We start from the raw sequence: 143,408 nt of genomic DNA, 5'->3' as shown, positions 1-143,408 counted from the left end.
AATTTTTGTATATGATATGAGGTAAGAGTCCAACTTCATTAATTTGCATATGGATATTCAGTTTTCCCATCACCTTTTCTTGTAAAGACCGTCTTTTTTCCATTGTTTGTTCTTGGCACATTTGTTGAAAATCATTTGACCATATATGTGAGGGTTTGTTTCTGGATTCTGGATTCTGTTCCATTGATCTATATGGTCTGTATTTATGCAGTTCCTCACTGTTTTAATTACTGTAGCTTTGAAATAAAATTTGAAATCAGAAAGTTTGACTACCAACTTCGTTGTTCCTTTTTAAGACTGCTTTGGGCCAGGCACAGTGGCTCATGCATGTAATTCCCAGTACTTTGGGAGGTCAAGGTGGGTGGATCACCTGAGCTCAGGAGTTCAAGACCAGCCTGGCCAATGTCTGAGTTCAGGAGTTAAAGACTAGCCTGGGCAACATAGTGAGACTCCGTTTCTACAAAAAATGCAAAAATCAGCTAGTCATAGTGGGATGCACCTGTACTCCCAGCTACTTGGGAAGCTGAGGTGGAAGGATCACTTGAGCCAAGAGGCAGAGGTTGCAGTGAGCCAAGATCATGCCACTGTGCTCTAGCCTGGGTGACTGACCAGACCCTATCTCAAAAAAAAAAAAAGAAAGAAAAGAAAAGGACTGCTTTGGCTATTCGGGTTCCTTGAGATTCCATATGAATTTTAGGATGAATTTTTCTATTTCTGCCAAAAAAAAAAAAGTAATTGGGATTTTTGATAGGGATTGCATTGAATCTGTAGATCACTTTGGGTAATATTACTATCTTAACAATATTAAGTCTTCTAATCTGTGAACATGGGATATCTTTCCATTTGTTTGTGTCTTTAATTTCTTTCAGAATGTGTTGTAGTTGTCAGTATATGAGTTCTCCTTGGTTAATTCCTAAGTATTTCATTATTTTTGTTGCTGTTGTAAATGGAATTGTTTTATTTCCTTTCCAGATTGTTCATTGTTAGTATATAGAAATATGACTGATTTTTATATGTTGATTTTTGTATCCTGCTACTGCGCCAAATTCAACTATTAGTTCTAATGGTTTTTTGGTGGAATCTTTAGGGTTTTCTACATATAAGATCATGTCATTTGCAAACAGATTTTATTTCTTTATTTTGAATCTGGATGCCTTTTGTTTCTTTTTCTTGCCTAAATGCTTTGGCTAGGACTTCCACTACTATATTGCAGGGGTCCCCAAACCCTGGGCCACAGACCAGTACTAGTCTGTGGCCTGTTAGGAACCAGGTCGCACAGCAGGAGGTGAGTGATGGGCGAGTGAGCAGTACCTAATGCCTGAGCTCCGCCTCCTGTCAGATCAGCAGCAGCATTAGATTCTCATAGGAGCTTGACCCTTATTGTGAACTACACGTGTGAGGGATCTAGGTTGTGTACTCCTTATGAGAATCTAATACCTGATGATCTGAAGTGGAACAGTTTCATCCCGAAATCATTCCCCTCATCCCACCCACAAGTCCATGAAAAAATTGTCTTCCACAAAACCAGTCCCTGGTGCCAAAAAGGTTGGGAACTGCTGCTCTACTGAATAGAAGTGGTAGAAATGGTAAAAGCAGGCATCCTTGTCTTGTTCCTTATTGTAGAGAAATGGTTTCAGCCTCTCAAGATTGAGTGTGATATTTGCTGTTGGCTTTTCATATATGGCCTTTATTAAGTTGAGGTAGTTTCCTTCTATTCTTAGCTTTTTGAGTGTTTTTATCATGAAAGGGTTTTGAATTCTGTCAAATACTTTTGTTGCATCCATTGAAATGATTGGTGTTGTGTTTTTCCCCTCATTATGTTAATGTGTATTACAGTGAATGATTTTTGTATGTTGAACCATTCTTATATTCCAGGAATAAATCCCACTTGAACATGGTGTATAATCCTTTTAATGTGCTGTTGAATTCTGTTGAGGATTTTTACATCAATCTTCATAAAGGATATTGATCTGTGGTTTTCTTTTCTCATTTGTATGTCTTCATCTGGCTTTGATATCAGAGTAATACTGGCTTCACAGAATGAGTATGGAATTGTTCCTTCCTCTTCAATTTTTTGGAAGAGTTTGAGGGAGATTGGTTTTGATTATACTTTAAATGTTTGGTAGAATTCACCCGTGAAGTCATGTTATTGTGGACTTTTCTTTGTTGGGAGGTGTTTTGTTTTGTTAATTTTAAAAATAATGGTGGCCAGGCACGGTGGCTCACGTCTGTAATCCCAGTACTTTGGGAGGCCGAGGCAGGTGGATCACTTGAGGTCAAGAGTTCGAGGCCAGCCTGGCCACCATCTCTACTAAAAATACAAAAATGTGCCGGGTGTGGTGGTGGGCGCCTGTCATCCCAGCTACTCAGGAGACTGAGGTAGGAGAATCGCTTGAACCCAGGGTGTGGAGGTTTCAGTAAGCCGAGATTACACCACTGCACTCCAGCCTGGGCAACAAAGCAAGACTCCGTCTCAAAAAAAATTAAAAATATGGAATGCCACACAAATTTGCATGTTATCCTAGCACAGGGGCCATGCTAAACCTCTCTGTATCCTTCCAGTTTTAGTATATGTGCTGCTGAAGTGAGCACTGTTGGAAGGTTTTTGATTACAGATTTGATCTCTTTATTAGTTATGAGTCAATTCAGATTTTCTGTGTTTTTGTGACTCGTTCTCCATAAGTTGTGCTTCTCGGAATTTGTTCTCATTTATACTATTCAGTTTGTTGATGTATAATTGTTCATAGCACTGTCTTAACAATCCTTTTTATTTCTGTGAAATTATTGGTAATGTCCCCTCTTTCATTTCTGATTTTAGTTATTGAGTCTTGTTTTCTTAGTCCATCTAGCTATAGGAATGTCAATTTTGTTGATCTTTTCAAAGAACAAACGTGGTTCTGTTGATTTTCTCTATTTTTCTCTTGTCTGTGTTGTCTCTGCTCCAATTTGTATTGTTCATTTCTTTCTGCTTTGAGTTTAGCTTGCTTTTCTTTTTTTAGATCCTTTACAGTGTGAAGTTAGGTTGTTGATTTGAACTCTTCTTTTTTTAAGTATTTATAGTTAGAAGTTTATCTCAGCACAGCTTTTGCTGCTACATCCCATTAGTTTTGGTAATGCTGTGTTTTCATTTTCATTTGTTTCAAGATATTTTCTAATTTTCCTTGGGATTTTTCTTTGACCAGTTGGTTGAATGTGATATTTAATTTCCACCTATTTGTAGGTCATCTAGTTTTGCTTCTGCTATTAATTTTTAGTTTTATTCTGTTTTAATTGGAAGGGATACATTTATTTATTATTTTTATTTTGAGATAGAGTCTCATTCTGTCACCCAGACTGGAGTGCAGTGGTGTAATCTCAGCTCACTGCAACCTCCATCTCCTGGGTTCAGGTGATTCTCCTGCCTCAGCTTCCCAAGTAGCTGAGATTACAGGTATGTACCACCACGCCCAGCTAATTTTTGTATTTTTAGTAGAGACAGGGTTTCACCATGTTGGCCAGGCTGGTCTCAAACTCCTGACCTCAAGCCATTTAATTGTGTCTTTGAAGGTAAATAATATATGGAGCTGGATCCCAAATCCTGAGAATGCCAGAAGTACAGGTCCAAAACATGGTGCGCTATTCTCAGCAGAGTTCAGAAGGGTCAAAACTCAAGGTGGTATGAGGCAGAGAACATATGAAATTCGTGCATTCCATTTAGCAGCCCCCATGAGACCAGAAACAGACCCCACGAGTCTTTGAAGATGGGGAAAATTCAACTCCTGGTTTTATAGATAAAAGAATGAGGAGTGCCAAAAATGTTACATTGAAATCTCTTCATTTTTCTCATACAATCTGAAGCCTGAGCTATCTTATCCTAAACTCATAGCAGCTGATGCTGCAGTTTAGGTTTGAGATCAGTCCCTCTATCCATTCAAGAGTGACCCGAGGCGTAGAGCTCTAATCAGGACAGCTTTTTAACAAGAACCTTCTAGTGACATACTGATTTAGTTTATAAGATTTTAATTTACAAATTTAAAAGCTACATCTTTAACTTTTTCTCCTTTTTCTTTTCTTTCTTCACATCACTCTTTTCCTTATCTATATCTTACTCTTTGTCATCTTTTCTGTCCTTTTTGCTTCCTTCTGTTTCCTGCCCTTCTTTCTTCTCTACATGCTGATTGGCAATCTTGTTGATAAAGTGGTGCAGGGCAACTACGGAATGTGTCAGGGAGGCAACGTACCCCACCATCATTTGGTCGTTGGTCTTCAGATAAAAGGCCTTGACAGACTGCTGCAGGCTGATGTCTGGCAGCAGATTGAAGACTTCCTGCAGCTAATGATCTGGTGGTTGATTGGCAGCTTGCCTGTGGCTGTTTTTTCCAGGTAGCTCCTGATATCCAGAAGCTTGGAGTTCAGTCTCCTCAAACCATGGACTTCTTTGTGATCAGCTGGGAAAGACTGTCTACTGTAGCCTCTTTGATGTCTTGTAACAAGTGTTCAGCTCCAGCTGCCTCAGCTTCCTCTGCTCCAGTTTCGTTAGTCGCATACTCAAATGTTTTTGAGGTTGGAGTGCCATCATCATGGACTTCTCTCACTGAAATATATGCTTCTGTGGGCAGACCCAGATCCTTTAGTTTCAGTCAGTAATACCAATACTGAGTTAGGGTAGTGTCTTTTCATGAGTTCATTGATGGCAATGTCATTCTTGTGTAGTTTAGGGCCTGTGTGGTACCACCGAACTATTCTTTGGCATTAATTTTCTCAAACATTCCATACATTTTCCAAATAATCATGGTCTAAAAACCAGACAGAATTATCTTTGTCATCTTCATCAAAAGGGATTCCAGAACTGTTGGATACATCAAGTACTTTTGTCTGCCATGACCCCAAAAGCACACCAACAATGCACTTCTGGTTTCCAACCTTGCTGATTCAGTTGAAACGATCCACCACACTGAGCAGCACCGGAAGGTGGACCACTGCCTTCTGCACTGCCAGCTCTGACATCTTGACACACGCCGCCCACTAGGCCTAGCTCCCTGCAACCCACAAACTCCAGCAATAGCAGCAACTCCTGTGAAGACTACTTAATTTTTTGATGAAAAAAATGTGTGTGCATGGGCAGGTATGAATTTATGTATACTCATGCATTGCTTAATGATGGGAAAATGTGTTGTTAGGGGAACATCAGAACGTATACTGACATAAACCTAGATGGTGTAGCTTACTGCATACCTAGGCTATTTGTCATATAGCCTATTGCTCCTAGGCTACAAACTTATACAGCTTTGAATACTATACTGAATACTGTAGGCAGTTGTAACACAATGGTAAGTATTTATGTATCTAAACATAGAAAACATAGAGTAAAAATTCCGTATAGAAAATAGAAATGGTACACCTGTATAGGGCACTTAACAATGAACGGAGCTTGCAGGGCTAGAAGTTGCTCTGGGTGAGTCAGTGAGTCAAGTAATCAGTGAATGTGAAGGCCTAAGACATCAGTGTACACTGTTGTAAACCTTATTAACACTGTACACTTACACTACGCTAAATTTATGAAAATATTTTTCTTTGATAATAAATTAACCTTATCTTACTGTAACTTTTTTACTTTGTAAAACTTCAAAAATTTTTTGAACTTTTTGACTCTTGTAAGAAACCCTTAGCTTAAAACACTATACAGCTGTACAAAAATATTTTCTTCCTCTATATCTAAACTTTGCCTACTTTTAAATTTTTTTTTTCTTTTTTTTTTTTTTTTTTTTTTTTTTAAACTTTTTTTTTAAAAGTAAGATGCAAAAGAGAAAAAAAGAAGGAAAAAAAATTAAGACACAAACACACATGAGCCTGGGCCTACACGGGGTCAGGACCATCAATATCACCGTCTTCCACCTCCACATCTTGTCCCACTGGAAAGTCTTTGAGGGCAGTCAAACACATGAAGCTGTCATCTCTTATGATAACAATGCCTTCTTCTGGTACATCTCCTGAAGGACCTGCCTGAGGCTGTTTTACAGTTAACTTACTTTTTGTATAAGTAGAAGACATACACTCTAAAATAATGATTGGCCGGGCATAGTGACTCACACCTGTAATCCCAGCACTTTGAGAGGCCATGGTGGATGGATCACCTGAGGTCAGGAGTTCGAGACCAGCCCGGCCAACATGGTGAAACTCCATCTCTACTAAAAAATACAAAAAAAAATTAGCTGGGTGTGTTGGCACACACCTGTAATGCCAGCTACTCGGGAGGCTGAGGCACAAGAATCCCTTGAACCTGGGAGGCGGAGGTTGCAGTGAGACAAGATCGCACCACTGCACTCCAGCCTGGGCAACGGAGCGAGAGTCCATTTCAAAAAAAAAACAAAACAGGCTGGGCGTGGTGGCTTATGCCTGTTATCCCAGCACTTTGGGAGGCCGGGGTGGGTGGATCACCTGAGATCAGGAGTTTGAGACCAGCCTGGCCAACATGGCGAAACCCTGTCTCTACTAAAAGTGCAAAAATTAGCCAGGCATGGTGGCACGTGCCTACAATCCTAGCTACTCAGGAGGCTAAGGCAGGAGAATCGCTTGAACCCAGGAGGCGGAGGTTTCAGTGAGCCGAGATCATGCCACTGCACTCCAGCCTGGGCTACAGAGTGAGACTACGTCTTTAAAAAAAAAAAAAACAAAAAAAAACAAAATAATAATAAAATAACAATTAAAAAGTATAGTATAGTAAATATGTAAACCAGTAACATAGTTGTTTATTATCATTATCAAATATGGGTTGAGTATCTGAGGTCTGAAAAGTCTAAAATTTGAAAATCTAAACCTTTTTGAGCACTAATATGATGCTCCAAGGAAATGCTCGTTGGAGCATTTTGGGTTTCAGGATTTTTGGATTTGGGATACTGAACTTATAAGCATATACAGTGCAAATATTCCAAAATCTGCAAAAATCTGAAATCCAAAACACTCCTTCTCCCAAGCATTTCAGATAAGGGATACTAAACCTGCATTGTGTACTCCACATAATTGTGTGTGCTATACCTGGATACGACTGGCAACACAGGTTTGTTTACATCAACATCACCACAAACGCATGAGTAAGGACTATGGATATTATGATGGCTATGAAGTCATTAGGTGATACGAATTTTTTAGCCCAATTATAATCTTATTGGGCCACCATCATATATGTAGTCTGTTGTTGACCAAACATTGTTATGTGACACATGTCAAGATTTCTGGTAGTTAGCTGTTTTTCAGGGAATTATTTGTGAGCCTTAAAATTGGTTTCCCTTATTCCTTGTTATTCAGCTGGTTGTGCTAAGAAATGTTATATTTGTTTGGAGGATTCTTAATAGACAGTTTTGTCCCTTTTTTCTTTGCATATTTTCAACAAATATGAGCATCTCCTGTTTTCCAGACCTTGTGCTATGCCTTGAGGATACAACTGTGAACAAAACAAAGTTCCTGTCTTCATAGAGTTTGTATAAGAAAGATAGGCAATAAACAAATATATGTCAAATACTGATGAGTACTGTGATTAAATCAGGGTAAAGGATAAAAAGTGATATACCTAAAATGTGGCTTTATCATGTACACCTTCACAAAAAACCATATCAGCATAGCATGATCTCAGATATGTAAGAAAAAAATACCAGGAATAAAGGCTGTTAAAGAAGTATGCTGAAATATTCATAAGGGTTATTTCTGATAGTGAGATTTAGGGATGATTTTTTAATTATACTTTTATATATTTTTCCAAAGCATTCATTACCTTTATTCTTGGGGGAGAGGCGGTACTAATGAGGTCATGTGTGCACCTAAAGCCCGGTTCTGCTGGCTCATAGCTCCTGTGTGCACCAAGAGGAAGAAAGTCACCTGCATGGTTTCTCTAAAAGTGTTTCTGGAACTCCCCCCAGCAGGTGTCTTACATGTGATCTGAACAAGTTCAACTCAGTGAGTCCTTCTGCTTTCTGAACAAGCCTCTGCCTCCTGAACAGGCCTCTCTGCCTCATATCAACCATGATCAGTATCTGAGAAGGTTATTTGTCGTTCATCTAAGATTTGTCTTTCCGCAGTGTTTAGTGTTAAATAGGTCATTTATGAGGAAAGTGTAGAAAAACTCTTTAGTAAGGTACTATATATTCTTCATATAGAAGAGTAATTTTTTTAATTAATTTTGTTCACAATATATGCTTCACAATATTCCAGTCAAATCTGACCTAACTCAGGCTATTGCACACATGTTGTGACTTGTAAAGGCTGTGGGACAGGACAGAGAAAAGGCATGAAGCACATTTTCAGTCCCACAAGTGAAATGAGCCCAACTCTTTCCCTTGTCAGCAGTCAGGGAGAGCATCTTCACCCCACTCAGGCTGTGCCTCAGCTACCTCAGCATCAGAAATAACAGGAGCTGGGCAGGTGGCCTATAATCCCAGCACTTTGGGAGGCTTAGGCCGGCAGATCGCTGGAGGTCAGAAGTTTGAGACCAGCCTGGCCAACATGATGAAATCCTGTCTCTACTAAAAATACAAAGAATTAACCAGGTGTGGTGGCACACACCTGTATTCCCAGCTACTTGGGAGGCTGAGGTACGAGAATCACTTGAATTTGGGAGGCAGAGGTTGCAGTGAGCCGAGATATAACAGGAAAAGGAGAGAAAGAAGGGAAACCCTGAAACAGTACCTACGATGAGGCTGGGCCCCAGGCTGAGGACTTGGCACATATGTATCAATGAAAAGGCCGTCTTTTATAGCTAGAATTGTAGGATTTCCTATAACCCTGAACTTCCCAACATCCTCTTCAGGATCAGAGTTGCTGGTATATCCTTAAAGGCCTGATTTTTCTGTGCTTCTACCCAGTCCTTTTTCCCACTCGGGCTCCCCCTCGTCTGCGGCTGTCTTGGTAACGAAATGTTTGGTGACAAAGCAAACAAAAATAGTGTATCTTCTTTGCTCCTCTTATTATGTCCAAGATATACTCATTTTTAGAGATATGGGCACACTTTACACATTCAAATAGGTGGGTAGGCACACTTTTGTTCTAAGCATAGTTTGAGGAGAACTCTTTTTTTTTTTTTTTTTTTTTTTGTTGAGACAGAGTTTCACTCTGTCGCCCAGGCTGGAGTGCAATGGTGCAATCTCAGCTCACTGCAGCCCCTACTTTCCAGGTTCAAGTGATTCTCCTGTCTCAGCCTCCCGAGTAGCTGAGATTACAGGCGTGTACCACCATGCCCGTCTAATTTTTGTATTTTTAGTAGAGACAGGGTTTCACCGTGTTGGCCAGGCTGGTCTCGAACTCCTGACCTCAGGTGATCTGCCCGCCTCGGCCTCCCAAAGTGCTGGGATTACAGGCGTGAGCCACTGTGCCCGGCCTGAGGAGAACTTTTCTTTGCCTCTTTGTCTTGCCTTCTCTTTTGCAGTTCTTTGCTTGCCTTCCTTTCCAACTGTTTGCTTTGTTTCTTTCCATCTTCCTGTATCAGGCAGCAATTCCTATAAACATTATTTGATGTTATTGGTAGTCCTTGCACCTGAATAGGTGAAACCTATCTCAGAGTAGATCATGCATTCCAGCTGAAAATGTTAGTCTACTTGGTAAGTGCAATGTGATGGAAGAAACAACTTCTCAGCCTGTGAAACATTGATTAAATATACTTTTTTGTTTCTTTGTTTGTTGGAGACAGACATGCTCTGTCACCCAGGCTGGAGTGCAGTGTCGTGATCTCGGCTCACTGCAACTTCCGCCTCCTGGGTTCAAGCAATTCTCCTGCCTCAGCCTCCCAAGCAGCTGGTGTTACAGGCATGTGCCACCATACGCAGCTAATTGTTTGTATTTTTAGTAGAGACAGGGTTTCTCCATGTTGGCCAGGCTGGTCTCGAAATCCTGGCCTCAAATGATCTACCCATCTATGTTTCCCAAAGTCCTGGGATTACAGGTATGAGCCACTGCACCTGGCCCATTAAATATACTTTTGTAGTTACTGTTCCTTCTGCCTGGTAGCCTGGTTTCTTTTCCCCATGTTTATCTATTTGGTAAACTCCATTTCTTATTCAAAAGATTTTATTTAAAAGCTAAATGTAGTGGCTTCTTTGCTCCTTTTCCAGATTCACCCAGGCAGTTAGTGTCTCCCACTACAAGTTTTTCGTACCTCTCTCATGACCCATATAAGACTGTTTTATTATTATTTGTTTACATATCTTTTACTAGCCTGTGAACTTTTTCAAGGGTAGGAATTGTATCATTTTATTTTCTCAGACTTGGTATATGGTCAACAAATGTTTGTTGACTGTCCGTTCTTCTTTGGATAGGATTTATTCCCTGTTTTCAAGGACCTTACCATCTAATAAGGGTGATCAGTTACAGGTAACCATGGTACAAACTAGAATGCAATTAGTGCCGCAGAGAAGGAAAAAATTACTTCTTGCTGTGGGAAGTAGTGACACCTAAGTTACTCCAGGGTTTGTTGATGAGGTAGCATTTGAAATGGGCCTTGAAGGATGAGTATGAAATGTGGCATTAATGGCATTGTATTAGCTTTTTGTACTTCTTGATGTCTTTATTAGCAGTAATTTAAGTTCATAGAATATTATTTGACATGTATTCCAAAGCCTTACCTATAAATCATCTAGTTATTACTTTACCTATACTTTACCTATAAATCATTACTTTATTTGCTATTACTTTACCTATAAATCATTCATCAGTTGATTTATACAAAGGAATACATCTTGTGAGGTTATCAGTATACACTCTGTCTTTGTGGGTGTCAGTCATAAATTCAGGAATTAATATTTGAGATTGTATGTTTTCAACTGTCTGAATGTTATTAACCAAAAGAAAACATGAAATTTGATGCCTTGGCTGGATTTGGTGGCTCATGCCTATAATTCCAGCACTCTGGGAGGCTGAGGCAGGAGGATCACTTGAACCCAGGAGTTTGAGATCAGCCTGGGCAACATGGCAAAACCCCATCCCCACAAAAAATACAAAAATTAGGCACGGTGGCACATACACATAGTCCCAGCTACTCAGGAGGCTGAGGTGGGAGGATCACTTGAGCCTAGGAGATTGAGGCTGCAGTGAGCCATGAGTGTACCACTGCTCTCCAGGCTGGGTGACAGAGTGAGACTCTGTCTCAAAAAAAAAAAAAAAAAATGTCCTACTGTCCTGTTTCATTTATTTTCTTTATTCATTTTAGCCACAGACCCCTTTGCTTCTGTTTTTGGGAATGAATCATTTGGAGATGGATTCGCCGACTTCAGCACATTGTCAAAGGTAATTTACAGTAATTAATGGGAAGGGAAAACATACTGTGTTTCCACCAAAAGAGCAATCCTCCTTTGAATTACATAGTCCTTTCACAAAGTTGCAACTTGATTTCAGTAAATCACAGCAAATGTTGATTTCAGATAGAAATGAAAGATAACATTATAGTTAGACACATTTCTTTATATAACTAGACTGTATTGATGGTATAGGTAATTATAATTTTCTATTGGCATGTTTGCTCAGCAACTTCATATTTAGTCTTCTGTCTTTTTAAACATGTTTCTCTCAGTTGAACCACATTTTCCCCCTGTTGACTGTCTGGGTCAATAGGTGTAAAATCTGGGTTTTTATTTCGTCCTCTCTGTGTTGGTTACTTGATTTTATGTTCTGAGGTTGTTAGGGTCAGTATTAAGGTAATTAATGCACAAAGTCCAGTACTAAATGTCCACTACTTATTTTCCACTGTGGCTGTGGTATTGATTCGGGCTAAGAGAAAAGGAGGATTAGATTGTTGGTTCCTTGGTTCTCAACTGAGGGTTATTTTGCCACCAGAGGAACATTTGGCAATGTCTAGAGACCTTTTTGGTTTTCACAGTTGAGTAGGAGATGCTACTCATATCTAGAAGATAGAGATGAGGGATGCTATTTAATACAGTCCACTCTCTAATCCCCCACAATATGCAGTTATGTCCAGCCCAAAATGTCACTGTTGAGCATTGCCTAAATAAATGTAAAATTGTGAAGTATATGATTCATTATAGAAAAGTTAATCTTTTGTTAACTTTCGAAAGGCAGGGTCTTCAGACACACATTAAGATTTATCATTCCAGCCAGGCGCGGTGGCTCATGCCTGTTATCCCAGCACTTTGAGAGGCCAAGGCAGGTGGATTGTCTGGGCTCAGGAGTTCAAGACCAGCCTGGGCAACATGGCGAAACCTCGTCTTGACCAAAAAATACAAAAAGTTGGCCAGGCATGGTGGTGCGCACCTGTAGTCCCAGCTGCTCGGAAGGCTGAGGTGGGAGGATCACATGAGCCCAAAAGGCAGAAGTCGCAGTTGAGCCTAGATTGTGCCACTATACTCCAACCTTAGAGTGAGACCTCATCTCAAAAAAAAAAAAAAAAAAAAAAATTATTTCGTGGGATCAGTTTGCTTTAAAAAATTGACTTTCAGGCTTACTTTGCAGTAACTCAAGCCTGTAATCCCAGCATCTTAGGAGGCTGAGATGAGAGGATTGCTTGAGCCCAGGAGTTCAAGACCAGACTGGGCAGCATAACAAAACCCCATCTCTACAAAATAAAAAAATAGCTAGGCATGTTGGTACATGCATGTAGTCCTAGCTATTCAAGAGGCTAACTGAGGCAGGAGGATCCCTAGAGCCAGGGGTTCAAGACTGCAGTGAGCTATGATTGTGCCACTGTACTCCAGCTTAGGATACTTAGGAGACTCCTGCCTCTTAAAAAAAAAAAAAAAAGAAACCATTGACTTTCAGGTTGTCTTTATAGTTTGTCAAGATGTCATTTTCTTTGCATTAGTATTAAATCTCATATTTAAGTTCATTAGGAAGTATGGAATCCATTTTTTTTTTCCTTTCATTACCATTTAGATCAGATATTCTTTGTGGAAAGGCATTCAATCCCTTTAAAATGGGCCTCAGGTGGTTTTGCATTGAATATTTCCTGAAGCTTGACAAACTTTTAATCTAGATTGAACTTTTTTTGGTTTGATCTGTTACTCTTAATAAGTAATGATATTAGAATCACTACTCATATAGAATAACTTTTTTTCAAAAATTTCTCCCATTGGACTCTGAATGCAAAGGTTAAAATGACAGTGGTCTCAGAATTAAATAAAACTGTATAATACTTAAGTCATTATTCTAAATGCTACATGACTACCACAGTTTGCTTGGTGTAGCCATGTATAACCATTTCTTTTTAAACAAAGGTCAACAATGAAGATCCTTTTAGTTCAGCCACATCGAGCTCTGTAAGCAATGCAATGATTACAAAAAATGTATTTGAGGAAACATCGGTGAAAAGTGAAGATGAACCCCCAGCGCTACCACCAAAGGTCGGAACTCCAACAAGACCCTGCCCACCACCACCTGGTATGAGATTTGGTACTTTTCTTCAGTCAACTACATGGCTTTTCTCTTTCTGAAAAGTATTGTGTGGAGCTTACTTATATAAAGGGCTTTAAATGAAACAAGTCAAACATATGTCAGAAGCTTCCTGCTGTCATTCATTCTGACCTAACTGCCGAATTACAGACATGCACCTAAGAGATCAGCATGTGTACATTTCATGAGCTGTCTTTCTGCTAAGACCTGTTTTTCTTTTCTTTTTTTTTTTTTTTTTTTTAAGTTAATCATTTCAGAGAGGCAGTAAATGGAAAAGGGAAAGTGTCAAGAAAATCTCTTTGCCTTTTAGAAACTCATTGATTATCCATTTGAATAGCAGTTTCCTGTACTTTGGTGTTTTAATTATAATTTATTTAAGAGAAGATTGTTTCAAAGTCCTTTTCCCGTAACATATAAAGTCTTCCTTAAGTCCTTTAATGTGAGAATATATGGCCTCTTTAGTATCCAGAATTCAGCAATATAGTGATTTGAAACAAAGTATTGGTTTTCTTGAAGGAAAATGGTATTTTAGCTAACTTAAAAGATTCTTTTTTTTTTTTTTTTTTTTTTTTTTTTGAGATGGAAACTTGCTCTATCTCCCAGGCTGGAGTGCAGTGGCACAATCTCAGCTCACTGCAGCCTCTGCCTCCCGGGTTCAAGGGATTCTCCTGCCTCAGCCTCCCGAGTAGCTGGGATTACAGGCATGATCCACCATGCCTACCTAATTTTTATATTTTTAGTAGAGATTGGGTTTCACCATGTTGGCCAGACTGGTCTCTATCTCCTGACCTCAAGTGATCTGCCCACCTCGGCCTCCCAAAGTGCTGGGATTACAGGTGTGAGCCACCATGCCTGGCCAAGACTCTTTTCTAATAGTGATTTTTCTCTTATTTTTTGTTTGTATGATTAGTATGTGTGTGTATGTATATGTTTAGCACTATACAAAGGAAAGTTTGTTTTGTTTTTAGGTCATAATAAGTGGGTAAAAGGATAATTCCTTGAGTAGTTGTAGTGCTGTTGGGCTATTATGTGAGAAGACACATTTTAGTACATTTTTTAAAAAATCATACCTCATTCCTTGGGAAATTTTCAGTCTCAGTAGTTACAGATTAATACTGCCTTTTCATCATAACCTTTCCATGGTCTTGAGCAGGTAAGTTTTTTTTCTTTGACTGAAAGGATTGCATGTACAGTTGTTAATACCTGATAATCTGTTGAAAAATCAGGTAAATGAGTTAAGTGATTCCTTCTAAGGAAAAGTAGCTTATGTCATATATTTCTAGAAGTGAGGTTGCCAGAATATATTTAAAAATAAATAATGGTTAATTTGCACATTTCACTTTTTACACTTGCATGATGCTAATAGTGAGGTTGTTTTTTTAAATTTTAAGTAAAATAATATGCTAGTGCTTTTGTTAAATCTCAGAATCTTCAACCAAGTGATTGTATATCATTGTAAAAAGATTAAGGAAAAGACTGGTTTGTTGGAAAGAGCACTGAACTGGGAGTCTAAAAATCTGGGTTCTGTTTCTGGATGTTCCCTAACTGTGATCTTAAGTGTATAATTTCATATATCTGACCGTTGGCTGTTAAATATTGGCAGCAATTCTAATTTTGCCTACTTTCACAGGATTATTGGAAGGATCCATTGAGATATGAGCATCTTTTCTAAGCAGCTACAGTGATGGAATCTGTTGTGTTATGATTACTATTACCAGCTTATGCATTTTAGGAAAAAAATATATTTAGAGATATTTTGATCCCTAATTTTATTATCTTTTCTTCAAGAAGTACTAAGTTTAAGTAAGACTTAGAGAACTTGTTTGAAAATGGTAATGAATTAGTGAGTGACTAATAGGACAGAATACTATTGTTGGGTCAGAGATTATTTGATCAGCAACCACAAAGATTTAGGCCCTGGGCTTCAAAACATTTTTTCTTCATTTTGAAATACAGTAAATAACAAAAAATTGGCAGGGTTTTACTACAGTAATTTTAAAATTTTATGCTCCTAGGTATTGTATCTAGAACTAGAGAAAAATCAGAAGAATTTTCCCATTTTTCAGAGGTCATTTGCTCTTACTGCCACTAGTGGATAACTGTTATCAGGCTGAGGTTTATAACAGCAGAGGCAGGCCATTTCTGTCTTTATTCTTTATTATTCTCCTTCTGTTTAATCCATTCGTCTCTCTTTTTGGGAACATGCTGCTTGGTTGTGGCTGGGGGATGGTGGTATTCAATCTCTGGACAAAAATATGATTCCTGGCCCATCCTTGCTTTGCTATTTGTTTCATTAGCTGCACATAGCTGGAATCTATTTGAGAGATCATGTGTGAAGAATTTGAGGACAGATAGTTGGTGTTGCCATTTAAGACAAGAATGTGTTTTAGGTACTCAGTCATCCTCTACCCATGGTACTTTAATGCTATCTGTGTACATGTTCTTGTGTGCTTGTATTTGCTGTATTTACTGGTTGAATTAATTGTGATGATTTTGATCCAGGGAAAAGATCCATCAACAAACTGGATTCTCCTGATCCCTTTAAACTGAATGATCCATTTCAGCCTTTCCCAGGCAATGATAGCCCCGAAGAAAAAGATCCTGAAATGTTTTGTGATCCATTCACTTCTTCTGCTACTACCACTACCAATAGAGAGGCTGATCCAAGCAATTTTGCCAACTTCAGTGCTGTAAGTACTATGAATAAGTTTTTTGGGGGAAAAATCTTTGAAGAGTTTTCAAAGATTATTTTGGAGTCTGCCAAGTTTGCATCATTTTAACTAAATTTACCAAGATACTAAAAATAATCTTTCGTTCTTCCCCCAAGAAATACCTCTGTTTGATCCTGTTTTGACAGTTCTATGGTTGTTCCATTGCACAAATGATTTTAGTAGTTTTAGTTCTTGTCATATATACAAGTTGTTTTGTAAATATTTCTCTTAGTCTTGGTAATATAAGTAAAATCCTAACAGTTGTTATTTTGTGGATGGTTATGGGTGATGATGACTTAATGAACAATTACAGAGTCATTGATGTCTGCCCACTAGATTAACAATGCCAGTAATAAGTTTGTGCATTTGCAGCTGTGTATGTGTGTATAAAGTTTTAATGATTTCTGAGACCAGTCAGCAAATATTATATCAGAGGATAGGGCCAGAGATTATTTGAATAGAAAGTAAAACTATTAAACTTATATAGTCACTTTTAAAAAATGTAAATGCCAGTTTTATGAAATAAATAAATAAATGGTTGTCAGGATTTAAACAATCTTTAATTATTCGGAGAGATCTAATTCACTAACTTCTCATGTTTACTCTGCATTCTTTCAGAGATGTCTAAAATAGGAAGATCATTAGAAACAGTGGAAGGGTGCCATGATAACAGCATAAGCAGGGCGTATAAAATCACAGAAATGGGGCCACCAACCATGGAGGTATCAGTCTAGAGGGACATAAAGCAATGTCATATATTCCATCATTATTCAGTAAAAACAAGTTATTTTTAAGTAAAATTCTTAGACTGGGTAACAAAGTTTCAGTTTCCCAGTTTTTTCAGGCAAAATAACCTTCGTTATCACTGCCTGTTCTATAAAACAGGAATTTTCTTCTGTTTATCACCTTATGCCCTTGAGATGATTTTGGAAACAGGAGATCTAGTGGCCAGGTAATTCTGCCTAATATGTCCCTCCTCAATGTAGCATTGGGACATTCAACCAGTTGCTTTATCCCTGCAGCTATTTCTAGTTAGAAAGGAGGTAGTCAAGAATCTGCATGCAGGCTGGGCATGGTGGCTCACGCCTGTAATCCCAGCATTTTAAGAGACCAAAGTACTTTAAGCATCTGTAGTCCCAGCTACCTGGGGGGCTAAGGTGGTAGAGGTTGCAGTGAGCCATGATCATGCCACTGCACTCCAGCCTGGGTGACAGAGCCAGACCCTGTCTCCGAAAAAGAATCTGCATGCAACTAAGACGACTGAGCTCCCAGCTTTTGAATCTGTACTCTAAGTTCTGGTGGCTTCTCTTGAATATGAAGGAGCAAAACAGGAATCAATATTTTGAATATTGTAAAAATGGAGTGTCAGAATTATACAGACTTTTTTTTTGAGATGGAGTTTTGCTCTTATTGCCCAGGCTGGAGTGCAGTGGCATGATCTCAGCTCACCACAACCTCCACCTCCCGGGTTCAAGCGATTCTCCCGCCTCAGCCTCCCAAGTAGCTGGGATTACAGGCATGTGCCACCACACCTGGCTAATTTTGTATTTTTAGTAGAGACGGGGTTTCTCCATGTTGGTCAGGCTGGTCTTGAACTCCTGACCTCAGGTGGTCCACCCGCCTCAGCCTCTCAAAATGTTGGGGATTACAGGTGTGAGCCGTTGTCGTGCCCAGCCTGACTTTCCTTTTTTTTTTGAGACAGAGTCTTGCTCTGTCGCCAGACTGGAGTGCGGTGGCGTAATGTCAGCTCACTGCAACCTACGCCTTCCAGGTTCAAGCGATTCTCCTGCCTCAGCCTCCCAAGTAGCTGGGACTACAGGCATGCGCCACCACACCTAGCTAATTTTTGTGTTTTTAGTAGAGACAGGATTTCACCATGTTGGCCAGGATGGTCTCGATCTCTTGACCTCGCAATGCACCTGCCTTGGTCTCCCGAAGTGCTGGGATTACAGTTGTGAACAACCGTGCCTGGCCCAACTTACCTTTCATTAGATGGAATTTGATTTGTTTCAAGCAGAGAATCAAAAATTGGCCTTTTTAGGGGGTTATAATTCTCTTAGTGTAAAATAACCCTGTGGTAGTTCATGGCATTTAATATCTTAAGTATGGTTTTAGCAAGTCAAAATCTGGTTGGGGCCAGACAGGGTGGATCACTTGAGGTCAGGAGTGTGAGACCAGCCTGGCCAACATAGTGAAACCCCATCTCTACTAAAAATACAAAATTAGCCAGGCGTGGTGGCGCAGGCCTGTAATCCCAGCTAGGGAGGCTGAGGTGGGAGGATCACTTAAGCCCCAGGTGGAGGTTGCAGGATCTGAGATAGTGCCGCTGTCCTCAAGCTGGGTTACAGAGCGAGACTCCGTCTCAAAACAACAACAACAACAACAAATCTGGTTGGAAGGAGGCTGAACAACAGCTGAGGCATTTTGCTCCAAACTCTCAGTATAGTATAATAAAAAACAGCTTCTTTTTTCATTGTAAAACATGTGTTAAGTGTTACACATTTCAAAGTTTTGCTTAATTCCCTAGGGAAAAAAAACTACCATTTCAAAAGCCTGACAAGGTATTTTATTTCATCCTTTCATGAAGGATTTTCTGTGTGACAAGACTTGAAACCAATTAGAATTTTTTAATTTAGTATTTGCCAAGGTTGCTGTTTGGGGTAGATAAAAATGTTTCCCCAACGTAATAATTATGAGTGTTAAGATTTTATTTAGACTGGTCTAAAAGTTGCCAAAGCCTGGAGAAATCTTCATAATGCTTTTTTTTCTTTTTGTTTTTTTGGCTCACTCTGTCCATCTGGCTGGAGAGCGGTGATATGATCACAGCTCACTGCAGCCTCAACTTCCCAGGCTCAGGTGATCCTCCCAAGTAGCTGAGACTATAGATGTGCATCACCATACCTGGCTAATCTTTTTGTAAAGACAGGGTTTTGCCATGTTGCCAAGATGAACTTCTTGAACGTCTGAGCTCAAGCAATTGGCCCACCTTGGCCTCCCAAAGTACTAGGATTACAGATGTCAGCCACTATGCCTGGCTCAAAATGCTTTTTATAAAATATGATTAGGTTCTTGGGAGGCCAAGGTGGGCGGATCATCTGAGGTCAGGAGTTCGAGATCAGCCTAACCAACATGAAGAAACCCTATCTCTACTAAAAATACAAAATTAGCCGGGCATGGTGGTACATGCCTGTAATCCCAGCTACTCGGGAGGCTGAGGCAGGAGAATCGCTTGAACCCGGGAGGCAGAGGTTGTGGTGATCCAAGATTGTGCCATAGCATCCAGCCTGGGCAACAAGAGCAAAACTCCGTCTCCAAAAAAAAAAAAAAAAGATTAGGTTTACATCATATCTTGCTTATATACCCAATACTTTAATATGATATATAGCAAAATCAGCTTTTTTTTGTTTTGCTTCTTAGCTTTTCTATACATTAAGGGTTAGGAAACTACCAGTGGGATTAAGTTAAAAATGATTTATCATGTGAGGGTCTCAGTAAAGTTGAAGTAGTAAATGTTTTACATTACATTAGATCAAAAAGGCTAGCCCTCTCCTGTTTTTAAATCTTCTAATCTACTATAAGCATTTCTACTTTTTTTGGTGATATATATATAACATTTTATATATATATATATTTTTTATATATATATATGTATTTTTTAGATGGAATCTCACTTTGTCACCCAGGCTGGAGTGCAGTTGGTGCAGTTGCAGCTCACTGCAAACTCCACCACCTGGGTTCAAGTGATTCTTGTGCCTCAGCCTCCCAAGTAGCTGGGATTATAGGCATCGCCACCATGCCCGGCTAATTTTTGTATTTTTAGTTGAGAGGGCGTTTTGCCATGTTGGCCAAGCTGGTCTCGAACTCCTGACCTCAGGTGATCCACCTGCCTCGGCCTCCAAAGTGCTGGTATTATAGGCATGAGCCATCACATCTAGCCTAGTGATATTTTTAACATTTAGTTTTATATTCTGTCTATAGATTGAATTAATTTTTTAAATTAAACTACGGTTTAATAATATTAAACATGTTTTCAGGAAAAAAAAAAAAAAAAGAATTAACAAGTAACCAGACTATTTCCAGAGTCCTTCAGGTGAAACAAGTTAATGTCCTTTTGTAAAAACTATTTCCTCCTTTTTATTTGCTTTACTCATTTATTTATTCATTTGTTCATCGATCTTTTAAATGGCAGTATCCCTCTGAGGAAGACATGATCGAATGGGCCAAAAGGGAAAGTGAGAGAGAAGAAGAGCAGAGGCTTGCCCGACTAAATCAGCAAGAACAAGAAGACTTAGAACTGGCTATTGCACTCAGCAAATCTGAGATATCAGAAGCATGAAGAATTCTCTTGTTCTTTGGCAACAATATAGTACTCTTCTTCCTGAATACTGAAACTATTTACAATGTGTATCAAAACTACCTGTGAGCATGGGAATACAAAAGGTTTGAGATTCCTGTAAATGTGACAAAATTTTAGGATTTTTTTTTTCTTCATTACAGATTTGTCTTTTTTTTTCTTATAAAAGCCGTAACCCAGTCAGACAAATTCACCTTCACTTAGGCCCCTGGCCCCTGTTCTGGTATACATTTACTGTGAGCTTTTGCCTGCCTGTGCTATTTTACTTGTAAAGCTAGAGCACCCAAGCTTCTGCTTTCTGGAATATAGAGAAATAGTTTCACCCTGCACTACGCTGTTCTGTAGTTATTCTGATGATAGCCAGTGAGGTTCTTAAAGTTTGCAGTATTCTCCCCTGATTGGAATGGTTGAGTGAGAATAAGGGAAAGAATATCTTACTTCTTTTATGATTGGTGCAAATTGGCTAAAGTGCATTTTTAAATTTCCTTATAGTAAAAATACTACTTAATTTGTTTTTTAGAGACAAGGAAAAATATTTTGCACAGATTTACTCCAGTATGGAAAAGGGACACTTTAGGTTGAACCATTATAGCCTCAGATTCGATCTTTTCCTAACTAAAAATATTAAAGCCTCATGTGTGAAATAAATTTTTTTAAAGATTTATCTGGATTTAGAGAATTTTAGATCAACAGATACCTCTCGGTGTGTTTGCTAATTAATAAAAATTAGTTTCTTACAAATAAAGTTTGTAAGAAAATGTTCATTTTAAGTGCTAGATAGTGGAGAAAATTTATCACCTAAAATATACCCATCAGTATAAGGCAAGCAAAAGTCTTAACATGGCAGCCATTCTGCCTTTGCCGTGGCCCTGTCCTGTTTAGTTCTTAGTGGGTTTATTTTTGTACTTTTGCAGAAGAAACTTCAGCAAGCTAGAACTGGAAGGTACTTTAATTTTTCATATATACTTGTTTTTTTTTTTTTTTTTTAAATGAAGGCTCATTTACTTGAAATGTAAAAACTTTCACTGAATACAAATAGGAAAAAAAGTGATATGTTTTATATCATATTGCTTTTTGTCCATCTTTGTGGTTTAGTTTATTTACTCACTTCATGTTTTTCACCTATAAAATTGTCAAGCTAGCAACAAAACTCTTGTTTGTTTAATTGGGAGAGAAGAGACCTGCCAGATTATCAAAACTCTTCACGTGTTAAAAGACCACTCCTGTAAAACCGACCTAGTGGACAAGCTGAATTTGAAATAGACTGTGAAGTAAGCTGTAACTTGTCATTTTAATTTTGTTTAACATGGTTACTGACTTAGATGATGTATTGAATACCAAGATAAAGAAAAATGCACCTAAAATCTAATTAGAATTATCTGGGTCACCAAGTCAAGGTGGTATTGATCTGTGTTAATCTGAGTAACTTATTGCCTAGCCTATAAATAAATTTCAAAGTATCCAATTCATTTCTTCTTCAAATGGTGCTTGTTTTCTTTCCATTACACAATTGGACTCCTACAGTTTAAAACAAACTTTAAACCAGTGTCTTGCACTGCTAATAACTTTTTTCTACCTTTGTAAATAGAAACATTTCTGCATAAAAGTCATACATATGAAGCAAGGGCTGAATCATAATCACAAGGCTTTAATTTTGATAAACGAATCCAGTGACCTAAGGATTTTCTGCAAAATTTGACTGAGAAGTTAAGTATTGGGAGTTGCGATAGGTGGTATTTTCGTTTGTTTTTTTCCTCTTAAACTCCTTAGGATAAAGGTAAGTTGACTTGAACAACTTTCTTTTGCACTGGGAAAATGAGCAAATGTTGGAAATGCTTCAAAAATTTTTTTAATTAAAAAAACACTCGAGGCCGGGCGCAGTGGCTCAAGCCTGTAATCCCAGCACTTTGGGAGGCCGAGACGGGTGGATCACGAGGTCAGGAGATCGAGACCATCCTGCCTAACATGGTGAAACCCCATCTCTACTAAAAAATACAAAAAACTAGCCGGACGAGGTGGTGGGCGCCTGTAGTCCCAGCTACTCGGGAGGCTGAGGCAGGAGAATGGCGTAAACCCGGGAGGCGGAGCTTGCAGTGAGCTGAGATCCGGCCACTGCACCCCAGCCTGGGCGACAGAGCAAGACTCCGTCTCAAAAAAAAAAAAAAAAAAAAAAAAAACTCGAAAATAATAAATATCTATAACTTATAAACACCCACTTTCAATGTAATAAATGTATCCTAATCTTATGTATGTTTAACTGGATTACATAGATTTTTATCTTTTGTTAAAATGTGTATACTCTGTGGACCAATATAATGTTAAAGTATGTATATATTATATAAATATATATGTATATGTATGTGCTCGCTTGTGTAGGATGAAAGTCTTAGAGTCGTTTGTGGTATTTTATGTTGTTGACTCTGGCTCCAGGGCCTGTGCTTGAAAAGGACAGATAAGTATTGCCCAGAGCTAAGTGGCACTACTTACAAAGTTTTAAACATCTTCTACATACTGATTCATGTTTATTTGAGCTCTCTTTATTATAGAATTTTCTCTTAAAGTTTCAGACCTCTAAGTTGTAGCCTGTAATTATGAGAACAGTAACATTTAAGTAATAATAAAGAATCCTATCCATATATCTAATTTGCAGTGGAGTTTTGCATGGTCCTCTGATTATGTCCATGCTGTGTCCAAGGAGGAGTAGCTATATACAATCAGCACAGATTAATACGTGTAAAGGGTTTGGGACAGCACCTGGTATAGAATAAATAATAAATGTAAACTATTATTTTTGGTTATCATGTCCTTTTGCCTGCCTGTGCTATTTTACTTGTAAAGCTAGAGTACCCAAGCTTCTGCCTTCTGGAATATAGAAGTCTTTCATGTCTTTTATGAAAGAAATGAAATGTATATGCATAAAGACAGTGCCTAAAACATATGTGGCTTTGTATATATGTGTTGAATAAGAATTTGTAGGCCCGACGCAGTGGCTCGCGCCTGTAATCCCAGCACTTCGGGAGGCTGAGGTGGGCAGATCACCTGAGGTCAGGAGTTCGAGAACAACCTGGCGAACATGGGGAAACTCTGTCTCTACTAAAAATGCGAAAAAATTAGATGAGCATAGTGGCTTGCACCTATAGTCCTAGCTACTCGGGAGGCTGACACAGGAGAATTGCTTGAATCCGGGAGGCAGAGGTTGCAGTGAGCGGAGATCACACCACTGGACTCCAGCCTGGGTGACAGAGTGAGACTCCGTCTCAAAAAGAAAAAAGAATTTGTCACTGGGCACAGTGGCTCATGCCTGTAATCCCAGCACTTTGGGAGGCTGAGGTGGGAGGATCACTTGAGCCCAGGAGTTTGAGACCAGCCTGGGGCAACATGGTGAGACCCCATCTCTACAAAAAAAAAAAAAAAAAGCCAGGTGTGGTGCATGCCTGTAGTCCCAGCTACTGGAGGCTGAGGTGGGAGGATCAATTGAGCCCAGTGAGGCTGCAAGAAGCTGGGGTTGTGCTGCTGTGCTCCAGCCTAGGCAACAGAGCAAGACCCTGTCTCAAAAAAAAAAAAAAAAACTAATCCCAGCACTTTGGGAGGACAAGGTGGGTGGATCTCCTGAGGTCAGGAGTTCAAGACCAGCCTGGCCAACACGGTGAAACCCCTGTCTCTAATAAAAAATACAAAAATTAGCCAGGCATGGTGGCAGGTGCCTGTAATCCCAGCTACTTGGGAGGCTGAGGCAGGAGAATAGCTTGAGCCTGGGAGGCGGAGGTTGCAGTGAGCCGAGACTGTGCCACTGCACCCCAGCCTGGGCAACAGAGCAAGACGCCATTAAAAAAAAAAAAAAAAAAAAGTGACATAGACTTTTGGAAGGCTCTGTGTTCTAATAAACTCACAGTACTGGGACTGAATCTGTTTCTGCCATTTTTGAGGATGTAATGTAAAGATGATTTTGAGAAAATTATTTAGCCTCCCTGAACCTCATTTTTCTCATCTAATGTACATCACAGTACTTAACTCACGGGATTGTTTTAAAGGATTTAGCTTTGATAGCTTTTTATTATTTATTTTAAATAAATTTAACCACAATATTACTAATAGCGAAAAGAGCCATTGGCTGTTGAATGTACATTATATATGAAGCACTTTACTAGGCATTTTATGTGTGTTTTCTCTTTTCTTGTTTAATCTTCACAATACCTCTAAGTAGTAGATATTGTTATCCCCTGTTTTAGAAATGGAGAAACTGAGGCTCAAAAATGTTAAAATAATGTGCTTCAGATCATCCAGCTGATGAGAAGATGAGCCAGGAACTGAACCCTGGTCGGTCTGATCCTAAGCATGATACTCTTTTCAGTTTACCATGCTTTGTTTTATTTTGTGTGGAAGAAAAAAAAATTTACTTATAGGAAGTGGTAGGAACAGGACATGATAAATAATAATAAATAACATTTACTAAGCTCCAGGCATGATCCTAAATGCTTTACTATTAATTTATTTAATCCTCACAATAGTAACCATGAAAGGTATAGGTACTATTATCTTCGCCATTTTACAGAAGAGGAACCCAAACTAGGCCACAGTTATGCAGCTAGTAAGTGGCAGAGCTGGAATTTGAACCTAGGAGATGGGCTCCAGAGTTTTAACCACTACTCTGTATTCCTGTTAATGATGAGTAGTCAGAGGAGCAGTGTCACAAATGAAATAATCTATGTAATCGCTGTTCTTGAGGATTACTGTAATAAACATATACATGGCATCTTATAAAACATTTTCCCATTCATTCTTGTATTTAACTCGTATGAGAGTTTAGAACAGTTTCTGACACATGAAAGCACTTAACGATTATTAGTGTTATCATAAGTGATAAGTATATGGGGGGAGTAGCCAGCCTTGCTTTTAGTTTTTCTTTTTTTGTAGAGACAGAGTCTCACTCTGTTGCCCAGGCTGGAGTGCAGTAGCACAGTCATAGCTCATTGTAACCATGAACTCCTGGGCTCAAGAGATCCTCCCGCCTCAGCCTCCCAAGTAGCTAGGACTATAAATGCATGCCACTGGACCTAGTTAGTTAGTTAGTTAGTTAGTAGAGATAGAGGTCTCACTTTGTTGCCCAGGCTGGTCTTGAACTCAAGTGATCCTCCCTCCTCAACCACCCAAAGTGCTGGGATTATAGGCTCAGCCCAACCTTGTTTTAAATACAACATTTAAAACCAAAAGGCTAGAAAAAATGAAAAGTAATTTATCAGTACTGACAAGGCTCTGGAAAGAGTACATAAAAAGGGAAAGGCAGAGTAAGTTTTGAAGAGTTCGAAGTAGCTCAGTGTGACTAGAGTGTAGGTTTGTGGGCAAAAGACTGAGGTGTTTGTGTTCATAAGATTTCATTGGTGGTGATTTGGGGAATTGCCTGAGAAGAAAATCAGGTAAGGCAGGGAGAGCAGGTGAAAGATTGTTGCAGTCATGCAGGTGAGATGGTAAGAACTTAAAATGTGGTTGTGGCTGGAGACTAAGAGAAGGGGACCAATTTGAGAAAGATTTAGGAGAATTAACAGGTCTTGAGGTCTGATTAGATGTAGGTGGTAAGGGGAAAGGAGTACTCAAAATTTAGCAAGCAATAGGATCACCTGGAGGACGTGTCAAACTACGGATTGCTGGACTCCAGCCCCAGAGTTTTTGATTCAGTAGGTTGTAGAGTTGGACCCCCGAATTTACATTTCTAACAGGTTCCCAGATGATGGTGATGTTGACTCAGGGGCCTCTCAGTTTGAGAACCACTAGAGTAGATGATAACTTCTAAGTCTCTTTTGTTTGCCGGTTTTATTAAATCCATTCATTTACTCTGCAGTGCTGTTGCATCTTGTCATTCTACACTTGACCTGTGGATTCTGCTTCTTGGTAACCTCTAATCTTTCTTATGGATAGACAGTTTTTGAAAATAATAATTGCAGGCTGGGCACCGTGGCTCACGACTGTAATCCCAGGACTTTGGGAGGCCAAGGTGGGCAGATCACTTGAGGTCAGGAATTTGAGACCAGCCTGGCCAACATGGTGAAACCCCGGCTCTACTAAAAATACAAAAATTAGCTGGGCATGGTGACGCACGCCTGTAGTCCCAGCTACACTCGTGAGGCTGAGGCAGGAGAATCGCTTGAACCGTGGAGATGGAGGCTGCAGTGAGCCAAGACCATGCCACCGTACTCCAAGCCTGGGTGACAGTGAGACTCTGTCTCCAAAAAAATACATAAAAATAATAATTGCAAGTTAGCACTTATATAGCACTTAGTGCCCCGTACTATTTAAAGTACTTTATATATAATGATTAATTTAACCTCCATATCCCCAGTTTACAGATGAGAAGACTGAGAGGTACAAAGAGGTTAAATAATTTGTCCAAGACCACTGAGCTAAAAAGCGCCAGAGCTAGGATTCAAACCCAGGCCCAGGCAGTTGGCTGAGCGCAGTGGCTCACGCCTGTAATTCTAGCACTTCGGAAGGCCAAGGCAGGTGGATCATCTGAGGTCAGGAGTTCCAGACCAGCCTGGCCAACGTGGCGAAACTCCATCTCTACTAAATCTACAAAAAAAATTAACTGGGCGTGGTGGCGGGCGCCTATAATCCCAGCTACTTGGGAGGCTGAGGCAGGACAATTGCTTGAACCAGGTGCAGGGGGTGGGTGGGGTGGGGGATGCAGTGAGCCAAGATCATGCCACTTCACTCCAGCCTGGGCAAAAGAGTGAAACTCCGTCTCAAAACCCAAAAAAACCCAAGCAGTCTGACTCAAAAATCCGTTTTCAATTACTCTGTTCTGCTGAAGAAAAAAAAAGATACATTAAGTTACTTTTTTTCTTCTATGCATGGATCTATAATGTACCTTTTACTTCCAGAAAGGTCTCTATTGTCTTAGTTTTGAAAATGCACAGTGAGAAAGTCATTATTCTATTGACCTTTGCTAAGATCTGTTGTGTGCTGGGCCAGGGACAGAGAAGACTCATATGAGGGCCTTGCCATTAGTGGTATAGTAGGAAAGATAGGCATCTACTCACATAATTTCACAGCATTGGGTACTGAGGATACCGTAGGATTGCTGAGATCCCCAGAGAAGGGAGATAATAGTTCTAGCTGAGAGGATTGGGGAAGGTGTCCCCAGAACATAGTATTCTGTTCCTTACTAGCATTACTAAAAACATACATGGTGACTGTTGGGATTTTTTGTTAGAAGCACAGCTCCCACAAGGCCGCATCATTTGATGTTAGGGCTGTGTTCACTGGAAAAGGCCAGCAGTCTCCTAGGAGGCCTCATTTAAGTAGCATTCATTATTTGAGTGAATTAAGCCTGGTCCAAGGTCTGACCTTCAAGTTTAGAAACCTGATTTTCATCAATAAAATGGAGACAGATCTCTATTAAGAAATTTCACAGGGACTGATATAAAGACCCGAATGTCACTTTCCAGTAAAAATAAAGTTGCCACAGGACTTGGAGTGCCCACAATTGGTTGAACATGACTCCTCCCTTGCTGGTGGTTGGATACCTCCTGCCTCTGAGGCACTGCTTGATCTCTGCAGCCAGGGATGCCTGGGCCCCTCTCATGGACGCATTTTTCAGATTAATATCTTTAATCAGGTTACAGTCTGGTTTGACTAGTTGGGTAACTATAATGCCTCTTTAGGGTGACTTTGCATATCTTTGCTTTGATCCATTATATGTAAATTTTTCAGTATGTTAATGAGCATCATTTTTAAAATCATGAAATAGAATTCATTATTGAATATGTACTGGGTCACAAGATAAAATGTTTGAAAGCCATTTATTTTTTACAATCTCTCCAAAGGAGTGTAGGTCCTAAAGTTATGTATCCAGGTGAATGATATAAAAGATTATCTCATGGGAGTGGGGAAAACTACAGAAAGACCTCACCCATTTTTCTCTCCTCACTGCACTAAGTGTATGGAATGTGTGCAGCTGCCCAAGACCTAAGGGCTTAGTTACAGCCTCTCCATCCTGTTTCCTCTGGAGTCAGAACTTGATTGAGTTAGTTTGTGGGAAGGAAAAGAAATGGGAAAAAGCTGACACTTACTGGGGACCTTCTCTGAGCCTGGCACTAAGGTTCTTAATAAATGTATAATTTATTCCTTATGACACTTAAATAGAAAATATAAGGTATAGAGAGATGGAAGCAATTTGGCCAAGAAACCCCAACCTAGGAAAGGTTCACAGCTGGACAAGCCAGGTTCCAACCCAGATGCCTCAGCTGTGAAACTTACTCTTCTACCACACTGGACTGCCTTTTGCTCTCTGTGGCTACGTATGCTCAAAGGACTGCTCTTAAGAGCAGGTGTGCAAGACTCAGCAACCCAGGCCCTCATTGAGCACAGAGGAGACCCCACACCCCTCCGAGGCTCTGTAAGACACACAGGAGAGACTGAACTGAACTGCTTGCTCAGCCTGTGGGCCTTTTAATGATGATTGGACTTGTCAGGACTGAGACAACCCTGATTTGTTCTCCTCCAGATTGTGGGCCTCTACATGAGTTAAAGATCCTTCTAGGCACTGTGACATACAGAGACCTGGATGGGGTAGAGGCTGTACTTAATTGAATCAAAACTCTGGACCTAGAATGGGTAGAAGCAGGTAAGGAGCCCTCCACCCTTGCTCCCTTGTAGCATGCTGCCTTAACCACATACAAGCAAAAGAAAACCCTGATGCATCTCAGCTTCCTGAGCAAGTTCCTGGCCTTGTAGAGGGAATCTAGACCTTGGAGTTTTATGAACATGGGCCTAAATTCTGGTCTTACCATTTCCTAGCTGTGTGTTTTTGGGTAAATCTGTTAACCTCTGTGGTCCTCAGGGATAACAGTTCCCTTACAGGGTTGTTGCCAGGATTAAAGATGATAGATACAGGTTGGGTGTGGTGGCTCATGCCTGTAATCCCAGAATTTTGGGAGGCCCAGGCAGGAGGATTGCTTGATTCCAGGAGTTCCAGACCAGCCTCGACAACATAGCAACACTCTGTCTCTACAAAAAAGTATATATATATTTAAAAATTAGCCAGGCATGGTGACGTGCACCTGAAGTCCTAGCTACTCAGGAGACTGAGGTGGGAGGATCACTTGAAGCCAGGAGTTCGAGGCTGCAGTGAGCTGTGATCACACCACTGCACTCCAGACTGGGCAACAGATCGAGACACTCTGAAAAAAAAGATGATGGATACAAAGTCATGGTTTCTGTTACATGGCAGATATTCACTAAGAGCTGCCATGCCCATGTTTAAAAAGAAGAGGTAACAATACATTTTCGGAAAATGTGAATCTGAATAAAGAGGATAAACTTCAGTTATCTTGGAAGTTCATTTATATAGAACCCTTCATTGCCCTCTGATTCTGGATAAAACTATCACTATAGGAGGTGCAGGTAACACACACTATGTGTCCAGCACTGTTCTGTTGTGCTTGCATTAACTTAATCCTTACAACAACCGTTGTAATAGGTGCTATTATCCTCATTTTACTGATAAGAAAACAGACACAAAGAGGTGGAGTAACTTACCTGGTTGTGTGGATACCTAGTGGTGGGGCCAAGATTTTAACCTAAGCAGTGTGGCTCCAGTGGAAGGGAGGATGGGAAGAATAAAACCTGTTCTACCTTGGGTTTATTACATGATTCAAAGTAAGCTTGAAAAAGTGGCTCGTAAATGCTTTGTGCACCTAATAACTTGCGTGGCAGGAAAGCTAGGGCTGGGGTTAAGATACAGACCCTCAAGTCGGGCTGTGTGTGTTGAGTTCTAGCTCTGCCACTTAACTAGTTTGTGTGATCTTGAGCAAATTAATTCCTCTCTGCCTCACTTTTTCAACTATAAAATTGGGATTGTAAAAGAACATACATGTTAGGATTATTTTGAGGATTAAATGCGTTGGCACATGTGAAGAGTTTAAAATAGTGCCCAAGTGACATAATTCTAAACAGATGAGGAAGAAGAAGAAAGAAGCCTTGAAGGTTAAGAACCCGGGGATTGAATCCCACCTCCTGATTTGATCTTAGGAACATTTCTAAACTTCTGACCCAGATATTCTTAAAACAGTTGTCTAGATTAGAGATAGACATGTAAAGGCTCTCTGCATAGTGCCTGTCACTGGGTAGAAGCTTAATAGATATTAGTTCCTTCTTTATTTACTCACCATTGAGTACCTACTATGTACAGCAATAGTGCTGGGCTCTGTAGAAGACACGAGATACTGTCTCCACCTTCAGAGAGAAATCTGAAGTACCATTGTGAATAACGTATACAAGGATTGTAAAATACGTAATACTAAATGCTGTGAGGGAGACAGATTAAAATGTAACCTCTGAAAAGGGAGAGACTGCTCCAATGGGGAGATCCTGGATGGCTTCCTGGTGGAAGTGGTGCTGGCTGTGGGCTGAGAGGCTCGGTGAGATTAATCCTTTTAACAGTAAACTGGGCTCTGGACCCATAGGAGGTCAGGCTTCTAAGGTCCTGTGCCTCTTCTTGCCTGTGAACCCAGGAGAAAGTTGGCTATTATCTAAGTGCCTAGTGCTGGCCAAGCTGGACAAGGCTCTGGACTAAGGGGTTTGGATCCCTGGGCATACTGTAACTGGAATTTCCAGATTTAGAAGCTCTAGCTTTGTGATAAGATAAGCAGCATTCTCGGGCCCTTGTTGATCTGCAAAAACCATGATATGACTGAAAGAGTGAAAGATCGTATGTTCTCTGCTGCCTACCAGGGAAGAGTGAGAGAAATTGCCCAAATGGTCCTTGGAGCCTCTGCCCTCTGGGCAGCTTTGCCCAGGGCCTCCCGCTCCGTGCTCAGCCCACCCATGGTTCATAGGCAGGGTGGGAGGAAAACACCAGATTGGGCAGAGAAACCTGGGTGTAAGACCTGACTTCACAAATTGGTTTCAGGAAAGGTCGTTCACCCCTCTGAACCTGTTTCATCAACTGTAAAATGGGGATAAGTGAGTATGTAATAAGATGTAGATAAATAAGAATTGGTGTAAACTGCCTGGCTCAGGGCTTGACACATGAGAGAACACCTGACATGTGAGAACCAGTCACCACTTACTGGACACAAGATTTGTGTTGCACAAGCACCTAGGATACAGACCCAGCTCAGAAGGAAACAAAAATGGGCCTTAACCACCCTGCCCCTGCCCTGTGTTCCGCCCCCCACCTTCTCTGATGAGCTAAGTCTCCAGGGGTCCCTGAATCCATTCTTCACACCAGAGCTGGAGCAGGCCTTCTCAAATGACTCCTCACGGTGCTCCCCTACTCTGTGTCCTTAGTTGGGCCTCCCATAAAAGCCCCTGGACTGCATGCCGGGGATCCCCTTGCTCCAGAGCTGATTCTGCTTGGTGGTGGTAATTTAAAATAAAAACCAAAAATGTACACAGCCAAAAAAAACAAAAAACAAAAAAAAACAAAGAAAATAAATCAGTATATCAGAAAAAAAAAAAAAAAAAAATGTACACGGCCTAAGATAAAATATGGAGATGGAGCTGTGGCTCATTCTCCTCTGTCCCCCATCCTGTCACGGGGGACTGGACTCAGAAGTCGGTGAAGTGGGTCACTCCAGGGCCTGGCCTGGCCTGCAGCCTCCACCCTCAGGCCCAGACAGCTGCTCTCCACTTCCCTGCCTATCAGTCCCCTGCGGCTGGTGCTCTGTGCCCAGCATTTGACTCAGTCCCGAGCCTCTGACCCCATTCAGGTGAGGCCCTAGAAAAACTGGCTCTGCATGTAGGGAGGAGGGAACAGGGTCAGTGGTGCTGCTATGTCCCGCAGGGACCCTGGTAAGGCCATCGTGCGGCCCCTTCAGTTTGGAGGCTGGGATCTGGACAGAGTGGGAGACCGGCGGCTGGCCCCCTTGTGACCTTGGACAAAGCCTGGAGCTCCGTTTCTCCTGGTGCCCAGTGAGGGGTTTCGGAGTGTTCGGAGTCCTTTCTAGTCCTGGGTGGGAGTGGGCTTGCCTAGGGACCTCAGGCCCGCTCCAGGGACACCTACGCCCTTCCACTTTGGGGCAGGGAGGCGCCGGTCCAGGGCGGGGAGGAGCCACGGGTCCCGCCCTGCCCGCCCCGTCCAGGTGCTGCCACCGTAGCCGCCACTGCCGCCGCCGCCGCAGCCGCGGGGGGCCGCCCGCGCCCGCGTCCGAGCCCATGGCCTTTCTGACCACCTGGAAGGAGGCGGCCTCCCGGAAAAGCGACCGCAGGTACCCGGCGGGGGCGGGGACTCGGCGGAAGGCGCGGACGGGACCAAGGGGCCGCCGGAGGACCCAACCGAGGTCGGGGAAATAGCTGAGGGGCACAGCTGGGGAAAGGGTTTGCGGCTGCTGGGCGTGGGGGTCAGCCGGAGGCCCGGGAGGGGCAGCGCCGTGCGCCCCCTGCTCTCTGTCCTCGCCCCCAGCAGGGCGGGGACTGGGGAGGGTAGACGCGGTCCCACCTGAGCGCCGCTCAGTGTCGCAAAACGCGGGCCACCTGCGAAGGCCACTCGGTGAGCGGGACCTCAGGCGGGGCTGGCGGTCAGGTTTGGGCAGCGGTGTCTGCGCTCAGCCCTCCATCCTCTCACCTGGTTCTCCCCAGGTCTGCATGAGCCAAGTGTGGGCACGCTGTGTGCCCGCACAGATGAAGCCAGGGCGCTGTGTCCCTGAGGGGTTGTCCACATCCGAGGAGCAGGTGGGGCAACTCCTGGGTTCCAGTCCCAGTCCAGGGTGAGTTATGTGCACCCCAGCTCCTCCAAGACGAGCCCTGCAGCGTGTGTCAGCCACCTCCCTAGCTGGCCCTGCCTCCGGGATAAGTTAGTGGGCCCCAGTTGTGTTCCTGTGAGAGGAGACGACAGGCCTGACCTCTCTTCTGAGGTTCAGCCCTCCCCTTCATACCTACATCTTTAAAGTTCACCCTGCTGTGCCAGGGAGAGGGGAATGCAACTGTCCTCCCAACACCTCCATCTGACTGTCCTGTGAACACCTCAAACTTGGCAAGCCCCAAACGTGTTCCTCCTCCGGTGTCCCCATGTCAGTGAATGGTTGCCCAAGCCCGAAACCAGGGAGTCATCCCTGACACCTCCCTACCTTACTCCCACCCCCGTCTACAAGTCCTGTTGATTTTACCTCCCAGTGTCTCTCAAAGCTGTTTATTCTCCTTGGACTATTGCATCAGGCCTCCTTCCCCAGCTCCTCCAGGCTCTCCCTTTCTACGCATCCTTTCTAAAGCACAAACCAGACCAAGCCATTTTCTACTTTAAAACCCTTCCATGGGCCAGGCATAGTGGCTCATGCCTGTAATCCCAAGAATTTGGGAGGCCAAGCGGGAGGATCGCTTGAGCCCAGGAATTTGAGAGCAGCCTAGGACACATAGCAAGACCCTATCTCTATATAAATAAAGGAAAAAACATTAAAGAAAATAAAACCCTTCCGTGGCTCTTCACCACCCTTTGGCGGCTCTCATTCAGCCTTTCAGCGCACATTGTTGAGCACTGGTGTGCTGGGCCAGCACTGCACTAGGCACTGCAGGTATGGTGTTACTTCAGACATACAGGTCCTGCTCTGAGCGACCAGGTTCTAGTGGGAGAGAGACATAAACAAGTAGACAAACAAACAAACATCAGAAATGGGTGCTGGGCGAGGCGTACAATAAGATAATGTGATGCACAGTAAAATTGGCAGTGCTGAAGCACTGCAGGCAGGTTAGCTCACATCAAAGCCTGAGCTGTGTCTGAGAAGAAAGGAGGGCGAGTGATGGAAGATCACTGAGACCCAGGAAGCAGGCTAGCCAGAACAAACAGGACCAGGAATTTAGGTTTCACTGTGTGGTGGGAAACCACTAGAGAGCTTTAGCAGGGCATTTACTTATTTAAAGATGACCATGCTGTCCTATGGAGAAAGGATTTTTGTGGACAGACCATTTTAATGCTGGATCACTGTCACCTCTTCCTTTTCTGTTTCTCCACTACTTATGGAAAGGGGACAGGGCTCATTTGTCCCCATGTTCCCAGAGCACAGCACATAATGGGGCTCAGAGTGCATTTCGGTTTTGATGAGGACATGAGGGGATGATTTCTGAGGAGCACGAGATCCCTGGGCCACATGGCTTTCTTGCCTTCCAGGACCTGCCCTGCCTGGGAGAATCCAGCTGTGCATTGTCCTGTGGGCACCTGGGAGCTTTCGGGGTCTCCCGTGTGTGTATGTTACTCACCTCTCAGTGTGCAGGGAGAGCAGAGGGGAGGCTGGCGTGATGGTCCAGGAGAGAGATGTTGAGGTGTGGGTTAGGAGAATGGAGGGAATGGGAGACAGAATTTAAGAAGGAAGAATTGAGAAGCAGTGAATGGACAGGCTGAGGAGAAGGTGTGGGGGTGGTCTCTGGTCAAGCAGAGGCCTCCACATCCCCCAATGGGCCTGTGTGAGGAAGTGCACTGTGAGCCTGCGCACATGCGCCTTTGTACTTCAGCTGGAACTTGCTGGGCACAAATACCCAGAGAATTTGTGTGGGCAACTCCCGGTGGCCCACACAAGGTCTCACACCCGAGGCTCAAACCTGGGACTCCATTCTCCCAGCTCAGGACCTGTGACCTCTCCACCCTCACCCCTCGCCCACCACACCACCCTGTGTCCCACAGCATAGCCAAGGGCAAAGAACTTGGCAGGGGGATGGGGATGTGGAGGGGTGCTCAACCACTGCTCTGCCGCTTACTTACTGGCTCTTTGACATTGATTCATTGTCTGATCTGTGTGAGCCTCAGTTTCCTCAGCTGTAAAATAATAGCCACTCTCTGAGCTGTGGAAAGATCTATTGAAGTCATTTGTAAAGGACCTAACAGTCACTGGGGCATATTCGGTGTTCACTTCCTTCTCAGTACTGGTATGAGGTAATCTTCCTTCCAGGGCATTTCCATTGAGCAGAGAGGATTCTGAAAGGTTTGGGAGTCAATTGTGGGATTCCAGGCACCAGGATTGGGTAGCTGGGAACTGCTGGGAAAAGGAAAGGGGACCATTCCTAACGCCCATGCATGTTACAGTGGGGACCACCCCCCTACTCAGCCTACAAACCAGGCCCTTCTTAGCCATACCATAGCTAAGTTGTGGTAGAAGCGCCCACTCGTGGTAGGAGACAGCACCAAAAATAAAAGGGAGTGTACAGACAGGCAGATTGCTTTGGAGAGAGTAATTGAGTGGCAGATCTGCTGTGGGAGGGAGGGGCCTCCTCAAGAATGGAGGGGCCCAGCCTAGGAGGCTGGAGGCCTGCTAGGACTGCTTTAGTCAGAATTCCTGCTCTTGAGCCTGAATTCTCCTGAGCTTGGGCTGGAGGAGCTCTCAGATGCTTCTAGGTTGGGAGTTTCTAATTTGGTGGCTGGAATCCTTGGGTGGCTTTGGGGTCTCTTTCTTGGGAATTAATTTGGACTTGAGGCCAGTGCTGAGTTTTGACCTCTGTGATTCTCAGATCCTGCAAGTTGAAGCATTTGTGATTCCCAGACTTGTGATTTAAAATTCCAAGTTTTACAGTGTTGAAGCTTTTAATCCCAGGACTCTGCTCTGCCCCCTGTTGCTGAGGATGACTGTAAGGGGTAGGAGAGGGCTCTAGTGTGAGAAGCACATTGTGGTCCATCAGATCCTCAATCCCTGATGACAAGACCTTGAAAGACATTCAAGCAACCTTTGTCCCACTATCAGTTATGGAGGGGTTTAAACTTGGAACATTTAGGTCCTTTTGGGTGTCATTGAGAAACAGATTTGGGTTGCAACTTCAGTTCTGCCAGCATGCCACATTTCCTGTAACCTCTTCAAATCTGTGATCTGAGGTGCTTGATTTGCTTTGTCCTTTCCTGAAGATTTCTGCCTCTCAATGCAGTTTCTCTTTGTGGCCAGCTCCATTCTCTCCTAACACTCACCTGCTTCTCCACTCAGTAGGAGGCATGGCTGCCAGCAACTTCCAAGCTCAAGTCCTGGGATGGTAAACCAAAGCAGTGAGAAGTACTCTGGAGCCACATAAGCTGGTTTTGTTTTTTCGGTGTGTGTGTATTGGGGGGTTGGGGGGTGTTATTTTTTGTGAGACAGAGTTTCACTCTTGTCGCCCAGGCTGGAATGCAATGGTGCGATCTCGGCTCACTGCAACCTCCACCTTCCGGGTTCTCCTGCCTCAGCCTCCGGAGTAGCTGGGATTACAGTCATGCGCCACCTCGCCCAGCTAATTTTGTATTTTTAGTAGAGATAGGGTTTCACCATGTTGGCCAGGCTGGTCTCAAACTCCTGACCTCAAGTGATCCGCCCGCCTCAGCCTCCCAAAGTGTTGGGATTACAGGCGTGAGCCACTGTGCCTGGCCTTAGGCTGGTTTTGAAGCCTGACTCTGAGACTTTCTAGCAGTATGACTTTTGACAGGCTGTTTAGCTTCTCGTGCCTCAGTTTCCTCATCTGTAAAATGTGGGTAATGTTAGGACTCGCCTCCCAGGATTGTTTTGAGGATCGGATGAGTTAGTTTATGTAAAGCACTGCCTGGCACACTGCTATATCAGTGCACGTGACGATTATAAGAGGAAGGGCTAGGCCGGGTGCGGTGGCTCACGCCTGTAATCCCAGCACTTTGGGAGGCCGAAGTGGGCAGATGACGAGGTCAGCAGATTGAGACCATCCTGGCTAACACGGTGAAACCCTGTCTGTACTAAAAATACAAAAAATTAGCCGGGCGTGGTGGCGGGCGCCTGTAGTCCCAGCTACTCGGGAGGCTGAGGCAGGAAAATGGCGTGAACCCGGGAGGCGGAGCTTGCAGTGATCCTCGAGCTACTGCACTCCAGCCTGGGAGACAGCAAGACTCCGTTTCAAAAAAAAAAGAAGAAGAAGGGCTTCACCAGTTTTAGTCTGAAAAAGCTCAGGAGACTACTCTGACTGGTGCTTCCTTCAACCAATCACTGTTCCCTGAGAGGTGGGGTCAAGTAGGAGGAGGCTCCTCACTCAGCCAATGGGCTGTAGGAGAGGGGAGGAGAAAGGGGGCGTGATGCGGGAGGAGGGCAGCATTTAGCAAATGTGACCACAGAGCAGACCTTAAAGCTGTAGTTTCATGACATACCCAAATTATGATATATTCGGAGCACCCTGCCCATTCCTCTGAGTCCCTCTGCTGTTTTTGATGCTCTGAGATCTGAAAACCGAAAGGTCCCTCGTGGCCCCTCTGGGGGCCTGTGCCACCCACCACTCTTCTGTGTTGTAGCCTTGCCAAACACAGCCATTCTCTCCCTGACTGCCACCACCACCCTGTCCTAGTGGGGGAATGGTCGCTGAGGCACTTTGCTAGATCACCTTTCTTAATTCGTTCCCATTCAGGCTGCTATAATGAAACAACATAAACTGGGTAGCTCATAAACAGCAGAAATGTATTTCTCACAGTTCCGGAGGATGGGAAGTCCAAGATCAAGGCAGATTCAGTATCTGATGAGGGCCTGCTTTCTGGCTCGTAGATGGTGCTTTCTTGCTGCGTCTTCACATGGAAGAAGGGGCGAGGAGTCTCTCTTGAACTTCTTTTATAAGGGCACCAATCCTGTTCATGAGGGCTCTGCACCCATGGGCTAATCACCTCCCAAAGGGCCCACCTCCTAATACCATCATCTTAGGCGTTAGGATTTCCACATATGAATGTTGAGGGGATGTAAACTGTCACTCTACAGCAATCACCCCATGCCACTGGTGGGACAGACCCTTCCCTTAATTCCCCAGCAGCTCGACTGCGGCCAGGCTATACCTTATCTATTTATTTATTAATTTATTTTGGTAGAGATGGGGTTTCACCATGTTGCCCAGTCTGGTCGTGAACTCCCGGCCTCAAGTGATCCTCCCACCTCAGCCTCCCAAAGTGCTGGGATTATAGGCATGAGCCACCATGCCTGTTCAGGCTTTAATTTTTAAAAACACCTTAGGAAGCAAGGAGTGAGGGACAGATGATTTTACGATGTTATGGCCCTCTCCCCTCAGCCATCCTGGAAGGAGCCTTCCTGTAGAACATCCACATCTGGGAGGGCCCAATGTGTCTTCCAACATCTTCTTTCCCAGGAGAAAAGAGGAATTTTTCTCTTAGCCCAAGATTCCCAAGCCTTCCTTTCTTATGCTAAGATCGGCTATAAAATAATAGATCAGTCTTTCCCAGGTGAACAGCAGTGCAGAAATCTACCACTTTCAAGTAAAATCCTTTCCTGCCCTATAAATGGCTGGTCCTTTGCACCATGACACCCCTGCCAAAAGGACAATTATATTAGGACTAGGTAGGACATCAGAGACTCCATCCACGTGGAACTGGGCTAAGACACTCCATTCCTTTTGGCTCCTTTTCCTCCCATGGGAGTGAAATTTGTTTTGCCTCCTGCAGCCTCAGGTGTTACTCCTTAGCTTCCCTCTTACAGGGTCTGCTCTGACCAGCACCCACACCCTGCAAGAAGCAGCACTGCTGCCACTCAATTAATTTCAAGCTAAGAAACATCCTTCCTCAGATACGTACAGTAGCTAAATCTCAGATTGAAAGAAACTGCTAAGTAAATGAGTATGTGAGCAATTGCTTTACATCTGGGTGGTTGAAAGGCATACCAAAGGGCTGTCCCTGAGCACAGGACAGGCCACTCAAAGGAGGATAAATCAGGTCGGGCGTGGTGGCTCACACCTGTAATCCCAGCAGTTTGGGAGGCCAAGGTGGGTGGATCACTTGAGGTCAGCAGTTCAAGACCAGCCTGGCCAACATGGTGAAACCTTGTCTCTACTAAAAATACAAAAATTAGCCAGGCGTGGTGGTGCATGCCCATAATCTCAGCTACTTGGGAGGCTGAGGTGGGAGGATCACTTGAAACCGGGAGTTGGAGATTGCAGTGAGCCAAGATCACACCACTACACTACAGCTTGGACAACAGAGTAAGACTCTGTCTCAAAAAAAAAAAAAAAAAAAAAAGGAAGACAAATCTCCACTTGACAGTGCTGCACTCGGGTGGGCACCCTTCTCCCCTTCTCTCCTCCTTTGCTTGCCACTGCTCCCTCCAAACCCCAGCTCCTCTCCCCTGGACACCTTCAGAACTTGCCTGCTGCCTCCAGAATGTTCTCTTCCCCTTTCTCTGTGATCTGTAAAGAAAGAGACCTGCCTTTGACTGTGCCCCAACAGCCAGCATGTGACATGCAGCATCATCTGTAATCCACACAACTCTGACCAGGGAAGCCTTGTTTTCTCCACTTTAATAGATGAGGAAAGTTAGGCACAAGGAGGTGAAGAGTGTTGCCCTGGATTATAGTGAAGAAGCCAAAACTCAGATTCAAATATCCTATTCCCTGCACTATATTGTACTACCTCCCCCAGAAATGGCTTCAGTACCTCTTCATGCTTCCTAAAATGCATAGATGTCAGGATTTTCCTTTTAATATTAGGTGGATAATTTTGTATTCTGCTTTCTTAATATTTTTCCATATTCTAGCAAATTCCTTTATGCAGCAAGCCTTTTTATTGAGTCAGGCACTGTTCTAGGCACTGGAAATATATTAGAGAACAAAATAGTAATGCAAAAACAAAAAAATTCCTGAAGCTGGGCACAACCACATGTCCCTAGAGTCTCAGCTACTCAGGAGGCTGAGGTGGGAGGATCACTTGAACCCAGGAGTTCAAGACCAGCCTGGGCGATAAAGTGAGACCCCACTCAAAACAAACAAACAAAAACCCTACCTGTGGAACTTAGTTTAATGGGGAGAGGGAGAATAAACGAATAAGCAAAATAAAAAGCTGTCACATGACAACAAGCACTGTGGAAAAATAATGCAGGGCAGAAGAACTGGGAGGATGGGGGCAGGGGTTCAACTTTAAATAGAATGGGGTCGGGCGCCGTGGCTCACACCTGTAATCTCAGCACTTTGGGAGGCTGAGGCGGGCAGATCATTTGAGGTCAGGAGTTTGGGACCAGCCTGGCCGACATGGTGAAATCCAGTCTCTATTAAAAATACAAAAATTAGCCGGGCATGGTGGGGGGCACCTGTAGTTTCAGCTACTCGGGAGGCTGAGGCAGGAGAATCACTTGAACCCGGGAGGCGGAGGTTACAATGAGCTATGACGGCGCCACTGCACTCCAGCCTGGGTGACAGAGTGAGACTCCGTCTCAAAACAAAAATGTATTAAACAGAATGGTCAGGGAAGGCCTCACAGAGACGATGATATCTGAGCTGAGACCTGAAGAAGGTGAAGTGTGAATCGTGTGAGAAGAGCATTCCAGGCAGAGGGAATAGCGAGTCCAAAGGGCCTGAAGTAGGAATGTGCCTGGCATATTTGCAGGTGAGCAAGGAGGCCAGTGTGGCTGAAATAAGAGAGGGAATAAAGGGAAATGATGTCGGGAGATGATGGGAGCATACAGATTGTGCAGGACCTCATGAGCCATAGACAGACAGTTTTTGCACTGAGGAACATGGGGAGCCTTTACAGGGCTTTGAGCAGAGTTGTGATGTGATCTAGCCTAAGTGTCAAATGGGCCTGGTGCTGTGTGGATAATAGACAGTAGCAGACTACAGTTGTGTGCCACCATGCCCAGCTAAGTTTTTATTTTTTGTAGAGACAGGGGTTTCACTATGTTGCCAAGGCTGGTCTCCAACTTCTGGCCTCAAGCAATCCTCCTGCCTTGGCCTCTCAAAGTCCTGGGATTACAGGCAGATGGAGCCAATTTCTATTCCCACCTGCAGTGTGTCAGGTAGCTCATCTGCCCTATAGATATGTAGCTCATTTAATCCCTGCAACAACCTAATGAGGTTGATGCCATCATCATCCCCATTTCAGAAATGAGGTTGCTGGCCCAGGGTGCCAGGTGCAAGCCCTGGCTTTCAAACCTGCTCTCTGAACTACTGTCTAATTGGATGAGTTCCTTGGGACTGCTCAGCTAGGACATAGGGGGCCAGGAGTCCATCCAGATCTCCTTGGCTCTGCATCCCAAGTTCTGACCCCTGAAAGGATGCCACTCAATGCTGGAAACCCCTCATTAGAGCTCTGACCTTTTTTCAGTTAGAGCTGTTCTTGGTCCCTTGTGCTAACCCAGGCTCCTTCCTTAGACCTACCCTCACCAGCTCCTCGAGACCAGACTTGGGTAGAAGAGCCCAGATCCTAGAACACAGACCCTCAGAGCAGGGAGAGCCCTTGAATTCTTGGCCCAAATTTCTCTCCCCTTTATATCTGGTGGGAAGAGGAACTGCCCCAGAATGAGGCAGTGATTTGCAAAAGGTCACATAGCTAGTGGGGGACAGAGCCCATGCCTGCCCAAGGAGCAGGAATAGATCCTTCCTTAAAGGCCCTTGCCAGAAAATATTTAAGATCTGTCCCTGTCACAGCCCTCCGAAGGCCCTTTGTTGATGGGCCTGTTCACTTGAGAATTGCTATCGAGCCCAAGCCTGTAACCTGCGAGGGTGGGGCTCACTAGCTTTAAGAAAATCTACTTTATAGTCACTAGTTCAGTGGGAGAGGAAGGGTTCTAGAGTCTGAAGAGGGGGGATCCGGGCTGGCAGAGGCTGCAGGTGTTGGGGAGGGGCACTTCATGCCAGGGAAAGGCCTGGAGGAAGGGGCTGGGATGGATGCTGAGAAGGGGGAAGGAGTCACCCAAATAATGCCCAGTAATCCGCACAGCATCCCTGAGAGTTTGGGATTATTATCCCAGATTTACAGATGGGAAAACTGAGGTTCTGAGAGGTACAGGCAGAGCTGACTTCATGGCTTAAGCTCTTTCTGCAACAATGGCATCATGTGTCACCACTTGCATCCCTCATTTCTATGACCTCTCTCACTTAAAACACCCCCCTTTTCTTCTCTTCTTCCCCTTTTCCCTAGAGAATAAGAAATCAAGACCTGGGTTCAAGCTATGGCTAGATGTTTGTCCAAGCCTCTATTTTCTCATCTGTAGGATGGGAGGTGATGCTATTACAAACTTTCTAGGGCATTCTGAGGTCTCATTTAATAGGTATTTATTAAGGGCCTTCTTCTTTTTCTTTTTTAGACAAGAGTTTCTCTCTGTCACCCAGGCTGGAGTGCAATGGTGTGATCTTTGCTCACTGCAAGCTCCACCTCCTGGGTTCAAGCCTCAGCCTCCCGAGTAGCTGGGATTACAGGTGTCCACCACCACCACTGGCTAATTTTTTTTGTATTTTTAGTAGAGACGGGGTTTCACCATGTTGGCCAGGCTGTTCTTGAACTCTTGACCTCAAGTGATCTGCCCGCCTCAGCCTCCCAAAGTGCTGGGATTACAGGCGTGAGCCACTGCACCTGGCCATATTAAGGGCCTTCTTTAGTTGACAGTGGCACAGGTGAAAGCAGTCTGTGAAGGTTCTCAGGGCCATTGAGAGGTGTGGTGACGCTGGTGATTTGTTCTTGCATGTTGGGGAGGAAAGGAGGGAGAAAAGCAGGCCTGGTATCTCCCAGGTGTAACACACCAGGAAACAGGTCTCCTGACAGGAGGAAGGCACCCAGGACTCAGGATGCTCTCCCATCGCCTCAAGGTGGGGACACACAGGTGATGCAAGTAAGGTCACCTGAGTTGGGGAGGCAGAAATGATGATGGTGACTCACAGACCCCACCCTGCGCTGGGGCTGAGCCAGAGCTCCTGGGGGCTGGGAATGGCCTGGGTGGGGCCCTCCTGAGGGGTGGGCCACTCTGATATGCTGACTCACTAGGTGAGTGGCTCCAGCATCACTGTCCCTGTGGTGGTACGGGGAGAGTTCCAGCTCTAAAGGCAGCTCTTCTGCTTCCCTTACTGAGCTCATTTTTCATCTGTGAAATGGGGAGGAAAGTAGTGTCTAGTGGTACACCACAACCATCACCAGGGCATTTATATAGCACTCTGCTATTTTCTTTATTTTTTTTTTGAGACAGAGTCTTGCTCTGTTACGCAGGCTGGAGTGCGGTGGCACCATCATGGCTCACTGCAGCCTCAACCTCCTGTGCTCAATTGATCCTCCTGCCTCAGACTCTGGAGTAGCCGGGACTACGTACCCCATGCTGGGCTTTTTTTTTTTTTTTTTTCTGAGACGGAATTTCGCTCTTGTTGCCCAGGCTGGAGTGCAATAGTACGATCTTGACTCACTGCAACCTCCACCTCCCGGGTTCAAGCGATTATTCTACCTCAGCCTCCCAAGTAGCTGGGATCACAGGCATGCACCACCACACCTGGCTAATTTTGTATTTTTATTAGAGACAGGGTTTCTCCATGTTGGTCAGGCTGGTCTCAAACTCCTGACCTCAGGTGATCCACCCACCTCAGCCTCCCAAACTGCTGGGATTACAGGCATGAGCCACCACACCTGGCCTGGCTTTTTTTTTTTTGTAGAGACACGGTCTCACCATGTTGCCCAGGCTGTTCTCAAACTCCTGGGCTCATGCAGTCCGCCTGTTTGGCCTCCTAAAGTGCTGGGATTACAGGTGTGAGCCACCGTGCTCAGCTTATATATGAATTCTTAATACTCAGAGCAACCTTGGAAGTCGGCAATATTATTTCCATTTTACTGATGAGGAAACTGAGGCTCAGAGAGGTGGTAAAGTGAAAATTAAATAAGATGATCCATGTTATACACTGAACACCATATGTAGCATGTAAAAAGCCTTTGATGTGTGTCAGCCATTGTTATAATAACCTCAGAGGAAAATTGTAAAGTGCTAGGCCCCGCATTAGTGTCTGGTGACTAGTCAGGTACCTGATGTCAGGCCCTGAGACACAGAGATGAATCAGACCAGGCCCTACCCTCCAGAAGCAGACAGTCACATACAAACCTCACTCCTTGCTCCCCACCACCCCAAACACACATACCACACACAGACAGTGACAGCCCAGGGTGATTAAGGTAGGTCAGAGGGGGTTAGGGCGGTGGGTGCACAGGCAGTCCCTGACCCGTCTATGGAGGGAGGGCTTCCTGGAAGAGGTGACATCTGAACTGAAACCTGCAGGATAAGGAGGAGTTTTGGCATATGGCAAAATGTCAACAAATGTTGGTCAAATACAGTAAAGGTTTACCTTAGAGCTAATACAGCTTATAGCTTCAGGATTCCTCATTTACCTGGCCCCTTCCAAGGCTCTGGGGGAACCCTGGCAATTTTATACAGGCTGACTATCCCTAACCCAAAATGCTCTGGACCAGAAGTGTTTCAATTTTTGGATTTTTATGGATTTTGGAATTTTTTTTTTTTTTGGGACAGAGTCCGCTCTGTCGCCCAGGATGGAGTGCAGTGGCCGGATCTCAGCTCACTGCAAGCTCTGCCTCCCGGGTTTACGCCATTCTCCTGCCTCAGCCTCCCGAGTAGCTGGGACTACAGGCGCCCGCCACCTCGCCCGGCTACTTTTTTGTATTTTTTTAGTAGAGACGGGGTTTCACCGTGTTAGGCAGGATGGTCTCGATCTCCTGACCTCGTGATCCACCCGTCTCGGCCTCCCAAAGTGCTGGGATTACAGGCTTGAGCCACCGTGCCCGGTCTGAAGATTGTGGAATATTTGCACATGCATAATGAATTATCTTGGGGATGAGATCCAAGCCTAAACATGAAATTCATTTGTTTCATATACACCTTACACATATAACCTAATGGTAATTTTTTTTTTGGCGGGGTGGGGGGGACAGAGTTTTGCTTTTGTTGCCCAGGCAGGAGTACAATGGCGTGATCTCGGCTCACTGTAACCTTCGCATTCTGGGTTCAAGCGATTCTCCTGCCTCAGCTTCCCGAGTAGCTGGGATCAGAGGCATGTGCCACCACACCTGGCTAATTTTGTATTTTTAGTAGAGATGGGTTTCTCCATGTTGGTCAGGCTGGTCTCAAACTCCTGACCTCAGGCGATCCGCCCGTCTCAGCCTCCCAAAGTGCTGGGATTACAGGCGTGAGCCACCGTGTCCGGCCGCCTAAAGGTAATTTTATACAATATTTTTAGTAATTTTGTGCATGAAACAAAGTTTGTGTACACTGAACCATCAGAAAGCAGAAGTGTCACTCTCTCAGCCACCCATGTGGACAACCTGTGATTATTTGGCATCACCATCATTTTTGACTCTGAATTTATGTGCTCCCAATAAGCATTTTTTTTACCCTTATTCAGACATAAGTACTTAACAATAAAAATATAACATGCCATTAATGCAGTGAAAAAATAAAGTGTTCAGGGTAACTCAGCAGCACATGAGCATCAGTAGAATGGCTGTGGCCGCTGTAACAACAGCACAGCAAACATGGCAGGCCTGCAGTCTCCAACTACAGTGCTGAAAAAGCTTCAAGTTTCAGCCTGGGCGCGGTGGTTTACGCCTGTAATTCCACTGTGGGAGGCCAAGGTAGGCGGATCACTTGAGGTCCAGAGTTTGAGACCAGCCTGGCCAACATGGCAAAACCCTGTCTGTCTCTACTAAAAATACAAAAATCAGCTGGGCATGGTGGCACATCCCTGTAATCTCAGCTACTCGGGAGGCTGTGGGATAAGAATCACTTGAACCCTGGAGATGGAGGTTGTGGTGAGCTGAGATCACGAGATCGTGCCACTGCACTCCAGCCTGGGCAACAGAGTGAGACACTGTCTCAAAAAAAAGAGAGAAAAAAAAAAGCTTCAAATTTTGGAGCATTCTGGATTTCAGTTTTTCAAATTAGGAATGCTCAACCTGTATTGGTAAATTTGTATTTTTTTTTTTTTGAACAGTGGCCTCCCCATTGTAAGCTTCTGGATCCACTCCTGGTTACACGAACGACTAACAAGTGACAAGGGAGGAAGGTGTGTTCCACACAGAGGGAACAGCATGTTTGAATGCCTAGAGATTTGAAAGCGCATGGCATGCGTGCGATAGGGGCCCCAGCCTCATCACCCTCTTTACATGTACTGCTGGTGGCCTCACCATCCTCACCCTTTCCCACCTCCATGCCTTCATCCATGCTGCTCCCAGATCTGGTACACCCTCTCCACGACTTCAGTTTGTTTCAATAATAGAAACTTCAAGGCTCAGTTCTGTCACCACCTCTTCCAGGAAGCTCCCCAGGCTCTCCCCTTGTCTGAATTCTTTATAGTTGCTGGTGGATGTCATCATAGCTTGCTTCTAGTAGTTAATTATCTTTTTCGTGCCTGTATATGAGACTCCCAGAGATGGGATGATTCTGGCAAATGAGCACCTGGCCGCTGCTCACAAATGGGCAGGATGGGACTTCACTGCCTTTCCAGGCAGCCTGCTTAGATTTAAGCAGCTACCACCAAGCCCAAACTGCCTGGCTCCCCTGGGATCTGGTGCAAGTCCTGTCCCCACCGTGGTTGCTGCTGCAGGCTGTCCCCTTCTGCTGCTTCTTCTGGTGTCCTGGAGGTCATGGTTGCTCCAGGGGAGCTACAGTCCTTCCTTACTTCTGTCTCTTCCTTTGTGAAGGGACAGCTCTAATGGCAGCCACATGCTCTGATGAGTCATGGTTAAGAGCAGCATCTGGGGCCAGGAGGTGGTGGCTGGTTAACTCTTCATGGGCCAGTGGCTCTCTCTGCCAGAAGATCAGGTCAGGTGGAGACACTCGCCTCAGGGCTCGGTGCACAGTGGACATTTGGGGAGTGTTGTGGGTGACCCCCACACAAGCGCTGGGAATGCCGGGGAGAGGGGGCCAAGAGGGGAAGTGGCCAGAGTGTTGGCTTTGGATTCAGGAGGGATGGATTCCAGTCCTAGCTTGCCATTTACTAGGTGAGTGACCATGCGTGAATCAAATGAACCGCATGCCTCAGTTTTCCCATCTATAAAATAGCAATTATGGGGATCATTTGAGAAGGCAGTGTGAACTGCCAGCTAGCGGTGACTGCTAAACCGCGTTTTTCCCGCCTTCTGGTCTCCTGCAGTCACTCAGTGGGCAAGATGGTGGGATTAAAATCCAGGCCTGGCTCTGGGGGCTGTCTTTGTCTGCACGAATGCCCTAATTAATGCGGGAGCATGGTGACGGCTCAGGTGGGGGCCGCTTCGGAGCGGGAGCTGTGGGGAGGGGAAGTGACAGTAAAGTGGACCTCGGGACCCGGAGAACTTCTAGCACCAAATAGGTGGGGACGTGTGAGGAGGGCGCCAGCTCCCGGCCCGGGCGGTGTCTGCGCAGAGGGCGCCGGGCTCTCACCTGTCGGAGCCGGGGTGGGGGCCGCCCGAACCCCCTGGCGGTGCAGGAGCGCGGGTCGCCGCGGGCGGCCATGGCCCCACGGTGCAGGTGGGGAGACCGAGGCCCGGCCCGGCCCCGCCGCCTTCCCCGCCCCCGCCGCGCCCCTCCCTGGCCGCCGCGTCCGCGACCGCACAGCGCCCGGCTCGGGGTTCCGGCGGCAGCACCTGGGCCGCTGCTGGCGTCCGGCTGGGGCAGCGCAGCCCGCGCCCCTCGGCGATGACCTCGGCTGGCGCCCCGGGAGCCCTGCCCGCGGGGTAAGTGCGCGGCTGGGAGGCCCGGGGGCGCGGGCGGCGCCGGCTGGGGCCGGGGCGGGTGGCGGGCGCTACGCCAGGCCTCCCCCGCGCACCAGCCTGGGGCCGCACTGCGGCTTCCAGCCCCCACCCCGCCAGGCCCCTGGGAGCCGCCGCCGCCGCCAGGAGTGGGGGCGGGGGGCTGCGAGGAGGCGGAGGCGCGGAGACCCCGGGTCGGTCACTCCCCTTCTGGGTCCCAACTTTCTCACGGAGCTATAGTCACAGACACGTTCAGAGCAGCCTTCCCCACCTGCCTTGTGGCGTTCACTCCTGTGGGGTGGGCCCTGTTACTCTCATCCCCGTTACAGATGAGGAAACTGAGGCACAGCACTTAAGTGACTTGTCATCGGTCACCCAGGAGGTAAGAGTTGGGGGTGGGATTTGAACTCAGTTCTGTCTGTTGTCAGATCCCCCTACCCCATCATCTTCAGGGACATTAGGGGAATTTAAACGGCTAAGGTATGGGCCAGCCGGGCCCATTGGGTGCAGCAGGAACCTGGATAGTAAAAAGTGAGTGTTGTCACCTTCAGCGTGGCTCTCCTGCCCAACCCTACCCACATCCCACTGAGAAACCCCTATGGGACCCCTACCTAGATCACCCCCGCCAGTGACAGACACTACTGTCGGGAGACCTTCAGCAACTCTCTGCTTTTCCTGGGCCCCAGTGGGCAGGGAACGGGGCAGCTGCTAGGAGCCCTGACTGCAGGGAGGTTGCTGGGCAGAGAGCCGGCCCAGGTGAGCTGGGAGGAGGGCTCACCCTGCCTGGAGCCTCACCACCAGTGACAATATTTGCTAAGGGCCGGAGGCGTGACACGTGAACAGGGAGGTGACGAGGCTGGTGCCAGCTGGCAGCTAGAAGCCTCCACAGGGCTTGCGTGTGTGTGGCTGTATCAGGGCTTGGAAGCTGGGTTGCTGGGGGACACCCTGGCCTGGGAGAGGGTTGCGTGGCGAGTTTCAGCTTGATCATCTTTGTTGTATGACTTTGGCCAGTCCTTTACACTTCCTAGACTTCTGGTCCCTCCTTTGGAAAACACAGAGAAGTGGGACTGGCTGCTCCTTTCCTGCTCTGGGCCCAAGTCTTTGTAAAGCTGGAGGTTGGGTAGGTTCCTTCTGCGCAGCCCTGACTGAGCACCACCACCCTGCTGGGTCCAGAAGAGTGGTTTCCAGGAGAGAAGGAGGGCATGGAGCAAGGTATCTATCAAAGAAGTCTAGACTCCAGGGCTGAAAACCACATTCATCCCACTTCCTTATATGCTTACATCCCTGCCTAAGTGCCCTCTACAACCTTGGGCTCCTCTGGCCCTGCTGCAGGCCTCAGGACAGCAAGCTTGCTCTTCTCACGGGGGTGGGTCTTCCTTATGCGCAACCGTACCTGCCTCTCTGCATGCCTGCCCACTCTTCTTTGAAGCCACCTGTCCATCTGTCACCACCCCTGGTTAGGGTCATCCTAGTGGGGTCTGAGCAGAGGAGGGCCGCACGCAGCAGGACCATTCTCACCTTCACTACAGAGACGCTCACTCAACAGACACTCAGCAAGGCCTGCTCTGGGGCCAGATGGTCATTGGTGAACAAATCAAGCCTTAAATCCCTACCTCTTTAAAAATTATGAAATATTGGCCGGGCGCGGTGGCTCAAGCCTGTAATCCCAGCACTTTGGGAGGCCGAGATGGGCGGATCACGAGGTCAGGAGATCGAGACCATCCTGGCTAACACGGTGAAACCCCATCTCTACTAAAAAATACAAAAAATTAGCCGGGCGAGGTGGCAGGCGCCTGTGGTCCCAGCTACTTGGGAGGCTGAGGCGGGAGAATGGCGTGAACCCAGGAGGCGGAGCTTGCAGTGAGCTGAGATCCGGCCACTGCACTCCAGCCTGGGCGACAAAGCGAGACTCCGTCTCAAAAAAAAAAAAAAAAAAAATTATGAAATATTTTAAGTCTTCAGAAAAATATAGCAAATAGTAAGATGAACTCACATACCCTTGCCACCCAACTTTGTCAGATATTAACATTGTGCCCCATTTATTTTATATTCTTTTAAAGAATATAAACCATAGTAGAGACCCTTGAAAGTCTTGTGGAAACCTCTTCGCTCCTTCCCTCTCCAGAATTGATTGCCATCCTGAATTTAGGTTTTATCATTTCCCTGTTTTTATTCTTTTGCTCAATGTGTGTAAATCTTAAAAATATGTAGTTTGTTCTTACTTCAAAGTTTTCTGTGAATGGAGTCCTATAGCATGTGTCATGCTGCAGCTTGTGTTTTCATACTCAACTTCAGGTCTCAGATTTAGCCTTGATCCTGCAGCTGTTGTCCCACTTGCCCTAACGTGTGATACAGCACCTTATGTAGACACCTCCGTTTGTTTATTTATCCTTCTTGATGGATGTCGAGATGTTCCTAGTGTCTTGACAGTGAATATTCTTGTACGATTGTCCTTTGCACATGTGTTTCACGAGGGTGGCCCCTAGTAGTGGAATTACTGGGTTGTTGGATATGTGCACTCGATCTGAAATGAAAGGAAAGGAAAGGAAAGGAAATGAAATAGAGACAGAATCTCACTTTGTTGCCCAGGCTGGTCTCAAACTACTGGGTTAAAGCGATCCTCCTGCCTTGGCCTCCTGAAGTGCTGGGATTACAGGTGTGAGCCACCGTCCCTGGCCCACTCAATCTTTTAAAGTTATTTAGTTTCTTTATAAAGTCAGTGCTACTTGATCAAGAAATGATGGTAAGGCTGCGTGCAGTGGCTCACGCCTATAATGCCAGCACTGTGGGAGGCCCAGGCAGGCGGATCACCTGAGGTCAGGAGTTTGAGACAGCCTGGCCAACATGGTGAAACCCCGTCTCTACTAAAAATACAAAAATTAGCTGGGCATGGTGGCACACACCTGTAATGCCAGCTACTCGGGAGGCTGAGGCAAGAAAATCTCTTGAACCCGGGAGGCAGAGGTTGCAGTGAGCCTCTCTCAAAAAAAAAAAAAAAAAAAAAAGATGGCAATACATAATTTTAGAAAACATAATAATTACTCACATTTTCTGAGTACTCTTGTGCTTTCCATAGTCTTAGTCGTTCTTCACAAAAACCATGGGAGGTAAGTACTGTCATTCCCATTTCCTTGATGAGGAAACAGAGGCTCATAGAGGGCATGGAACATTCCCAAGGTTATCCAGCAAGTAATAGCTGCAGCTTGGGTCTAGGGTTGTCTGCTTTCAGAACTCTTGCAGGCCACACTGCATTAGGTCATGCTACATCACTCCATGACACATTTATGTGCAGCTAAGGGAGACTTTTTGGAAGGAGAGTCACAATCATTTTTGCCATTTAGAAAGATCACTTCGGAAGCAACAGATCCCCATGGACAGATTATTTTACTCATTGAGCCAAAGTTCCCCTCGGTGCTGGAGCAGGGATTAAAATCCAACTCTGACTGCAGTTGGTTCCTGAGCGACCGCTGCGCCGCCTCACCCACCCCACACCTACCTCACCCTGACTGGGATGGAGGTAGGAGGATTTTCTGTTCTCAGTGGGAACTGAGGGTCTCCCAGCTCTACCCAGATCTGCCCATTGGCACAGAAGAAGTAGTACAAGCCAACTATAGTAGAGAAGTGGGAGGGGAGGGGAGAGTGGGGGTGGCTCTGGGCTACCTGACACCCCCTCCCACCCCCTAGCTCCCTTCTCATTCGGGCCTCAACTGTGGGTGGGATCTGAATGAGAGAGCTGCCACCACTGTGCCAGAGCTCTTGGCATTGGTCACCAGTTCTGCTCCATCCAGCCCAGCACCTCTTCTCCCCATCCCTCTCCTCAGTTCCCCAACACACAGTGGAGAGGCCACCATCAGCGCAGGAATAGATAGATGTTACCTGGGCCAGGCAAGGTGTCCTGGGGAAAGAAAGGTCTTGGAGACGAAGGGGCAGCCTGTGGAGAAATGGGGGCCTCAGTCTCAGTCAGGTGAGGGGAAAGGTTTGGCGCTGTTGCTTCCACAGAATGCATTTTTGTCTTCTCCCAGGCTCCTGAGAGGAGCCTGACTGCGTACCTGTCTTCACTGCCTGTCCCTGCCTTATCTGTCAGAGGCAGATAAGGGTGCCTGCTGACAGGACTGAGTGAAATAATGCAGTCATCAATTTAGATAACTTGAAGTGGTAATCTCTTTGTGGCAATGGTGGTTGTTAATGCTATTATTAAGTCAAATGGGGCGTGTGTCTCCAGCCTTCCTGAGCTCTCTAGCCTCCTCAGCCTCACCCCTCCATTTAGCTGGCCTTCCAGAGCCTCTGTCTTCTAAGCCCTTCCAGAACGCTTGTACCTCCTAACTGTGATGTCATGCCTCCAACCCTGTGTGTGTGCTGTTTCCCCTTCTTAGACTTCTTTCTCCATCTTGTTCTCAGTTTGATGGCATTTTCCTTGATGCCATCCTCCTTCCATGATGCCGTCCTCCTTCCACTCAGCCTCCTCAGTGCCCCAGGCTGAGTTAGAGGTGTCTTCTGGGCCCCTTTGGCCCCCAGTGATTCCCATTATCACAGCCCTGAGCACTGTGGCGGTCGCTGCCCTGTCTGCATCTGTCTCCTGTAGGCTGTGAGCTCCTGAAGAGGCAGCCCTAGATCTGTGTCCACTCTGTGTCCCCAGAGCCCAGTCCTATGCATAGCCTAGAGCATGAGATTCGTGGGTGCTTGTGATAGGGAAGGAGGGAGGAAATCAGCCCAGGGCTCAGCTTACCCCTAGTCTGGGGGAGGTCACCGCAGACAGCCTCATCCCAGTTAAGCAGAAGAGGTGCCGGGGCTGCCGAGGGAAGGACTGTGCCCCTCTGCACTGACTGTCCATCCAGCCTGGATCTTTCTCTCCAGGTAGACCAAGCAGATGGGACCTCTCCCTCGGTGGGGGATGGAGGTGATAAGGGGTGCGTGTGTGTGCAGAAATGGGAGGCAGGCTCTTGGCTCTGAAATTGTTTAGCGGTTGCCATAAACCACAACAATGGGCTTGACTCCCTGGGGCTGAGCTGATGGGCACTGGCTCAGGCAGAAACTTGGGTTAGAACGCATGCTTGGATGTGTGACCTTAGCCAAGTTACCTGTCCTCTGTGCCTCAGTTTCCCCATCTGCAATGGTATGTAGGTGTGGGGGGTAATAATCCATTTCACAGGGCATTTTGAGAGCAATTAGAGAGAATGCCAGTTAAACACCCGGGCAGTAGATGCTCACTGCTGCTTCGTTGATTCATCCAACAGAGATGAATGGCTTGAACACCAGTCACTAGGCTATGCCCTGGGCACACAGACAGACCCCGTCCCAGCCTCTGAAGAGAGGGGCAGGGGCAGCATCAGGTGGGGCCTTTTAGGCCATGGAAAGGAACTTGGCCTTTACCCTAAGAGCAATGGGAAGCCAGGGAAGGATTTTAAGTCCAGAAGTGACATGGTTAGATTTGTTTTTTGGTTTTTTTTTAGATGGAATTTTGCTCTTGCCGGGGCTAGAGTGCAATGGCGCGATCTCTGCTCACCGCAACCTCCACCTCCCAGGTTCAATCGATTCTCCTGCCTCAGCCTCCTGAGTAGCTGGGATTACAGGCATGTGCCACTACGCCCGGCTAATATTGTATTTTTAGTAGAGACGGGGTTTCTCCGTGTTGGTCAGGCTGGTCTCGAACTCCCGACCTCAGGTGATCCACCTGCCTCGACCTCCAAAAGTGCTGGGATTACAGGCGTGAACCACCGCACCCAGCCAGATTTTGGTTTTAAAGATGTATCTTTGGTGATTATGGGAGAGACAGGTTAGGGGAAATAATGCTTCCAATGTTCTCTCTCAAAGAAACTACCTAGAGGCTGGGATGAGTTACAACAAACATCCTTTAAAGTACATTCCTGGCCAGGTGCAGTGGCTCACACCTGTGATCCCAGCACTTTGGGAGGCCAAGGCAGGTGGATTACCCGAGGTCAGGAGTTTGATACCAGCCTGACCAACATGGTGAAACCTTGTCTCTACTGAAAATACAAAAAATTAGTTGGGCGTGGTCGTGGGTGCCTGTCATCCCAGCTACTTGGGAGGCTGAGGCAGGAGAATAGCTTGAACCTGGGAGGAGGAGATTGCTGTGAGCTGAGATCACACCACTGCTCTCCAGTCTGGGCAACAGAGCGACACCCTGTCCTCAAAAAATAAATAAGTAAAAATAATAATTAAGTACATTCTTGAGCTCTCACAGAAGTAACAGAAACACCCTCCAGCCAAGAGTGAAGAGAGAACTGAAGTCAGGCTGGCAAACAAGATGAAGCCACGGCAACCTTAGGCTGTTTACACATTTCAGAAATCTAAAGCCAGGAGTTTCAATGGCCACTCAACAGATGGGAAAGAAGGTCTTGGGCCTACACAGTTACAGTTTGAGGAGTTGGAACTTGGCATCCCCCGACTCAACACGTAAATCTGGGACCCTCCGAGGGCTGCAGCCTCAGTGAACAGGAAGATTGGCTAGAAGAAAGGTCCGCCCCCACCAGCAAAGGGAGACAGCATTTCCGGTGGGAAAAAAAGACTCCCTAAAGAATTATAAATACTGGTCTGCTATCACACAAACTTTGGGTTTGATGGCACACCACTACCTTTGTGGTCCTGGAAACCATAAACTTAAAAAAGTAACTTAAATGGTCTCAGGGTGGTAGTTCCCCCAGGAACCTGGCCAAAGTAAATGAAAAATCCTTCCTGGAGCAATCCCACTGTCCCTTTGGATCTCTCAAACGTGAATTTGTAATATGATTGCAAAACACACAGGGAAATAAGCCAGTGTGAGCAGCAGGCTCCAGAAACAAAAAAGAGCAGAATTAGTTTCCCTGGTAGTCTAAAATGCTGGAATTATGAGATATAGAATAAATAATTATGTTTAAAATGTATAAACGAATTGAAGATGGACTTGAGGCAGGGAACGTAATACTACCCCAAATAACTAAGATTTGAAAAAGAACCAAGTGGAATTTCACAAAATGAAAAATACAATCATTGAAATGAAAAATTCAGTAGACAGGATAAGTAGCAGGGCAGACACACCTAATGATTGAGAGAGCTGGTGAAATGAAAGAAATTACTCAGGATCTAACAGAGGGTCCAAGAGATAGTATGGAAGTTAGTTAAGAGACGTGAAATATGGAATATAAAGGTCTAACAGAGAAGAGAGAAGAAGGTGGAAAGAGTGGAATGAAGAGTGTTCCGACAGACTTGGGTAAAGATGGTGCTGGCCTGGACCAGAAGGTATTGGGCATCGAAGGGGTTGATTGAGAGATGTTAGGAAGTAGTCTGTGGCTTATACCTGTAATCCCAGCACTTTGGGAGGATGAGGTGGGAGGATCACTTGAACCCAGGAGTTCGAGACCAGCCTGGGCAACATATGAGACCCCATCTCTGTAAAAATTCTTAAAAGAAAAAAAAAAAGTTAAGAAGTAGAATTGATGGGGTTTAGTGATGGAGGGGATGCAGAGGCCAGAGAAGGGATGTGGCAAAGATGATTATCAGATTTTTGGCTTGAGGAATTGGGTAGAGGAGTGTTGCTTATTAAAATGGCAGACAGGCATGGTGTCTCACACATGTAATCCTAACACTTTGGGAGGCTGAGGCAAGAGGATCACTTGAACCCAGGAGTTCATTGAGACCAGCCTGGGCAACATGGTGAGATCCCATATCTACCAAAAAAAAAAAAAAAAAAAGAAAGGCAAAGACTGGGAGAGAACAGATTTGGGAGAATGAACAGGAGTTCAGTTTGGAATAAGGCATGTTTCAGTTTGCCTGGGAAGATCTGCTGATGCATCTCAGAGCAGGAGACTTTAGAGCTGGGCCTTAAGGTATATGTAGGAGTTACCTGGTGGAAAGGGAATTTCTTTTAACTAACTTTTGGGAAATAGGACTTCCCTTCAGGGAGAGCATCAGGCCCCTTTCTGGAACATTCTTTCACTCAAAGGAGGCCCCTTGAGAAAAGGCATTATCAAAACATCAAATAGAGAGGGTTCTGGGATCTCTTAGTTCCATCTCTCATTTTTGTATGGGAAAGCTGAGACCCAGAAAAGTCAGGGGTTTGCTTTCCTAGCCTTAGACTCTTCATTCATTCATTCATTCATTCACTTAACAGATATTTATTAAAAGCCATTTTGTCCCGGATACTAGGTGCTGGGGATACAGCAGTTAAAGATTCTTGCTTCCTGGAAGTTTATAGTTTAGTGGAGGGAGACAGACAATAAACACAAAAATAAGAAAAACATATCATGTCAGAGGGTGGTAAAAGCTACAGAGAAACGTAAGGACTGGAAAGGGTTCAGGTATTCTGGAGGAGCCACTGGCAAAGTGAATTTGAAAGTCCCTGGGCCTCTCGTATGGGGCTGCTGACCCTCGAAGCCCATTGTGACAACGTCTGGGATTCTATAGTCCAGGCCTGGGGGAGGGAGGAGGCCTGGAGAAGGAGGAGGGAAAAAGGGGCTGTGGGATTTAGTGGGTGAGCTGCACCCCCCCGGGGGGCAGCAGAGCCCAATGGGTCAGAAGGGCCACAAAGACTCCCTTTACCCTTGTGGAGGGTAAGATCATTTATTCCTGAGGCGTCTTTGCTCCTTGCCCTTGGCCCCTCCCCCACCTCCATCAGATCTCAGATGACATTCCCTTCTGCTCCCCCTCCCACCCTTGGGAACACCAAGAGGTGGGTCCGAATTGTTCCTGCGTCTCACTACAGAGTGGCAGCCTGGAGGAGCTCGTGACAGGCACCCAAGGCTGGCCAGGGAGACCGAGTAGGCCCTGTGAGGCTCTGTCCCAGTCAGGAGAGGCTGGAGGGCTGGAGGGCCCCTGTGTCATGCCCCACATCTCTTCCCCCAGGACTCCTGAGAGCAGCCTCCACGAGGCCCTGGACCAGTGCATGACCGCCCTGGACCTTTTCCTCACCAACCAGTTCTCAGAAGCACTCAGCTACCTCAAACCCAGGTGAGGCTCAAGCCCCGGTTGGGGTAGGGGGTGTGCTTGACGGTCAGGGAGAACCAGAGGTCTTGTATGAGAGGAACTCTGTGTAACTAAATGCCTTCGGCTTTCTGGGTCACCAGGACCTCTGACAAGTCCCATAAAGATGGCTCAGGCTCCATTCCACAGCCTGCGTGTATCCAGGCCCTCTCCAAGGTCACCGTGACTTGCTTCTCCTCAGGCTCTTGAGGGTTCTTCACACTTCCTTATGTGTTCCCGCATAAGGAGTTTCTTCCTCGCCAGCTCTCACACGACCCTTTGTTTATTTTTCCCCAAAGCACTAAAGACTAGGTTGCCTGCTTTCCTGGGTGTTTTAGGGCAATAAAGAGGGCTGCTCCCTTGACCATTTCCTTGAATGCTCACGGCCATGTTTCTGTAAATACAAATCAATAATGTGCATATACTCCTTTTTCTTTACTTATCACTTTTTCTCAGTTTTAAAAATTGAGATATAATTCAGATACCATAAAACTCACCCTTTCTTACCACTTTAAAACATTTATTGGGCTGGGCGTGGTGGCTCACGCCTATAATCCCAGCAGTTTGGGAGGCCAAGGCGGGCAAATCACTTGAGGTCAGGACTTGAAGACCAGCCTGGCTAACATGGTGAAACCCCATCTCTACCAAAAATATAAAAAATTAGCTGGGTGTGGTGGTGTGTGTCTGTAGTCCCAGCTACTCAGGAGGCTGAGGCAGGAGAATGGCATGAACCCAGGAGGCGGAGCTTGCAGTGAGCCGAGATCGCGCCACTGCACTCCAGCCTGGACGACAGAGCCAGACTCTGTCTCAAAAAAAAAAAGAAAAGAAAGAAATAAGCAATGTTTACCTTACTATACCTTTTTGATTAATGCTCATTGCAAAGAAAATCATGTGTGAGACTGTTTCCTTCTAGAGTTAATAATTTTCTTGCTTTTCCCATTTTCCTAATTTGCTAAACATTTATCCTTAAGTCTTTGTAACCACTCCCATCAGATCATCCTATCGTGAGTTTTTCCCAAAATGCTGAAATCTATCAAGTAAGCACTCAGTACCCCCCTCATTTTCCTGGAAACCTATCCTTGGGAAGACAGACATGTCTTCTGGCTCCTCCTGGCTGTTTCCTAGAGCTCCTTTGCATTTCTCCTGCTTCTTTGATTCCAGGTCTTTTCTCTTGTGTCCCCCTCGTTTGCCAGGGAATGTCCCATAGAAATTTCCTAAGAAAGGCTGGGCGCAGTGGCTCATGCCTGTAATCCCAGCACTTTGGGAGGCCGAGGTGGGTGGATCATTTGAGGTCAGAAGTTCAAGACCAGCCTGGCCAACGTGGTGAAACCTCGTCGCTACTAAAAATACAAAGATTAGCTGGGCATGGCGGTGAGTGCCTGTAATGCCAGCTAGTTGGGAGGCTGAGGCAGGAGGATCGCTTGAATTCAGGAGGTGGAGGTTGCAGTGAGCAGAGATTGCTCCATTGTACTCCAGCCTAGGTGACAGAGTGAGACTCTGTCTGGGAAAAAAAAAAAAAAGAAATTTCCTAAGAAAGACTTGTATAAATATATTTTTTTCCCTAAGAATTTTGAATACCTTGCTTCAGTGTTCTAGCATTTACTGTAGCTGTGAGAACCCTAATTCTTCTTACTTACTCCTTCTCCAGAAAGGTTTAGGATTGGCTCTTGTATTTCTGAAAATCTGGAATTTTACCGCGATGTGTGGCAATGAAGTCTTTTTTATTCTGGATTGTTATGCGGGCTCTCAGTTCTGGGCAATGCTCTTGTACGATAGTTCCATCTTATTTCCCTTTCCTGGGCTTTCTTTAACGTGCCTTTTGGACCTCCTAGGTCAGTCCTCTTCTGAGCCTCTTCCCTCTCCCTCTTGTTTTTCCCATTGCTTTATCTTTTTTTTCTGTCTGATTTTTGGAAGATTTCCTCACCCTTCTCATTAATTCCTGCTGTTGACTTCTTTATCTCTGTAATCATATGATTAATTTCCTGGCATTCTTTATTCTCTGAATGTTCTTTTTTCCCTAAAACATCTTCTTCTTGGTTTATGGTGTACTAACTTCTTTATATCTATATTTGGAATATGAGGCCCTTAGGACAGTGCCTGGCATGTATTAAGTATCTAATAAAGTATTTATTGTTATTGTCACAGAATATTATTTCTGTTTAAAATATTTCATTCTTTTCCTGTATAACTTGGCTTTCTCCGTGTTCCTGGAGTCTGTTTAATGGGGGAATTCTCTTCTCATGGGGTGCTTTCTTCAAAAACCCAGCCATCCCCGGCTGTCTGTCTAGTCCTGTTTAAGAATGAGCTCATGCGAAGGCCAGCCGGGAGGTCTGTGCCAAGCTGCCTTGTAGTTGGTAGAGTTGGCTTTGGAAGACCTGGCCACCAGATGTCAGCACCCGGGATGACTTGGCTTCTCCAGTGAGGAATCCTCCATTTCTCAGCCTGGACAGAGAGCCTTAGCCGCCTAAATTGGGAGACTAGGGGCTGAGGTCTAATCATCTCTGCCACCTACTCCCCCTAGTCCGCCTCTTTTCAGCTCCAACTTGTCCCCTGCACCCAAGCCCCAAGGAAAAGTGAATGCTGAGGCCAGGGGACTGGTTTCCACAAGTCCCCAGGCCTGACCTGTTCAGTTTCTATAGACATGATGGACCCATCTTTCTCCCTCTAGGGTCAGTGGCCCAGCTTTTGGGGTGGGGTGAGTGTTCCAGGGCATGGGGCAGTGTCCACACCTCACTCCCACCCTCTGAGGGAACCTGGCTTGAGGGGGTCAGGCTGGGTGGGTCAGGGCCTGCAGCAAGAGTGTGGCCATGGCCTGAGGCAGGCCCAGCTGCAACTTGCTCTGTCTTAGAATGTCCAGGTTCCCCTCTCAGTTTTCTTGGAAGGCTCCCCAGCTCCTGCTTCTCCCCTAGTCATTTCCTGTTGCTCACTCAAGCCTGGACCCCAGACCATAGCCACCCTCCTGCACTGGAAACCAGCTGCCCAGGACACAGCTGCTCAGCCTGTCCCATACCCCAAGCACAGACACTGGCCCTTCTCCTCACCCACTGAACCCCCGATAAGGTCATGCCTCAGCCTACTCTAAACTGTCCTGTAGACTTGGGGCCAACAGAAGGGAGTCAAAACACTGGAGAAAATATTAAAACCAAAGGCTGTGGCTGCGCCTGGGTCCTCAAGCTGTCCCTGCCACAAGGTCCCTGAAAGGGCTTTTCCCTCTATGGCCCCCTCACCTCAGGAGGGCATTCTAACAGGAGTCCTGTAGCTCTCAGGACCCCCAGAGGAAACCCTCGTCCTAACAGAGACACTCCAGGAATCCAGTCTTCCCATGGAGCCACCTGTTACCTCACGTGGGAAGCAGTGCAGCATCTGTTTCTTAGCCCCTGCCTTATTCCAGAAAAGGATCCTTTCTTTCTTTTTTCTTTCTTTTCTTTCCTTCTTTCCTTCTCTCTCTTTCTTTCTTTCTCTTTCTTTCTTTCTCTCTTTCTTTCTTTCTTTCTTTCTCTTTCTTTCTTTCTTGTTTGTTTTTGAGACAGAGTGTCGCTGTGTCGCTCAGGCTGGAGTGCAGTGGTATGATCTCAGCTCACTGCAACCTCCACCTCCTGGGTTCAAGCGATTCTCCTGCCTCAGCCTCCCTAGTAGCTGGGATTGCAGGTGCATGCCACCATGCCCGGCTAATTTTTTATATTTTTAGTAGAGATGGGGTTTCACAATTTTGGCCAGGCTGGCCTTGAACTCCCGACCTCAGGTGATCCCCCCGCCTTGGCCTCCCACAGTGCTGGGATTACAGGCGTCAGCCACCACACCAGGCCCTTTCTTTCTTTTTGAGTTTAACAGTTTTCCTCCAGATAGTAGTGTCAGTAGCACACTACCCCCATACCACCTGTGACAACCCAAAATATCTCCAGAAATTGCCACATGTCCTCACGTTGGGAGTGCGGATACCCTGGCACTTCCAGTGAGAACCACGGGTCTAGAGAAAATAATTCTTGCTGGAAAACAGCCTCCCTTCCTCACTGATGGCCACCGAAGCTTCAGAAGATATTGGGCCCAGTGTCCTTTGCTGTTCTTCACTGAACACACATTGTCTCGTTTAATTGTCCTGGTCCCGTGCAGTGGGGGACGGTGCTCCTCTTTCGCTCCGAGTGGGGCATCTGGGCTTTCCTAGCTCCCTTCCCCGCCTCGCCTCTGCTTTCCATAAGTCATGCTTTGAGTAGCGTTGTCTCTGCTTCTAGCATATTTCACTTAGCACTGAGTGTGACCTGACGCACTGTCTCTGGGACGTGGAGGCTACTGCTCTTGGCTTTCTTGAATTATATGATCGTGGTTAATAAACGGCAGAGTGGGATTCGGATCCAGGTCCTCCAGCTGCACAAACCACACACCGACTGCTGTGTGTGTGGTTTGCCCTCCCCCTTGGGTTGGCGGCATTTACCTTGGGCAGGGCCTCACATCTGCCTCCCCCAAACCACGAGGAGTGAAGGAGGTGGAAAGGGTGCATCGGGAGCGTGTGTGGAGGTGCAACAAGTTCAGGGTATGCCCTTGAGCGTTCTGGAGTTTCTCTGAGGGAAGAGGTAAGGTCACCTGCCAAAAGCCAGGGGCCAGGTGGTGGTGCAGGGATAACGAGGAGAGGGGAAAAGGTGTTTCTGGACAGGATGCCGGGCCTGGCTGAGGCTGTCTGTGTAGGGGGCAGCTTTCTCCAGCATTGCTCAGTGGCATTGTGGAGAAAGTGGGCACTTGCGTGGCTCCTAAGCTGGGCTCCTAGCTGGGTTCAGCAGGTTGGCAGACTTGGCGTTGAGTATGTTGACAAGAGAGAGAGACTGGTATGAGGACACTAGGCTAAGCAGTCAGGAAGAGGGGACAGACTGGAGGAGGGAGGATGGGCAGTGGGAGTGATGGGCCAGTACAGGCAGGTCAGGAGGCTTAGAGCTGGGAGGGTGGCGGCATCCTTTAAGACTCCAGAAGCAGAGCCATTCTGTGTGATGAAAACAAGGTCACACTGTGACTCAAAGGATGGAGATGGTTGGGCAACTGTCACTGGTTCATTCAGCAACAGCCTTTGAGCGCCCTTCTGGGCCCGGCAGTGAGCTGGGTGCTGGTGCTCCATTACTGAGCAAGATGTGGGCTGTTCTCAGGGTCCAGCAGGGAAATGGCGAAACAAGCAATAAGGGGTGCCGAGAACTACCCAGGGACCCCACTTCATGTGGGAAAGGAGCTGGTCGGGAGGACTGCATCATTCCCTGGGGCTCATTGCCAAATAGAAATTCAGGGTCATTTGTTCAAATATTATTAAAATTTAAAGACAGTGACAGCAGAGAATTAAACCAAACATGGGCCCTTTTTAGGCACCGGCCCTGTGCAACGGCATAGACCACACACCCATGAAGCTGCCCTGGAAGGCTTCCTGGAAAAAGTGACATTTACGCTGAGATGGACTGGATGAGAAGGAGTCAGCCAGATAGAGGGGGCATTTCTAGGCGTAAGGAACTGCCTTTGCAAAGACTGGGCGGTGAATGAGGGTCTGGTGTATGTGAGAGATGGAGACACTCACCCTGGCGTGGGAGGAACTGAGGCAGATCCCAGAAGGAAGAGGGCAGGGTGATGGACATCGGACTGGGGATGGGGAGTCCATAGAAGCAACTTGGGCTGGAGAGGAAGTAGAGTCTGAAAAGACCAGAAAGTGGAGTAGGGGGAGCTTCAGTGCGCATGAAGGGGCAGAGACTTGGAGAGGTCAAGGAGCTGCCTCTGCCTCCCAGTGCCCTCCCTATCCTGACAGCTGGTCTGGGACCAAGAAGGTGGGACCCCAGTAGACATGTCCCAGAGTGAGGGGACAGCTCAGGAATGAGCCGACTAATGGCCTGGATGATATATATGCAAATAAGAACTTGGGTACAAGCTAAACTTGGAGTGCCTGAGGTTCGAGGGTTGTCATACCTCTGTACCTCATTTCCCAGTTCAGACTAGAGTTGGGGACTTCCAGGAGGTAGGCTGGGGAGGGGCTAGTATTCTTAGCCACAGACGCCTGTTGGGGCCTTGGGCCTCAGACTAGAAATTCCACTTTGTCTGCCAGCTGCCCGGGGGGAGCTGTCCCTCCTTCTGGGCCCAGCACCAGACAAGGTTCCACAGGTGGGGCTGGGCAGGTGGTGCTGAGTCCCAGGCCTCTGACCGGCAGTGGGAGAGGAAGAGAGAGACAAGGGCTTGAGAGATGGAGAGGCCTGGGGGCTGGGGTGTTATCTGGGGGATGGGTCTGTGTGCTGCCAGGGAAGCCCCTCCTCAAGGAGAAGGTTTTTATGCAGGGAAGTGGCACAGGACATGGAGGGACTCATATTTACTGAGCTTTGGTGCAGTGGCCCCTGGCCTGGGTATTATTCTATTTAAGCCATGCAAAAGCCCGTGGGGGAGAAGAGTTACGGTTTTCCTTCTGCAGGGAAAAACCTGAGGCTGAGGGAGGCTGTGAGACATGAGACATGCCAGGTCACACAGCTGGTAGCTGGCAAAGCTGAGACTCCAACCTGTGTCTGAGGGGCTCTGAAGCCTGGTTCTGGCCCCAGCTCTGGGCAGCCTGCTCCTCTCCACAAGCCACTGCCTGCAGATGAAGCAGTCCTGGCAAAGGCCTGGGAGCATCCAGAGAGTGCCCCTGGCTGGCAAGCGGTGGAGCAGCCTTGGTTTCCTGCCTTTGACCCTCAGGGATCACAGGAGTGTCACCCAGAAGTAGCTTAATTTACGAGTGTTTTATGAACAGGAAAAGGGGTAAAGTCACATGATTTCACAACCAAACAGCCTGTAAACCTTAGTCATCTCTCTTTCCTCTGAAGTTCCCAGCATAAACCTGGCACTGAGGAGCTTTATAAATAATTCACAAGGAGACCTGGGGAAGGGAGTAAAGGCGCTCCCAGTCAGTCCCACAGGCTTACAGGGACCTGGGCAGGCTAGCATTATCGTCCCCATTTTGCAGAAGCAGAAATCTAGGCCCAGACATGTTAAGTGGCTCCCTCCACATACAGAGAGGACCTGGCGTTGTTCGCATCCCTCCTTGCCTGTTGCCCTCTCCATGTGATGGACTAAATGCTACCCCCTGCCCCCAACGCACCCTTCAGCTGAGGAGCCTGGGGCGGTGGAGGAGCAGGGAGCCTGGAGACTCCTGAGGCCACCTTGGCTCAGCCCTGACATCAGTGCTGAGGACAGAGATGAGTCACACACAAACTCTGTCCTCGAGGTGCCCACAGTCTGCAGAGAGCTGAGCCTATGCTGGTCAGTTCAGCATGACCCGTACCTCAGTTACAGATGGAGTCCCTGAGGAGGAGGCCTGGATTCCCAGGGCTCTGGGAGGCATTTGAGGGCCTTGACAGATATGTCAGGAGATGTAGAGGAAGAGTATTTCTTTCTTTAAAAAAAAAATTATTATGACTTTTTAGAGACAGGGTCTCACTATGTTACTCAGCCTGGTCTCAAACTCCTGGGCTCAAACAATCCTCCCGCCTTGCCCTCCTAGAGTCCTGGGATTACAGGCATGTGCCACCACACCTGGCCGAGGAAGGGCATTGCAATCTGAGGGAACAGTCTGGGCAAAGGCCTGGAGGAGGGAAATGTGGGATTTTCTAACGGAAGGTCTTTGTGGTTCAGTGTGGCTGGGGGTGCAGTCTTGAATGTGATCAGATAGGGGTGGGTGGGGAACAGAAGCATCAAGAGAGCTGGAGAGGTGGGCAGGGCTGACATCTTGTGGAGCTTCAGCCCCGGCAGGATCTCCTAGGATGTGGGAGCCATGGGAAGGTGTAACTATTGGGCACCATGATCAGATGAGGGGAGGGAGTGGGAAGAGGCAGCAGGTGACTAGCGAGGAGGTCCAGGGAAGTGGAGTTGAGGGCGGCCCAGGGGTGGGGTTTGGGCTAAACAGGATCTCACAGACAGGACTTGGGCTCAGCCTACAGGAGGTGGGGGGCAGAAGGCAAGAGGGTGGCACTGGGGGCAGGGAAGGGCAGCCTCGGGCCGACATGCACTAAAGCCTTTCTCAGTGCTCATGGCAGCTATGCTGCTGCCACCCCTACTGAGCCGATGAGGAACTGAGGCTCAAATCTGGTAGATCACTTAGGGCCACTCAGCAGGAAGAAGGCAAGCTGGAAACCGAATCTGAGGTCTTTTGAGTAGCAGTGAGCAGATCAGACCTGGCCAAGGACCTCCCCGTGCCTGGACCCCCGGTCCCCTTGCCTCACTGCAGAATGGAGGAGGACGGAGATGAGCTGCCCAGGGCCAGCTGCCTCTGGGGCTCTGTGAGGTGGTGCTCTCAATGTCCCTTCTCTTTGGCAGAACCAAGGAAAGCATGTACCACTCGCTGACGTATGCCACCATCCTGGAGATGCAGGCCATGATGACCTTTGACCCTCAGGACATCCTGCTCGCCGGCAACATGATGAAGGAGGCACAGATGCTGTGTCAGAGGTTGGGGGCGTTGGGGGCAGGGATCAGAGGTTGGGAGGCCCACCCTTCTCTCACCTTGGCCCATCCTAGTGCCTAACATGCCACTATTCGCGCTGCTGCTTTTGGCTAAGACGTTGTGTCTGCAGGTGCTAAGAGCCGTCCCTGTTGGCCCTGCCTCAGGAGCTATGTTGTCTCAGCCAGTCACTGGGCAGCTTTCAGGGACCAGGGTGACAGAGTAGAGGAGGAGGCACCACGACTTGAGTGGGCAGGAGGGTAGGCCAGGCTGGGCACGAAGAGACATTAAGGAGAGGAACCCAAATGTGGCACAGGTTGGGAGCTGCCAGGAGCAGCGTCACCTGGCCTGGACGCGGGTTGACCAGGGGCTGCTGTTTAGCCTCAGCCCCAGGACTGATCAGGTGGTAACTGTCCCATTTTATCAGTGAAGACACTGAGCCTCAGAGAAGTTAAGTGACTGTTTTTGCCAGAATATCAAACCTCTTCTGCCTGACCCCAAAGTCTGTGTTCTTTCTGTTAGCTCTGTCTCTCTAGGAATGTTCTAGAGTGTAGCAGAGAGGGACAGAGACAAGTGTGGCCTCTCTCTAATCCTCACCTGAGGCCCCTCTTTTTCCTTCTCAGGCACCGGAGGAAGTCTTCTGTAACAGATTCCTTCAGCAGCCTGGTGAACCGCCCCACGCTGGGCCAATTCACTGAAGGTGTGGCATCCAGGACGTCCTCTCAACCATGCTAAGCCCAGGCGGCCAGCTCCAGGCCCAGGAAGGGGCAGTTATCCTCCCTGTCATCGCCTAGGGGGCCAGGCCCTGGGGTCCATGCCAGGACACACATGGGTCAGACCTGGGGCCTTTTGAGGCCTGGCTCTCTAGTGAGGGTGTGGGGGGCAGGTGAGACCCACTTATGTGATAGCACTACTGGCTGAGAACCTGCAAGTCAAGAAAAGGGAAAGCTGTCCAAGGCCAGGGCTCTGCTTCTCAGGCCCACAGTTGTATGTGCAGTTGAGTTTACTGATTTAATTATCCTGGTGATCACATGGGCTCCAGAGGAGAATGTGGTGTCAGCAGCTGAGTCACTGGGACAACATGAGAAGAGATGGTGTGGGCTGTCATGGTCCATCCAGGTCTTTGTGCCATGACCACATGCAGCTGTCCTGGAGGCAGCAGTGGCTGACCACAAGCAGTGAGGGGCTCTGCAGCATAGGAGAAAGTGGCCTTACCCTCCTCAAGAGCCCTGGAAGGTTCTAGCGCCCCACAATGCATCTGATGTTGCTGGGTGCACAGCACCTACAGTGGTGCTTGGAGAACAAGACTAGGCGACCTTCTTAGGGAGGGTGTGAGCTAGCTTCTAGGGACGGTGACGAGGTAGGGGACAGGAGAGGTGCTGACACAGGTTCCCTTTGCTTTTGGGAAAGTGGGGGTGTGAGGATTCATCCCAGGCCTCCTGATTAGAGTCCCAGGAGGCCACAGGGCTTTGGTTTTTTCCCCACAGAGGAAATCCACGCTGAGGTCTGCTATGCAGAGTGCCTGCTGCAGCGAGCAGCCCTGACCTTCCTGCAGGTAGGGACCCCCACTTGGACAAGGAGGCTGGGATTTCAGAAGATCAATTTCCACATCCAACCACAACCCTTCCCCTAGAGCAACTGTGACCCATCCCCCATAGCAACCACGACCCATCCCCTGTAGCAATCGTGACCCATCCCCTGTAGCAGTCGTGACCCATCCTTCACACTCCTGCCCCTGGCAGAGCTCAAAGGGAAGTGATGGGCATCACGCCCTCACACCCCTAGCACATGCGCTCCCACCGTTACTGGGATGCTGTTTCCACTGTGTGGCTGCCGCATTTCCTGTTAAGGGTCCTGTGGGGGTGATAGGCATTGTCTCAAAGCCTGCTTTCCATGTGATTCATTCAACAAGCTCTGTAGCACCTGTGATGTACCAGACTTTTTGCACACGGTACAGGTATGTAGTTTCTACATACCTTACACACATTACAGTTTGTTTTTGCTAATATTTACATTTGTTATTTAATCTTCACCACAGAGGCCTGTGAAGGGGAGACTTAGAGGAGAGGGGTCACTTTCCCAAGGTCACATGATTAGCAAATGATGAGCAGGGATTTGAACCTAGGTCTGATGAAGTTGGAGCCCGGGTCTCCTCACCACACAGTGGGAATGATGAGAATGATCACTGCATGCTTTTGCCTGAAAGCCTGGGTTATAATGAGAACATATCAGCATCATTATATATGTGTATTTAGCAAAAGAGGGACATTTTAGTGTTGGGGTGCTGGTTAATTTCATAGCTTTTTTTTTCTATCTTTTTGACCTGGGGAGATTAGAATTGGATTAATCCTAATCCTTGCTTTAGGATTCACTGTAATGATTGCACCATAAACGATATTTTGTTTTGTTTGTTTATTACATTTTTACAAATAATGAACACCCATCAACACCACAGCCAACTGGAGGACAGAACACGGGCAATAACTCTCCCCACCCTGGGACTCCTCCTCGCCCTGTCCATGCACCCAGCAGGGGAATCACTACTAGAGTGTTATGTTTATTGTCCCCTACCCTTTCCTTTTTTTTTTTTTTTTTTTGAGACGGAGACTCGCTCTGTCGCCCAGGCTGGAGTGCAGTGGTGTGATCTCAGCTCACTGCAAGCTCCGCCTCCTGGGTTCAAGCGATTCTCCCGCCTCAGCCTCTGGCTAATTTTTGTATTTTTGTATTTTTAGTAGAGATGGAGTTTCACCACGTTGGCCAGGCTGGTCTCGAACTCCTGACCTCAAGTGATGCGCCCACCTCGGCCCTACCCTATTTTTTTTTTAAAAATCGCTTTCTCAGCTTTGTACTCATGCCTGAACAGCATATGGTGATGTTTCATTTGCTTTTGAGCTTCCTAAGTGGTGTGGGTCTTGCTTTCTTCCTTCGGCCTTATGTGACTGTGTGTTATTCTCTTGCCTGAACACACCGCAGTTTGTTTATCTGTCCTTCTGCTGGTGGCCATTTGGGCTGTTTCTGTTTCTTGGCTATCATGAACTTCCACAACCCTTGTCCATCCGTTTTCCATTGGGTGTAAACAGTGAATAGAGCTGCTGGCGGCTATAGGCAAAGGAAGTTTTACATTTAAAAATGTGATAAATACCTGCTTGTTGTAAAAACCACAAACAATCCAAAAACAAGCATCCCCTCTCCTTTCACGCAGTCCCTCCACCTAGAGGGAGATACTGTTAACCATTAGGCGTGGCCCCTCCAGGCGTCGCTCCAAGCACAGAGTAGTGTACCTGTGAGGCTGGTCCAACGCTGGGCATTTTAGAGGTTTTGCTGAGCCAAAGAGCAGGGAGGTCTGGTTTGGCTGATCTCTGACCTCATCCCCCTAGGGTTCCTCACAGGGAGGGGCAGTCAGGCCCAGAGCCTTGCATGATCCCTCTCAGCCTACGGCTGCCCACCTGGGCCAGGCGGTCAGCATCTTTTCCTCCTGCAGGACGAGAACATGGTGAGCTTCATCAAAGGTGGCATCAAAGTTCGAAACAGCTACCAGACTTACAAGTGAGTGGGGCTGGCCATCCGCTTGTGGAGACTCTGGGTCACAGCCTCTGCTGTGCTGTTCCCCTCAGGCGGCTTTGTGGGAGGAGAAGAGTACTAAACAAGGCCAGACCTAGACTGTTGATGCAAGCCAATTTCCATGCCCTCAGGACTTCAGTCTCCTGAAATCATATTCCCCTGGCTTTCTGGCTGTGTCTCTTCCCTTTGGTCCCTTGAGTGCTTACTCCCTGCCTGACCCTCTGCTGGGGAAAATAAGACACAGATTCTGCACAGGCTGGTCTGGTGGGGGCAGGGAGATAGCCACACGAACAGCCATTTTGGGAACAGCAGCAGAACTCCCACAGATCTGTTAAGGCCCAGTCCAAATGCCACCTTCCCCATGAAGGCTTCTTTAACTCTAGTACACAGGAAAGGTATACACACACACATGCATACACACACACACACACACACGTGTGGACATGCTCTCTGCAGGCCAAAATCACTTCCGTGCTATCTCTGGATCCCTGATATTCAAACTAGCCCAGGCTCAGGCCATGTTTATGAATGAAGATTCAGTCCGGAGCGTTTTTTACCCAACATGGCTCCATAATCCCTTATCTATGGTTCCCACAGCAACAAAAGCTCTGAAAATCCAGTCCCCCACTCACCAAGTGTTGCATTAAAACTTATTTCCATTAAAAGTTGATTTGAGGCCGGATGCGGTGGCTCAAGCCTGTAATCCCAGCACTTTGGGAGGCTGAGGCAGGCGGATCACCTGAGGTCAGGAGTTCGAGACCAGCCTGTCCAACCTGGTGAAACCCTGTCTCTTCTAAAAATACAAAAATTAGGTGGGCATGGTGGCAGGTGCCTGTAATCCCAGCTACTCGGGAGGCTGAGGCAGGAGAATCACTTGAACCCGGGACGCGGAGGTTGCAGTGAACTGATATCATGCCACTGCACTCCAGCCTGGGTGACAGAGCAAGATATCGTCTCAAAAACAAAAACAAGGGGGGTGGGGGCAAGAGTTTTAAAGAGAGTAGATAAGCTTTGAAATATGCAGAGGATTATGCAGAAATCACTATGGAAACAGCACAAGAGTGACTGGCAGTACGGAGAAGCCCAGCTGAAGCTGGTGATGATAAATTTACGGTGACACCGGCCGGGCGCGGTGGCTCAAGCCTGTAATCCCAGCACTTTGGGAGGCCGAGATGGGCGGATCACGAGGTCAGGAGATCGAGACCATGCTGGCTAACACGGTGAAACCCCGTCTCTACTAAAAAATACAAAAAATTAGCCGGGCGAGGTGGTGGGCGCCTGTGGTCCCAGCTACTCGGGAGGCTGAGGCGGGAGAATGGTGTGAACCCAGGAGGCGGAGCTTGCAGTGAGCTGAGATCCGGCCACTGCACTCCAGCCTGGGCGACAGAGCGAGACTCCGTCTCAAAAAAAAAAAAATTTACGGTGACACCAATCTTACTACACCTGCTCAGTAGTCCACATGCACCACAGAGATGGCAGATAATTTACTTCACGCTTTTTCCATCAGGCAAGAGAGACAGAAAAATAATATTGCAAAGGGGTCTAAGGATAGACATGAAGCTATAGACCAAAAGACAGGGGAATAAAGTTTTACTTTTACAGGAGGAAAATAATTCATGGCGGTGGATATTGGGGATAGTTGCATAATAATGGAAATGTAGTTAATACCACTGAATTGTACACTTAAAATTGGTTAAGATATTAAATTTCATGATATGTATATTTATCACAGTAAAAAAAAAAATTGAAAAAAAGAGGAAAAGTAAAAAAGTCTTTTTTTTTTTTTTTTGGAGATGGAGTCTTGCTCTGTCGCCCAGACTGGAGTGCAGTGGCACAGTCTCAGCTCACGGCAACCTCTGCCTCCCGGGTTCAAGCAATTCTTCTGCCTCAGCCTCCCGAATAGCTGGGACTACAGAAGTGCACCACCCCGCCTGGCTAATTTTTTGTATTTTTAGTAGAGATGGACTTTCACCACATTGGCCAGACTGGTCTCGAACTCCTGACCTCAGGTGATCCGCCTGCCTCGGCCTCCCAAAGTGCTGGGATTACAGGTGTGAGCCACCGTGCCTGGCCTATTTATCATCTTTATCTCCCCCATTTAATGTAGCTGCTTCCCTGCAGGGATATTGTGAACTTGTTACAAGGTATTGCTAGGGTATAATGTACCATATAGCATGTGGACATCACGTTACCGTGGGGGCCTATGCTAGAAGTTTTCTAGGAAAACCAGACAAGTGCTCTGGCCCCAGCCTCCCTACCAGCTGCCAGAATGATGTCGCCAAAGCACACACCTTGTCAGGCCAGCCCTTGCCAACTCCCAAGGCTCCTCTTGCTCTTAAAAGAAGTCCTGAGTTATTGCTGAGTCCTTCCTGGGAGTTCACCCCTGCCCTGCTTGCCACATCTCCCACTTCACTCTGCCTTAGGTCCTTGAGCCTTCCCCCAGTTCTTCAAATATGCCAAGGTGGTTCCTACCTTAGGGCCTTTGGACGTGCTGTTCTCTCTGTCAGAAACACTTTCTGCACTGAGCTTTCTGCACCAGATTTCAGCTCAAATGTCACCTCCTCAGAGAAGCCTTTCCTATCCCCAGACTAGGTCAGGTCCAAGGATTCTTCTCCTTGGAGCCTGCCATCACCCTCGTAGTGATTTAATGGGGGGAGGGAGGGTCTGTCCCTTAAAGTGAGAATGCTGTGGGGGCAATGGCTTGGTGACTTTGGTCCCTGCTGTCTTCCAGTGCCTGGCACAGAGAAGCCTCAAGCTTGCTAATTGAAAGCCTTCAAAATGCTGTCAGCCCAGGAAGGAGGCAGACACATCGTTAAAGCCTCTGTCCTGCCTCAGGTGGCTGGGCTAGGGGCTCTGTGGCTCTGTGCAGTTGGTAACCAGGAGAAATAGAGTTGAATTCCAACCAGGAGACTCCAGGAAGACTTCCTGAAGGAGGAGGTGTTTGGGCTAGCCCAGTGGTTTTCAGCTAGGGGTGACGTCCCCCTCTGAGACATTTTGCGGTGTCTGGAGACATTCTGGGTGTCCAGCTGGGGAGAGGATGCTACTGGCATCTGGTGCTCAGGGGCCATGGATGCTGCTAAACATCCTCAGATGCCCAGAACAGCTCCCCTGCCACCCCCAACAACAAAGAATTATCCATCCCCAAATGTCAGCAGTGCGGAGGCTGAGAAAACCTCTTTTAGACAGGATGTGGAGTACCAACAAATGTCCAGAAGCTGCCCATGGCAGAGTGTGCCAGGGCCCATACGGCTGAAATTCAGGGGTGAGGAGTGTGTTATCATGGTGGGAGATGGGATTCGAAATTCCTGAAATATCAGTTCTCAGGATCACCAGAACTGTATGAATCCACCACCAGGGAGTTTACCTGAGGCCCAGCTGGAAGGGGTCCCCGCCCCAACCCCCACCCCCAGCAGTGGCTGAAACAGGACTTGGCATCTCTCTGCAGGGAGCTGGACAGCCTTGTCCAGTCCTCACAGTACTGCAAGGGTGAGAACCATCCGCACTTTGAAGGAGGAGTGAAGCTCGGTGTGGGGGCCTTCAACCTGGTGAGTGCTCCTCCCCCATTTCCACAGTGCCTGGCTCGAGCTCAGTCTCCCCTTCTGTCCCTGACTCGTGTGGTCACTGCCAAGTGCCCCTGCACCTGACTGTGTGCTGGGCACCGGGATCCAGAGATGATCAGATGTGTGGCCAGCCTTCAGGGACTCACAGCTGGGGTGGGGGTGGAGTGGGCGCTGGAGCCAGCTCCAGAGTCCATCAGTGCATTTCTTCCCAAGTCCGGCCAGTAGCTTGAAATCCACTGTGGTAGAGCCTTCACAGCACCTGACCATGGCACACATAATAAATCAGGGCTTTCTCTGCCCTAGAGAGCTGCTGGTTACACATTTACCAGTGGCAGGGAAGGAGACAGTCCTGAAACCAGCTGATGACTTAGAGAGGACAGAGAACTAAGTCATCCTCCTGCATGGAGTGGGGGAAGGTTTCCTACGGGAGGGAGTGAGCATCTGTGCTGGCTCCTGAAGGATTCCTAGGAGTTTCCCAGCTGAGGAGGGGCTTTCTGGCAGAGGGATCAGGAAGTCTGGGAAAACTGCCTGATCAAGGGAGGAGGAGCTTCCCAGGGAAGATTTTAGCCTCGGGAACCTAGGTGGCCAGGGACCTTTCCAAAGTTAGAGGGGTGGCCCTCTCCTCTCCAGGTAAAGCCTGTTAAAGAGCAGGCCTTGGGACAGTGGGGGTGGCCCCTGCCCCCTCTGGGTACCTTCACATGCTTGATTACCTCCTTTCTTGCAGACATTGTCCATGCTTCCTACTAGGATCCTGAGGCTGCTGGAGTTCGTGGGCTTTTCAGGAAACAAGGTAACCACCTGCTTCCTAGCACCCCTGACCTGCTCAGCCCCAAAACTGGGGCTGGGCTGGACAGGGTGGGGCTGATAGGCCGCAGGGCCTAGGTGCCCGTCCTGGCTCAGCCCCTCTCATTGTATGACCCCGGACAATGCCCAGACCTCCCTGGGCCTCAGTCTTCTCTCCAGGCGAATGGGGCTAGTGATTCCTGCCTGGCCCTCCCAGTGTGCAGAGGCTCTGGGTGGGTGGGGATGGCTATGAAGGGCAGCTCCATCAGTGGCCCAGGATCACACATTCTCTGAGCCTGACAGGTGTCAGGAGCTGGTCCCTCTTTCTATAGATACTGCCTCACTTCAAGACTTTGAGCAAGTCCTTCCCCAAAAGACCATTTTCTGGTGCTACCACTTCATCCAGTAGATGCCCGAGGGAGGCCCTACTGGGCATCAGACCTTGAGAACCAGAGAACTCAAGCACCCAGAGACTTTACTGAGGGCAAGAACCTGAGTACCAGCCCCAGGTTGAAGGCAGCAGATCAGGGAGGGCTTCCTGGTGGAGGAGGCTTCGTGTGGTAGAAGGAGCATTGGCCTGGAAGTTAGGATCTCTGGGTCAGTCCAGCCTCATCCCCTTTTCTCTGTGACTCTGAGCAAGTCCCTACCTTCTCTGAGCCTCTTTTTAGTAAAATAAGGACCTTGTTATGGACCAGATAAGTGTTTCTCAAATGTGCACTGACCCTTACTGATATTTGCCACAAGCACGGACCTCTCTTTTATAATGTATATATTACTTTTCTCAAAAGTGACTCATGACTTTTACTGAAATTGATTCAAAGGAAACATGTCTACACAAACCTCCATATTATTTGGCATGATAAGAACATAATCATAAAAATAAATACCACAAGGGCCCAGCCATCTTTTGGAAAGCCCAGCTAGACTATGTGGTGGGCCCGGGTTCAGCCAGGGCTGCCTCTTTCTGAGAAAGGGGGCTCAGGGTGAGAGAGTTCAAACCCCGCGAGCAAAGGACTGGGGATTTCTCCTGGGCACCACCAAAGGATAGAAAGATAACTGAGAAGGGAAAACGCTCAGGGTGACTCAGTGTTTCCTGGCGCCTGCCCACGGACCCCTGAAATCTTGGCTGCCCTCTGCTGTCTGAGCTTTGGAAAACATTGGCTAGAGGCTGTGAAGGTCTCTTTCAGTTTTGTTTCCTTAAGAAAGCACATGGGTCATGAGTAGGACTTCAGGATGATGAAGGGAGGGCCCAGAGGTGAGGCAGTGTGGCCGGGCCAGGCGGGTTGCAGGACCTACTGTGCCAGCCTGGGCTTCCTCTTTATCTCGAAGGCAGGGGAGCCATGGAAGGTTTGAGGCAGGAGTGAGGCAGGTCAGATTTGTGTTTTAGAAAGAACGAGAATGCTCTGGAGGACAGACCAGGCAGAGACTGCAGGCAGGGAAACAAGGTGGGGGGTCTGCCCCCAGCCCCTCCCCAGCCAGGCAATGGAGGCTTCTCCCCCAGGAAGCCTTCCCAGTCCCCACCTGTGCCCTGAGCCCGTGGCTGGGATCATCCACCTCCGTGTCTCTCGTGCTCCCAGCCAGACCTGGGTTGCTAGAGCCCTCAATACCCATTGCAGGGCAGCTGAGCCGGTGACTATAGGGAGGGTGGGGAAGGGGCTGTGGAGAAGGTGGGGGACACCTGAGACCTGCCAGGCCTTTGTCCTGGCCTTGGCAGCCATGTCCCCTTCCCCCAGGAATGCGCTGGGGCACTGAGGGGCAGCCCCTTGCTCAGGGCCACGCAGCTGACCCGGCCTCCAGGGTTCCAGCGCTCTTCCGCGCCTTTGCTGGCAGCACTGCCCACACAGCTGTCCAGCTGCCTCCCAGGCCCCTGCCCTCTCTGGGAGCCTCACCCACCCTCCCGTCCCCTCAGGACTACGGGCTGCTGCAGCTGGAGGAGGGCGCGTCAGGACACAGCTTCCGCGCTGTGCTGTGTGTCATGCTCCTGCTGTGCTACCACACCTTCCTCACCTTCGTGCTCGGTAGGTGCCCCTGTACAGGGGGACCTGGGGCCCTGGGGTTTGGTCGTCTCCAAGGGGGCAGGAGAATGAGGGACTACAGACCCTGCTCATGCCCCTGCGGCTAGGGATAGGGGTACTGAAACCAGAAACAGAGCCACATCCACTGTCCCGGGGACTGGCCTGCTGACGCCCACTGCCTCACAGTGTGACTAGGTTCCAGCCTCAGTTTTCTCATCTGTGAAATGGGGGGGTGGTGCCTACCCTGTGGAGGGTGTGAAGACACTGTGTACAGCACCTTATGGTTCTGGGCACAGCCTTGGTGGACACAGGCTCCTGGTTATTGAGCCCTGTGAAGTGCTTGGGGCGATATCTGCACTGCCTTATATAATCCTCATGTAACCCTAGGGACAGGGAGAATTATCATCCCCATTTCACAGAGGGGGAAGGGGAGACCCCGGGAAGCCCCTACTGGGTTGCTGGCAGGATCACAGGAGCCAGGAGTGCTGACATGTTCTGTGTCTCCCCCACCACCTCCTCCAGGTACTGGGAATGTCAACATCGAGGAGGCCGAGAAGCTCCTGAAGCCCTACCTGAACCGGTACCCTAAGGTGAGCCCCATGCGCTGCCCGGTACCTCCAGCCCACAGACACCCACAGACCCCCACGGACCCACATGGACTTGCATATGTGTCATTGCAGGGTGCCATCTTCCTGTTCTTCGCAGGGCGGATTGAAGTCATTAAAGGCAACATTGATGCAGTGAGTGATGGGGGTCTGGGCCGGGGCTGGGGATCCCTCGGGCTCTCCCAGGCCAGCAGTAAGTCAGGCACATGTGACATACTCAGGGACAGGACAGACTGGGAGGGGGTCCCCAAGAGAGAACCAACCAGAGAGCAGGAGACGGAGAGGCCCTTTGGACAGAGCAGCCTGGGAAGACGGAGGAGGAGGCATTTGTGGTGCCTGGGATTTTGACTGGGAGATATAGGACTGCAGCATTGCAGTGGAAGGAGGTGCGGGGAGGTGCTTGAGGGAGGCAGAGGTTAGGAAAGCCCATCTGTTTAGGGCATGGCCATTAGGCTGGAGTCTGGTACCTCCCCTCCATTATAGCTCTTTCAATTTGTTACAAAAAACCAGAGTCCCAGGCGGGGACTGTATTTGGGCCCAAGGTCATGTAAGACTTAGGAGGTAAAACCAGAACTGGAGGCCAGATCTCCTGGCTCCTGGGGCCCCACCTGAGCCTAGCACAGGGTTGGACCACCATGACCTGGAGAGGCCAGGTCTGCTGTGGTGTTGGGAGGTGCGGAGGATGCAGAGGGGTTGGGACTGGGTGGGCACCCATCAGGCTGACCAGAAGGTGCCTGCAGGCCATCCGGCGTTTCGAGGAGTGCTGTGAGGCCCAGCAGCACTGGAAGCAGTTCCACCACATGTGCTACTGGGAGCTGATGTGGTGCTTCACCTACAAGGGCCAGTGGAAGATGTCCTACTTCTACGCCGACCTGCTCAGCAAGGAGAACTGCTGGTCCAAGGTGGGCTGATGCCACGTGTTAGGAGCATTGGGTGAACAGGGCTGACTGTGTGCCTCCAGACCAGGGGCCAAATCCCTAACTAAACACAGATGTCTCAGCTGAAATCTAACATAACCGTAAATTCTAATAGGACTCAGGCTTGGAAGGAACTAAAGACCACAAGAGAAACTTCTGAACCACAGTGTGTCACAAAGAGACTTCTAGTCACAAAGGACAGAAACATGGCTCCCTCTGTCCAACAGAACTGTCTCTATGGTAGAAATGTTCTACTTATGCACTGCCCACATATGGTAGTCACCAGTCACATGTACACAGTGAGCACATGAAATGTGCCTAGTGCAGCTGGGAAACTGATTGTTTTCAGTTTTACTTAATTCAATTAACTAAATGTTAAATTTAAATAGCCATGTAGGGCTAGTGGCCACTAGATTGGACTATGCAATTCCAAAACACAAAAGGCTCATATAACTGAACATTCTTGGCACATCTGACTTCAGGTAGGGCTGGATCCAGGAATTCTAATGAAATGTCTGGCTTGGTCTTTCTATCTGTGACTGTGCTCTATCCTGTGACATCTTTGTTTCTGCAACATCTTTGCAGGAAGCTTCTCTCCATGTGACAGGCAAGGTGGCCACGGGCTGCTTCTACTCACATCCTCCCCTTGGTTTCAACCAGAGTCCCACAATTCAGCCTCACTGGTCTGACTTGTCACATGCCAATGCCTGGAACAGAGGGGTGGGAAGATTCTTCATGGGCTGAGGGTAGGAGAGGAGTGGTTCCACAGAAGAAAATGATGCTCCCAGAAATAGTGGAGGGATTAACAAGATGCCATATAGGCAAAACAAAGCCAAACAGATGCTTGCCTACCAAAGATGAAATTTATCACGGTAAGTACTGAAATAAGTGTTAGCTTGTACCATCATAGTAATGATAGTGCAGAAATTGGAATCAAGAGTCTTAGAACCACCTAGCTCAGCAAACGTCTAATCTGTTATTTGTAAATACGCAGGACATGTGTCTTCATGGCTTCATCCCCTGCCCATAGCAGACATTGCTAATCAATCCTCTGCCATGAGCCTGGCTGTGACCTTAGATGCTTTCCCTGCAAAGCTCCAGGCAGCTGTTAGAACTGACCCGCATTGGCACCTGTTAGGAGACCTGTCATCTGCATCTGGTCCCTCCCCCTCCTCCACATGGAGGTCTCTTTTCAGTAGCCCTGCCTGGGGACCAAGCTGAAGGGGAATTTTCTGGGTCTGGGGCAGGTGGGGCTAGGGAAGGGAACAGGCTTCTACTGAGCTCTCAACGTGTCTGGCACCTGTCCTGTCCTCCACACCACACCCAGTGAGGAGAAGTTATTATCTCCATTGGGCACATGAGGGCCACTGACACTAAGCGAGGACTGTGACTTTCCCACCCACATGGCTGTTGGTGACAGACACTGGATTTGAGGACAGTCCTGTGTGACTCAGAGGCCTCTGCTTCTCTCTTGCTCCTAGAGTCCTCCCGAGGAGTCGGGGCTTGCCCTGAGCCCACCCTGCTACTGAAGGTGCTTCCTCAGGCCCAGCTCCCATGGCCCCCACACCCCCTCCTACTCTCAACAAGGACAAAGCCTCAGGGAACCTTTTTTCTTTTTTGAGAGATAGGGTCTTGCTATGTTGGTCAGGCTGGTCTTGAACTCCTGGGCCCAAGCAATCTTCCCATCCCTGCCTCCTAAAGTGCTGGGACTCTGGGCCTTAGGGAACCTTTTTGAACTGAAAGTGACTCTTGAAGCCTTCCTGTAGAGTGAGGTGGGTGGCTGGGGCTAACCACATGGGGAAAGGGAGACCTGGTGGGGGCACACAGCTGCTATATAGAGGAACGGAAGGTGGGCCAGGCCTCCCAACTGTCAGCAAGTCTGGCCTAGTTCCCAGCCCGCTGGGGTGGCCAGTCCCGCTCTCTCTGCAACACTCTCCTCATGAGGACTTCCTGTGAAAAACGGGGGTTGTAACACTCTCGAGTTCTGGGGCCCCACCCATTTCTAATCTCTAGAACTTGGCCATCACAGACTCCACCAACTTATAGTCCTGGGGCCTGGGCCTCTGGCCATTGCCATAGGCACCACCCGCTCTGCACAGGCAATGCCCCTCTCTGCCAGGATCCTCCGAGGTCAGCTGCTGGGTCTGACCCGCAGACCCTGACTGAGTGATGGATGAACAGAGTACGCAGACACAGGCTTGCCTGTCAGCAGATAGGGAACCCTTGCCAGAGTTAGCAGCAGCCCTTATAAGCCGGCCATGCTTGCATTTATTTAGTACAGATGTAATGACAAAGGCCTAAAGCAAACTCCATTTCTGGGTAATTAACATTGTGCCCCCCGCCCCACCCCCGGAGAGAGCAGTCCTCTGCTCCGATGATTAAAGGCCAGGTTCCGAGGCCTAAGTAAACTAACTTATCTAGATCAATTCCCTTCTTGTTATCTACTCTGAGGGAACTCAGCTGTCTTCAGCCACATCCTTTCCCGAAGCTTTTGCAAAACCTCCCAGCCTTCCAAGAAGGTTTGCTGCTTTATATAATTTTTCCCACCCTGACCTATCTCCTACAGTCAGCCCTGTGGAGGCCTTTGTGTTTCCCCCAGTGCTGGCAGCCTGGAGGCTTAGATGGCCAGAAGCAAGGCGGTGACAGTGGCCTGCTCAGGGCTTGGGAAACCCAAGGAGCTAAAGGCATCCTCGGGCAACCCAAGAGGACAGGAAGGCTTCTGAGGAGAGACCTCTGAGGTGGGTCTTGGAGAGGAAGGATTTAGGGAGGCAGAGTGGAGGAAGTGAGAGGACACCCCAAGCCGAGAGGGCGGCAGGACCAAAGGCTCAGAAGCCAGAGCGTTGCGGAGGGGCTCTGTGCCATGGGGTGAAGAGTTTGCACAGCAGAAGAGCAGGGGGCCTGTATCAGGGGAGACAGCTGCTCTTTTCCCCCAGTGTGGCCGCCGTACTTCTCTGGAGAGCTGGGGCATCCACAACTCTCAGTCACAGCCTCCATCCTAACCCTGCTGGTGCTGTGAGGGTGAGCTGTCTGTGGGCAGGAGGGAAGGCTCTTGGAGGTGAGCCTGGTGGAGAAGGGATAATGGCATCCCAGGCCAAGGAACAGCACAGGCAGAGGCCCGAGGAGAGTTTAAGGAGTGTAGGGGAGGAAATGGCAGAAGATGAGCCAGAAAAAGAAAGGTTAGGGCAGGCCGTGGAGGACGTGAGTGGCTGTTTGAGCTTTATCTAGCAGTAGGGGAGCCCTGGCAGGCTTGTGGCTTAGATAGGTGCTTTAGGAAGCCCACCAGCAGTTGCTGGGCCATCCCCACTTGCCAGGTCCTGTTCTAGGCCAGGAAATACAAGAGTGAGCAGGAAAAGACCCCCTCTGAAGGCTCACATCCTAGTGGGGAGAGAGACAAGAAACACAGATGTGCAATATAACATGATGTCTGGTTCCAGTAAGAGAAGTGAAGAACAAGCGAGGCCGGGCGCAGGGAGTGACGGGAGGGGCGCCTTTGTAAGGGGAGGTCAGGGGAGGCCTGTCTCAGAGGACACCAGAATGGAGCGCAGGAGCAGCACATGGCAGTCACAAAGCAGGCCATTTGGGCAGAGGGAGCTGTGTAGGGCAGGGCAGGAGTGTGTTTGATGTGTCCTGGGAGCAGCCCAGAGGCCGTCGTATGGCTAGAGTGTGGCAGGTGTCGGGGAAACAGTAGATGTCTCCTGAGTGTGATGGGATACAACCAGATTTCCAGAAGGGACTGATGTGAGCTGACTTAAAAAGGTCAGCGTGCGAAATGGCTTGCAGGGGACAGGAGTGGGCCCAGGGAGACAGGAGACAATGTGTACCAGGACAGCAAAAAGACATCCCGGGTAGCCTGGAACAGGGAGACGGTGTGGAGATGGTGGCAGTGCGATAATGAGAGCCGTAGGGCAAGGCCAGCAGGATCCTAGAGTGAGACGGGAGGTAAAGTCACTGGGACTTGGTGCCTCCACGTCAGGGGCAGGGGAAAGGGAGAGGACAAGGGCAACCCGGGAGGTTAAAGATGGGACCGGGCCAGGCGCAGTGGCTCATGCCTGTAATCCCAGCACTTTGGGAGGCTGAGGCGGGCGGATAGCTTGAGGTCAGGAGTTTGAAACCAGCCTGGCCAACATGCTGAAACCCCGTCTCTACTAAAAAATACAAAAACTGCCAGGCGTGGTGGTGCATGCTTGTAGTCCCAGCTACAAGCCGGGAGGCGGAGGTTGCAGTGAGCCGAGATCGCGCCATTGCACTCCAGCCTCAGTCTGGGCGACAGAGCAAGACCATCTCAAAAAAAAAAAAAGGTGGGACCAGGAACAGGTTTTAGGGAGGGAGACTCTTCCCACAAAGACCAGCTTTTCCTCATGCTGTAAAGGGCGGGCTGAGGCCCGGGCATGGGTGGGGCTGCCAGGTGGAGGCCGCTTTCCGCCTGCTCTAGGCAGGACTCCCGGATGTCCGGCGCCCTTTCCTCTCCACCCTTTCTTAGCCAAGAGGCAAGAGCTATGGTTCGGAACTTGGCCACCTGAGGGCAGCACAGAGCCAGGCTCCTGTCTCGGGACTTCTGAGGAAGGGGCGTGGCGTGCAGGGAGAACTGGGTGGGGTAGGGGGTTCTCCCGCAGGGCCACGGTTTCACTGTCAGGGCTGGCTGTGCATCTAGTGGGCAAGGCCGTGGGGTCGACTCCCGGCTCTGCCCCAGTAGCTCTGGGGTCCCAGGAAGCAGAGGTAGGGTACGGACTCCTTTCTGGCATTGGCTTTGGGATCAAGCGAGGTGCCGGATTTGATGTGCCTGGCACACAGCAAGGCAGATAGTTCTACCAGAGTGGCCCGAGCTGAGCCGACCCAGGCCCTGCTCACGTTTCTGGCTCAAGCCTCTTTTTTTTACAGCCCGTGCTTCATCGTCTATTGATAATCCACACATATCCTGTCGCCTCCTGGCGTTGCTCAGCCCCTTCCCCTTGGCTGGAAGGCCCTGTCTGGGGCCTCAGGGAATTTCCCCATTGCCCTTCAGGGGCCCACTCTGAAGGTGTTGCTTCCCGGAAACCCCGATTGAGCCCCTGTCCTTGTGTGTCTGCCGCAGCCTCAGCCTGTCCTACCCATTACTAGTTGCATGGGTTCTTCTTGCCACTGCTTCAAGTGGAGAAGAAGGTGGCTGCTTTGACATGGGTTGTCCTGGATTCCGGTCTTCAAGTTGCTTCAACTTCTTACCTTCGTTTTTCCCCTGGGGCTTGGAGACAACGCGAGCTCCTATGCTGGGCCACGTGAGGTCCGTCTGCAGATTCCAGCCGGGCTGGGGCTGGAGGAGGGCTGCTCACACCTGGCTGTTGCTCTGTCTCACACAGGCCACCTACATTTACATGAAGGCCGCCTACCTCAGCATGTTTGGTAAGGAGGAGTACAAGCCATTCGGGGACGACGAAGTGGAATTATTTAGGTGGGTCTCACCATCGTGCTCCCACTGTGTAGGCCGCTATGGACAGACCAGCCAGGCTATCCTGAGCTGTGGGCACTGCGGAGGGAGGAGTGGGGTGACTCCCTGCCCCCACCCCAGGACTGACCCACCTGCGTGTCCTCCCCTCCCATTGCCACCCCATGCTGCTGCTACTGGTGGTTGGAGCCCTTTGAATTTCTTCAGAGGCTTTCTTTCACAGAAATGGTTTTGTCAATATCATCTCCCTCCAAGTCTCTTTCATGTGGGCAGTAGGACAGATATGGCCACCAAGGTCCGGGGAGGGAAGGTCTTTCACTCTGCTGAGTTAACCTGAGACACTCAGAGAAGCACAGTGGAGAACTGAGAGTCGAAATCGAACAAACAGGAGTAAACCCAGCCCCTGCTTGTTCTTAGCTGTGTCACCTGGGACAACTTCGGCATCTGTAAAATGGGAATAACAACCTCCACCTCGCAGCACTGTTTTGCAAATCAACTAGATAATAAATGTAAAGAGCCTGGCATAGAACTGGGAGCCTAGAAGCTGCCCGCTAAGTGGTGGCTGTTTTCATTCTTCCTGTACCACCGTATTTGCTTCCTGTGAAGCATCTTTAGAACAGAGCTCAGCTGTGGCAGGTGGAGGATGGAGCTTGGAGCCTTCCTCCAGTCTTGGTGAGGTTGACCCCAATTTGCAGACCTGGAAGGGGGTATAATATGGGCCTCCTAGGCTACTGCTGTCACAATAATAGGGCATTCATCACTTCCAGAGTGTCTGCTGCTACAGCAGGTTCCATGTCCCCTCTCAGATGACTCTTCCAGAAAGCCTAGGAGGCCAGGTGTCATTACCTCCATTTTAGAGATGAGGAAATTAAGGCCAAGAGAGGTTCTACAGTGAATAAGCAAACGAAGAGTTTGGGGGGACCTCACACCCACATCCAGCTGTTTCCTGTGCCTAAATGGCTCAGGCCTGAGGTCACAGCCACACCCAGTGACTGTGGCAGAAATAGGAGGAGGGTGGGATGAAGCTGGGTGGGTGAGGCCCCAGATGTGGAGGCGTGCCTGGTGGCATACTGCATTTTGCTCTGTCCCTGGAAACAGCTGAGAAGGTGAGAACTCTCGAGTCAAGAGTTAATTAAGGGTTTGAGCTGTTTGTTGTTGGGTAGGTCGCACCCTTTCTCTGAGTGTTGGTCTCTCCTGTGAAATTGGGATTAAACTTCTCTTGAGTCCTCCCCGGAAATGGGGCCTGGGAGTGGAGGCGATAACTAGGAGGCAGGACTGGCCCAGGGGTGTTTGGCACACTGGCACCTCTGCCAGCTGGCGGGGAGGAACCCCTTGCCTAGCCATAGGAAGTGGCCAGGTCTTGGGGCAGGGTCTCTAAAATAAGACCATAGCCGCAGGCTATTTCAGACCTAGAAGGCTCTTTAGAGTCCAACACTGTCATTGTACGGATGGGGAAACTGAGGCCCAGAGAGGTGCCAAGCATGGCTAGGTAGGCTGGGGACCCTCCGCCCTCTCCTACTCTTTTTCATCCTCTCCCACCCTCCCCATCTCTTTTGCAGAGCTGTGCCAGGCCTGAAGCTCAAGATTGCTGGGAAATCTCTACCCACAGAGAAGTTTGCCATCCGGAAGTCCCGACGCTACCTCTCCTCCAACCCTATCTCGCTGCCAGTGCCTGCTCTGGTGGGTAGGAGGTCTGGACTGGCACTGCCCTCCGGGTATAGGATTGTGAGGATTCACTGAGAGCCACAGCCAGGGGGAAGTGGATGAGGAGAAAGACCTTCATGCCTCAGGGACCTGGGGAGGGTTTCGCAATTCACCTGCGAGTCTGACCCAGCCTCTACCCCTTAGAAAGAGATGGTCCACTGGGGCTGGGAGTGGAGAGACAGGCAGGCTGCAGATAAGAGGCAGAGAGGGTCGCCCTCCTGGACAGATAGCCCCATGTCGCTGTGCCCAGGCAGAGGCATCACCCGGCTGCCTGTGATCCCAGCCTGACTGCTCCAGTCTTGTCACAATGATTTTCATTGTTTTCACGGTCCCCCTCACTGGACCAGCGTCTTCACGTTATATTCAACTCTGAACTCACATAATAGCCAACATTGTTATTGAGCACTTGCTCTGTTCAAGGCTGCCCACGCCCATTGCCTGTGGCCTCATTTGAGCCTCACATCAACCCTGTGAGTAGGCGCTGCTGGTATCTCCATTTTACAGATGGGGGTAACAAGACCTAACAGATCAGTAGAAAGATCAAATAACTTGCCCAGGTCACACAGCTGGTGAGTTGGAGTCAGAATTTGAACTCAGCAGTCTCGGCCCACAGCCCATATTCTGAGCCATGGTTGTGATGCTAATTCTATGCACGATTTGAGTAGGCATCTGATAAAGTTCCAGCTTGCTAAGAGTCCTTGTTATTCAAGTAGTAAGGGAGCCGGAAAAGTAGAAGGCAGCCTGCTTGAGAGACCTTTTTTTGGTCCTGGCTGTACTGTTCATTAACTGAATAGCCTTAGGTCAGTTCCCTCTTCCCCTTATGTAAAATGGCTATAATAATAGATTCCTTTCCCATTTCACAGAGCAGTTATGAGCATGAACGAGAAAAATGTGTTAAATACTTTATCAGTTGAAAAGGTCAATATTTGGCAGGGCGCGGTGGCTCATGCCTGTAATCCAAGCACTTTGGGAGGCCGAGGCGGGCGGATCATGAGGTCAGGAGATCGAGATCATCCTGGCTAACTTGGTGAAACCCTGTCTCTACTAAAAACACAAAAAATTAGCCAGGTGTGATGGCAGGCGCCTGTAGTCCCAGCTTCTTGGGAGGCTGAGGCAGGAGAATGGTGTGAACCCAGGATGCGGAGCTTGCAGTGAGCCGAGATCACGCCACTGCACTCCAGCCTGGGCGACAGAGTAAGACTCTGTCTCAAAAAAAAGGTCAATATTTCTATAGTTTGATTCAGCATTTACAACCTGAGTATTTCTAAAGTTTTAAAATATTTTATGGTTTAAAATATACAATAGGCCAGTCATGGTGGCTCACGCCTGTAATCCCAGCACTTTGGGAGGCAGAGGCGGGCGGATCACCTGAGATCGGGAGTTTGAGACCAGCCTGACCAACATGGAGAAACCCCGTCTCTACTACAAATACAAAATTAGCCGGGTGTGGTGGTGCATGCCTGTAATCCCAGCTACTCGGGAGGCTGAGGCAGGAGAATCTCTTGAACCCAAGAGGTGGAGGTTGCTGAGATTGTGCCATTGCACTCCAGCCTGGGCAACAAGAGTGAAACTCCGTCTCAAAAAAAAAAAAAAAAAAAAAAAATCCAGTAAAGCTATTGTTATCAAGTGGAACAGGAGGATATTGTAGGAAGGGCAAGGGAAGCAACTATACCAAAAACTTAGAGGAGAATTTCCCAAACTGTAATCTGCAAAATACTATTTATGCATTAAATGATTTCATTTGGGAAAGACTGGCCTAAACACAGTTTATATACTATAGACTTTCTTGGAGTCTTATATGTTAATCTAAGAAGAAGCTTAAAGATATGTTTTTTCTCTAACTTATTTGGCCACAGAATCATTTTTAATTTTAATTTTTATTTGTGGGGAAGGGAAGAATCCTTTTTTAAAAAATGAAACATTTGGCCGGGCGCGGTGGCTCAAGCCTGTAATCCCAGCACTTTGGGAGGCCGAGACGGGCGGATCACGAGGTCAGGAGATCGAGACCATCCTGGCTAACACGGTGAAACCCCGTCTCTACTAAAAAATAAAAAAAAATTAGCCGGGCGAGGTGGCGGGCGCCTGTAGTCCCAGCTACTCGGGAGGCTGAGGCAGGAGAATGGCGGGAACCTGGGAGGCGGAGCTTGCAGTGAGCTGAGATCCGGCCACTGCACTCCAGCCCGGGCGACAGAGAGAGACTCCGTCTCAAAAAAAAAAAAAAAAAAAATGAAACATTTGCTGGCCGGGTGTGGTGGTTCATGCCTGTAATCCCAGAACTTTGGGAGGCCAAGGTAGGTGGATCATTTGAGAGCAGGAGTTCAAGACCAGCCTGGCCAACATGGTGAAGTCCCATCTTTACAAAAAATTCAAAAATTAGTGGGGCGTGGTGTCATGCATCTGTAGTCCCTGTTCCTCAGGAGGCTGAGGTGGGAGGATAGCTTGAGCCCAGGAAGTCAAGGCTGCTGTGAGCTCTGATAGTGCCACTGCACTCCAGCCTGGGTGACAGAGTGAGACCCTGTCTCTAAAATAAAATAAAATTAAACATTTGCTAACTTGGAACCAGAGAACAATTTGAGAAATACTGGTCTAAACTGAAATTCCCTTCCTAGAACATAATAACAAGAACCACAACAATAATGTCTTTCTAGAACTTTATGGCTACAAAGTGTTTTCACATCCATTACCTGGTTTGACAGTTTAGGAAATGCGCATTTAAGCAAACACAGTTACTATGAATGAAAGTTTAATTTAGTATTATTATTTTATTTTATTTATTTTTAAATATTTATTTTAGAGGTGGGGGTCTCACTGTGTCATACAGGCTGGAGTGTAGTGGTGATATCATAGCTCACTGCAGCCTCAAACTCCTGGGCTCAAAGGATCTTCTCATGTCAGCCTCCTAACTACAGGCGAGCACCCGTGCTTAGCTACTATTTTTATTTTTTTGTAGAGACAATATCTTACTGTGTTGCCCAAGGTGGTGGTGAACTCCAGGGCTCAAGAGATCCTCTCACCTCAGCCTCCCAAAGTGCTGGGATTACAGGCATGAGCCACCATGTTCAGCCTAATTTAGTATTCTGAGCTTCCTGGCAGTCAAGGCAAAAACAAACAAAGAAAAGGAACCAGTAACCTAACAAAGACAAGGTGGAAATAAAATTTTTTTTTTTTTTTTTTTTTTGAGACAGAGTCTCACTCTGTCACCCAGGCTAGAATGCAGTGGGGTGATCATAGCTCACTGCAGCTTAGATTTCTTGGGCTCCAGCAATCCTCCCACCTAAGCCTCCCAAGTAGCTGGGACCCCAGGCTTGCACCACCATGCCTGGCTAATTTTTTTTTTTTTTTTTTTTTTTTTGTGGGGTTTTGCCGTGTTGTCCGGGCTGGTCTTGAACTCCTGAGCTCAAGTGATCGTGATCCACCTGCCTAAGCCTCCCAAAGTGCTGGGATTACAGGTGTGAGCCACCATATCTGGCCCCAAGATTTTTTTTTTTATTGACGGTGTCTCTGTCACCCAGGCTGGAGTGCAATGGTGCCATCTTGGCTCACTGCAACCTCCGTCCCCTGGATTCAAGCAATTCTCCTGTCTCAGCCTCCTGAGTAGCTGGGATTACAGGCACGTGCCACCACACCTGGCTAGTTTTTGTATTTTTAGTAGAGATGGGGTTTCACCATGTTGGCCAGGCTGGTCTCGAACTCCTGACCTCAGGTGATCCACTCACCTTGGCCTCCCAAAGTGCTGGGATTACAGGCGTGAGCCACTATGCCCGGCCCCCCAAAATTTTTTTAATTAAAAAAAAAAATCTAAGAAAAAGAAAAAAAGGAATCAGATGTGTTTTAAGAGTCTCAATGATGGTAACTTCATTCTAAAGGAAATGGAATGTGAGTGTCATTATTTAGCCCGTTGCTTTGGGAGAATAGGAGTAGGAAAGAAGGTGACATAGCCTTAAATTCTGTTGTCCTGAAATGTGTGTATGGAGCATGGCCTGGTCCTCAAAGGACAGAAAGTGGCCCCAGAGAGGTTGGGAGAAAGGACGTAATAGCACTCAGGGAGGGCATGAGCAGAAAAATAGCTGGAAAACTTCGGCAGCTATGAGCAGCACAGTACGGACATTGGTCCATCTTACATCTGCACTGGGGTAAGGTGAGAGCTCAGTACCAAATCAACGATAAGGCTCCCATAATCCCCTCAGGCCCACAGCTTCACAGGCTGACTGAGACCTGTTATGGATGATTAGAGCTAGAAGGGCCTTTAGGGAACCTCTGATCTGAACTGCCCATTTTGTAGATGGGAAAACTGAGGCCCCATTAGGAAAGAAGCCTGGGACTGACTTGCCCTCCTGCCTTCAGGAAATGATGTACATCTGGAATGGCTACGCTGTGATTGGGAAGCAGCCGACACTCACAGATGGGATGCTTGAGATCATCACCAAGGCGGAAGAGATGCTGGAGAAAGGCCCAGGTGACTTCCCTCAGGCCCTTGAGCCTGCCAGGCTAGGTCAGGTCTTTACAGCTGAAGGTTCCCTTTGCCAAAAATGTCCTTCCCCCGTTCCCTACCCTGGCAATTCTCCTTTCCCTCTCTAGACTGAGCTCCTCCAAGCAGCTGTTCCTTGTCCCCTTGGTAGGGTCAAAGCCTCTGGGCTCCCACAGCCATGGGGCTTCCTTCAGTCCTGACCTCACTGTATTGTCATTGTCTCAGTATTTGCCTTTCCTTCTTAGATGTGACCCCCCCTGAGGACAGGGACCATGTCTGATTTACCTGTGTCCCTTTGACCTAGCACAGAGTAGGGGGCTCTATAAGTAACTGCTGCAGAAATGAACAAGTCTGTCTTTTTCCTTCACATCCCTATTTTCAGAGAACGAGTACTCAGTGGATGACGAGTGCCTGGTGAAATTGTTGAAAGGCCTGTGTCTGAAATACCTGGGCCGTGCCCGGGAGGCTGAGGAGAATTTTAGGAGCATCTCTGCCAAGTAAGTGCCTCTGCAGCTGCTCCTGCTGGGTCTGAGTCTCCTGGGTAGAATATTCAGGGCTTCTCCATCCTCATGCCCACTGCAGTGGCTGACCCTAGCTAACCCCCGCTCACCACACAGGTACTAAACTAGTGTCCACTCTTGCCAGGACTTGTGCCGGGACCTGTACAGATAATTCAGACCTAGCCTCCCAGTGCCACCAAATTGCATGACTACAGGAGCACATCCATGTTGTTTCGAGTGAACAGTGTGCCCTGGAGTTTGTAATTCAGCAACTCTGTCCTTGCCCTCGGGGAGGGCAATGTGACAGATGGCAAACTGTAGGCAGCCCAACCAAGGCTCATCAGGACCATGCTAGAGGAAAGCAGAGAGGACAGCAGGTGCCCGAGGAGGGACCTGAACTTCATGGGAGGTACTAGGAAAGGCTTTCCAAGGCTGACGTTGAAAGTGGGAAGTTCATCAGGCGGAGAAAGCAAGGGAGGACAGGTTTGAGGTGGAGTAGGGACAGCATGCACCAGTGCATGGACACAGGAAAGACACCTGAGGCGGGGTGACGGCAATGGGGTCTTTGCCTGCCTGGGTGAAGTCATAGAGAGAAAAGATTGAAGATGAAATAAGGAGGGATAGAATGAGAAGGGCCTGGATGTTTTGTTCACAAGGCTAAATTGTATTCCAAAGAAGAGAGCCAGAAAGGGTACCGGGCAAGGAAGATATCTCCAGGGCAGCATGGAGGTCGGGTCAGAGGGGACAGGTCAGAGACAGGAGACTTTACAGTTCAATAAATCATTCAACCTGGAGAAAGGGAGGTTGGGACTTAGGTGGCGGTGGATTAAGGACATGACAGGAGCCATAAGTTGTCAGGGAGCTGGAGCCCAAGATTACACACAGGATGGGAAGGCTTTGCTGTGGATCCCAGCCTTTCTATGGCTTGGTAGTGGGAACCTCCCAAAATTGCAGTTCAGGTTAGGAAATCCTCACGTGCAGTTTGGGAAAGGCTCAGGAGGAGGAACCTGAGCCATGTCTTCTGTTCTGCAGTGAAAAGAAGATTAAATATGACCACTACTTGATCCCAAACGCCCTGCTGGAACTGGCCCTGCTGTTTATGGAGCAAGGCAGAAATGAAGAGGCCATCAAACTCTTGGAATCTGCCAAGTAAGCCTTGCGTAACCTCAATCTGTCCTTTGCTCCCTCTGAACTCAGCTCAGGAGCTGGCTGGGGACAGAGTTGCCCAGACAGCAGTGAGTGGAGTTGCTAGCAAGGCCAGTCTGGCAGTCTAGAGGGCGGACCTGTGTCCCTCGGAATCCAGCTGTCACCTGTCATAGGAAGACTTCTTTCTTAATGTATGAATGGGCAGTTAGACCCCCAGAGGCAGGAAGTAAGTTCCCAAGGTCACATCAGAAGCCAGCTGCACGGCTGTGTGAGGACCCATGACTCCTGCCTTCCAGGCTAGAGGTCTATTCCCTACAACCACCCCTTCAAGCTTAGGAACCCAGGAGGACCAGGAGTGGTTCCAGTGGGCATGATACCAGGGGTGAGGGGCCACAAACCCTCCTGGTTAACTCTCCACTGGGCAGGGCTCAACGCTCTCAGGACCCAGGAATTTCTCTACAGTCCTTCCTTGGCTGGCGGGGCTCACACAGCTCCAACAGGAGGAAAAGCATCTCTGGGAGCAAGCAGGCTCTTGTGTCTGATTCTCTGCTCAATTCCAGGCAAAACTACAAGAATTACTCCATGGAGTCAAGGACACACTTTCGAATCCAGGCAGCCACACTCCAAGCCAAGTCTTCCCTAGAGAACAGCAGCAGATCCATGGTCTCATCAGTGTCCTTGTAGCTTTGTGCAGCAGTTCTGGGCTGGAAGACAGACAGACAGCTGGACAGAGCTCCTGGAAACATTTCAAAAGATCCCCTCCCCCTGCCCTGCCCTGCCCTGTCTTTGGGGTCCACCGGCGCTCCAGTTGGATGGCACGACATGGGTATCTGTGCAGAAGCCAAGCTTTTCACCAGTGTGGCCAAGGGCCTTTGCCAAGGGCAGAGCAGGTGGAGCCCTCTGCCTGCCTATCACACATACGGGTACTTGCTTTTCACTGTGATGTTTAAGAGAATGTATGAACAGTTTACATTTTCCTTAGAAATACATTGATGGGATCACAGTTGGCTTTAAAAACCAACAACCACCAACCACCTGTAAGTCTTTGTCTTCACCTATTATCATCTGGAGGTAAATCTCTTTACATGATGATGCCAAAGGGCAAATTGCTTTTCAAATTCAGCAAGTTCTCAGCTTGTGTGACTGAAGGGCCTTCAGAGGACCTGAGGAGTGCCTGGGAGAGGCTGAGCCTCAGGCTTCAATGCTTCTGGGGTTGGGCACGAGGATGCACACAGACATCCACTACTTACTACTCACACTTCATTTCACTCCTTTTGTAAACTTCCAATTTAAAAATCAAGCACGTCTTTTTAGTGAGAGAAAATCTGAGCTCTTGTGTAGAAAAATCCATCTCCACCAGTAGGAAATGCCACGGCTTGATGGAAGAGCCGTGTGGCCCTTTCTATGCGAAAGCCAGGAATTTTGGGGGGCAGGAGGAGGTTCTCAGAATCAAGTCTGTATCTTTGCTGTATGCCAAACTGAAACCACTGGGAATAATTTATGAAAGATAAAAATCTTCTGTACTTCACTCCAAGGTACATTTACTTACTGATAGCATTTTTCTTAGAACTGTTATTCTTGACCTGTTGTGTATGTGTTAGATTCTTCAGTTAAGCGACAAGAGACATTTAAGTGATAAAATTTATGCCCTTAAGGGATCGTGCATCATATATTTCAATAAAATATGTGTTGCATGCATCCTTAGGCCGGGCAGAAAGTCTTAATCAGAAGCCACACGGCCTATGTATGTTTTATTTAGACTACACAATGTTTTAAACTTTTTGAATAAGTTACCAGCATTCACAAATGGGGAGATTTCACAAATGAATCTGGTTCCTGGCCTGTAATTAAAAAAAAAAAAAAAAAAGATCTGGCAACATTGAGCCGCATTCCCATGAGGCAACAATCAGCTAGAGCTAAGTCGCGGCTACTTTAAACACTTCTGTTACCTTTCTGGCCCCTAAAAGCATCTGAATTTGCAACCTCTGGGATTGTTAAAGTGAGAACTCAGGTTCAATGACCAACACCAGGTTTTACCCTTCACTTTCTAATGTCAGCACACTTCAACCTAACCATTTCCCTTTAGGGAAAATCATGTACCCAGTAAAAATATTCATCTGTGAAAACGTTACTCCCCAAATGCATGAATGCAATTTCTATAAGAGAAAAACCAGTTAAACTTTCCAATCTTCCAGCATTGCTGTATTTAGCAAACACAGTATCTGCCAAGGGGCTGGGTTAATATATGAAGATTCAGTTGGTCGGTCACGATGGCTCACTCCTGTAATCCCAGCACTTTGGGAGGCCGAGGTGGGTAGATCACGATGTCAGGAGATCGAAACCATCCTGGCCAATATGGTGAAACCCTGTCTCTACTAAAAATTACAAAAAAAATCAGCTGGGCGTGGTGGCACATGCCTGTAGTCACAGCTACTTGGGAGGCTGAGGCAGGAGAATCGCTTGAACCCGGTAGGCAGAGGTTGCAGTGAGCCAAGATCACGTCACTGCACTCCAGCCTGGCAACAGAGGGAGAATCCGTCATATATATACATATATATATACACATATATATATAGTTTTGTTAGAATGAAACAAAATAATATCCTCCATAGAGAGTGATCCCTTTGCAAGCTATCTCTTCTCCAAAGCCTGGATGCTGGGAGACCAACCTGTTTCTAGGCTCCTGGACAGGACAGGGTAGGGTGGTAGAGACAGGCTGCAGGAGGACAGGCCTCCATGGCTTCCCCACATGTTGGAATGCTGCCTGGTGCTGTATCAAAGCAGCACTACTCACAGGACACCAAACATATACTTTGGAAAATTGCAGTTTACAAAAAAAAAACTTTATCTCAACGTTAATTTCAGGTGCGTTTTTTTTGTTTTTTTTTTTTTTTTTTTTTGAGACAGAGTCTCACTATGTCACCAGGCTGGAGTGCAGTGGCACGATCTCAGCTCACTGCAACCTCTGCCTCCCAGGTTCAAGCAATTCTCCTGCCTCAGCCTCCTGCGTAGCTGGGAGTACAGGCACATGCCACCATGCCCAGCTAATTTTTTTATTTTTAGTAGAGATGGGGTTTCACCATGTTGGCCAGGATGGTCTCGATCTCCTGACCTCGTGATCCACCTGCCTCGGCCTCCCAAAGTGCTGGGATTATACAGGCGTGAGCCGCTGCGCCCCGCCACAGGTACTTTCATTTCAAAATTTTGTCAAGATGATTTCCTTGTCAACATTTGCTGTTGATTTCCTGCTGGGCTTCATTAATTAACCCTATTTCACTTTTACCCTGCTGCCCCGATAAGATAAATCAGTGGGTTTTGCCTCCTATATCCCACCTGCAAATTCTGAGATAATCTATCCAATATATATATATATATATATGTATGTATGTATGTATATGTGAAGGACAATGAAAACACTGGGTTTCTAACATCACCATATCCTTCTTTTTTTTTTTTTTTTGAGACGGAGTCTTGCTCTGTCGCCCAGGCTGGAGTGCAGTGGCCGGATCTCAGCTCACTGCAAGCTCCGCCTCCCGGGTTCACGCCATTCTCCTGCCTCAGCCTCCAGAGTAGCTGGGACTACAGGCGCCCGCCACCTCGCCCGGCTAGTTTTTTGTATTTTTTAGTAGAGACGGGGTTTCACCGGGTTAGCCAGGATGGTCTCGATCTCCTGACCTTGTGATCCGCCCGTCTCGGCCTCCCAAAGTGCTGGGATTACAGGCTTGAGCCACCGCGCCCGGCCCACCATATCCTTCTTATGCAAGGGCCTTAGAAAGTGAAAATTCTGTCATAGGCTCTCAGTGAGTCATCTGTGGTCACTGCTTCTCTAATAGTGCAGACCTTCTCAGCACATCTGCCGTGGAAAGGCCGCAGATCAGGTGGAAGGTTTGAGCCTGGAAATAAGGAGATCTGAATTCCAGTCCTGACTTTGCTACTGATTTTCAGCATAACCTTGGGCAAGTCACAGATACTCTAAAAATGAGCAATTTGGACAAGATTAAGGCTCTTTCCTGCCTTCTACAGTTTATGTTGCAAAATGAGGCAACAGATACACTTCCCTATCTTTCTGCTAAAGCCTTGCGTCCTAAGCAATTCAACCTGAAATAATAGACTTCCTGAGGGGGCTGTACAGTAGCCAGAACACCCAGAGAGCAAGTAATCCTCATTTAGAGAAAGTCTAAATCCTGTGCCCCACAGATGAATTCAGTTGTTAGGGAAGTAGCAACCATGTAACGTGATCTGCACAGGTCCTTGGCAACAGAAAGTCTACCTCAGCCTCTCTCTGGTCACAGGCAGAGTGGCTTCTAGCAGTGTGCTGGGCCCTCAGCTCTCCCATGGGTGGGCAGGTTGCCCTATTATCTCTTGAGCCAGAATGGGAGTGTTTCCAAGACAGTTATCATCATTCACAGCAGAGAACCACAACCTGACATCAAAGCCAGGATCCTAAAAGGCCAACACCAACTCAAGATTTGGCTGAGGTCCAGGTGGGAGAGTCCCAAGTGAAGAACGGCATCAAGAGGTTTTAAGAAAGCTCCAGTGCACTGAGTACTAGAACCATTCAAGGGAATCATCCAGACCCTTTCCTCTGGAGTTACTCCCAAGTTCATTTCTTCTAAGATGATGGGAGTCGATAGTCTTTTCCTTGTTTACTTCAAATTTAAAGCCTAACAGTGCCTTCTCAACATCCTTAGCATCATCACATTAATTCAGTCATACATGAGAGGTGTCTGGATTCTGAAATCCAAGCAGCAAATGGGAACTTCTCACGCCCACCCTCAGATGCAGCCTTCCAAGGTCAGAAAGTGCCTTCTGCTCGGGTTAGCATGGCTCATTTGAATTCCAGTGCAAAGTTCATTACTGATCAATAGGCTAGGTCCACAAACAACCTCATTTTGGGGCTCGAAAAATCCATTTCTAAATGAGTAATCTATGACTGCTTCCACTGTATAAAGTCAACTGTTAAGTGACAAAATAAGAATAGAGCTCTTTAGGAAGACAGAATTAACTATTGAAGGTCTCTATGGACTGTTAAAAGTTGATGTTTGGCTGGGCACAGTGGCTCACATCTGTAATCCCAGCACTTTGAGAGGCTGAGGCAGGTGTATCAAAAGGTCAGGAGATTGAGACCATCCTGGCCAACATGGTGAAACTCCATCTCTACTAAAAATACAAAAATTAGCCGGGCGTGGTGGTGGGCACCTGTAGTCCCTGCTACTCAGGAGGCTGAGGCGGGAGAATTGCCTGAACCCAGGAGGTGGAGGTTGCAGTGAGTCGAGATCGTGCCTCTGCACTCCAGCCTGGTGACAGAGCAAGACTCTGTCTCAAAAAAAAAAAAAAAAAGTGGATGTTTAAGTTTAATCAGAGACATCACAGCTAATGTCTCACAAATGACTAGATCAGGTTTGTTTTTCTTCCTCCACATTAACAAACACTTCAGAACATCAGACACCATATGCTCTGGGGAAAATAATAAAAGCTAATATTTATTAAATACTCATTATGTGCCAGTTGCTATTCTAAGTACTTTACATTTATGTAATCCTCATAATATTTATGTAATCCTTTGGAGTGGGGCCATTGTCATTTTGCAGATGGCAAAACTGAGGCATGGGTAAATAAGTTGCCTCAGATCACACGAGTATGCAGCAGAAAGATTTGAAGACAGGCTGCTGAACTCTAAAGCCCGTACTTTGCTACACTGTTGGTCAAGCTGTAAAATCCTGTGTAAAGTTAGACCCAGCTTACACTGACTCATGGGCCACTGTGAAAATGGAAGAACTACTGGCTAATAGCTCAGCCATTGGCGATGCTCGGCTGCAAACACATGGAGCATGTCTGTGTGGCATGGTTCCCTTTGGCACTTGGCATCATGAAGTAGGGAGAGGGCCTAACTTGGAAAAAGCCAAAAGAAAAGCAATCCTTAAACAACAGTATCTGCTCAGAAAATCATCGAGGGATGATGGAGGAAAAGGCATGATCCAGTCCCCACTTGGATAGGTAGAGTTCCAGTCAACTACTCCACAGATGGGAAGTGAAGCCTGCACTGAGGCTTGATGCACAGCAAGTCACGTGCTAGAAGGAGCTTGGTATAAGACAATAAGAAAGAGGACCACTGGCAAACTGGGAAGCATATGATGCCAAAGGCACTAAAAACTGTTTTATAGTTTAAGCACTTAGGAGTGCTTGGCTAAGCACATCGCATTTGTGGGTCAAAGTGACCCATGGGCCACAGCTTTGTCCTCCTGGTACTGAGATGACTTCCTACAGTTCTCTGGAAAAGAGGTTGTGAGCAAATTCACAGTATGAGAAAGCCCGGTTTACTAAAAATATCCAGCTTTTTTTTTTTTTTGAGACGGAGTTTCGCTCTTGTTGCCCAGGCTGGAGTGCAATGGAATGATCTCGGCTCACCGCAACCTCTGCCTCCCGGGTTCAGGTGATGTTCCTGCCTCAGCCTCCCGAGTAGATGGGATTACAGGCATGTGCCACCATCCCTGGCTACTTTTGTATTTTTAGCAGAGATGGGGTTTCTCCATGTTGGTCAAGCTGATCTCAAACTCCCGACCTCAGGTGATCTTCCCATCTTGGCCTCTCAAAGTGCTGGGATTACAGGTGTGAGCCACTGTGCCCGGCCTACCCATTTTAAGTTCAATTAATTACATGGGGTAGTGGATAAAAGCACAACTTAGTCAAACTACTTCACTCCATTTAGAGAATCAGTTTACTCTTAGGCAAAGTGGGGTTTAATGCCCACTGCTTCCCAAGGGTTGTTGAGGATAAAGAGCAAGCATGTAAATGAATAGGCTAGCATGGCCCCAAGTATACAACATTACAGTAAATTTATTGGCTTACTTCTACTGTGCGAAGGCAATGGTGGATTTGGCCTGACGGATGACTGAATCAGGGCCACTAGTGCCACAATGAAGCTTTCTTTACCTCTTGGCTTTTGCTCCTGTGTTAGATTCTTTTGATCTGACTTCTCTGCATGGCAGGAGTACATGGCACTTTAGGTCTCATGTCCTTAGAGCATATGGCCAGTGAAGCGAAGGGCTGCTTTCCCTAATTCCAGTATGAACAATACCAGATAAGGACAATTAGTCTGGCTTGGCTCAAATGTTCATCCCTTAGCAAGTGCTTCTCAAAGTATGGTCCCCAATCAGCATTAGCATCCCCTGAGAACTTGTTAGACATACAAATTCTCAGATCCCACCTTGACCTAAAAACTGTAGGTTTGAGGCCCTGCAATCTGAGGTGTTTTTTGTTTTTTTGTATTTTTGTTTTTTGAGATAGTCTCCCTTTGTTGTCCAGGCTGGAGTGCAGTGGTGTGATCTCGGCTCACTGCAACCTCTGCCTCCCGGGTTCAAGCAATTCTCCTGGCACAGCCTCCCGAGTAGTTGGGATTACAGGCATGCGCCACCACGCCTGGCTAATTAGTAGAGATGGGGTTTCACCATGTTGGTCAGGGTGGTCTCGATCTCCTGACCTCAGGTGATCCTGAGGTGACATGAGTCACCGTGCCTGGCCACAGTCTGAGTTTTAAAAAACCTGTAGATGGCCGGGTGCAGTGGCTCATGCCTGTAATCCCAGCACTTTGGGAGGCCAAGGCAGCCAGATCACTTGAGGTCAGAAGTTTGAGACTAGCCTAGCCAACATGGTGAAACCCATTTCTAATAAAAATACAAAAATTAGCTGAATGTGGTGGTGCATGCCTGTAATCCCAGCTACTTGGGAGGCTGAGGCAGGAAAATTGCTTGAGCCTGAGAGGGCGGAGGTTGCAGTGAGCCGAGATCGCACCACTGCACTCCAGCCTGGGCAACAGAGGGAGATTGTGTCTCAGGAAAAAAAAAAAAAAAAAAAGACCTGCTGATGAATTTGATGCATACTAAAGTTTGAGACCCATTGCCCTAGAATGGCAGTGAGGTACCACAATTGGCATACCTTCAGACGTATGCTCAGTGGGTGTATTACCAAAAGGGAAGACAGTGTATTGGACAAACAAAAACATCATAAATCCACTATTATGTCCTTTCTTTCAAAAGTTGATATACAGGAAGTATGATTTACCCTATTCCCAAGAACAGGGGAGGATGAGGACAGTGGGTGTACTGGTTAGAGACAAGGCTTATCAGAAAGCTGCATGTTCAGGCCAGGTGCAGTGGCTCACACCTGCAATCCCAGCATTTTGGGAGGCTGAGACTGGTGGATAGCTTGAGCCCAGTTTGAGACCAGCCTGGGCAATACGGCAAAACTCCATCCCTACCAAAAAACAAATACATACAAAATCAACGAGTACATGCGCCTGTGGTCCCAGCTACTTGACAGGCTGAGGTAGGATTGCATGAGTTTGGGAGGTGGAGGTTGCAGTGAGCCAAGATTGCACCACTGCACTCCAACCTGGGTGACACAGTGAGTCTGTCTCAAAAATGAGAGAGAGAGAATTAAACAAAGAGAAAGAAGAAAATAAAGAAGAGAAAGAAAGAAAAAGGAAGAAGAAAGAGAAAGAAAGAAGAAAGAAAAGAAAGAAGAAAGAGAAGAAAGGAAGGAAGGAAGGGAAGGAAGGGAAGGAAGGGAAGGGAAGGGAAGGGAAGGGAAGGAAGGGAAGGAAGGGAAGGAAGGGAAGGAAAAGAAGGAAGGAAGAAAGAAAGAGAGAGAAAGAAAAAGCAAGCTGCACCTTCAGGGAGAGCTTTGCCTTTGTTGCCCTTCTCCTGGCCACCCTCCAAACTCTTCTTCATAAGATCCCTATTTGCAATGGGAAACTCCTTGAGATGTTAGTTAGCTCAGATTTCTAAGGACCTCTTTTTCCCCATTTTCTCCTTCCCTTCATTTATTACATATCTTTTGAACACCTACTGTCCTGCTCCCATGGAGCTTGTTCTGAAAGTGAAGTCATAGGAGTTAACAAAGAATTTGAACCATGGAGTAAATACAGTCATCTGCCACATAACGATGTTTCAATCAGTCACAGACCGTATATATGACGGTGGGTTCATAAGATTATGATGGAGTTGAAAAAGTCCTGCCAGGTGCGGTGGCTCAGCCTGTAATCCCAGCATTTTGGGAGGCCGAGGCGGGCGGATCACCTGAGGTCAGAAGTTCGAGACCAGCCTGACCAACATGCAGAAAACCCGTCTTTACTAAAAATACAATATTAGCCGGATGCATGGCACATGCCTGTAATCCCAGCTACTCGGAAGGCTGAGGCAGGAGAATTGCTTGAACCCAGGAGGCAGGGGTTGCCATGAGCCGAGATCGCGCCATTGCACCCCAGCTTGGACAAGAGCGAAAGTCCGTCTCAAAAAAAAAAAAAGAAAGAAAAGGAAAGAAAAATTCCTATGCCCTAGTGATATAGCCATGGTAAATTTGTAGGGCAACACATTACTCATGTTTGTGATGATGTTGGTGTAAACACAACTACTGCACTGCCAATCGTCAAATTTTTTTTTTTTTTTGAGATGGACCTTCCGCTCGTCGTCCAGGCTGGAGCGCAGTGGCATGATCTTGGCACTCCAGATCATTGCAACCTCCGCCTCTTGTGTTCAAGTGATTCTCCTGCCTCTGCTTCCTGAGTAGCTAATATTACAGGCGTGCGCCACCATGCCCAGCTAATTTTTGTATTTTTAGTAGAGACGGGGTTTCACCATGTTGGCCGTGCTGGTCTTGAACTCCCAACCTCAGGTGATCCACCTGCCTTGGCCTCCTAAAGTGCTGGGATTATAGGCATGAGCCACCACACCCGGCCTAGTCATATAAAATTATAGCACATACAATTATATATGGTGCATATTACAAAAGTTTAAAAGTTAAAAAAATTAGAAAGTTCATAAAAGTACAGTAAGCTGTTAATTATTGAAAAAAGAATATTTTAAATAATAAACAATGTAGCCCAAGTGTGGTGTTTATAAAGTCTGCAGTAGTGTACATTCATGCACCACTCACTCACTGATTCACCCAGAGCAACCTCCAGTCCTGCAAGCTCCCTTCATGGTAACTACAGGTATACTGTTTTTATCTTTTACACTGTTTTCTGTGTTTAGATGCGCAAATACAAGCACTGTGTTACAATTGCCCAGGATATTCAACACAGTAACATACTGTCCAGGTCTGTAGCCTAGAAGCAACAATACCATCTAGGTTTGTGCAATTACATTCTGTGATATTCCATGAGGACGAAATTCCCAATTCATGCTTGTAAGTGGGATGTATCTGGTCTAGAGGATAAGAAGTCAGCTATCTGAACAAAGTGGAGAAGAGAGCTGCAGGGCAGAAATAATAGCACAGAAAGACTTGAGACAGGAAATAACTTGGCATTTTAGAAGGCACGAAGACGGCCCATGAGGCTAAACCGTTGATTCAAATGAAAAGGCAGAAAGCCAACTCATCCCTGTTAAGGAGTCTGGGTTTTATGCTCTGCATTATAGGAAGCTATTAAAGTTTTAAGTAGGGAAATGACATCAATTTATTTATTCACCTAATTTAACTCCTATGTGAAGAATGGATTATATAGGGATAAACATGGAAGTTAGTCTCCAGCACCAATTGCTTTTGGTTTGTCTAAATCATAAAAATGCTGCATCTTGGCCGGGCGCTGTGGCTCACGCCTGTAATCCTAGCACTTTGGGAGGCTGAGACGGGCGGATTGCCTGAGTTTAGGAGTTCGAAACCAGCCTGGGCAGCATGGTGAAACTCCGTCTCTACTAAAAATACAAAATTTAAATGAGCATGGGGATGTGCCCCTGTCGTCCCAGCTACTCAGGAGGCTGAGGCAGGAGAATCACTAGAACCCGGAGGCGGAGGTTACAGTGAGCCAAGATTGCACCACTGCACTCCAGCCTGGGCAACAGAGCAAGACTGTGTCAAAAAAAAAAAAAAAAAAAAAAAAGCTGTCAATATGCTAAGTTATAATTAGGTGCTAAGACTCAATGAGTAGGTATTTCATGTTCTTTGCTCTTCACAAAAAATCAGAAATCCAATTCATTAAAATCTATGCCCAGGACCAGGATTTCTTACTTCAAGTATATCTTCAAAGCTATTAACTCAAAGTTTAAGAAAGAGTCCTGAGAGCAGGACTTGCAAAAAACAGCCCATCTGAAAATGCCTTACTAGAATAGCACCTGTCTCACAATCAGAAATAAGAATGCCGGCCGGGCGCGGTGGCTCACGCCTGTAATCCCAGCACTTTGGGAGGCCGAGGCAGGCGGATCACCTGGAGGTCAGGAGTTCGAGACCAGCTTCAACATGGCGAAATCCCATCTCTACTAAAAATACAAAATTAGCTGGGCATGGTGGTGCATGCCTGCAATCCCAGCTACTTGGGAGGCTGAGGCAGGAGAATTGCTTGAACCTGGGAGTCGGAGGTTGCTGTGAACTGAGATCATGCCATTGCACTCCAGCCTGGGCAACAAGAGTGAAACTCCGTCTCAAAAAAAAAAAAAAAAAAAAAAAGAATGCCTATGAATTATTCTTCCTTGTGTCAAGATAACACTACAGATAGTGATGAGTGCAAGCAAGACCAAACCTCTTCCCTTCCCTACACCTTGCACACTGTAAAGTTGTAGCTGTTAATTTATAATGTGTTTACCAAGTTCAATTAAGCTTTGCATAGGGGATCATCATTCTGCATTGTTTCAAAACTGAAGGCCTGGCTCTAATTCTGGGGTTGGCAGAATGCAGCCTATTCCTGCACCTCATTTGGGTAATGCTGGAAGCCAATCTCAATGTCTTTCTGATAGCACAGTCCAGGCTTCTCAATTCACACACAACGCTTAAAACTTGCTTTTGGGTCCTAGCTGACCAGATCAGCTACTGTGGTGGCCGCCAGTGAGAAGTTGAACTTTTTTTGCATAGCCAACCAAATCTTCTCACAGGCATTCAGAGTACACGGTGCCATGACAAGACTCTTAGGGAGGCCCCTTAGTTATGTTCCTCAACTTCTTTTTCTCAGTGCTAACAGATGTGGAGCCCACAAGCACAAATTAAATTAGAGAAGGGGTTCAAAGCAAATAGGTGCTGCTCCTTCATCGCCATCAGTTTTAGATGCCTAAAACATGTGCCTATTGCGAACACTCCTTCATTCAAAGAGAAAACAAACTTTCTATGGGAAGCACCTGAAGATGACTAAATGTGCCAGTGAACAGTAATTTTTCTCAAGAAACAGAAATGTAACGTAAAGGTAATCTCGACCATACTTTTATTAAAAAACTGTATGTGAAGAAATGATAAATGGCTTTAGTCAGTTAGTAACATTAATCAGATGCACCCAGCTATTGTCCTAAGGCAGTGCCAGACTGGGAGCAGCAACTCAGGCCTATAATCCCAGCACTTTGGAAGGCTGAGGCAGGAGAACCTCGAGGCCAGGAGTTTCAGGCCAACCTGGGCAACTTAGTGAGACTCCGTCTCTACAAAAATACATTAGCTGGACGTGGTTGAGCGCACCTGCAGTCAATCCCAGCTACTCCGGAGGCTGAGGTGGGAAAAATCACTTGAGCACAGGAGCCAGCCCGGGTGACACAGCCAGACCCTGTCTCTAAAACAAAAGCTTGTGCCTAACTGCTCAGTGTGACAAAGCAAACAAAAACAATGTGGACAATTAAAATGTGCAACCTCAAACCCTTTTTGTAATTCACTGGTGCCTCTGATGGAAGAAGGTTGTAAAATCAGGAAATAGGTTGTAAAGGGACTTATCTGGATGCTCTGTATCTATGCTAAAGAGCAAGGAAATAGCAAAAGGACAAATGAGCAGAAAGTCTAGAAAATTGTGCCTGGACAATCCATCTCTGAATAACCAGCAAGTGCCCAATACGGCTTCTAATTTCTCAGGAAACAAAAATGTACCAAACCTGTATTTCACAAGTTTGGGAAGGGATCATCTACCAATGCTTCCAAAACCTGCTAGTGCATCAGAATCACTTGGAGAACCTGTCACAAATTATAGATGGCCAGGTATGGTGACCCACACCTGTAACCCCAGCACTTTGGGAGGCCAAGGTGGGAGGATCATTTGAACCCAGTTTGAGACCAGCCTGGGCAACATGCCAAGAACCCATGTCTCCAAAAAAAAAATTAGCCAGATATGGTGGCGTGTGCCTGTAGTCTCAGCTCCTTGGGAGGACTGCTTGAGCCTGGGAGGTGGAGGTTGCAGTGAGCTGTCATTGCACCACCGCCCTCCAGTCCGGGAGATAGAGTGAGACCCTGTCTCAAAAATGTGTTTCTCCTCTCCCACTCTGATACGATAAGGGTCTCCATTACTAATAAACATCCAGAGCCCTAGGTAATTGTGCTCTGGTTGTCCTGGCCTCTGAGAACTACTGATCCACCAACACTCCCATGGTGGGGAAAATGGGGATTAGAAGAGACAAAATGAGTGAGCAGAGTGAGCCATGATCACACCACTGCACTACAGCCTGGGAGACAGAGAAAGACCGTCTCAAAAAAAAAAAAAAGAGTACAGAAGGATGGGTCAAATTGTCCTCTGTCTCTTCCCACCCAGTAAAAGAGCTGTTGATATTTAAAAGAAAAAATTTTAAAAATAAAAATATAATAAAAATTTAAAAACCGAAGAGTGGTTAAATTCACCGGTAAATTTAACGTTACTTGAAGGATATTAACCTAAAATCCAACTTTTCTTGTGTCCACAAATTTTAAAATTAAGGCTTAAAAAATTAGTTGAGATTACACCAAGATGCATTTACACGCGTTTCATCAGTTGACTCCATGACTGCTACCCACTGCTTTTGTAAGCAGAGATAGCCACCAACTATTTTTGTGACTTATGCTGAAGAAACGTCCTCTCTCTCGTTTACCACTTCCAGTCTCAAGACCTTAGGCAGCTCTCCTTTTCACTACAGTATCACCCACTTAATCTGTGGGATATACTCTCCAAGAAGCCCACTGCATATCTCAAACTGTGGATAGTACCACATGTACCTACACATACATACCTATGATAAAGTTTAATTTATGGATCAGGCACAGTAAGAAATTAGGAACAATATTGGTAACAGTTTTTGTCTTTTTTTTTGAGACACAGTCTCACTCTGTTGCCCAGGCTGGAGTGCGGTGGTACGATCTCGGCTCACTGCAACCTCTGCCTTCCGGGTTCAAGCGATTCTCCAGCCTCACGCTCCCAAGTAGTTGGGATTACAAGTGTGCATCACCACGCCTGGCTAATCTTTGTCTTTTTAGTAGAGACGGGGTTCACCATGTTGGCCAGACTGGTCTCAAACTCCTGACCTCCAGTGATCCACCTGCCTTGGCCTCCTGAAGTGCTGGGATTACAGGTGTGAGCCACCATTCCCGTTGTAACAATAGATTCTAATAAAAGTTATGTGAGGCCGGGCGCAGTGGCTCACGCCTGTAATCCCAGCACTTGGAGAGGCCAGGACAGGCAGATCACCTGAGGTTGGGAGTTCAAGACCAGCCTGACCAACATGGAGAAACCCCGTCTCTACTAAAAATACAAAATTAGCCAGGCATGGTGGCACATGCCTGTAATCCCAGCTACTCGGGAGGCTAAGGCGGGATAATTGCTTGAACCCAGGAGGCAGAGGTTGCAGTGAGCCGAGAATGCACCATTGCACTCTAGCCTGGGTAACAAGAGCGAAACTCCATCTCAAAAAAAAAAAAAAAAAAAAAAGAAAGAAAAAAATTATGTTAATGTGGTATCTCTCTCTCAAAATACCTTCTTGTACCACAGTGTGTGGGTATGTGACATGGCAGAAACGGTGGATAAGGGGGATTACTGTACTTTAGTTAAGTGTTGCTCCTTTTTAAAAATCAATGCTTCTTTATGAAGATTTGTATGCAAGGGATCTGTGACCTCAATGCTTACTATTCTGTGAAATCATACAGTTTTATATCACATGATAAACACCAATAGTAGGGAGCGAGTCTTCTAGTACTGAAGAGATTCCCTATAAAGAACACTCACAGAAAGTTTGTGTTAGCTAAACTACAAATATCTGAAAGTATTTCAACTTGTTGGGTTTTGCATTCAAAAGGATAAGATTCTTTTGTTTCTTCCTGGTTAAGCTTTTCAGAAATTTCAAATCCCACAGCCAAGCTTGAACATATCTAGCCCATATCTAAATCAAGAGATTACAGCTATTGTTTGGTTTTAGAAACTTTGGTGCTATCAAGCCTAAGTACATGATTAAATGATATTAAATGCCAAATAAAAAATACTTCCCACAGGTGTGTATATATATATATATATATATATATATAGAGAGAGAGAGAGAGAGAGAGAGAGAGAGAGAGGTATTTTAAAATAATTATACACAACTCTTTTAAAAGATATGGGGAATACTTACGTAATCAACTCTAACTTTAGCCCTTCACAGCTGTATTATAACTTTATTTAACAACTTAGTAAAAGTCAAAATTGATGGTTCTTAACATTGCATGTTGAGAATACAAAGTGCCTAAAAATGACACATTCTGCCCAATGCTAGTTCCTTCAGTATTACCACCAAACTTCTGTGAAAGACTTGTATTGAAAAGAAAGACTAACTGCAACATGATTTTAAAAAAAGTTCATTTACCAATTTTAACAATCTAGAAAAAAAGAAAGTCTGACTATAATACTTGATGACAGACATCATGTTTAAGTAGAAAACACAAGAATAAAAAAGCAATTATCACAGAAAATATTGCACAACCTCAGTTGTTTCCTCCAAATCTGCTTTATGTAATTGGGTGGATATAAATTAATAAACAGAAATTTAAGCAAGATACATGTAACAATTTAACAGAACCTGATAATCTAATTTCTTCAATTTTTCTCAAATTCATCTTTAAGTCTTTCCATCATGGGGCTCATAAAGAAATTTAAGCAACATATGGATACTACAGTTGAATGTCAAATCTTTTCAAAGTACTTATGACATACTACATTCCTCTATAATGCAATTATGAATAACCTTCATGACAGTGTTTTGTATGTAGAAAAGTGTTAGAGTTCAATATTCAACCCAATATAAAATAATAATAAGAAACACTTCTGATGTTAGGTTGAGACCACTTTTCCTTTTGCTAATGAATGATTTTTTTTAGCTGTATGTAATATCACTGAGGTGAACCAATAAGTCACCTTTGAGTACATATGAAAAAATAAACACACGCTAAATGGATAAAACATTACTACTACATCTTTACTAGACCATCTCTACCTCTAACACTTCAGAAGCTTAGAGATTTAAAGTATTCTTACATTAACTGCAAGAAACAAAGGAGAAATTCCTTCTTTTTTGAGATCACAACTATGAAGTCATATGGTTATACAAATTCTGTGTGTGTGTGCAAAACATAAAATACAATTATCTTTATTCTCCCTGCTTAGTTTTGTCCGTCAGCTAGCAGGATGTAATAGATACCTTTCCAAGAAACAGAGACTGAGATGTGTTTTATATAACTTCAATAACCTCAGCACTACAGTAATGAGAGATGCAGTATCCTTTTGCTATGGTTCAAGACAAGAGGGAAGGAGGTCAGAAGAAAGAAAATAAATCAAAATTGTTACAACTGAGTAATTATTTCTCATTAGGTCTCACCAAGGTGCCACCTTCATTTTTACATAAACGTGGTGGCATAATTCAATCTCAATAAATCAGAATTCTTAATATTTAAAATTTAACTTGACTTTCCATTACACCATATTAACAACCAAAATAATTAGATAAAACACATAGGAAAGGGCAATATTAAACCCCACTTTAATAGAGTTGGTTTCTTGACACATTAACTTATTTTTTATAGAAAAGGGATAGTGCATCTCAGTTTGCTTACAAGCTAGGAGATCACTTTGAATTCTGCATTTCCTAACTGCAAACAGAATATAGCACTTATAACAGGTTATAAATAAACTGGTTTTCAAGCATAGAGCCAGCCCCAACGATAATAATACACTATTTAAAAAGACCTAAGGCAATGAATTCCATTTCCAATGGAAAAAAAGAACTGTGCAAACAAGCTTAAAACTACTTTTTTGTGTGTGCCAGTGTTATAAAATGTAGCTTTTAATAAAACCTTGACCCAAATGTCAGCAACTTCAGAAAAGAATTTGGGTGGGGAAGGGGAAGAGAAGAAAGTTATTTCATTTAGGAAAAATAACTACTATCTTTTTCCTAATCTTCAATACACACAATTTAAACAAATACAGCTGCTGTAACACTTTACACAATTCCTATGTACTGGAGCAATAACAAGATCTAAATACAATTATATTTTTAAACATTGGGTCAAGGCTTTACATAAAAATACCATCCTACTTTTCCCACTAAGTTTCTAAAATATCACGTACTTTTCCCCCAACATCTGCAGCCATCCAGGAATTTTAAGGAAACTTTTGTGCATGATCTTAATTCCTAATCCCTGGCTCTTTGGGCTCAGTGACAAAAGATCAAAACCACCAAAATGGTGGTTCACTTGAAGTCAGATGAGAGACCCTGGCTCAATTAGTCTCATAGGATGAAAGCAGTGCTGCATCAACTGGCTCCATGCAGGAGGGGCACGTGAAGGATCTCATCAACCAGTCATCTATACAGTCCAGGTGATAGATGTGCATGCACGGCAGAAATCGAATTGGGTCCCCATAAACAAAGTCCATCATACAGATCACACACCTGTTGGGAGCAATGGAGAGAAATCAGAAGGCATTTTCAGAAGTGTCCTATTCAGAAAACTGTTTAAATCCCATTAAAGACAGTGTTAATCTGAGTAACACATCAGAATGCTTTGCCTGTCATCTTATCACCAAAGCATGCAAACTGAATTTTTTCCTAATGTTGATCTATACACAATTTCTTATTCAAATCCCCCGAGAATTTGCAGGACTTAGGAGCAATCAACAGAGCAAAGAGAAATGGATTACATATGGATCAAGTTTACTGCTGTGCTTGTAAACAGCTACATACTATAGCAGATACCTTAAGGAGAATGGGATTATTTTAGGTAGAAAAGCATCAGTTAGATCAACTTTGTTTTTTTGCACTATTTAGTGTAATCTTGGACTAAGACAATTTTCATTTTAATAACTGTAAAACAGAAACACTAACTTCAGCCTACTTACTGGGTTGCTGAAAGTTAAAGCTCTCTTCACTAACTTTCTCTTTATTTATTAATTTAATTTTATTTTATTTTTTGAGACAGAGTTTCAAGTGATTCTCCCACCTCAGCCTCCCGAGTAGCTGGGATTACAGGCACGTGCCACCATGCCTGGCAAATTTTCGTATTTTTACTAGAGATGAGGTTTCACCATGTTGGCCACGTTGGTCTTGAACTCCTGGTCTCAAGTGATCTGCCCACCTCAGCCTCCAAACATGCTGGGATTACAGGTGTGAGGCACTGTGCCCAGCCTGTGAAAATCTGTAATTACTATATAACATTCTCTTGCTAGTAGCCAGTAATAGAGCTATGAAAAAAAATTAAACATTCTCTTGCATTAAGCAAAGTGTTTCAACATATTAAATGTCTGACTTTCTAAAGTGCAGGAGAAAAGGCAAAATTTTCAAAGGCAACCTGAAAATAAAACTTTGAAATGTACAAATTAATTAAAACTTACTCCCGGATCTTTTTTTCTGATCCATCTCTTCCAGGGTCATAAACTCCTTTAGGCAGATGTTGTATAAGGCCTATTCTTTGAGCTATCCTAATTTGTTCCTCTTCAGTCAGCTGAGTTGCTAGCCGAGTCTGGCTAGGTGTTGGGTGGTAGACTGGAACTGGAACTTGTTCCTAAAATATTAAAATATGGAGGAAAAAGATTATTTTTTCAAAACCTTTTGAGGGCTTATTTTTTAGTCAGAGATAGAAGGGAAAGGGAGCCCTGGGAGGGCAGGAAGCTGGGCTAGTGTGTGGCTGTATTGACTGTGTTTCACCCTGCCTTAACTTCAGCTATTGGAACAAAACATACAACAAAACATTCTCATTCTGCCTAAAGGATATAAACACAAACATCACTGAAGAGCTGGCATGCAATGTTAAATGAACTATTTCCATGTGATAAGAGACTAGCCTGGACAACATAGCAAGACCCTATCTCTAAAAATAATTTGAAAAAATTTTTTTAATGGATTGGACTATGGCAAAAATAAATCTGAAAGTCATCTAAGACTCACTTTCCCATTTCACAGGACCAAGCTTGCCTACAGTCACATAATTGACAATACCGAAATTAGAATTCTACTGCTCCTAATCCAATGGATTTTTTACACAATTCATTCAAAGGAGTTGTATGTATAACCCCCACCTTTTATTTGAGACAGGGTCTCCCTCTGTTGCCCAGGCTTAAATGCAGTGGCACAAACACAACTTACTATAAACTTAACCTCTCGGGCTCAAGTAATCCTCCAACCTCAGCCTCCTGAGTAGTGGGACCACAGGGGTAAGCCATGGTGCCTGGCCTATAATAATAATATTTAAAACTGAGCAACTCTGATGGAATGAAGCTGGGATGGAGTGTGGCCTAGGAGGGATGAGGCTCCCCATCCGCAAGCCCTCACCTTGGTTACCTTTGCAGAATCCTCAGAATCAACAAACAGTCTGAAAAACACTACTATCTCAGAAGATGAGATTTTCAGTCTGAAGAATTAAATTATGAGATTTCAGTCTCCACTCAGCTACTTACTGTGATTGCTTGGACCAAGTCCCTTAATGTATTTGAATAATGTATTTGAATAAAGCAGGTAACAGCACCCACTTCAGAGAGCTGATACAGTCATGAGGTAACTAAGAGCTTTGTAAATGCCAATATTTGTAAATTATTCTATCTAACATCTCCCCATCGTCATGATTCTACTCATCATGATTCTCCGCTTTGCAGACTTTAAGCTAAGTGCTACTGTCCTTGGCTTTGGTCCTAACTTTCTGGCTTCTCTTTGAATACTACAAACTCTTAGCCTCTGTTGTGATCTCTGCCAGCTCTGAGTTCTTCGACCCTTGAATTACTATTTCCAGTCTAGACTACCTTCCTGAATCTTAGTCTCAGTCCTAGTTGACCAGTTTTGATGAACTATCATCCACATGCAAACTGGGAACAAACTGGTTTAAGACTTTGGATGATATAAAGGGTCTCTTAAATCCTTGAATCTAACAAACAAAAATAACTAAATTGTTTTAGAGCAAATAAACACCAACTATGGGTTTTTCAGAGGCTAGATTTCTTCAGTCTTGTGTCTCAGTCTCTTCACATATGTGTAGAGAATACAGAAAGCAGAACAGAAAAGGAAAGTTCTACTTTATGATGAAACATTAATAAACATTAAAGAAGAAAATAAAAACTATATTTTAATTCATGTTATGAGTGTATTTTCTCCTTTGGTATTTTTTTGTTAAAACAAAGGAACCCTCTATGTATCTTTTAGATATTTAAAATGATTCAACAATCTAATTTCAGTTTACATGCAAATTTTCAGAAAACCATAGAAGAAAGGAAATGACTAAGACCTCCTGATATTTTAAAGATGAATGTGGCCTCACCCTTCTTACCACACATGCCTAATTTTAAATTTTAATTCCCATGATACTTGTTTAAAAATGGCTTGATATCTGAGTTATCAATTGTTTTCGTAACTAGAGAGCCTCTGATTTTCTAGGTAGCAAAATGGAATCTTGATTCAATTGTTGGCTAACAGACACTGAGTGAGTAGAAGATTAGACAGGGGTATAAAAACAACAATTTTAAAAGATGTGATGGCCAGGTGCAGTGGCTCACGCTTGTAATCCCAGAACTTTGGAAGGCCAAGGCAGGCGATCACCTGAGGTCAGGAGTTCGAGACCAGCCTGGCCAACAAGGTGAAACCCCATCTCTACTAAAAATACTAAAATTAGCTGGGTGTGGTGGTGCATGCCCGTAATCCCAGCTACTTAGGAGGAGGAAAGAAAATTGCTTGAACCCAGGAGGCAGAGGTTGCAGTGAGCCGAGATCTTGCCACTGCACTCCAGCCTGGGTGACAGAGTGAGACTCCATCTCAACAACAACAGATGTGGATTTGGGGGTGGTTCCCACCATTCCCTGCTGATTCTCTCTATAAACAAATACTATATGGTTTATGTTCAACACCCGCTTTCCCTCTGAGAATCTGGAATTTTGTCATATGTTAGGCAGTGGGTGCCTAATCAGTACCTGGGGCACTGAGTCCGCAAATGAGCTTCTCTGGCAGAAAACCTTTCATATATGTTGAAGGAATTAAGCACGTCCTGTGTGATTCCACTAGGAGATAACTCTGGGAAGCTTGCGCTTAGTTCCCTTTGGACCAAAGCACCTTTCCCCTTAGCTGATTTTGCTTTGATTCTTTGCTGTAACAAATCATAGCTGTGAATAAGATTATATACTAAGTCCTACGAGTCCTCCTGTTGAATCACCAAACCTGGGGACTGTTTTGAGGACCTCCAATGCCAGTGCTAGGCTGTGCTTCCACTTTATATTTGCAAAGCTACTGTGTTTCGTTCCCAGCTGAAAACAAATGAAAAAAAACAAAAAACAAACAAAAAAAAACCCCTAAATATTTTGATTAGCCTGTTTCAGGGCCTAAATATGGATCTAATGATAAAAGGTATACAAACACAACTCACTGCAACCTCCAACTTCTAGGCTGAAGTAATCCTCCCACTGCAGCCTCCCCAGTAGGTGGGATTACAGGTAGGCATCACCGTGCCCAGCAATGTTTTTGTTTTGGTAGAAACAGTGTCTCGCTGACCAGGCTGGTCTCAAACTCCTGGCCTCAGGCGATCTTCCAGCCTTGGCCTCCCAAAGTGCTGAGATTACAGGTGAGAGCCACTGTGCCTGGGCTATCTGGGTAGTTTGATAAGGGCAGGGGCTATGTCTGTTTTGCTTACCAATGTTTACTACCTACTCAGCACGGTATCTGGCACACAGTTGGGACTCAACATAATTACATAACTGAAAAACATAAATCAAAGCACGTATGTTCTTGCAATATACATTATATACATATTATAACTTTGTGGATATGCTATGAAAAATTGCTAATGGGCCTGGCACAGTGGCTCACGCCTGTAATCCTTGCAGTTTGGAAGGCCAAGACAGGCGGATAGCTTGAGCTCAGGAGTTTGAGACCAGCCTGAGCAACATGGTGAAACCCAGTCTCTATAAAAGATACAAAAATTAGCCAGAAGTGGTGATGTACACCTGTAGTTCCAGCTACCTGGGGGACTGAGGGAGCAGGATCACTTGAGCCCAGGAGGTTGAGCTACAGTGGGATGAGATCGCGCCACTACACTCCAGGCTGGGTGACAAAGTGAAAGAAAAAGAAAAGAGAAAAACTGTTAATGATTTGGATTAAATAACAATAACAAAAAGAAAAAAAAATTGCTATCTCAAAAAGAAAAAAGAAAAATTGCTAATGATTTGGATTAAATAACAATAAAACAAAAAAGGAAAACTTGATCTAAATTACACCCAACATTTTCCCAAGTGAAAATACCTGGGTTGTTGCCTCTTCCAAAGTTCCACCTACCCATCCCACAGGAACTTCAATAGGTCCAAAACTAAACCAGATATACTTGTATAGGCATTTCCTGGAATTTCTGCTCTGGCATTTAATTATGTATGTGGCCTTACACAAGCTTCTTAATATCTTTGAGTATTAAGGTTCCTCATCAGCATAACAGACAAAATACCTATCTTAATAAAGCGTTGGAGGTCAGGTGCAGTCATTCACCCCTGTAATCCCAGCTACTCAGGAGGCTGCAACATGAGAATTGCTTGAACCTGGGAGGTGGAGGTTGCAGCGAGCTGAGATCACGCCCCTGCACTCCAGCCTGGATCACAGAGCTAGACTCCGTTTAAAAAAAAAAAAAAAAAAAGTGTTGTAAGGAATAAGCAGATAAGTAAGGCACTTACCAAGATAAGGGCTTAATATATGAACTGTTCTCTAATGACACCAGTCACTGGAGATAGACATCTCATCCTTCCTGATTCCTCTGACTTCCTCTCTTCCTTTTTCCACTATCATCTACTTAAATGTCTTATACAGTCTTATCTAACAACCATCTCCACACTGTTGATTAGGAGACACACATGGGCTTGCCCTATGAGTTTAAATTTTAAGATGGAATTCACAGAGAAGCAAATTTCAAATAAATTTAAACAACCTTTTCCTTAATACTTTTAGTTCTCCATATGTCTGCACGCAAAAGAGAGAAAGAGCAAGAATCCAAAAGAAATCATCTGCCTTTAAGGAGAAAAGGAATAATTTAAAATTAAAATATGCACTGTGGAAAAATGCAGCAGCATGGAAGGGGATAGAATGGAAATGGAAGACAGGGTTATAAAATATGCTGAAGCAGGACAGAAGATAGGGTCTTTTTTTTTTTTTTTTTGGAGACAGGGTCCCACTCTGTCCACCCAGGCTGGAATGCAGTGGCACGATCTTGGCTCACTACAACCTCCACCTCCCAGGTTCAAGCAATTCTCCTACCTCAACCTCGAGTAGCTGGGAGTACAGGCACACGCCACCATGCCCGGCTAATTTTTTTATTTTTAGTAGAGACAGGGTTTCACCACGTTGGCCAGGCTGGTCTCGAATTCCTGGCCTCAAGTGATCCACCCGCCTTGTCCTCCCAAAGTGTTGGGATTACAGGCGCGACACAGGTGTGAGCCACCGCACCTGGCCAGAAGATAGGGTCAAACACCAAAAACAGCAAGGTCTGATTTGATGAGAAAAATCTCTGAAGCATTCCGGTTGTCTGTTTATATATAAATGAAGCATCTATAAAATGATGGATGTTGTCAAGAATGTATTGGGCCCTAATCTTAGATAGTTTAAGCCAAGAAAGACACAAAACAGGTGAATGTAAAACGACGTGTTTTTCTGAAGGGCACTACATTAAAAGTTGGATTCAATTGAGGGAATGTGATACAATTTCAGAAACTAAAACAATGCAGTGGGGAAGTGCCTAAATAATGTGCTGAGGCTGGAAATAGTACAAGTCTGGTTTGTGGTGAAGGAAAAATAAAGTCACTGCTAAAGAATGCAGCTTGTCACCAAAAGCTGTATCTTTTCCTCCAGGAGGAAATAAGAGCCAGCTCTTCTGATCTTTCTCTTTATATCCTTACAAGCTGCTGCTGGCACCACCTTCTTCCCAGCTGCAGTCTCCTACTGGGAAATGTTTTCTCTTAATTTTGCCAGACTGACACTTAAGATTATAAAATGGAGGATTTAGAATAGTTGGTCTCAACATATATTCTAGTTCTGATGTTCAATGAAATCTTGACCAAACAAAAACCCCAGATTAGCACTGATGCAGTTCCTGAACAATTACACACAGATTTAAAAGCTAGCATCACATCTATCTTCCTGATAAATATAATTTTTTTTTTTTTTTTAAAGAGGGTCTCATTCTGTTACCTGGGCTGGAGTGCAGTGGCACAATCTTGGCTCACTGCAGCCTCGACTACCGCCCGGGCTCAGGTGATCTTCCCACTTCAGCCTCCTGAGTAGCTGGGACTACAGTCCCATGCCACTATGCCCCGCTAATTAAAAAAATAAATTTTGCGCCGGGCGCGGTGGCTCAAGCCTGTAATCCCCGCATTTTGGGAGGCCGAGACGGGCGGATCACGAGGTCAGGAGATCAAGACTATCCTGGCTGACACGGTGAAACCCCGTCTCTACTAAAAAATACAAAAAAACTAGCTGGGCGAGGTGGCGGGCGCCTGTAGTCCCAGCTACTCGGGAGGCTGAGGTAGGAGAATGGCGTGAACCCGGGAGGCGGAGCTTGCAGTGAGCTGAGATCCGGCCACTGCACTCCAGCCTAGGCGGCAGAGCGAGACTCCGTCTCAAAAAAAAAAAAAAAAAATAAATAAATAAATAAATAAAATAAAATAAAATAAATAAATAAATAAATAAATTTTGTGGAGACAGTGAAAGCTTGTTGCCCAGGCTGGTCTCCAACTACTGGGCTCAAGCAATCCCCCTGCCTTGGCCTCCCAAAGTGCTGGGATCCCAGGAGTGAGCAGTCAAGTCCAGCCTTAAAAAGTACATCTCGGCATTGAGGAAATACAGTATTACGATAAGGCGAAGGCCTCTATTAACTTTAACACCTTAGAGATAAATTCACATTCTATTTCTCTATTTAAAATACACAATTCAATGGTTTCCAGTGTGTTCAGAGCTATGCAACCATCATTTATCAATTTTAGAACATTTTCATTACCCCCAAAAGAAAGTGTACTCATTAACAGTCACTCCTCCAAACTCCCCGGCCCTAGGCTACTACTAACTAATTTGGTTTTTGTCTCTATAGATGTGCCCTATTCTGGGCATTTCATAGATAAGCATTACTCAGATGTGTGGGTTTCATTCCAGACCACCCTAATAAAACTGATCACAGATCACCATAAAAGATATAATAATGGAAGGGTTTGAAAGCACAAGAATTACCAAATGTGGCAGAGAAATGAAGTGAGCTGCTGGAAAAATGGTGCCAAAAGAATTGTTTATTGCAGAGCTGCCACAAACCTTCAAGTTGTATAAACACACACACACACCCCTGTCAAGTGCAATAAAACAAGGTATTCCTGTGTATGGCATCATACTAATATGTGGTCTTCTGTGGCTAGCCTTTCACTTAGCATGTTTTCAAAGTTCACCCATGATGCAGCATTTATCAGAACTGTAATCCTTTTTATCGCTGAATATTCCACCACCATTTTCTTTAGTCAGTGATGGACATGGGTTGTTTCTACTTGTTGGCTGCTGTGAATAACAGTGTTACGAAAATTAATGTATAAGGTTTTGTACATGTTTTCATTTTATGGGCTATATATACCAATGACTGGAACTCTGCAAAACCTTTTGTAGAACTGCCAAACTTTTCCAAAGCACCTGCACCATCTTACAATCCCATCAAAAGCTGTATTGGTAAGTGATGGTTGCATAACTCTGAACACACTGGAAACCAATGAAGTGTGTATTTTAAAAAGGGAAACAGAATATTCCAGTTTCTCTACATCATTGCTTAAACTTATATTTTTTTATTATAACCATTCAAGTGGATAAGATGTATCTCATTGTGACTTTGATGTGCCCTCTCTGACAGCAAGTTACCTTTTTGTTATCTCCTGGACATGAGTCCCTTATCAGACCAATGATTTACAAATATTTTCTTTGAGAGGCTGAGGCAGGCAGATCACCTGAGGTCAGGAGTTCAAGACCAGCCTGGCCAACATGGTGAAATCCTGTCTCTACTAAAAAAATTAGCAGGCGGTGGTAGCGCACACCTGTAATCCCAACTACTTGGGAGGCTGAGGCACAAGAATTGCTTGAACCTGGGAGGTAGGGTTGCACTGAGCCAAGATTGTGCTGCTGCACTCCAGTCTGGAAGACAGAAGGAGACTCTGTCTCAAAACAAAAACAAAACAAAACAAAAAAATCTCAAATATTTTCTTGCATCCTATGGGTTATCTTTTCACCTTCTTGATGTTCGCTTTGAAGAACAAATTTTAAATTTTAATGAAATTCGACTCTGGTTACTTTTACTTTCAGTATCCTAAGAAGTCTGTCAAACCCAAGGTCATGAGCACTTGCTCCTATATTTTCTGAGAGGTTTATAAAGTTTTAGCTCTTACATTTAGGTGTATGAACCATTCTGAGTTAATTTTTGCATATACTAAGAAAGGGGTCCAACTTCACTTAACTATGTGGTTATATGTAGGTGTCCCAGCATCATCCGTTAAAAATTGTTCTGGGGCCAAGTGCATTGGCTCACACCCGTAATCCCAGCCTGGGCAACATGGCGAAACCCCGGACCTACAGAAATTAGCCAGGAGTGGTGATACATGCCTGTAGCCTCAGCTACTCAGGAGGCCAAGGCACGTGGATCACCTGAGGCCGGAAGTTCGAGACCAGCCTGGCCAACATAGTGAAACTCCCTATCTACTAAAAATAGAAAAACTTAGCTGGGGGTGGTGATACGTGCCTGAAATCCCAGCTACTCAGGAGTCTGAGGCAGGAGAATTGCTTGAACCGGAGAGACGGAGGCTGCAGTGAGCCGAGACTTCAGGGATTACAGGCGTGAGCCACAGCGACAAGCCGTGAAATTTTTATTTAAAAATCTTATCACAGGCTGGGCGTGGTGTCTCACGCCTAGAATCCCAGCACTTTGGGAGGCCAAGGCAGGCGGATCATGAGCTCAGGGGTTCGAGACCGTCCTGGCGAACATGGTGAAACCCCGTCTCTACTAAAAATACAAAAAATTAGCTGGGTGTGGTGGTAGGCACCTGTAGTCCCAGCTACTCGGGAGGCTGAGGCAGGAGAATGGCGTGAACCCAGGAAGCAGAGCTTGCAGTAAGCCGAAATCGTGCCACTGCACTCCAGCCTGGACAACAGAGCAAGACTATCTCAAAAAAAAAAAAAAAAAAATCTTATCACATGGTGGGAGGCTGAGGGAGGAGAATCGCTTGAACCCAGGAGGTGGAGTTTGCAGTGAGCTGAGATCGTGCCACTGCACTCCATCCCGGGCAACAGAGTAACACTCCCATATATATATGGGCCCATTTCGTGCTGCAAATCTTAATGATGTCTGACAATTTACCTAAATGTTGCAACAGCAAAATTCAACTGAATTACAATACCACATACCTATCAGAACTCTTTGGCTCAGAGTTCAGAACTCTCAAAACGCTTTGTGGTTTCTGGCAGCAATGATAGGAGCTCACTCTAGGATCGCCTCTCATGATTCTTAAAACTTTTTTTTTTTTTTTTTTTCCCATGGAAACCTTATGCAGTCCAATGAGAGCTATTTGAGATAACATTTTTGGATAAAACACATAAGATTACTAAGGAAATCAATCACACTGAAAGCGGTTCTATTCCTGACCTTAAAGGGTCTGTGGACCTCAATTTTAGGACTCCTCAATCTCAAGATTACTTTGAGATTAAGAACTTAGATCTTACAAAGAGTTTATTAAATCATGTTTTAAGGGAGAAGCATTTTTGAGAAACAAAATCTAGGGATGAGAAAAAAGTCCAGATAATTAAACACAGAGGAGGTGGTGAGGTATATGTGAAAAAGGAAACACTGATAAGCTTACATCAACATTAAAGGTTCCTTCTTTCAATTCTCATGTGCATGTGAATTTCCCGCTAAAACTGACTTCATTAAGCAAATTTGTTCCAAACTTTAAAAAAATTTTTAACATAAAAAAAAAATAAGGTACCTATGTATCTAAACCCCAGAATAGTTTATTCACAAGTGAAAATGCGACTTTACTCAACTGCCACTGCCTCTGGGATCTCTCTATTGGGAGTTGCTAGAAAATACTGTGATGAGCTTGGGCATCTGGTTTTCCAACATGCCAAATTATTAGAAGTAGGAAGAGGATCTTCAAGGGCAGGCACACTAACAGCAGATGAAGAACTGACGATGAGAAAAAAAAAAATCAATAAAAAGTAGGTGCAGGAATGCAAAAGCATAACAGATTTCACCCACTAACACAAATTGTCCTACATAATTCAAGATTCTGGATGCACTATTCTGTTACCTCCAGGGTAGAATAAACTTACCTAATAATAATTTTGAATCAGTAAGATAAAATGACAATGTGCTCAGAAGTCATTTCAGTGATTTCTGGGGAAGGGAGTGAAGATGAAAAGGGAGAAGCTGTGAAAGTTTACAAGAGGGCCAGGTTGAGAATCAGCCTCAGAATGAAAACACCCAAAATTGAATATTAACACTTTACAAAAACACACTCTAAAAATTTTTAAAGAGAGACAACCAGATATAAGCCTATTTAGAAAACACCAAGAACTCTAACCAAAATATCCTAAAATGAATTCAGCAAGGTTGCAGATTAAAATTAACACACATAAATCAATTGTATTTGTAAATACCAGCAATGAACTAGAAGCCAAAATAAAAAGTTAAAACACCATTTACAATACCAAAAAATTAAAATGTTTAAAGGTATAAATTTATCTTGTGCAGGATCTATATGCTAAAAACTAACTCACAAAAAAATTAACACATCAACAACGGGCCTCAGCCAATTAACTAAACTTACAAACTCCTAATTCATAGCACCTAACACCACCTTGCAAACAGGGGTACATCATAAAATCTAAACAAACCACAAATCTTTCAAGTGTGGTTTACTAGTTCTTGACAGTAATATCATTTCTGCTTTTAGGGGCTTTTAAGACTACAACTATTGATGGCCTTGAATTGCTACATAAAATTAAAAGCACAAAGAGAATGGGATAAGCTTAGTGTTTCTGAAATCCTTCTAACGTCTTCTCCTACATATGCTATTTGATCATGAACTTATTAAGTCTTTGACAACAGAAAATATTTAATTACTGATTGACTTAAACTTTGACCTACACTCCTCACCAATCTTTAATTCACTGAAATGCTTCAGAAAAGAACAGGAAAAGGTATTTCTTACTTAGAGATATCTTTTTGATATCTTTGCAACCATTTGAAAAAGTAAAATAACCTCCACCTTTCAGTTGAAGAAATAAACTCAATTAAGGACCTAACTGAGGTTAGAGAGGAAAAGGGGTTTGCTTAGTGAAGGGTTTCTCAACCTGGGCAATACTGACATTTTAGTAAGACAATTCTTGGTTGTAGGGGGCTGTACTGTACATCACAGGGTGTTTGGCAGTTCTCTCCATCCACTAGATGCCAGCAGCACCCTCTTCCCTGCCACGTTGTGACAACCAAAAATGTCTCTAGACTTTGCCAAATGTTTCCTGGAGAGCAAATTCATCCTGGTTGAGAACCACTGGCTTAGGATCTTAGAGTACACAGGACAAAACAAGACTGGATAGTTTCTGGTGTTATAAGAGAGCCATAAAGGATGGGATACACGTCCTTTTTCTAGTAGTTTTTTAAACAAAGCCTCCAGTTGTCACACGAAAATGGGGTGGGGAGTGGTGCAAACGGTAAATATACAAAGGCCTAGTGGACATAATACTAAATAAAACACATCCACATTACACTGAAATGAGCCTTAATTGATAGGAATTGGTGCCTTAGTAATAACTACACTATAAATTCAAGAGAGAAAGGTTAGACAGAAAGCACAGATTGTCTATCAGGGAGAATGGCAAAAGAAAGGAAATCACCAACTGAGAACAGAAAAGAAGACATGGGGACACTTTGCTGAGGCAGGGCTGTTTACTTCCAAATGAAAAAACAGATGTTGTACATATGGGTATTTCTGATAATTTATGTGCCATATGTTGTGCCTACCGTTAAGATTTATGAAACATTTTTAGAAGACCCATTTCATTTTAAAGAAGTCTCATTACTTCAAGTATCACTGTACAACCTACTTAATTCCAATATCCCATTCCTCTCCTGGACTTTACTGGAAATGAACTCCTAGAGGCTCCTGTGACTGCCTTTGAAAAAATCTAGTGTATTATTTTCTGCCTCACTGTGCAGTTATCCGTATTGTCTAAATGCATTTCTCCTAGTTGCCCTGCTGTACTGCCCAACCTATTTCTTCATCTTTAAAATGAAGAGGATCTCCAGTAGTCCCCACTTATTCCAAGGTTTCAGTTAACTGTCAACCATGGTCTGAAAATTATGGAAAATTCCAGAAACAACTGATGTTGTAAATTGCGTGCCATTCTGATTATCACTGATCACTAAAGAAATGCAAATTGGCTGGGTGCAGTGGCTCACACCCGTAATCCCAGCATTCTGGGAGGCCAAGGCAGGAGAACTGCTTGACTCCGGGAGGCGGAGGTTGCAGTGAGCCAAGATTGCATCACTATACTCCAGCCTGAGCCACAGAGACTTTGTTTCAAAAAAAAAAAAAAGAAAAGAAAAGAAACGCAAATCAAAACTACAATGAGATACCATCTCACCAGTCAGAATGACTATTATTAAAAAGTCAAGGCTGGGCACAGTAGCTCACACCTGTAATCCCAGCACTTTAGGAGGCTAAGGCAGGCGGATCACTTGAGGCTAGGATCTTGAGACCAGCCTGGGCAATATGGCAAAACCCCATCCTACAAAAAACACAAAAATTAGTCGGGCATGGTGGTGTACACCTGTAATCCCAACTGCTCGAGAGAGGCTGACGCCCAAGAATGGCTTGAATCGGAGGGGGGAGAGGTTGCAGTGAGCTGAGATCGTGCCACTGTATTCCATCCTGGGCCGCAGAGCGAGACTATCTCCAAAACAAAAAAGGTAAATAAAAAATAAAGAAAATTAAAATAAAAACTCCAAGTGGACCCAATCATATGGGGCCCCCACACTTTTGTGAATTTTATCTCCAAAACCTCTACCAGGTCCTCACACGAGTGCTTCCAGGACGCGGAGGGGAAAATAAGCCATTTTAAATATGCCAGAGCATTCTGCTCCTAATAAGCCTTATCCTCAAGCGAAACTTTTAATTTAATATAAAGTTCTGGGAGAAACTTTTACCAGAGCTTAACCTACCTGGGGAAAGGGAACTACCCAACTCCAGCCCCTCCAGCCATCCTGTCCCAGTTAAGGTACGTGGGACGTACTGAGAAGCACTGAGAACTGCAAATTAAAACAAAAAAATACAACTATATACCTATCAGAATGGTGAAAATCCAAAACACTGACATTAAGTCCTGGCAAGAATGTGTGGTAACAGAAACTCTCATTTACTGCTGGTGGGAATGCAAAATGGTATGCTTTGCGACCATGTGCGGTGGCTCACGTCAGTAACCCCAGCTTTAGAAAGCCAAGGCGGGAGGATTACCTGAGGTCAGGAGTTTGAAACCAGCCTGTCCAAAATGGTAAAACCCCGTCTCTACCAAAAATGCAAAAATTAGCTGGGCATGGTGGCACATGCCTGTAATCCAAGCTACTCCGGAGGCTAAGGCATGAGAATCGCTTGAACAAGGGAGGTGGAGGTTGTGGTGAGCTGAGAGCATGCCACACTGCACTCCAACCTGGGTGACAGCTAGACTCCGTCTCAAAAAACAGTAACAACAACAACACAACAAAAAAAATGGTAGGCTTTGGATGACAGTTTGATAATTCTCACACAACTAAACATGCTATTACCATTTGATCCAGCAATTGCACCCTTTGGTATTTACCCCAAAGGAGTTGAAAAATTACATCCAACCAAAACCCAGAAACAAATGTTTACAGGAGCTTTATTCATGACTATCAAAATGCGGAAGCAACTATGGTGTCCTTCGGAAGGTAAAAACTACAGTATATCAATGCAAATGGAGTATTATTCAGCACTAAAAAATAAATGAGCTACCAAGCCATGAAAAACATGGAGGAACTTTAAATACATATTACTACATGAAAGAAGCCAATCTGAAAAGGCTACATACTGTATGATTCCAAATATACAACATTCTGCAAATGGCAAAACTATGGAGACAATAAAACCATCAGTGGTTGTCAGGAGTTGAGGGGAGGGATGAACAGATGGAACACAGAGAATTTTTAGAGCAGTAAAACTATATGTATGATACTATAATGGTGGATGCATGTCACTATACATGGCAAATCCATGTACAACACCAAGAATGAACTCTAAGGTAAACAATGGGTTTCGGGTGACAATGTTTGGGCAATCGTTGAATATTTCAATGTAGGTTCATTAAAAAAAAATGTAGCTCTATCAAAATTCTAGCTGGCTCATTTGCAGAAATTGACAGTTGATTCTAAATTTCACATGGAAATACAAGGGACTAAGAATAGCCATAACCATCTTGAAAAGAGAAAACAAAACAAAAGACTCACACTTTCTGATTTCAAACCTTACTTACAAAGCTACAATACAGTACTAGCCTAAGGACAGACATATAGATCAACGGAACAGAAGAGTCCAGAAATGTACTCTCACATTTATAGACAATGGATCTTTGGCAAGAATACCAAGATAATTCAATGAGAAAAGAAAACTATGTTCAACAAATGGTGCTGGAACATCAGGCTAGTCACATGCAAAAGAATGAAGTTTGACCTCCTCCTTGAAAATACCAAAAGCTCCCCAAAGAAAAAAAATAGACGATTGGCTTTTATCAGGATTAATCACTTTTGTGCTTCAAAGAACACCAGCAAGAAAGTGAAACACAGCTGGGTGCAGTCGCCTGTAATCCCAACACTTTGGGAAGCCAAGGTAGAATTGCTTAAGCCCAGGAATTCAAAGTCAGCCTGGGAAACAGAGCGAGACCTTGTCTCTACCAAAAAGACAAAAATTAGCCAGGTGTGGTGGTGTGCACCTCTAGTCCCAGCTACTCAGGAGGCTGAGGCAGGTGGATTGCTTGAGCCCAGGGTTTGAGGCTGCAATGAGCTATGATTGTGCCACTGCACTCAAGCATGGGTAACAGTGTGAGACCCTGTCATTAAAAAGAAAAATTAAAAATTAAATGTAACAAATTTATCCAGAGTACAAACTGCTTGGTCTCTATGTCAGCTATAATGTACATATTATACATGATATATAAATAGTAGAAACATATATCATATATACATATTACATAGCATATAAATAGTATTAAAAATAATATAGTTCCTCTTTACAGATACTATGTGATAATTAAATAAAATAATGTATGTTATGCATTAAACAGTATGTTGGAGGCAATGTAAACACTCCCCTCACCAATGTATAAGCTATTGTTATTCTATGCAAGTATTCTATTCAAGAAAGAGCCTACACAATGAAAAGAAAATTGGAGCTATGTTTTTTTCCCCCAGAGTAAAGTTAGTAAGAGCCAACATATACTTACGTACTATTCATTTGAAAAAGGAACTAGGCTGGGTGTGGTGGCTCATGCCTGTAATCCCAGCACTTTGAGGGGCCAGGGAAACCTGAAGTCAGGAGTTTCAGACCAGCCTGGCCAACGTGGTGAAACCCTGCCTTTACAAAAATACAGAAAAATGGCCAGGTGCAGTGGCTCATACCTGTAATCCCAGCACTTTGGGAAGTGGGCGGATCACTTGAGTTTGGGAGTTTGAGACCTGCCTGGCCAACATAATGAAATCCCCTCTCTACTAAAAATACAAAAATTAGCCGGGAGTGGTAGCACGCACCTGTAATCCTAGCTACTTGGGAGGCGGCTAAGACAGGAGAATCGCTTGAACCCAGGGGATGGAGCTTGCCGTGAGCCGAGATCCTGCCACTGCACTCCAACCTGGGTGACAGAGCAAGACTCCATCTCAAAAAAAAAATAAAAATAAAAATTACAATTAAAAATACAAAAAAATTAGCGGAGTGTGGTGGCATGCACCTGCAGTTCCAGCTACTCAGGAGGCTGAGGCAGGAGAACTGCTTGAACCCAGGAGGCAGAGGCTGCAGTAAGCAGAGATTGTGCCAACGTACTACAGGCCTGGGCAACAGAGCAAGACTCCATCTCAAAAACAGAAAAAGAAAAAGGAATTCATCCAAGGAGCTAGCAAGGGATATCTAACTCTAATCAAGGAGACCATGTTTTATTCTTTGATTAAAAAAACCAACAACAACCATAACTTAGTCAACAGAATTATCTCATGAACGTGCCAACATAAAGGGGGTTAAAGTTTTAGGCAGAACCCCCAATATTCATCAGTGCCACATTTTGGTCACCAAAGAAGTATGCTTTGTTGTGGAACATACTTTTCATGGTTTCAATAAATTATTTAGGATGATCTGATTGTTTTATTGTGTAGAGCTTTAAAATCCTCACATCCTTTGATTTAGCAATTCTTTCCCTTTTTTTTTCCAGAAATGGGACCTCACTATGTTGTCCAGGCTAGTCTCCAATTCCTAGGCCCAAGCAATCCTCCCGCCTCCACATCCCAAAGTGCTAGGAATACAGGCATGAGTCATGGTGCCTGGCCAGATCCAGCAAGTTCTAAAAAAATTTATACTAATAAAATATTCTAAAACAAGAAGTATTTTATTGATTAAACATTCATAGTATTATTTAAAATATCAAGAAAGCAAAAAATGAAGTGTTGAGCAAATTATAGCACCCTAAACATTCTTCATAAAATTTATGGCAGTGTATTTTATATCCATTTATCTACATCCCCCTCTAGAATGCGGGTACAGAGAACATGGAGATCATTGTATTTACCTTTGCATTCTAGGATCTAACACAATCTCTACTTTCCTTCTATTCTTTATTTCCTTTTTTTTTTTTAAGAGACAAGATCTTGCTGTTGCCCAGGCTGCAGTGTAATGGTGTGATCATATCTCACTGTAACCTTGAGCTCCTAGGCTCAAGTGATCCTCCTGCCTCAACATTCCAGGTAGCTGGGACTACAGGTGCATGCCGCCACACTTGACTTTTTAATATTATTTGTAGAGATGGGGTCTCGGTATGCTGCCCAGGCTGGTCTCAACCTCCTTGCCTTAAGGGATCCTCTCACCTTGGCATCCCAAAGCACTGAGATTACAGGCTTGAACCACTGTGCCCGGCCTTATTTTCTAAATATTATGCAGAGAACAACTACCATTCTTTTTTGTTAGTAATATATAATATACTTTAAACTCCTACAAATCAAGTTTTTAACAGACAGGCAACCCAATTAAAAACTGGACAAGGTCGGGCACGGTGGTTTGCATCTGTAAACCCAGAACATTGGGAGGCAGAGGCGGGCGGATCACGAGGTCAGGAGTTTGAGACCAGCCTCGCTGGCATGCTGAAACCCCATCTCTACTAAAAATACAAAAATATTAGTTTTTTTGAAACCCTGTCTCAAACACACACACACACACACACACACACACACACACACACACACACACTGGACAAAANACACACACACACACACACACACACACACACACACACACACACACAAACTGGACAAAAAACTTCACAAAAGACAATACCCAAAAGGCCAACAAGCACTTGAAAACATTCTTAACTCTAGTACTCATTGGGAAAATGCAAATTAAAACCACAATGAAATACAGTTGACCCTTAAAGATGGGGGTTAGGGGTCCCGACCCCCAGTGCAATCGCAAACCTTCATATAATTTTTTTTTTTTTTTTTTTTTTGAGACAGGGTTTCACTCCCATTACCCAGACTGGAGTGCAATGACGCAATCTTGGCTTACTGCAACCTCCGCCTCCCAGGTTCAAGCAATTTTCCTGCTTTAGCCTCTCAAGTAGCTGGGACTACACGCGACTGCCACCACATACGGCTAACTTTTGTATTTTTTGTAGAAACGGGGTTTTGCTGTGTTGCCCAGGCTGGTCTTGAATTCCTGAGCTCAAATGATCTGCTGTCTTGGCTTCCCAAGACATATACCTGGGATTACAGGTGTATGCCCCACGCCTGGCCTAAATGTTGACTTCCCAAAAACTTAACTACTAATAAGCTACTTTTGACCAAAGAAGCCTTACAGATAACACAAACTTGATTAACCCATATTTCGTATGTTACATGTATAACATATTGCATTCTTATGAATTAAGCCAGAGAAAAGAATATTAGGAAAATCATAAGAGGAAATACATTTACAGAGCTATACTGTATTTTCTTTTTCTTTTTTTTTTTGAGACGGAGTCTCGCTGTGTCGCCCAGGGTGGAGTGCAGTGGCCGGATCTCAGCTCACTGCAAGCTCTGCCTCCCGAGTTTTTATGCCATTCTCCTGCCTCAGCCTCCCGAGTAGCCAGGACTACAGGCACCCACCACCTCGCCCGGCTAGTTTTTTGTATTTTTTAGTAGAGACGGGGTTTCACCGTGTTAGCCAGGATGGTCTGGAACTCCTGACCTCGTGATCCGCCCGTCTCGGCCTCCCAAAGTGCTAGGATTACAGGCTGTATTTTCTTTTTCTGTTTCTTTTTTTTGCTTTGAGATGGAGTCTTGCTCTGTCACCCTGGCTGGAGTGCAGTGGAACAATCTTGGCTCACTGCAACCTCTGTCTCCTGGATTCAAGCAATTCTCTTGCCTCAGCCTCCTGAGTAGCTGGGATTACAGGCACGTGCTACCACACCCAGCTAATTTTTGTATTTTTAGTAGAGTCAGGGTTTCGCCATATTGGCCAGGCTCATCTCGAACTCCTGATCTCAAGTGATCCCTCCACCTAGACCTCCCAAAGTGCTGAGATTACAGGCATGAGCCACCTCACCTGGCTCCAGCTAATTCTTTTGATTTTTTGTAAAGATGAGGTCTTGCTATGCTGCCCAGGTTGCCTCAGTGAGTTCAAGTGATCCTCCTGCCTCGGCCTCCCAAAGGTGTGGAATGACAGGTATTAGCCACCATGCCCAGCCCAAATTTTAATTTTTTATAATAGATGTGAATGTTTTATGGTAGTAAATGATAAAACGGACTAGTATCTACATATTTTATGCATCCATCGTGACACACCTTAATTTTTTGATATTTCAAAAAATGAGAATCACCTAAGTTGATTCAAATTGTCACAAATCTCAAACAAAAATTCCAACATACTTGTCTAAACAAATTAGCACTGTAAGTGGACCCCTGCTGTTCAACTCTATGTTGTTCAAGGGTCAACTGCATTTCTATACTTCTACACACCTATTAAAATGTCTAAAATAAAACAGATCTACAATTCTGGAGATCTGTTGTATAACATAGTGACTACAGCTTAGCACAATGTATTGTGTATACTTGAAAACTGTTATGAAAATACATCTTAAATATCCTCACAATAACAAATCATAACTGTGAGGTGAAGGATCTGTAAATTAGCTTGTCTGTGGTAATCATTTCACGATGTATACATATATTAAACCATGTTGTACATCATAAGTATATATAATTATATCAATTATACTTCAAAGCTGAAAAAAGTTTCAAAGATAAAGACTGACATCAGGTTCTGGTGAAGATGTGGCACAAATGAAACTCTTATACTGTCAGTACAAGCAGAAAATTAGGGCAACCACTTGGAAAACTATTTGGAAACTTTTTTTGAAACACATCAACCTGATAGATTGACAGGAAAATGATAAATAGGTACGTGTGAAAGCAAATACAGCAAAATGTTTACTGCAGAATCTAGGTGGTAGGAATGAATATGGGTATTCAAACAATTCTGTAAACTCTTATTAAAATTTCTGTAATAAAATGCTGCAGGAAAAACTATACACATGGCTCCATTATCCAGTAACTCTATCCCTGGATATATACTCAAAATAGGTGCTCAGGTATAACATTCACAGCATCTTTCTTTATATGGCCAAAAATTGATACTACCCGAATACACACAATAGAATGAATAAATAAAATGTGGTATATATTTACACAATTTTGAATACTGCATAGCAATGAAAAAGAATGTGAACTACTGCCATTATGTAAGAACACAAATTTCACAAACAATGCTAGAATGTTATTCAGTTTGAAATTCAGGACCACACAAAACAAATATGGGTGATAGGAGGTTATAACAACCAACAATTACCTTTGGAAAAAAACTGTTGGAGGGGGCAGGAGGGAGCCTTTTGGGGGCTTGGAAATAGACTATATTATAGTTGTGGCTGTATTTTGCAAGTGCACCAGGCTATGTAATTAAGAAACCTGCTGTGTGCAGTGGCTCACACCTGTAATCCCAGAGCTTTGGGAGGCTGAGACAGGAAGATCACTTGAGCCCATTTGCATCCTGGGCAACACAGCGAGAGCCCTATCTCAACCAATCGAGCAATCAATCAGTCAATCTAAAGAAACTTAAGATATTCTGTTAAAGATACACTAGTTTCTGTATATTATTTTAATTAAAATTTACACACACATACTTTTACTGTACACAATTCAATGACCTCCAAATTCATATCTACCATCTAATGATTAGTTCCACCCGATTGACTCCAAAATCCTTGAACACAAAAATCCTCAGGTGCCCAAGTCCCTTATAAAATGGCATATTTGCATATAACCTGTATACCCTCCCATATACTTTAAATCATCACTAGATTACTTATAATACCTAATACAATGGTACATAATAGTGACACTATATTTTTTATTTGTATTATCTCTTGTATTATTTTTTATTGTTTTCTTTCCCAAATATTTTCTGTGATTGGATGGATCAGAGGATGTGGAACCTGTGAATACAGAAGGCTATCTTTTTGGCTCCAAGCTCCACCACTCAATTTAATCAGGGCAGTTCTGTTGTTTTTATTCATTTTTTATACTCAAGTTCCAAGTAAGATTATCCCAAGGATTCAGAAGCTAAAAAGTACATTTGTGATTCACTGCCCTATCACAAACTGATCACACGACTTCAAAACTATATACCAAACAACCTAATACTTGATTACATGCTATTTCATGCTGACCTCATAACTGCTTCATGTCTTGTCCCTTAACTGTAGGCTCCTAGGGGTAAGAGACTCATCATTTCTCCTTTCCCTGTGGAGCTTATAACATACTTGCTAACTGATAGAAGAAACTAGAGGCCGGGCGCGGTGGCTCAAGCCAGTAATCCCAACACTTTGGGAGGCCGAGGTGAGCGGATCACCTGAGGTCGGGAGTTCGAGACCAGCCTGACATGGAGAAACCCTGTCTCTACTAAAAATACAAAATTAGCCAGGCATGGTGGCACATGCCTCTAATCCCAGCTACCCGGGAGGCTGAGGCAGGAGAATACTTGAACCCAGGAGGCGGAGGTTGCAGTGAGCCAAAATGGTGTCACTGCACTCCAGCCAGGGTGACAGAGCAAGATTCCATCTCAAAGCAAAAAAAAAGAGAAAAGAAACAGAAAAAGAAAACACAGTATAGCACTGTAAATGTATTTTCTCGAGACACTGCACTCCAACCTGGGCAACAAGAGCGAAACTTCGTCTCAAAAAAAAAAAAAAAAGGAAACTAGGTATCAAGCATACTATTTCTTACCCTTAAGGCCTCGCTACTCAGTTATGGTAAACTGCTTATTTTTCTTCCACAAAAGGAAGGTTTAAACTGTTACACAAAATTACATGTAACTTTAACTAACTGGGTCAGTTATAAAGTCTCCCTCTTCTTAAAGTCATTCAACTTTATGAGTTCAGAAAATTTTAAGAATTTTAGAAGCAAACATATTTGGAGGATTGCTTTCTTTATTCCTACACTTTCATATCCTTTAGTTACCTTGCAGTATGTTTTCTAGATTAAGTAACAAGATAATTACTCGTTTGGCCCCTGGGAGTACACTCTAGGCTGGCAATTTAATTAAAAGACAGGGACACACGCATTCATATGAAATTTTAAGTATCCATTGTCAAAACAAGGAACTCAACTAAGAGTTCAAAAGGCCAATTTGAATATAAAAAGCAATAGGTCAATTTAAATATAAAAATCAATAGGTCAAGCAAATTCTCCCAAAGGATAAAATATATTTACCTCTCCCTTATCACTTTACTTTTCAACTTTGGCCAGGCCTAGTGGCTCATGCCTGTTATTCCAGCACTCTGGGAGAGTGAGGCGGGAGGACCGCTTGGGGCCAGGAGTTCAAGACCAGCCTGGCCAACACAATGAGCTACTGTCTCTACAAAACAAAACAAACACATACTTCCATTTACCCTGAGGAACCTAACTGAAAACAAAAAAACCCACACACTTTGACTGGATGTGGTGGCATGAGTCTGTGGTTCCAGCTACTTGGGAGGCTGAACCAGGAGGATGGCTTGAGTTCAAGAGTTCGAGGCTGTAGTGTGCTATGATCACACCTGTGAAGAGCCACTGCACTCCAGCCTGGGCAACAAGGTGAAATCCCGTCTCTAAAAAAAACAACTAAACACTGTGGCTATCTAAGCCAGCTTTTCCTCAGCCTTTCACTCACATTCCCACCCAGACTTCTCTCACCACCTCACTCTCACTTTCATTTAGATCACAGGTGAAAAAAGCCTGAACTCTGAGCATGTTAAAAATACCACACAATATTTGTTAATTCAGTATTGAAAGTTACTGGTAAGGAATCAACTTTTCACAGCCTATTATTTATTTATTTATTTTTAAGAAATAAAGTCTCACTCTGCTGCCTAGGCTGGAATGCAGTGGCTCAATCATTTCTCACTGCAGCCTCGAACTCCTGGACTCAGGTAACTCTCCTGCCTCAGCTTCCTGGTTAGCTGGGACCACAGGCACAAGCCACCATGCCCAGCTCCAATTTTTTACTGTATAGTTCAGTGGTATTACATATATTCATAAAGTTATGTAGCCATTACCACCATCCATCTCCAGAACTTTTCATCTTATGTAACAGAAAACTCTACCCACTAAACAATAACTCTCCACTTACAGACTAAATTTTTTCTTGTAGAAATGGGAGTCTCACTGTGTTGTCTAGGCTGGTTTCAAATTCCTGGACACATGCAATCCTCCTGCCTCAGCCTCCCAAAGCGCTGAGATTACAGATGTGAGCCACCACACCTGGCCTTCCCCACGCCCCCATTCACTCAGTTGCCCAGGCTGGAGTACAACGGTGCCATCACAGCTCATCACAGCTCAACATACCTTCCAACTCCTGAGCTCAAGCATTCCTTCTGCCTCAGCCTACTGAGTTGCTGGGACTACAGGCATGTGCCAACACACCTGACTAATTTTTTTTTTTTTTGTAGAGACAAGATCTCGCTATGTTGCCCAGGCTGGTTTCGAACTCCTGGGCTCAAGCAATCCTCCCCACTTGGCCTTCCAAAGTGCTGGTAGCACAGGTATGAGCCACGCACGCAGCCTGTCTTCTTTTTTTTTTTTGAGATGGAGTTTCACTCTTGTTGCCCAGGCTGGAGTGCAATAGCGCAACCTAGCCTCAACGCAACCTCCACCTCTGGGTTCCAGAGATTCTCCTGCCTCAGCCTCCCAAGTAACTGGGATTACAGGCATGTGCCACCACACCCAGTTAACTTTGTATTTTTAGTAGAGACGGGGTTTCTCTACGTTGGTCAGGCTGGTCTCAAACTCCAAACCTCAGGTGACCCACCCACCTTGGCCTCCCAAAGTACTGAGATTACAGGCGTGAGCCACTGTGCCTGGCCGCCTGTCTTCTTTCTTGACTGTGTCTCAGCCAAGGCAAATTCTGCAAATGAAGAGGGAAGTGATAAGAGGTTGACTGTAGATACAATCAGAATTAGAGATGTGTTTTATTTCTTTTCTTGCATTTGCGAATATGTCTTTTATGTATTACCTTACTTCAGGTACAGAGTTAGGGATATATTTCTGTCTGCATTCATATAGGTTATTGAAAATAGGCTGTTGGTGGCTGGCCCAGTGGCTCATGCCTGTAATCTGAGCACTCTAGGAGGCCTAGGTGGGTGGATCACGAGGTCAGGAGTTCAAGACCAGCCTGGCCAACATGGTGAAACCCCATCTCTACTAAAAATAAAAAAAATTAGCCAGGCATGATGGCAGGCGCCTGTAATCCCAGCTACTCAGGAGGCCGAGACAGAAGAATCACTTGAACCCAGGTGGCAGAAGTTGCAGTGGGCTGAGACTGCACCACTGTACTCCAGCCTGGGCAACAGAGCAAGACTCCAACTCCAAAAAAAAAAAAAAAAAAAAAAGGCTGTTGGCTGGGCATGGTGGCTCATACTTATAATCCTAGCACTTTGGGAGGCCGAGGTGGGTGGACTGCTCGAGCTCAGGAGTTTGTGACCAGCCTGGGCAATATAGTGAGACCCTGTCTCTACTAAAACTACAAAAAATAGCTGGGTATGGTGGTATGCACCTGTAGCCCCAGCTACTTAGGAGACTAAGGTGGGAGGATTGCTTGATCCCTGTCTCTACAAAAATTAAAATTAGCCAGGCAAGGTGGTGCACGCCTGTAGCCCCAGCTACTCAGGAGGCTGATGTGGGAGGATGGCTTGAGCCCTGAGGTTGAGACTGCAGTGAGACATGATCATGCCACTACACTCAGCCTAGGCAACAGAGTAAGATTTTGTCTCAAAGAAAGAAAAAGAATCCCAATCTACCTAAGTATTTATATTAAAACTTTTGAAGATCAAAATTCTGCAACAAAGGTTTCTACTAAGTATTACCTAAAAAATATTTTAAGAAAATCAAGTGCTCAGATCTTATGTACCAAGTAACTCACTATCCCATCTTCTCAAGTTACCCTATAATTAGCTCTAGAATTAAACTCTGAACACAGACTGTCTTACTCCTAATGATGCATACAATCTTAAAGCCAAAAAATCAGCCTTTATTAAAGTGCATTCAGATTGAGCGATCAGGCAGAAACAAAGAAAAAACCCACAACAATGTGGTCACACAAATAATAAATAACTGGTTACTTATTTATAAGTCACCTAGGCAAGCTGAACTTCATAGAACACAAAACCAAATTCAAAAAATATATAATGAAATTAACTTTCCCAAAGCTCAACATACTTTATAAATTAGAAGTGATAGGCCAAACACTAAAGCACAGGATTCTAGGAATGTTTAATAGACACTAACAACCATACAATCACACACTCTTACAGCAAAATGCTGATCATGACATTCACTAAAGTGTAAGTGCCTGCTATGTGAAAACTGTAGTTCTAGCAATGCGATAATGAACCAGACTTGAATTTTTTTTTTTTTTTTTTTTTTGAGACAGAGTCTGGCTCTGTCGCCCAGGCTGGAGTGCAGTGGCCGGATCTCAGCTCACTGCAAGCTCCGCCTCCCGAGCTTACACCATTCTCCTACCTCAGCCTCCGGAGTAGCTAGGACTACAGGCGCCCGCCACGTGGCCCAGCTAGTTTTTGTATTTTTTTTTTTAGTAGAGACGGGGTTTCAACGTGTTAGCCAGGATGGTCTCAATCTCCTGACCTCATGATCCGCCCATCTCGGCCTCCCAAAGTGCTGGGATTACAGGCTTGAGCCACCGCACCCGGCCCAGACTTGAATTTTAAGAGTAGATGTGACACTATCACAAATAATTAAAATTAAAAAGGGTAAAATGTCCTAAGAATGGTGCACAAAGTAATAAAGGAGTTCAGATTAAGAAAAGTATATGTAGGAGAAATCAGAATTCGTGGATTCTTGGCATTTGAACTGGGCCCTGAATATTAGAAATGAGACTAGGAAGGATTAAGGAAGAACGTTCTGGGCAATGGGTATAGAATGGGCAAAAACAGGAAAGCAGAAGACATATATGGAATACAGCAAACTGTTCTGCATGACTGGAGTATACAGGTTGTATAAAAGAAAGCACAAGGCTATGAAGAGCTGAAAAAGTATACATAGAGCCAAATCCTGACTTTGAATGCTAAGTCAGATATCTTCAGTGGTTAGTTATAGTAAAGAATCATTAAGGGCCAGGCATGGTGGCTCACGCCTGTAATCCCAGCACTTTGGGAGGCCAAGGAGGGTGGATTACCTGAGGTTAGGAGTTGCACAGAAGCCTGACCAATACGGTGAAACCCCATCTTTATTAAAAATACAAAAATTAGCTGGGTGTGGTGGCGCATGCCTGTAATCCCAGCTACTCGGGAGGCTGAGACAGGAGAATTGCTTGGACCTGGGAGGCGGAGGTTGCAGTGAGCTGAGGTGACACCACTGTACTCCAACCTGGGCAACAGAGTGAGACTGTGTTTCCAAAAAAAAAAGAATCATTAAGGATTACGAGGCAAGCAATCTGATCAGGGATGAAATTTATCTGGCAACATGGAATGAAATGAATGAGGAGGGGACATCAATTATGTTGCTGTAAGAACTGATGAGGACCTCAATTATGATGGTGACCTTACAAGGTGAAGAAGGCATAGTTCTAAGTTAGTCTATCATCAAATATTCATTGGGTGTCTACAATATGGAAGGTAACATTCTACTCCACTAAGATATCTTACAAGTTTAATGTATCATTCTCATTTTTGAGGAAATCGTGATGTGGAAAAACAGCTGTTAAAGCAACAAAAGCTAATAAGGCAATATATGATTTCCAGATAAATGTTACAAACACAAAAAAAACCGTACATGACAAATCAGCAGTGAGAGGAAAAAAATGGTCAGTGAAGGCTTTATTAACAAAGGTGGAGTTAGTTGATCTGCCCCTCAATAAGAAGGCTGAACTTCTTGAACATGAAGGGGATGGATAAAACTTCACAAAAGTAAATTGTTGAAAGCTGAATAATTTGTATAACAAGGCCAAGATATGTGAAATAAATTTGGGGATTTTTCCACCAAAATGGTAAACAAAATGCTAATAAGAAAAAAACAACCCTTTATCTAAATTTAATTTTGTAAGTTCAGGAAAATGAGGCATTGATATACCATTACAGGCAGGGCACAGTGACTCACATACGTAATCCCAACACTGGGAGGCACGGTGGGAGGATCAGTTGAGCCCAGGGGTTCGAAACTAGCATGGGCAAAGTGAGGCTCCATCTCTAAAAACAAGCCCATTCCCCACAAAACATTATAGCTTTGCATGTAAAAATAAGCATTACATTCTAGATTTTTTATAAGGAAGGGGGTTATTTTTAGTGCATTCTACAGGATAAACCAATCCTTTTAACAAAAAAAGAGGGTTTTTGTTTTTGTTTGGTATTTTAATAGAGATGGGGTCTCACTTTGTTGCCCAGACTGTTCTCGAATTCCTGGGATCAAATGATCCTCCTGCTTTGGCCACCTAAGTGTTGGGATGACAGGCATGAGCCACTGTCCCCGGCCAAAAAAAAAAAAAAAGGTATCTTGAAGAAAGCTTTATGCAGGTTCAATTTGAAATATCCAAAATCTTACATTTTCTTATTTGTCAAAAAAGTTCCCCAAAACAATCTGATAAATCCTTTCCTTTTTCGTATTTTACACGTAAGCGGCAGAGTCAGAATTTGAACACAGGACCATCTGACGCTAAAAGCAGAGCTACACTTGCATTCAATGCTATACAAACTTAGGATTTTAAAATTTCAAATGTATTAATCAAAAAGTATAGGTCGGGGAAAAAGACTGGCGAATCTCAAACTATATAATTACTGCAAAATTGAGAGATATCTACCCTTCTTTTTACATATTCAGATTAGAAAGTATAACATGGTTTGTTGTTCAATGAATATTATGCTCTTTTAACAGAGTGCCTCCCTCAAATGAGCACATAACAAAGCTCACAGTGACAGAGGGGAACCTCAAGCTGTTTTACATTATGTCTTTCAGGACTGGGCTGCCTACCTGGCCTCCCCCTCTCATGGACCTCCCTTCTTCAGCCTTTCCTGACTTATCCTCCCACTCACTGTCATTCCGAGACTGCCTTGGCTGGGCAGATTTCCTCTGTATTCTTTTTAAACATTTACGAATACAGGAGTTGGGTGGAGGGTGCGACAAATTTGTTTCTACTTTCTAATTCGACAAACACCCTAAATCTCTTCCCATCCAATACTTCAAGGATAGAGATTCAAGTACTTCCTTTTTCTCCCCCAAGTACTTTACCATTACATAAATATCTTGTGGTGATATATATACAGGGCAAAACCCCCTAAATCACTAAATACATTAGTTTAAACCAATTACTGTATTTAATATTACTGGAATTTGACTTTTTGGATTCCTTAAAACTGATCTACCCCTATAGTCCCAGCTACTCAGGAGACTGAAGCCACAGGATCCTTTCGAGACCTGGAGGTGGAGGCTGCAATGCACTATAATTGCACCTGCACTCCAGCCTGGGCAACACAGCAAGACTTCATCTCTAAAGGAAATAATTTTTTTAAAAAACCTAAGCCAGGCAGAGTAGAAGCGCACCTGTAACCCTAGTTACTCAAGAGGCTGAGGCATGAGTATCCCTTGAGCCCAGGAGTTTGAGACTAGCAACATAATGAGACCCCGTCTCTATTTTCTAAATTTAAAAAACATAAAGGGCAGGTGCAGGGGCTCATGCCTGTAATCCCAGTACTTTGGGAGGCCAAGGCAGGCAGATCACCTGAAGTGAGGAGTTTGAGACCAGCCTGGTCAACATGGCAAACCTCCATTTCTACTAAAAGTACAAAAATTAGCTGGCCTTGGTGGCGCATGCCTGTAGTCCCAACTACTTGAGAGACTGAGGCAGGAGAATCACTTGAACCCAGGAGGCGGAGCCAAGATCGCACCACTGCACTCTAGCTGGGCAACAGGGCGAGACTTGGTCTCAAAAAAGAGAAAACAAAAAAAACCCAAACATATATATACAGAGAGAGACCAGCCTGGGTAACACAGGGAGGCCCAGTCACAAAACAAAAAAACAAAACAAAAAACAACAACAAAAAACTGATCGGCAAGATAGAAGCAAAAATGGCACTAGGAAAACGCAGAGTTCTTACAAGCAGTTCAAGTATACCTGCCTCAAATACTTTAGTTCATTTAAAAGAAATCTATTCATGCATTACCAAATTACTGAATGCCTAATATGTGCCAGGCGCTGTTATAAGTACTTAGGAAACACCAATTTTAAAAAAAAATCGGGCCGGGCGCGGTGGCTCAAGCCTGTAATCCCAGCACTTTGGGAGGCCGAGACGGGCGGATCACGAGGTCAGGAGATCGAGACCATCCTGGCTAACATGGTGAAACCCCGTCTCTACTGAAAAATACAAAAAACTAGCCGGGCGCGGTGGCGGGCGCCTGTAGTCCCAGCTACTCGGGAGGCTGAGGCAGGAGAATGGCGTGAACCCGGGAGGCGGAGCTTGCAGTGAGCAGAGATCCGGCCACTGCACTCCAGCCTGGGCGGCAGAGCGAGACTCCGTCTCAAAAAAAAAAAAAAAAAAAAATCGGCCGGGCACGGTGGCTCACGCCTGAAATCCCAGCACTTTGGGAGGCAAAGGCAGATGGATCACAAGGTCAGGAGATCAACACCATCCTGGCTAACACGGTGATACCCCCGTCTCTATAAAAATACAAAAAATTAGCTGGGCGTGGTGGCGGGCGCCTGTAGTCCCAGCTACTCGGGAAGCTGACGTAGGAGAATGGCGTGAACCCGGGAGGCAGAGCTTGCAGTAAGCTGAGATCACACCACTGCACTCCAGCCTGGGCAACAGAGCCAGACTCCTCAAAAATAAATAAATAAATAAATAAATAAATCCCCTTTTCTCTTTTCTATCTAGTGGGAGAAGACAGATGATAGACAATGTAACTTTCTAACTTGTGTTAGAAAGTAACAAATGGTATTGGGAGGGAAAAACAGAATAGGGTGAGAGGGACTTCCAGGGTATTAGGGCAGGTTGCACTTTCAAATAGGGTGGTCAGAGAAGGTTTAAGGTGGCATTTGAGAAAAGACTTGAAGGAGGTGAGGGAGTCAGTCAGCCATGAAATCTGGGAAAGAGTACTCCAGACATAATAAGGAGAACAAAGGTCCTAGAATAGCAATGAGGCCAGGGAAGCTGGAGGGAAGCCAACAAAGGGGTTAGCTGTAGGTGTCAAGGGACATGTGTGGAAACAAGGGGTACAGATTATGTACGGTTTATGGGATACTATAAGGAATCTGATTTTTACTTTGAATGAGACAAGGATCCACAGAGGGTTGGGCAGACTGTAGAGTTCAGTTTTAAAAAAATATGGCTGTTGTGTTGAGGACAGGCCTTAGCAAGTACAAGAGTGAAAGCAGGGAGACCAGTTAGGAGGCTACAAAAGAAACCATGGAAAGAAATACGCACTTCCTACAAACTTGGATCATAATGGTGCAAGGGGTTTACTTTTAGGCAAAAATAAATAAAAACAAATTTGTCAGATGTTAATAGGAAATAAATGGAACTGGCTCTTGTCATTATATGTACATTGTACATATAAAGCAGCAAACAATGACATCTTTTAACTTCTCACCTCAAGAAAACATGTTCCTTTACAATCAGCTATTCACTGTTAATTACATACAATTTGTTGAAAAGGTTACTTTTATCAACTGAAAGTACTATAAATCTGCTGTGTGAGGTAGCTCATGCCTGTAATTCCAGTCTTTGGGAGGCTAAGGGAGGAGGATCACCTGAAGCCAGGAATTTGAGGCTGCCAAGTGACCAATCCACTCTAACCTGGATGACAGAGGGAGATTCCCAACTCAAATAAATGAATAAATAACTTTGGATTGCTGTTTCTCAGATCATCTAAAATAACCATTCCTAAAACAGATCTTATTTCTTTGGGGGTGGGGGACAATACTTTTCCTCCAAAAGTTTCTTTTTATGCTTCCATCTTTTAAAGTAATTTTCTTCCAATTGATACTGAATTTGTATATTAGTCTGCGTCATTCACTTCAGGAAAGCGCAACCATAAAAAACTCCCACTGTCAAAAATATAACATTTCCAAAAAAAGTTCCTTCATGACACCAAAAACCCCTCATCCCTCATCATCACCTAGTTCTTCTGGAAAAGGCAAACACACTTTCCATAAACTCTAGTACCTTTAATAGTACAATTATCATAAGGATAGGAGAAAGAGAACAAGTCAAAGATATTCAATTTGCCTGGAAAGAAAGGGGATAGGAGGCAGGAGAATTGCTTGAGGCCAGGAGTTCAAGACCAGCCTAGGCAACATAGAAGCCCGTGTCTCTATCTTTTAAAAAAAGAAGGGGGTGAGGGTCGGGAGCATTAAGAGATTTTAAAATAAAAACTTCAGGCCAGATGCGGTGGCTCACATCTATAATCCCAGCACTTTGGGAGACCAAGGTGGGTGAATTGCTTGAGGTCAGGAGTTCAAGACCAGCCTGACCAACATGGTGAAACCCTGTCTCTACTACAAGTACAAAAATTAGCTAGGCGTGGTGGCACGTGCCTGTAATCCCAGCTACTCAGGAGGCTGAAGCAGCAGAATCACTAGAATCTGGCAGGCAGAGGTTGCAGTGAGCAGTGAGATCATGCCACTGCACTCCAGCAAGGGCGACAGAGCGAGACTCCGTCTCATTAAAAAAAAAAAAAAAAAAAAGGTGAAATAAGCACTCTTGTTGTATAGTAAATATAGAGGGCAAAGAGAGTGAAGGATAAACATAGCTTGCTTGCTTCACTCAAAGGTACTTATAAAGACACCCAGATTCAGCTTTGATTTTTAAGAGACTACCCTTGTGACAACTTACTTTGGAAAAAATAGTCGTGTAAATACAGAAAATACTAAATTCAACTTCATTAATTAATTCAACATTTAGGTGCTTATGTGCCAGAAACTGAGCGAGGGCAGAGTCCTTGTTCTCAAGGGCTTTTACTTGTAATCTATCTCCCGGTTACTGAGTACCTACTGAGGCAGATGCGAGGGATACAACAGCAAACCGGAAACACAGATTCTCTACCTTCATGCAGCTTGTACTGAAGGAGGTGAATGCAAGGATGAGACACACATCTAACAAAGATACAACACTAAAGGGTTATAGATATTGCTTATGGAAGTGTAGAGGTTTCAGTGGGGACTCAAGGGATTCGGGCTGGGAGGAAAGGGAATGCTGGGACTTCAAATATGAAAGCTGAGTTCTCAAAGAGGATTAGATGTCCACCTGGCTGACCTGGGGGAAGGGTTCCAAGCAGACAGGAACTGGAGCAAAACAAAGGTGTGAACAGCGTGTTGTATTTGGTAGGCCTGGAATACAGAATGTAAGAGAGAGAAGTTACAGAGGCTTCTGTATACCACAATCAAGACTGGACCTTACTGGTATATACGAAATGCCCCAGAAAAATTTTATTCAGAAAACCAGCATATATGATCAGGTTTTTCTGGTGTGATGAGACATTGGTTTACACAGGAATGAGAAAAGAAAATACTAGATAATGATGTCATCACATGAAACAACAAAGGAGCCTGCCCAGTCAGAAAACTAAACTCTTCAGGAAAAAATTAAGTACTACTACTACTGAAGCCCTCTGGAAAAGGTTGTATTCAGTATCATCTAAAATGGAAAAAGTACAAGAAAGGTTTTCAAACATATATTGTGGATTATGACATCCACATACCTATTTAGAGTTTAAGAGGTCTTCACTCGAATTCTGCAACACATCTGGGACTACTGATTGTTGTACAAAAAGCAGTAAAACATATTCAGGAGAGTCTTTGATACAAAGGGAGAACACGCGTAACCGAAGGAATTTCCCAAGCTAGGTTTAAAGGTTTCCAAAGTTGAAGCTAATCAAGTTTTCTTAAGTCAGCACGTTTAAAAGGTGTGTCATAAGGGTGGAGCAAAAGGAGGAGGGATTAAAATTAATATATATATATAAACAACTCGATGTCGCTAGGGTTAAAATCACCACTTGGAGATCCGTCTCCCAAGCAGAGGCAGAAATGAAGACCTGCCAGATCCAATTAACAAAAAGACGAGGGAGGGGGTAAGAGGATGACCACACATGAAAACATAAATGGGGCGGGGGGGGGGGGGCTTGGCAACCACCTATCCAGAACCCATAATCCAGTTGGCGGTGCGATGAGGAAATCATACGATTCAGACATAAAGGCAGGAAAATGTCACTCCCAAACTCCACAAGCGAACCACCAGACACTGGCCAAGGGGATGTGATCACATACTCTGATCCCAGAACTCAAGGGCAGAGAGTATCATCCCCACACGGTGCCCGAGGGGAGGCGAAGAATCAACCCTATTCTGAGATCAGAGAGCAAATGCCCTCAGATCCAGCCCTAAGGGGGTCAATGCCGCCCAGGCCAGGCCTTGCCGAAGCCAGGGGCAGAGATGGCCCCGAAGCCCCCTCAGCCTCCACCAGAGCTGCCTCTACGTGCTCCCCCCAACACACACCCTCCCCTACCTGATATGGCGGCGGCGGCTCCTGATCCGGCTCCGTCCCCTCGCCAAAGCTAGCCCGGTCAGACTGAGACTCGTGAAGCAGGGAGATGTCATCCGAGGTGGGGGATTTGAGGCAGTTCCCCATCTTCCGGAGCTGGGGTGCGTGATCTGGGGGAGGAGAAAGCAGCGATGGGGTCGTTCGCACGCTCCGCGGTCCGCCTCGGTTGGCAAGGTGGGGTCGGGCGGCAGGCCGGGGATCAGGCGGAGGCGACTCCACCGCCCCACGGTGCCGCCAAGGGGCCGCTCATGCCAGCCCCCGGGAGTGGGGGCTCAAGGCTGGGCCGCGGGCTCCGCTGGGGTCGCGGCGTTTGCCTCCTGCGAGGCAGCGATGGGGGGGGGGGGGGGGGGGAGACGAAGCACTTCCCCACCCCGCCCCCCCGCGGGGCGGCGGCGGCCACGGAGCTGCTGGGCCTAATCCAGGTCAGCGGGGGGGGGCGCGGCCGTCACGGCTGCCTCAGCTGCTGCCTCAGCTGCTGCTGCCCCCGCCGACGCCGGAGCCACGGCCGCGGGCCTCATCCTACTCCGCCTCAGCGCGGCAGTGGCGGCCAGAACGAGGCCGGCTCGGGCCCTGCGTCATCGCGCCGTGCGTGCTCTGGTTCCGCCCCCGGCGGCAGGAGGCGAGGGCGGCTCCGGCGGCTCGGGCGGCTACCATCCCCCTCTCCACCAGCAGCTGTTCCCCGTCCTGCGTCAATTTTTGCTTGTCTCTGACTGCTTGGCTCCGTACCTGACTCCGAAACCAATCTCCCGTCTCCCGCGCCAACCCACATTCGTTGCTCCCGCCCCGTCTAAGGCTCAGTTCTTACCTGTGCACTGCTTGACAATCTTCTCACCACCCTCCACGAGGCGGTCTATTTATATAAACCCATATTGGAATGGATTAGGCCCATGATTAAAATGTTAAAAGGCTTCCCCTTTATCGCATCAGATAAGGTCCTAGCTCGTTAGTGAACCCTCCCTACCTCTCCAGTCGTGTCCTTATCCTCCCACATCACAGCCGGAGAGATTCTTCTTCCAGTTGTATATCAGATTGTTCATTTCTTTCCAGTCCCAGTACCAAAGTCCAAGCCACCATCATCTCTCACCTTGACTTCTGCAATAGACTCTCAGCTGTTCCTGAGTTCATCATTGCCCACATCCAATTCACTGTTGGCACAGTTGACAGAATTATCTTTTTAAAATTTGAATCGGATGGTGTCATTCTCCTGTTAAAACCTTCAATGTCTCCTCAAGGCTGTCCTTAAAACAATCCCTAAATGGTTTACAAATCTGACTTCCTTTCAATCTCATTATCAGCATTGTCACCTCTTTCTCAAATTCTAAACTAGGCTCTCAAATGCTTTTGGTTATCTGGAATACTATTGCCTCTGCCTGGGGCCTATGTCCATATTGTTTCTCTCACAGAAACCCGCTTCTCTCCACTCCCAACCTTTCTGCTTCTTATCAGGCTAATCATTATTCTCAGGAATCCTTCTGGATGCAACTTCATTTCCCCGGGGGAAACTCTCCTGACCCTCCAGTCTGGGTTAGTCGCTTCCTCTGTGCTCTCACACAGCCCGATCAAGCTGAATCATCTGTCCCTCTGTGCAAGGCTGGCACACTGCCCAAGGTAGAGTATGCTCTCTCCTTGGTTCAATGAACAGCTCAAACAACATATGCAAAAGAAGGAAGCAAGGATGACAGTGCTCCTGATAGACGTTCATTCAACAGGTGGTCTTGACTGCCTTTCGTTTTATTCATCATTTACTGAATTTGTGTGTGCGTGTATATACCAGAATCCACGCTAAGGACTGGGGAAAAGGATGATCACACCTGGCTTGTTGCTGATAGAGCCCAGAGACCACCTGGGAAGACAAGTAATCAGATGAGTCCTAAGCCCACACCCTGCCACGGACCCCAAGGTTTTTAGAGGAACCAGAAGACAGCAATTAGTTCATTTGAGGAACAGAAAGGATTCTTAGAGGTAGGGCTATATTAAACTTGAATGGGTCTGAACACT

The 143,408-nt window shown here is 45.7% G+C and overlaps 3 protein-coding genes, 1 non-coding gene and 1 pseudogene across 10 annotated transcripts in view; 2 read left to right on the top strand and 3 right to left on the bottom strand.

The window, feature by feature from the left end:
• Positions 1-21,905, top strand: part of EPS15 (epidermal growth factor receptor pathway substrate 15) — a 162,046-nt gene extending 140,141 nt beyond the window's left edge. Inside the window, exons 22-25 of the mRNA XM_025397201.1 lie at positions 11,171-11,247; positions 13,188-13,350; positions 15,865-16,052; positions 20,263-21,905. Coding sequence (XP_025252986.1) covers positions 11,171-11,247; positions 13,188-13,350; positions 15,865-16,052; positions 20,263-20,409 — 575 coding nt within the window. The 3' untranslated portion in view covers positions 20,410-21,905. The remainder of the gene's footprint in view (positions 1-11,170; positions 11,248-13,187; positions 13,351-15,864; positions 16,053-20,262) is intronic.
• LOC112615353 lies at positions 2,486-2,592 on the bottom strand. Its single transcript, XR_003117332.1, has one exon. It is a non-coding gene; the product is annotated as a U6 spliceosomal RNA (small nuclear RNA).
• LOC112632195 lies at positions 4,019-4,986 on the bottom strand (annotated as a pseudogene).
• Positions 21,906-32,521: 10,616 nt separating the features above from the next.
• Positions 32,522-91,434, top strand: TTC39A (tetratricopeptide repeat domain 39A). 7 transcript variants are annotated; one of them, XM_025387693.1, is made up of 19 exons: positions 32,522-32,633; positions 34,526-34,597; positions 56,636-56,740; positions 65,051-65,182; positions 65,798-65,874; positions 66,662-66,729; positions 68,656-68,720; positions 72,181-72,280; positions 73,020-73,085; positions 74,988-75,096; positions 75,616-75,683; positions 75,774-75,833; positions 76,439-76,600; positions 81,949-82,040; positions 83,594-83,714; positions 88,083-88,194; positions 88,589-88,703; positions 89,739-89,855; positions 90,413-91,434. In XM_025387693.1, the coding sequence occupies exons 1-19, from the start codon at positions 32,581-32,583 to the stop codon at positions 90,534-90,536; spliced, it is 1,818 nt and encodes a 605-aa protein (XP_025243478.1). In that variant the 5' UTR covers positions 32,522-32,580; the 3' UTR covers positions 90,537-91,434. The 7 variants fall into 7 exon arrangements, with proteins under 7 accessions (XP_025243478.1, XP_025243487.1, XP_025243505.1 ...); XM_025387702.1 differs by lacking the exon at positions 34,526-34,597; XM_025387720.1 differs by lacking the exons at positions 32,522-32,633; positions 34,526-34,597 and adding an exon at positions 47,664-47,782.
• A 13,938-nt stretch (positions 91,435-105,372) lies between these two features.
• Positions 105,373-141,670, bottom strand: RNF11 (ring finger protein 11). The gene is made up of 3 exons (XM_025390922.1): positions 141,375-141,670; positions 108,406-108,575; positions 105,373-107,467 (listed from the first exon to the last, which is right to left on the bottom strand). Exons 1-3 carry the CDS (start codon positions 141,495-141,497, stop codon positions 107,296-107,298), a joined length of 465 nt encoding a protein of 154 aa, XP_025246707.1. The 5' UTR covers positions 141,498-141,670; the 3' UTR covers positions 105,373-107,295.
• Positions 141,671-143,408: the final 1,738 nt, after the last annotated feature.

The sequence above is a fragment of the Theropithecus gelada genome, chromosome 1, assembly GCF_003255815.1.
Source record: "Theropithecus gelada isolate Dixy chromosome 1, Tgel_1.0, whole genome shotgun sequence".
Classification (NCBI taxonomy): Eukaryota; Metazoa; Chordata; class Mammalia; order Primates; family Cercopithecidae; genus Theropithecus; species Theropithecus gelada.
Note: the sequence above shows the minus strand (reverse complement) of the source record. Positions and strands in the feature narration are given on the sequence as shown.

Bases quoted from the DNA above. Each gene is read 5' to 3' on its own strand.
- TTC39A (XM_025387693.1), top strand. From the start codon at position 32,581: ATGGCCTTTCTGACCACCTGGAAGGAGGCGGCCTCCCGGAAAAGCGAC. The intron at 73,086-74,987 runs GTAACCACCTGC...CCGTCCCCTCAG, and splicing joins TGGGCTTTTCAGGAAACAAG to GACTACGGGCTGCTGCAGCT. The intron at 83,715-88,082 runs GTGGGTAGGAGG...TCCTGCCTTCAG, and splicing joins CGCTGCCAGTGCCTGCTCTG to GAAATGATGTACATCTGGAA.
- RNF11 (XM_025390922.1), bottom strand. From the start codon at position 141,497: ATGGGGAACTGCCTCAAATCCCCCACCTCGGATGACATCTCCCTGCTT. The intron at 108,576-141,374 runs GTAGGGGAGGGT...TTAATATTTTAG, and splicing joins AGCCGCCGCCGCCATATCAG to GAACAAGTTCCAGTTCCAGT. The intron at 107,468-108,405 runs GTAAGTTTTAAT...TGCTCCCAACAG, and splicing joins TCAGAAAAAAAGATCCGGGA to GTGTGTGATCTGTATGATGG.